The sequence below is a fragment of the Hemicordylus capensis genome, chromosome 4 (assembly GCF_027244095.1).
Source record: "Hemicordylus capensis ecotype Gifberg chromosome 4, rHemCap1.1.pri, whole genome shotgun sequence".
Classification (NCBI taxonomy): Eukaryota; Metazoa; Chordata; class Lepidosauria; order Squamata; family Cordylidae; genus Hemicordylus; species Hemicordylus capensis.
Window position 1 is genome coordinate 5,607,156 of NC_069660.1, and position 127,750 is coordinate 5,734,905.

Consider the following 127,750-nt stretch of genomic DNA (forward strand, 5'->3'; position numbering starts at 1 on the left):
TACAGAAGTGACTGTTTACTGTTACCTTGTTAGCTAGTGTTAAGAAATAATAATTAAGATGTTTCTTCAACTTAAGTTAAGCCTCTTGTTTAATTCCTTATAAATCAAGGAATGACTCTTTCCCACAAAAACTATAACAATAAATAAAACCAGTAAAAACTAGGCTGAGAGAAATATCAATGGCAGACTTCTTTGTGCAGGTAGTTCCACAGAGAGGAAGCTACCACCCAAATGGCCTTGCTTTTGATCACCATGTTTCTGGTCTCACTAGTCAGTGGCATCCAAATGATTTTGGCTGAGAGCCACAGTATATGGAGGGCCCATATGGGCAAAAGCAGCCTTTGGCAGCCCCAGGGGTCCTTAGGATGGGCTACTACTGCTAAGGCAAACAGAAGATAGATCAGGATCTACTGGCAGATCTCTGGGCAGAGCCACAGGTTTCTGCCTACAAAATGTTTAGCAGCATGGACACCTAAAAAATAATTAGGCTGTGGAAATGAAAAAGCTGGGGGGGCATACCAGGAGTGGACTTATGGGTGAAGGATCATGAACCCTGTTTTCAGTTCCGGAACGGAAAACAAAGTCCAGGACTGAGCATGTGCTCAGAGGCACCCTGGTCCTGAATTCTAAATGTGTGTCCATCACCACAGAGGTGTTGTTGGTCAGTAGGAAAGCCAATCAGGAAAAGAGGGTTCAGCCTGTTCTGGATGGGGTTGCACACTCCCTCTGAATGAGCAGGCATGCCGCTTGGGGGTTCTCCTGGACCCAGCATGGCTCCAGGGTGATGGCTGTGGCCTTGACACTGCTGTGGCTGGCTAGTTAATGAGCTGTGCCCTTCTCTTGAGCAGGCAGGTCTGACTGTCACTCATACCCTGGTTGTGTCGTGTTTGTACGTGGGTAGGGATGTGCATAAAACCGGTTCTCCCGGTTCGGTTCGGATCCGAACCGGGTCCAAACCGGACCAGGGTGGTTCGGTTTTGGTTTTGCCGAACCACCCCCCGGTTCGGTTTGGATCCGAACCGGTTCGGATCTCAAAAAATAGCTGGTTTGAAAGGGGACGTTGTGTTCTACCTGCCACCCAAATTTCAAGTCGATTGGACCTTCCTCTGATTTTTGGCGATTTTTTAAAGTTTTAGTGACTTTGGGGCAGTTCGGGGGCATAGCATGGGATCTGGGCAAAAGGAGTGGGGTGGGGTGGTAGTACCTAATGGGTGCAGGCTACCACCCCAATTTCAGGGGGATTGGGCAAAGGGCTGATTTTTGGTAAATTTCTGAAAATTTCATGTCTTTGGGGCAGATTGGGGCATATTGGGGCATAAAGTGGGGGCTGGGGCAGAATAGTGGGGTGTGGTGGTAGTGCCTAATGGGTGGAGGCTACCACCCCAATTTCAGGGGGTTTGGACAAAGGGGTGATTTTTTGAGAATTTTTGAAGTTTTAGTGACTTTGGGGCAGTTTGGGGGCAGAAAGTGGATCTGCCCCAAAATAGTGGGGTGGGGTGGTAGTGCCTAATGGGTGGAGGCTACCACCCCAATTTCAGGGGGATTGGGCAGAGGGCTGATTTTTTGAGAATTTTTGAAGTTTGGGTGTCTTTGGGGCAGATTGGGGGCAGAAAGTGGATCTGCCCCAAAGGAGTGGGGTGGGCTGGTAGATAGTGCCTAATGGGTGGAGGCTACCACCCATCCCTAATTTAAGAGTGATTGGGCAGAGGGGTGAATTATGGTGAATAGAAAAGGTGTGAATTCTCATTCTATCATAGCAAATGAGATATTTTTCAATTAAACAACTCTCATGACCCCACTTTCACTTTTTCACACTTTCCTTTACTATGAATAATATGAGGAAGTAATCAATTTAGCACACTTCACCTTATGAAGACAAACCTCATACAAATAAATTCACCATAATTCACCCCTCTGCCCAATCACTCTTAAATTGGGGATGGGTGGTAGCCTCCACCCATTAGGCACTATCTACCAGCCCACCCCACTCCTTTGGGGCAGATCCACTTTCTGCCCCCAATCTGCCCCAAAGACACCCAAACTTCAAAAATTCTCAAAAAATCAGCCCTCTGCCCAATCCCCCTGAAATTGGGGTGGTAGCCTCCACCCATTAGGCACTACCACCCCACCCCACTATTTTGGGGCAGATCCACTTTCTGCCCCCAAACTGCCCCAAAGTCACTAAAACTTCAAAAATTCTCAAAAAATCACCCCTTTGTCCAAACCCCCTGAAATTGGGGTGGTAGCCTCTACCCATTAGGCACTACCATCACACCCCACTATTCTGCCCCAGCCCCCACTTTATGCCCCAATATGCCCCAATATGCCCCAAAGATATGAAATTTTCAGAAATTTACCAAAAATCAGCCCTTTGCCCAATCCCCCTGAAATTGGGGTGGTAGCCTGCACCCATTAGGCACTACCACCCCACCCCACTCCTTTTGCCCAGATCCCATGCTATGCCCCCGAACTGCCCCAAAGTCACTAAAACTTTAAAAATTCACCAAAAATCAGCCCTTTGCCCAATCCCCCTGAAATTGGGGTGGTAGACTCTACCCATTGGGCACTACCACCCCACCCCAAAATTTTGCCCCTGGGCCCCTTTTTACCCCCCCAAATCGATTCGGATTCGGATTAAATCCGAATCCGAACCAAATCAAGGGTGATTCGGGTGACCCAGATTCGGGCACAAAACAGAACAGGGGTGATTCGGTTCGGGTCCGAGCCAGATCACCCGAAATCCCAAATTGCACACCCCTACTAAGCACACACACAGAGAAGAAGCAGGAGGCGGAGTGTGGATTCTATGATAGCATATTAGAGTGGATTGATGGTGTCTCATTGAAAATCTCATTTGCTATCATAGAATCCACACTCAATACCTCAGAAACAAGAGAACCCTGTACCCATGGAGGTGCCCCTACCAGAGATCCCTGTACCCCATGGGTTAGAAACCCATGGGGGTGGTTGGCACCCTATGTGCACTACACCACCACTTGCTCTGGGCCACCCCAGCACCCCCATGTGCACTTATAGGGCTGCTGAAAGCTCCATTATAACTTATTATGAGGAAAAACCTTAAAGACGCGTAAACTTCAAAAATCACTTAAAAATCACCTCTTTGCCCAATTCCTTTCAAATAATTCTGATAGCTTCCTTGCCCACCCTAGGAACTACCACCCACCACACTGCACTCTACGACACCCCTTTCCCCCCGACGTGAAGCTATACATTTGCTGCAATCCTAATTATTCTCTATGAGGAATTCAAAAACACTTAACAATTCACCAATAATCAGAGGAGTGTCCAATTGCCTTGAGATTTTTTGGGTGGTAGGCACCCATGCCTGTCTACCACCCACCCTGCTTTTGTGCTCCTAGGTCCTCCACAACAGGGGATATGGACTGGTTCGGGTCCCATTATACTCAATGAGAAAAATAATTAAAAATATTTCAAATATTCATAAAAAATCATAGGGGTGTCTGATTGCTTCAGGGTTTGCATGGTTGTTGGCACCCATGAGTGCTCCACAATAAGAAATAATGGCCTGGTTCGGGTCCCATTATATCCTATGAGAGAAAAATAAAAATATTTTCAAAAATTCATAAAAAATCGTACGAGTGTCCGATTGCTTTGGGGTTTGGGTGACAGGTACCCCTGGGTGCCAGCTACCATCTGACCAATTTTCAGCTTTCCGAACCGATCTGAACCGGTCCGAACCGGTTCGAAACGAACCACCCCCAGTTCGGTTCGGATTCGAACCGAACCAGGGGTGGTTCAGTTCGATCCGAACCTCCGAACCGGAACCGGTTCGGACCCGAACCGGTTTGGATCCAAACCAGTTCGCACATCCCTATACGTGGGGCTGCTTTTGAAGAGTAACTATTTGGAAGCTTCAGCTAGTGCAAAATGCAGCAGCCAGATTACTGTCTGGGGGCACTTGGAGTCGCCATATCACCCCAACACTGGGAGAGTTACAATGGCTGCCCGTTTGCTTCCAGACCCAATTCAAGGTGCTGCTTTTTGACGATTAAGGCCCGAAATGGTTTGGCCTTTAGATACCTGAAGGACTGTCTGCTCCTGGCTATATTATTATTATTTTTACATTAGAGAAGTGGCTGGCCCAGAGTCACCCAGCTAGTATCATGGCTGTATGGGGATTTGAACTCGGGTCTCGCCGGTCCTAGTCCAGCACTCTAACCACTACACCATGCTGGCTCTCTACCCACCAGGTCATCCAGGGGGCCTTGCTCTGAATGTTGAAGCTCAGTTGTCAAAATTGTCATTTCAAATCAGAATTTGGGGGGAGGGGTAATGTTCCAAGAACTGAAAATATCTTTCATAAAAACATTCTAGTTGTGCATCTCCAGAGTGTTTTTCCATTTAAAAGCAAAATGGCTGATTGTGAATCTGAAAAACATCTGCTCTTCCTGGGCATTATGATGTTTTGGAATTATGATCTGTTTATTGAGTGTTAAAAATCTATTTGTTTATTTATTTAGTACATTTATATACCATCCCATACAAAAAAGTCCCTGGGTGATTCACAATATGAATAACAATAACAAAATAAACTTAATTCTGAATTTCTGCTACCTCCCCACCCCACAATTATTTAAACGTGTCCCCAAGCTTATTCCGGTGTTAAAAATATGGTGCATTGAGGTACTTTAAGAGGCAGCAGTGCTCATGCAAAAATCTGATGGTAACTGAGAAGTATGAAGTAGGACCAACAAATGGAAGTACTTTTTCACACAACGCATAATCCACTTGTGGAATTCTCTGCCACAAGATGGACTGGGTCTCACGATCAGTGGTGAGCGGGAAGAGCGGGCTAAGCCCGCTCTCCCCACTAACGAGCGGGCAGGGAGCCCTGGGCGGCTGGTTTTTGTGATCGTAAGAATAGCCCCAATGTGGTGACATCCAACAACCTGGATGGCTTGAAGAGGGGTTTGGATCACTTCATGGAGGAGATGTCTATCATTGGCTACTAGTCGGAGGGCTATAGGCCACCTCCAGCCTCAAAGGCAGGATGCCTCTCCGTACCAGTTGCAGGGGAGTCACAGCAGGAGGGAGGACATGCCCTCAACTCCTGCCTGTGGCTTCCAGCAGCATCTGGTGGGCCACTGTGTGAAACAGGATGCTGGACTAGAGGGGCCTTCTTGGGCCCGATCCAGCAGGGCTGATCTTATGATATTCAGGATTTCTTCCAAAAACTAAAAAGAAAAATTTCACTGTGTCTATTCCAGTGTAAAAAGTAATGTATCCAGCTAATTCAAAGGTCAGAATGTCCCTCCAAAATGTAGTATCAGAATTTACTCAAAAAACCCTATCAAAAGATCAATCAATCAATTTCCTTCTGAGTATATTATGGTTTTATATGATTTTAATGTTAATGATTTTAATGGTTAATGATTTTTAATGATTTTGTTTAATTGATTTAATGTTTCAAATGATTTTGATTGGAAACTGCCCAGAGAGGCATGTTTTGGATGGTATAAAAATATGTTAAAAGATGTAAGTACAATAAATAAATATATCCCGGTGCAAAAAGTAGTGCATTCAGCTAATTTCAGTGGCAGAATTGTGCATGCAAAATTGGGTCTCTGTAGGTCATTGAGAGCATTATTTATTATTTATTGCATGAATTTATTTCGCACAAACAGATGCTTCAAGATATAGGATGCAGACAACAGATCTGCAGGAGATTCTGCTGAGGCTCTCCATGGGCAGCCATCGCCCCCTGCCTCAAGGAAGGGCTGCCGGCTGCAGAGGAGTATTTTGAAAAGACTCCTGAGAGAACAGAGCAACTGTCCGGCCTGCCCTGCACTGCAGACCAGGCTAAGAAGGTCTGGAATCTATTGTGGGGCAAGGGCGAAGAACAGTCCCCCAAGGGCAGCTGCAGAAACACGAAGGAGCCTTGGGATGTTTAAAGACGGACACACCACACGGGGTTTCTCAAAGGCGGGTCTCCAGAGGGGGCTGGACTACAGCTCCCATCATCTTCTGGCAGGGGATGATGGGAGCTGTAGTCCAACTCCATCTGGCCAGCACGTAAAGATTCATTGCGGACAAAGCACGATAAGCCTCTTTGTGGGGGGAAAGGGCAGCGCGCGTGTCATAGATAACTGCGCCGCACAGAATCCATAACCGGTTACACTTTTTTATTTTATTTTATGTAAAGAGGTCTTTTCCGCCCAGAGACTCGCCACCAGCTGATCCTGCGCGGCGGAGCGTGTAAGCGGGGCTCGCCGCCGCTCCTACCACCACGACACTCTCTTGGGCGGGGGGAGGAAGCATCCCCCCCGCCCGGCAGGAGGAGTGGTGCTGGCGAGGAAGGGATGATTCATGTCACTCCGGCGGCGCGCCCCTCTCCCTTCCGGATGGGAGCCAAGATGGCGGCGGCAGCAGCCCCCGGCTCCTCCCCCACACGCACGCGTGCGCACGTTCTGCGGGGGGCGACGTCGACGACGCAGGGCGTGGCTCCGAGGAGGAAGCCTGGCCTACCGAGGCGGCGGCTGGGCGGAGCCGGGCGGGTGGGCGGCGCGCGTGCGCAGATCCGCCTCCCTGCCTTCTGGCTGCTGCCTCTGCCTCTCCTGCTGCTGCTCAGCCGGACTCGCCGCTGCTGCTGCTGCCGCCGCTCCTCCCGGGGCGGATTTGGGACGGGCATCGCCGCGGGCCGGGCGAGATGGGCGTGCGCGTGGAGACCATCGCCCCCGGGGACGGTGAGCGCGCGGGGCTCCGGCGCCTCCCCCTCCCCCTCCCGCCCCCCCAATGGAGGGTGGGGGGTCGTCGCGCTGCTCCCCACCCCCCCTAACGGCCTCTCTCTTTTCTTCCCCCCCCCCCACAGGGAGGACCTTTCCTAAGCGCGGGCAGACTTGCGTGGTGCACTACACGGGTGAGTCTCGTCTCGTGGGGATGGAGCCCCCTTCAAGAGGTGTGGGGGGGTGGGAGCTGGGAGGGGGGCGCCTGGGGGGTGGGGGTTCCACAGCTGTCTCCGGGAGGGGAGGAGGAAGCGAGGGCGGGGTGGGGCCGGCCTGGGCTGTCAGTGGGGCTGAGGACGAGCCCATGGCGGGGAGCCCTGGCGGCAGCAGCAGCCGCCATCTGCCTTTTTCCTTCTCCCCTCTGCCCCCCACACGCCCCAGGGAGCCGAGGAGGGGGCTGTGAGTGGACTCCTTCTCTTGGCGCCCCCCCAGCCCCAGAGGTGCTGCCAGTGCAGACAGTGGCGCCCCCCCCCGGCTCTCCAGTGGCTGGCCCTCATTAGCCCCTGCCGCTCACTGTACCTGGGGCTGGTAGGAAGTGTAGCCTGACAGCAGCTGGGGAGGCTCAGGGTGCCCTCCAGCACATCCCCCCTCCCGCATTTAATAGGCCCCCCTTCTTCTTGCAAGTCGGTGTGGGGAGGGGGCAGCGGGCTGGCCCTGGCTGCTCCTAGCTGGGGCCCTTCACTTGCCTGCAGCCAGAAGGCTGACAGCTTGGCACAGACTGTGGTGCCGGAACAGAGGTGCCTCTTACTCTTGGACAGACCCCGCTGAGATACACGGCCGCCCTGGGAGGGAAGTGCCTCTTTGCATAGCAACCCCCCAACCTGGTCGCCCATGTTCAGAGTGTGGCACATGCAGTCTCCTTTGTGAACCTGATCTGCTCTCTGCTGGTTCAGTGACGGATTCCTAAACAGCTGGGCAGGATTCATCTTGCTAAGAGGAAGATTATTTGGATAAGCGGTTGTAGTCTTTAACGTTGGTTTTGTCATAAATCCTAGACTGTGGCTAGCATCTTAGTGGGTGTATTCCTCTCTTCCTTCTCTCCCAGCTCCTTATTTCAGGCAGGGCTAAAAAAGCTTTGTCCATTGAGTGTTCTCCTGTGTCCTGGCCTGCTCTGGTTCCCAAGTGGCCTTGTGATTTGTTATGTCCGTCCTCTTGGGAGGGGGTGTTCTCAATATCTCCATGACCCCATTAGTCCTTGCAGTTGACTTACCTGCAGTTAGGGTGGCTGGCATATTTAAGGAATTCCCACCAGAATTGAGGACATAAATGTATTCCAGATTCCTAGGCATCGGACTATGTGTTTTAGGGGCCTTTCTCTATATATTGGTAATGGACTGAAAAATATTTTATTTTTATTTTTAACAAAAGCACATTGTAGGAAAAGACATCCATTTTTGGTGCATTTTCATATTTTCATGAACACCTGCCTTAATTGGACCTTTAGTCCATTCTTGTCTAGCCTGACTGAGGCAGTGACTACAGGGTCCCCGACAAAGGTCAGCACCCATTATGTGAAAATCTTATGATTTAGAATTGGATCGTGTTGGTGAACATAAGGATCAAACCTGAGGATATTAGCCTTATTCTAGGTTAATTAGTGATCTTTGTGAATGTGTGCTTAGGGTGTGTTTGCAGCCATACAGCTACATTAGGCATGATGTGTGGAGTAGATAGAGCTGCTCATGTGCCCTTTTTGAAAAAAGCCCTGCATTTCAGCACAACCTGCCTCTGTCCATATATGTTGGAGCTTGTCTTTGCACCAGACTGTTCCTTGAGTGCCATACTGGGATCTAATCTTGGCAACGTGAGCAAAGCTCAGCTCTGGGAATAGTTGGGCTGGAATGCTGCAATTAATCATGATGTGCAGAGCTCTGGAAATGTGACATTATATCCACATATTGAAAGTGCTGTTTTGGCACATATTGAATGCTTTTAGCAGAATGTCTGTCCACACTCTACTTGGACTCTAATGTTGGTTTAAAGCACCCTCCGAAATGGATGGAATTGGAAAGCTGGCCTCCTTGCTGTGTGGGATTAGGAGATCTGTAGACCAGTTTGTCACTGGGGGTGGGGGCTGTACCACTGCTTGTGAAGCAAACATCTGTGCTAGCCAATTATTTTTTTGAGTCTTGTTCTGTGTCCTTTCCTCTCTTCCTGTAACATGCTCCATGATTTTGATAGTGTCTCCAGATGCACTGGAACAAGTGAACTCGAAATGTTACCTTGTTTGGTAGGTATCTTTACTCTGCTGCCTTGAAGCTTGATTGGCTGCTGTGTGGAACTGACAGCCACTCTGTCCAGTGGGGTGTCTAGATTGGGTTTCATAGTCAGGAGATAGAGGTGACAGCCAGAGCTCTGGAAAAAGGCTTAAAAAACAAACAAACCAAAAACCTCTCTTCTGAGTATCTCTTCATGTTCTTTCTCAGTTTGGATGGGGAAGGTGTTATCAGAGGATGCTTTGACAGCTATAGACTGAATGGAATGCAAGGGCAAAGTGGAACATGAAATGGCTCATATGGAAAATGGTGCAGAATTTTATTCACTCTCATGTGGGGGGAGGAGGGCTGGTCTTGGGGTAGCAAGCATGAATTGTCCCCTTTGCTAAGCAGAGTCTGCCCTGGCTTGCATTTGGATGGGAGACTGCATGTGTGAGCACTGTAAGGTCTTCACCTTAAGAGATGGGGCCGCTCTAGGAAGAGCACCTGCCTGCTTGCGTGCAGGCAGTTCCAAGTTCCTTAACTGGCATCTCCAGATAAGGCTGGGAGAGACTCCTGCCTTCAACCTTGGAGACGCTGCTGCCAGTCTTGTGTAGGCAATACAGAGCTAGATGGACCAAGGGTCTGGCTTGGTAGAAGGCAGCTTCCTGTGTTTCTGTGGCTGTGTGCTTCAGCCTGTGCCAGTCCACACAGCTAACAATATATCATATGCTGACTGTCAGGGGCTCTCCAGGGTTTCAGGGTTTCTCACCCCTACCTGGAGATGCTGCCAGAGAACAAAATCTGGGACTGTGCTGTTTGAGATTGTTGCACTTTGAGGGAAAATGAAGCTGTGTGTATTCATCATTTCTTAAAAGGGTGAGTGGGATGCTGTGGTTCTTAGATGTATATGCTACTGTCTACAAGGATTGATGAGGTTATGAGGGTAACTTGTGAATGAGCAAGGCATGTATCCGCTGCGTGGGGCTGCTACCCCCTGAGAGCAATCCTGCAAAGGAGTCCTCGCCCTCTGCCCACCCCCAATCTGGGCTAGAAACAGGGAGGCTTAAACTGCAGAGAGGTGGGTGGAGGGACAGAGACGGAGCTTGGTGTTTAACAGGGGAGTTCTCCTTTCTTGAAGGTCTTCAAGGGAAATCTTGGCGGAGTTGCATATTCTGTGTTTGGTTTAAGGGGATAGAGGGCTGCCTAATATTCCTTCCAGTATGTATTGTGGCTGTAAACTCCATGATGCTGCCGAGTGGGTTTGGGGGACTCTAGGCTGTGTGGTCTGTGGTGACTGGCAAAGGCACCCCTCAGATTCATATGGGTGAGGAGAATCCATGCATGAGAGAATATGTTGAGTCCTTATTCTGGCTTGATGAACTCAAACAGGAGTTGTTGGTCGGCTTCCTTGCAGATGCTCTGCCCTTTGCCTGAACTCTAACCTCTGTCCTGTAGATCATGTAGCTCTTGGCCAGGCAGCCTGCCTTGCCTTGCGGATCAGTTCTTCTCCCCCTTGGTCTGTGGATGCAGAGCGACATCCCTTTATGCCCCCTTCTTATAGATGTGAAAGGGAAGCAAAGAGAAGAGTTGTCGCATAAACAAAGCCCCCCCCGCCCCCTGCCTACCAGCCACTCCATCTGCTTATTTTTCCTTCCCTGCTGTCATTGGGTGGGGAGAGGAAATGAGGATGGTCTCTGCCTGGCTGCCTCTTGTGCTGACAGGAAGAACAAAGAGATGGCTGGCAGTGGATCAAGAGGCTCTTGGTCAGGACGGTTGACTCTGCAGCCCCCTAAGCTGTTTGGGTAGCCTTCCTTTTGCCTGCTTGCGAAGCATCTGCGGGTGGGAGAAGGTGCAGATGAGGCCTTCCTGACATCCTCAGTTGAATTTGTGTTGGAAAGGATCCTCTCCTAAAAGTCAACGTGCTTCTCACTGTTGTAAGACTCAATCTTTATCAGGTGTTTTTTTGTCCTCTGTTGTCTTGGCAAGGAAGTCTTACTTGCGGCTGCTCAGCTCGTATTAGTGAATGGTGTTGAATGTAAATAGCATAAGCATGGTTTAGTATTGGGGGTTTGAAATAGCAAATGAAAACCTCTAGTTTTGGGAACAAAATTTCAGGAAAGCCAAAAATATTGCAGTTGGAAGCCACCCTTCCCATTCTTTATTCTGTAGTATTGGCAATATTGGAAGTATCTTGTAAGGCGCGGGTCTGTACTTTCAAAAAAGTATTAATGGGTTTTTCAACAAAAGTGTTGGTTTACATTGCAAAAGGAATGAGAAGGGGGTTTCCTGTTCTTAAGGGGTTCACAGCCTAATAAGCAAAGAACATACCAGTAACAGCCCCTGGAGGGATGTCATGCTGGATTGAATAGGGGCAGTTTCTGTTCCCCTGCTAAAGGAGCCACTAGTTTGGAAACGTGCTTCTCTGCCCAGATAGCTGAGTAAAGAATACTGGATTTGTAGGGCATTTTAAGAGCAACATAAAATTGCAGTCACATGTTTCTTCAGTTTATATACCCATACTTGAGGGTTCCAAACAGGTTTTAGGGAGAGAACTCTGCAGGTATCTTCAGTGCCTGTTGGTACTTCATAAGTTTGTGCTTGGAGAGTGTATGAGTAAAGATGAGTGTCCTTGGTTTCATCCTAGTTAAACTGAGAGATGGCATTCAGTTGTGTTGGCACTTGTCACTTGGCACAGGGGTTCCCAAAGTGTGGTACTCCAGGTGGTGTTGAACTACAATGCCCATCATCCCCAGCCATAATAAATTGTAGCTGGGGACTATGGGAGTTGTAGTTCTGCAATATCTGGAGTACCACAGTTTAGGAACCCCTGTGCTCAGTGACAAGTACCAACACAACTGAATGCCATCTCTCAGTTTAACTCGGATGAAGCCAAGGTCTGGCACTTTATTTCCTCCCCCATTATGGCCTTTTCTTCAGTTTGAGTTCAGTCACTATAGAATTGGAAGGGTCCTTGGAGGAGGCCCTTCTAGTCCAGCCTCCTACTAAGTGCAGGAAACTGCTGTGGCATCCCTGAGAGCTGCCTGCCCAGCCTCGGTTTGAAAACCTTTAGCGAAAGAGAGGCAAGATCTTCCACCATTGCATAGCAGTTACGGTTAGGAACAATTTCCTGTTCTCTAGCCTCAAGCTGTTTCCTTATAGGTGTTGGCAGCCTTTAGATAAGTAGCCACTTGTAGAATGGGGCGGGCCAAGGCAGGTCCCCTTGGCACAGACCTTCCACATACGACTTGCCTCTAGATTGGCAACGAGGTCTCAGCATCAAGATTTGATTCAAGGGGAACCAGTTGTAGGACCCCACTGCAGGCTGCTGTGGAGCGTATGCTCCAGATCATTCTGTGCATCTCTCTCTGGTGCTGACCTGCCTTCTCCTCTGGCTCCCTCTCAACCTTCACTGTGAACCTTGATGCCCGACCCGACTTCCTTGCTGACAGCGCCTCCACCTGGCTGCTTGATGAGTTCAGCTTTCACATTCATGCTCCCTCTGACTTGGCAGTCTCCTCTCCCTGACCGCCTCTTTCAGTCCCTGCTTTTAGCTGTGATCTTATCTTCACGAAGGACTGCACTGTGTGTGTCTGACCCCTCTGTTGTGGCATTCCCCGTCTCGTTCAGCATTGCACATCTTTGCCTTCTCCACACTTTGCCTCTTCAGTGACCTAGACTGCACTGATTCAGTGGCCTTCTCAGCAATCTTGTTCCTCTTCTCTCTCTCTCTCTGGATGCTTCTGCCTGCTCTTTAGGCTCTGTAGCTTCTAGTTATTCCTGCCTTGCAGGTCCTGCCATGTTCTGTCCCACTCTGCCAAGAACAGCTCATCCCTTCATAGGGCACTGCCATTCATGCTCTTGTGCAGCTGATTGCCTCTGGAAAGCAAGAATGGGTTGACCTTTGCTCATTATACATTAATCCTCCTCCTCCTCCTCCTCATCTGGCATTCTAGAATTCAGTTGGAAGGTTACCTTGGCGGACTTGTAGCCGGATGCCCTGCTCAGTGCAGAAGCTGCTCCAGCACCTTGGCAAAGGGATGCCCAGCCTCTGTTTGAAAGCCTCTGAAGGAGAGCCCACTGCTGCCCAAGACAGACTGCTTCACTGTCTCTTCTTCCCTCGTCCATACGGATTCCAGGACTCCTCAGCCCCTCTTTCTTACCTTTGCTTTCTGAGACCTGCCGCTGTGCCTCTCCCCACTTCACCTGCTGATAAGAAGGTCTTATCATACACGAGTCTCCTTCAGTTGTAAAAGGAAACTTAAACTGTGTGCTTTAATCTCTCTTTCTGCTTCCAGAAGCCCCTCCCTTCAGCACTTTCCCCCTTGATAGGCGATTGCTCTGTCCTCTTCTAACCCTGCCATGTGCTTCTGGTTGCTATTTCCTGTTCTCCCTCCTCTCCACTGTGCAGTCTTTCTCTCCCTCTCCCCTCCAGCTCCTTCCATACATCATCCAGATGTGCCACTGCTCCCCTCGCTTCAATGTCTCAGATGTTATACAAAAGACACTCTATATGGGTGTCTAAAATGGGTCCAGAAGGCCCGCCCCAGCCCTGCCAATCATCCCTGTAAGCGCCATGCTTGCGGTTAGAGCAGCATTTGTCTGAAGAGGTGAACACCACCCTGACCAGGATGATGTGCTTCCCCATCACAAAAGTGCCCACTGTCACAGGTGCGGAATTCACCTCTTCAGACTAATGCCCCGCTAACCGTGAGCGGGCATCAGCAGGGATGACTGATGGGGTCTGGGCAGGACTTCCAGCCCCATTTCGGGTGCCCACCCTACTCCTGTAGGGTGCCCTTGATATAACATCTGGGGTTCTGTTGTCCTCAGTGACACGTAGCCATATCTGATTTGACACACAGTATCGTGACTCTGTCCTGTCCGCAGTATGACCCCAACTGGGTGGGATCAACTGTATGACTTGCCCAAATAGGGCAAAGTAGCAGCTATCACCAAGGGAAAGAGAGGTATCAAGGAGGAGTGAGAGAAGTTGCACAATCTCCAGAGTTTTGGGGGGGAAATATGTGCTAGTTTCTATCAGAAATTTGGAAGTGGAGAACATTTGGTTTAGTTCTACTCAATGAATCCTGTCAGACAAGCTGCCTCCAGTTGTATTATGAAACAGTTTGTGTGTGTGTGTGTGTGTGTGTGTGTGTGTGTGTGGCGGGGGCGTGGGGGGAGACTTCCTTCCTCCACTAGGCCAGTTAGACAAGTTGACTCCAGAACTGCAACTTGAGCAAAGGCCAAACTCTGCAGTATCTGCTTTTCAGGTAGCTCAGCCTTGGGAAGGAAACACCTCTCCAGCCATGGCCAGAAGCTGCTTGTGCTGAATGAACTAGAACGGCTGCTGTTAATCTTACAATTCTGCCCATAAATATAGCTGAAGGTATGATACAAACTGAAGCAGCTCGCAAGCCGTTCCAAAAGAGGAACGGAAATTAGCAAATTCATCCTAATCCACATGTTGCCAATACAGAAGCTTGCCCTGATTCCCTGCCCAATCCCATACCAACACCACAGAGATTACACGAGATACAACTACCTTTTATGGGGCCAGAATGGTTCTCTGAATCCCTACCACCTCAAACATGCACATGATAGAGCAGGAGAACGCTTACTAGACCTCCTGACCTGGAGTAAGGGATGTTCCAGGGCAGAGCTTCCCAACAAGGGGTAATAGCACCTCAGGGGTATTTGAAGGGCTCCCAGGGCCAGCCCTCCTGCCTCCTCAGCTGCAACTACTACACTATTTCCTCCTCATCCGAGCATTGCTGGCTTGTAGCTGACACACCCTCAGCGATGTGTCCACTACAGAAGGGGAAGCTGGAGGGTGAACAGTTAGGAAGGCAGGCTACTACAATATCGATCGATAGATAGATAGACTGCCTGACTCCAAAGACAATGATTGGTTCACAACCACACTAAGTTATTTGTAAGCATCTTATTGAACTGAATGGGAATACTCAGTGCTAATTTTCTGAAGCCTGTCAGGCTGAGGAGAGGGATATGTTGAACTTCAGTGTGTAACCAGCCAGCCAGGAGTGTAGTCAGCCAACCATTAGTCGATTCTGTTATCTGGAATAAAGGGATGCATTTAAGAGAACAACTTCGCCATGAGGCCCACTGAGATTATTGTTGGTGGGGGGCGGGGGTGCCTTCTGCAGTTGCCACCGGTTTGCCTGGTGGCTTCACAGGGACGGGCCTTCTCTTTTGCTGCCCCAAGATTCTGGAATGCACTCCCTGCTGAAGTAAGAGCCTCCACATCTCTGAAAACCTTTAGAAAGTATCTAAAGACACATCTGTTCACCCAAGGTTTTTAACTAGATTTGTGGTTTTGAGATTTTTAAAAAAGGTTTTAATTTGTTTTATGTTGCTGCAAAACCACCCAGAGATGGAGGTTTGGGGTGGTATACAGATTTTTTTTAAAAAATAGCTCCTTCTGGAGCACATAAATGCAAATTGTGTGTTAAACCAATATTCCCTGATGAAGAGCCTTCTCCAGTATGAAATGAATAGGGTTTTACTAGAGGCTGTCATACTCAATGATTGCTGCTTGATCTATGTTTGGATGTGTGGCACCTCCCTTCTTGTTTCTATATACGTTTAATGCTCAACATAAGAGCAGCCCTGCGGGATCAGGCCCAAGGAGCATCTTAATTGTTGTTAGCTGCCCAGAGACGTAAGTTTGGGCGGGGTATAAATTTAATAAATAAATAAATAGTCCAGCATCCTGTTTCACACAGTGGCCCATCAGATGCCTCTGGGGAGCCCACAGGCGTTAGTGGGGCATGCCTTCTCTCCTGCTGTTGCTCCCCTGCAACTGGTATTGTGCCTCTGAAGCTAGAGATGGCCTATAGCCACCAGACTAGTAGCCATTGATAGACCTGTCCTCCATGAATTTGTTCAAGCCCCTTCTAAAGCCATCCAAGCTAGTGGCCATCACCACATCCCGTGGCAGAGAATTCCATTGATTAATTATATGCTGTGTGAAAAAATACTTCCTTTTGTTGGTCCTAAATTTCCTGCCCTTCAGTTTCATGGAATGACCCCTGGTTTGTGGCCACACCATAGATATGTATAAGGTTATTATGATACTAGAAGTCTTATTTTCAATCTCCTTCCTAATGATTCCTAGCATGGAATTAGCCTTTTTCACAGCTGCCATGCACTGAGGCAACACTTTCAATGAGCTGTCTACCATGACCCCAAGATCTTTCTCCTGGTCAGTCACTGACAGCTCAGATCCCATCAGCATCTATGCGAAGTTGGGTTTTTTGCTCCAATATGCAATATACACTTGCTTACATTGGACCATTTTTGCCATTTTGTCATCCACTCACAGTTTGGAAGGATCCTTTTGGAGTTTCTCGCAATCTGTTTTGGATTTCGCAACCCTAAATGGTTTAGTGTTTGCAAATTTGGCCATTTCACTGCTTACCCCAACTTCTAGATCAGGGCTGCTGAACTCCGGCCCTCCTCCAGATGTTGGCCTACAACTCCCATAATCGCTGGCTATTGGCTGCTGTGGTATGGAAGTTGTAGTCCAAAAACAGCTGGGTGGCCTGAGCACGCCTGTTGTAGATCATTTATGAACAAATTGAAGAGCACTGGGTCCCAGTACTGATCCCTGGGAGACCCCACTTCCTCCCTCCCTGCATTGTGAAAACTGCCCATTTATTCCTACCCTGTTTCTTGTCCTTCAACCAGTTACCGATCCACACATGAACCTGTCTCCTTATTCCATGACTTCTAAATTTACTCAAGAGCCTTTGGTGGGGAACTTTATCAAAAGCTTTTTGGAAGTCCAAGTATACTATGTCAACCAGGTCACCTTTACCCATATGCCTGTTGACACTCTCAAAGAACTCCAGAAGGTTAGTGAGGCAAGATTTGCTTTTGCAGAAGCCATGCTGGTTCTTTTTCAGCAATGCCTGTTCTTCTGTATGTTTAACAACTTTGTCCTTAAGTATGCTTTCCATCAGTTTACTCAGCACTGAAGTTAAGCTAACCAGCCTATAATTTCTCTGATCCCCCCTGGATCCTTTGTTGAAAATCAGAGTTACATTAGCTACTTTTCAGTCCTTGGGTACAGAGTCTGGTTGTAGGGGAAAGTGACACATTTCTGCTAGGAGATCAGCAATTCCACATTTGAGTTCCTTCAGAACTTTTGGGTGGATGCCGTCTGGCCCTGGCGATTTGTTAACTTTTAGTTTTTCAAGACAGTTTAGAACATTCTCTCTCGCCACCTCAAATTGGCCCAGTTCTTCAGTAGCAAATGTGTGTTACAGCCCTGTGTGCTGCGTAGTCTCTGGACCCCTAGCACTGCCAGCACACAGTCTCTGCTGCTCCGGCCACAGTCCTCTTCCAGTTGACTTTGATTTAAAGCATTTGTGCCCTGCATAATGTGCCTACATGGCTTACGAGAATCTGTTTAAAGCCATACCTTTTGCAACCAGTCATGAAAAGAGTCTTAACACGATGCTTCTGTATAATCCTAGTGCATCATTCTCGTCTTTAGTCATGGATCAAAATAGCTTTCTCCATTGACTGGGGAGTTGCTTGTGTGCTGTTGTGAATAGACCTGGGACTTGTGGAGTCAAATGGAAGGAGGAGGAACCCAGTTGAGGCCATACCAAGGCTGAAGCTCCACCTACAGCTCTGCACAGCACAGCTGGGCCATACGGCTCAAAGTCTGAGGTTTCATTGGCTGGGACATGCATCACACAGTGCTTCTGGCCTGAAGTCCTGCCTTCCATGTGGCAAGTTCTGTCATGTTAAAAGGTGAGTGGGCTCTCCTCTAGCTCTTGTGGGAGATGTTCTCTGCCCTCTTACCTTTTGAGTGGCTGGCTGCAGGGCTAAACTTCAAGCAAGTGTCTGCCATGTCTTGAATTGAATGCTGGCATATGTTCTCAAATGTACTGTGTGTGTTGCTGAAGGAAATGTAGACAGTATGTTGTGATTCTCCTGCACAAGTGATGGCACTTTGGTAAAGTACAGGAGAACTTGGCCAGTTGTGCTCTGGCTTCAAATAAAAGTGGGTGGAAGGACACCCGTGGGCTTTAAGCATCTAAGTGAGCTGAGAAGCTAAACCACTCACTGCTGTAGTGTAGAAATACTGACTTGCATTTTCTGGAGTCTCTGTACAACTGTGGCCTGATTGACTTGGATGTTTCTGAGAATGGAGCTGGGGATAAAGTACTCACCACAGAGTAATGCTTTGAGCACCAAGTGATGGAGGGCTTAATGCAGCGCAGTGTGTAAGGAGAGGGCGGAGCTGAGAGAGGGGTTTCTGTGCAATGCTTGGTGCATATAACATAGGAAGCTGCCATATACAGAGTCAGACCCTTGGTTCATCTAGCTCAGTGTTGTCTACCCATACTGGCAGCGGCTTCTCTAAGGTTACAGGCAGGAGTCTCTCTCAGCCCTGTCTTGGAGATGCTGCCAGGGAGGGAACTTGGAACCTTCTGCTCTTCCCAGAGCGGCTCCATCCCCTGAGTAAGGGGAATATCTTGCAGTGCTCACACTTCTAGTCTCCCATTCATATGCAACCATGGCGGAGCCTGCTTAGCGAAGGGGACAAGTCATGCTTGCTGCCACCAGACCAGCTCTCCTCTCCCAGGTCTCCTCTCCCCTCCCACAAGCCAAAGAACTGCTTTGCATTTTTGATTGCTTCAAACAGACTTTGGTGCAGGCAGGAGTAATCATGCTTGGCATTTCTGTAGTACTTTGTTCACAGTGCTTCATCTAGGTTACTTGTAATCCTTACAGCAGTCTTGAAACAGAGCATGGTAATATCCCCAAGGAGTAACGCAGTACTTTGAAGGGGTGAGGTGCTTGGAAGCTCAATTGAATTGCAGGGATGATCTCCAGGCTGAAGCCAAAGTCGGGGGCTTGAAGGGCAGACGCAAAACCAGCTCTCCTCTCTGCTGAGGAAGGCTGGGGCTGGGCCGTTTGCTTTGTATCTCCCAGGTGGATCGAGTGCCTTGCAAGGGCAGTAGACAGACCGGCGAGGCGGCAGCCTTTCTCCCGTCTTGGAGCTGGTCAGGGCCAGAAGGTTGGGAGGAAGGCTGGGACCTGCTAGGGGGCGATATCTTGGATGGACCCTTGCTTTTCTCCAGGGATCCACAAGTTGAGGCTTAACGTGCTCGGCAGCCATTATTTTGTGGTTGCCACCAGTCCCCTCTGTCCCCTAAAATCCTCTCCTGGCACACAGACAGAGGGCTTGGGGAGAGGCAGGTCTTCTGTCCTTTGCACTGGGAGATGGCGATGGTAATGCACAGTGGAGGCTCTCTCCTGCTGCTCAGAAAGGATCCCTGCTGTTCCTCACCTTCTCAGAAATGGCAGTGGACATGAGACCTCTGGGAGGAGATCTGGGTGTCGTGCTTGCCAGAGGGCTGGAGCAGTGGGCACTGGCAAGTGGGTTTGTAGACACCTGCTTGTCTCCCTCTTGCTGGGGTCAGGGTTCAGGCAGGGAACGAGCAGCTTGTCTCAGACCCACCAGAGTGCATAGGAGGCGTGAGGTCTGAACTGGAGACCTGGGTTCACAGCTCAGTCTTTCAGCTTGACTGTGTCTCCCACTTTGTAATGAAGGCAAAGTTCCTCCTGCTGAGGAGTGGTGGGTAGCAGTTGCTTTTGCGGTTCTCTGGCCAGCTGGAATTCTGCCAGTGGAGTTGGGGAGGTTCTCTCCTGGCCTTGTGGAACCATTGAAGGCTTTGTGGGCCAGGCTTGGCAGTCACTGAGCTGTCAGGGGAGGCTTCTCCTGGTGCCTCAGGCTTGCAAGACGAAGGGCCATGGGGGCTGCTTCTTGGAAGGGCCTAAAAATAAAACGAGGCGTGCAAGAAGTAGGTGATGTGATGAGAAGCAGCATGTTGGAAAATCAAGAAGGCCTTAAGGGCATGGGTACAGAGGAGCCAGGCAAAGCGTGTGGCTTTGGAGCTCTCTCTTAAAGTGGGGGCTGATTGTATGTTTTGCGTGTGCCGTGTCTGGGTGCTGAAGAGGATGTGGACAACGTCATGAGCCCTGTTCTCGTGATGCATCCAGGGCGAGTGAAGGCATAGGTGGGGGAAGGTCAGGTGTAGCTGCTGTCTACACACTTGCACCTTGCAGACATTCAGGTGAGTGCAGGTGCAACTGTGTGTGGGGGGCGGGGGGAGTGCTCTTCACACATAGTCTAATGCTCTGGGAAAGCAGGTTTCCAATTTCAGGGAGAGCTTCCTGTGCCTCCGGTTGTACGCACCTACACACCATCCAGACATCCAGTTGGACACATGTAGTTCATTGCCCTCTCTGTGCCTTCATTCACACTGGAGGCACCATGAGAACAAGACTTTGGCGGTTGAGGGAAGTGAGCCTTCCAGAGAGGGGACAGAGGCCAGGTGCTAGGAGAGGCACAGGCTCCTTTGGGGCCCCCCTCTGTACAGATCTGGATTGCAGCAGGGCACACCAGCCCCTTTCCTGGTATAACTTTGCTTGCTTCCCCCCAGTTTGTTGAACAGTGCTAGAAGTCCGGGAAGTAATGGCCCTGCTTTTAAGTGAGCCATGGCCTTGATTTGCTTGCCTTATTTATTGCCAGTGGTTGCTCGCCCACAGGCCTCCGTTTTCTCATGTAATTGATGAGGCGGGCTTGTTGTTTTGCAAGTAGGCTGCCACTGGGTGGTAGTTTTTATCTGGACTCCACACTGGGCCTGGGTTCTGCCACCAACCAGTCTTCCACCTTAGCTTAGAAGAGTCTCCCCCTGTCCCCCAGCTCCATAAGATGGCCCTCTAGGAAAGCAACCTGCTCGAGTTAGCGCAGGAGTGCCCTTGGTGCCAGCCGCTGCTTTCATGAGGACTCTTTGCCTGCTTGGAAAGCACTTTACCATATCAGGTGATGGGTCAACTTAGCTGTCAGTCAATCAAAGTTGATTACGGTCTATGACCAGCACTTAGCTGCCGGGAGGCCAAGACTTGGAAGCCACAGGGAAAAGCAGCCTTTGGGGCACTCCTTCCTCTACAGAATGCGGGCGAGGGGCATCTCTGGCGGTCTCTTGCCAGCTTGCATTCTGAGCCCCTGGCTGCGGGGCAGGCTGCCAAGTGTGGCAACGCCTCGGCCCATGCAAGATGTCTGCCCTTCTTGAAATGGAGCCCTTCTCCATTCTGTTCAGACTGGAAGTGATTGTTGCCCAGGTTACGTGTGTGTTGGGGCTGCAGTTTCTCGCTTCCTGCAACAAATGCAGCCTTCGGTTGCTGTCTGATTATTTGTGCAACATTCCAGGAGAGTTAGTGCTTTGCAGCAGGGCTATGCTGCGCTGGCACCTGAAAGGGCAATTCTGTACCCTTCCCTAGCATCCAGTAGCATCTCGGAATCCAGGAGCACAGAACTCAGTGAGGCTTGTGTTCCAGTCCACGTGTACTGGATCAGGCTGTACCCACCTGAGAGAGGTGGGTGTTCAAGCTGGTCATATCCTTCCCTCCTGGCCTTACGCTGCCCCCTCATGATACGTGTGTTTGTATTATGGTCAGTGTAAGCCCCAGAACTGTACAGGAAAGTGACATGTGAGATTAGTAGGTTATTCAGTTGGCCAGTGACTCAAAGGCGGGCACCCTCTGTCTTTTATACTAGCTGCACCTTTTGGCATTCTTGGAATTCTTCCAGCATCCTGGGGAGGAAGTATGCAGACCGAAGAACACAGGAAGCTGCCTTATACCGAGTTGGACCGTTGGCCCATCTGGCTCAGTATTGTCTGCCCTGAGTGACGGCGGCATTCCAAGGTTGCAGGCAGGAGTCTCTCCCAGCCCTACCTGTTGGACTCTCTGCATGCAAAGGAGATAATGCTCCACCACTGAGCTGTGGGCTCATTTCCGCCCCCACATCGGAATATCTTGCAGCAGACGGTGCTTGCGTGTCGTTGCCTATCCAAATGCAAACCCAGGTGAATCCTGCTTAACAAAGGGAAAAATTCATGCTTGCTATTGCCAGACTGGCTCTCCACCACAGAGAAGATACAGGAGAATTCACAGAGGTCCTGAAGGAGGGAATGCCGGCTTAGCTCCTGTTCTGTGGCTCCTAGACGCATGCTCCTCCACTGACTTCCGATTTTTTCATGCCTATACCTTTGTACCATCTCAGTAGCCATCTCTGCATTCTACAGATGCTACCAGTGTTAGCACTGGAAGCTGAATTCCTTCCTGTTACAACACTTCTGGACATTACTTGAAGCAAGCTGGAACCCAGAATCACTAGACAGTGTCAAAGGCAAACAATAAAAACCAAACTACTAAGCTGGGTGGGTGGGGGGAAGAAATAAAATGAAAGCTGTAAACAAGCCTTTCCAAAACAAGAAGGTTCTTGTTGCCCTTCTGAAAGATCACAGGACCTCCCCTTCTTACTACCCTGCTTGCTGCAGGACTTTGAAAAGGGAATGCTGGCAAGTTGTCAACTGGCTGTGATCGTATCCAGTCTCCAATTAACAAGAAAGGGATGTGTGTGGGGGCACCTGACCGCTGGCTTGAGCTGGAAAAAAGGCTCATGTCTGCCTCCTTGTGCAATGTACAAGACCATGCACTGCGGGCTGACAAGGTGACAGCAGATAGGCAGGGCAGGGCAGGGTAGACGCCGAGTGGAGAAGCATCTCCCTCTTCCTTCCTTCCCTGATCTTGGGCTGTGTTCTTTGGAGTAGTAAGCACGCTGGTGTCAGTTAGCTCTGCAGGGATGATTAATTCAGGACCAGGTGCCTTCTATGCTGTTCACACATGCACTAGCTGGAGAGAGACACAGATACATTCTCCCCAAAAGGCATTCTGTGAAGTCTTGTGGTGTTCCCTTGGAATTCTGGTCTGGTCTGCTCTGCTTCCTGGTGCGAAACAGAGGAGAAATCAGTCTGGGGAAAGGTGGTGATATCCTAATTTAGTAGTGCTGGAACATAGTTCAGAGCCAATCAGTCATCTTGTACACTGCTTAGAACATTTTTTTAATTTTGCCTTTTTGTCCCAAACGATCCCCAAGGCAGCATATCCTTTATATTTTGCTGAAAACATAGTGGCCATAACTGAAAGAACTGGTAGCAAAGCAGTCTCTAGCTGCTGGGGCTCTGATTCTTTGACTTACACACTTATTGAACTCTCTGTTTGCCCCGACCACTGCTGTTTTGGGACTTGAGCTCATCTGGTTTCCCTCACGCAATTGGAAGTGGGCCCCTGAGACCTTCCCGTGCATGGCACTCTGTTGGAGTTGTAGGTTGTCCTGCCACTGTAGAGCTTCAGGTTGGCCTGCCCTAATGAGATCAAAACAGGTAAAGGTCTGCCTGCAAAGCATCATTTTTAGCTTCTGAATACGAGGCAGTCAACTGACCGGCAAGTCGCTTTTGTCATCTCCCCACCCCCCCCCACCCCACAATGGCCTTTAAGCTCTTGCGTGCATCTGTGCAGGAGTAAAACTCTGTACAAAGCCCAGTTAGCAATTAGGTTCATCAGCTAGGGTGGCTTCTGGATAGCTGCCTCCACCAGGAGCTTACAGGTGCATTGTAATCACCCTGAGGTAAATGTGAGCTTTGTCTAAAGAGGCAAGACCTGCTGCAAGGTCCGTGAGAATCCTCTCTGTCCTGATCAGAGATTTGGCACCCCTTGTTGTTGCTCTGGGCATCAGGCCCTTTTCAACGAAAGCCAAGCAGTGTCCCCTCTAACAGGGATTCCCATATGTTGACTACAACTCCCAGAATTCCCAGCTGCAATAGCCTTTGCTGGGGGATTATGGGAGTTGTAGTCAACATCTGGGAATCTCTGTTAGAGGGAACACTGGAGTCAAGCTATTTAGGCAGGATCTTGCATAAAACTTGAGTGCGAAACTTTATTCCCTTTAGACAAAGCTCTTACAAAGAAGCATGGTGCCAGAGAGGGAGCCAAAAACATAGCATATGAAACACAGAATGACTTGTGCTCGTGCATGACTTGGCGACTTGGCTTGAGTGGAATTGTGTGATGGGATTTGAAACTTATGAGTTCCAGGATGTCCAGAGTATGTCAAAACTCCAAATGACACTGGTTGTTAAATCTTCCATGGCCTGAAGCATCTTTAGCCAGCTCATGCTTCTCCTATGCAGGCATTGAGTGAATTCAGAGTGTCTGCCTCTTTTTAAGCCAACAGCTTTCCTACCTTGGGAGCCAGAGATTGGACGCCTCCTGAGTTAACTGGAGCTGGGCAAATCATAACTGACGTGCACACCATCACTGCACTCCACCAGTAGCAAAATCCATTCTGGCTTTAAACTGAGAACCTGTTGGGTGGAGGCAGACTAGACGTGTGCACCAGCTTGCTCCCTGCTGACTTCCAAAATGGGATATGGCACTCCTGAAATCAAGCTGATAAAGCGTACGGGGATCTAGGAACACACCGACATAGAACAAAAAAGATCCCTGATTGTGGGAAATATATGCAGTCAGTCTATAACAAGACAAAACCATGAGAAATGATATTAGAGAAACAATTGTATAACCTGGGAGAAATAATAAAGTCCATGATGAAGAGGTTGGTAGAATACATGAGTAAGGTCCACACAACGGTGACCTCCGTTTCAAAATACCTTTTTCTAGTGGAAGTTTGTCCTGGTGAAATACTGGTCCACATACTTCAGTGTCCAAAGTTTCTGAGAGAGATAAAACTGGTTTATAGAAGCTTCGGTCATATTTAGAAGAGTATGCCTCCCCAACATACCCCCACTGAAGATACCTTATAACAAACAACAAGAAGGTTTATACAAAATTCACAATGTATGAAACCAATGTTCTCTCTAATTTTTTCCATCTGTGTGTGGAATGAGTTTTGTTCTAGGCGGCCGTATCCAGGCAGTGTGTGTGCACATATGCATTCAGAGTGGGACCTTCCTGATTCAACCTTAGCTGGATCTAAAATTAACTGAGCGGACGTCAGAAAATGTGTGAGCGTGCGCACGCCTTAGAGGGAACAGTGTATGAAACTGTGTTGCATGAAGATGTAGTGAAAACATCCCATTCTAACATCCCCCAAAGTAAAAAGGTACCTGTGGTGAGCTGTACCCTGCGCTCCACTCTGAGTCACTACTCATGAGTAGGGTCTGTTCCCAAAACTGGCGGGGTTAATAATTATATGGCCAGTTTTGTAGTGTTCTTCTCTCTTCCTCCCTTTTCAGAGCTTTTGCTGCCACCACTAAGCTTTTCTTGCTCAAGTTTGGGTCCTGACAGCCTCTTGGTAGTATAGCTGAGGGCTGTGTGGGGAGAAGTATAACTCACAGGGCACTGAGTAAAATAAAACAAAGTTAAGTTTATGTGCATTAACTTAGAGGTTTCTCTCTGCCCAAAGCAGGGCTATACTTTGGGATTGTTTTTAATGAAAGGCGGTATATAAATTTAACAATAAATAACAATAAATACAAGCATAATGGTTAATATCACTCTGTACCACTTAGTCCTTTAACAGAAGCTAGGCTTATATAGCTATAGCTATAAAAATGTAAAATAAATGTTACTGAAGTTCCTGTGTTGGATATAGCAAGTTCCCTGACTCTTAGCCCTTTTACTGGAAACAGCCACCCTGGTTGAAGATCAGTGTATGTACCATACACACCCAGCATTCGTCCATAAGAGTCCGTAAGAGTCACACTTGCTAATTAGAGGTGTTTCCCTGGTGTATGTACCCCTCACTACCCACCTCCCAATATCCAACCCACTAGAGATCCTTTCCCTAGCTGTCTTGGTCATTGGCTCCTTCAAGCCCTAACTACAACTAACTCTTCCTCCGCTAACAATTAGACAGTTTATTTTATTTTTTATTTTTATTTATTTTTTACATTTTATATCCCGCTCTTCCTCCAAGGAGCCCAGAGCAGTGTACTACATACTTGGGTTTCTCTTCACAACAACCCTGTGAAGTAGGTTAGGCTGGGAGAGAAGTGGCTGGCCCAGAGCCACCCAGCAAGTCTCCTGGCTGAATGGGGACTTGAACTCCGGTCTCCCCGGTCCTAGTCCAGCATTCTCACCACTACACCATGCTGGCTCTCCAGGGTGACATTTTAACTGTCACCCTCCGCTCATTCTGAAAACCCTCCCTCAGAAATCCCAACTGGAGGGTGGTTCCTTGGACTTCAAAAGATGATTGACAGCACTGCTGCTAACCACCACGGTACCTACACAACACCCGGTAATAATTAACTCCGAACTAAGACAAGAACACCTTTTCATATGGACTATGTTATAATAAACCAAGCCCAACACTTGTATGATACCCTTCTGTATCTTACCAACCCTTCTAGAATGTTCTCTCACACGAGCAAATTCTCATCAGATAGAAAGATACTCATGAATCGACTTCCTAATGCACAGCTTTGGCACTCCTAAAATCAAGCCAGCCGGCCTCAAGCTGGTGAAACCTTGCAGTCGTGGTCGATAAGAGCCAGAAACGTTAGACCTTGCTATTTGTAAACATGGGATAATCCCATGTAGTGGGCTTTTGTGCCCGACAGAGGCAGACCCTCCAAGTATGCAGAGTTGTCGTCTTGCTGTTTCCTTTTCTAGGACCCAAAGCGTGTCCTTAGAGCTTCCTGGTATTCGTCCAAGCTCTTGGTCAGCTCTGTGCTTAGCGGCCAATCCCACTTAATCACACACTAATCATTCTTAATGGCCAAGAGAGACTGACTTAAAGTGCCTGTGAGTTGAATGGTATACCTAAAGACTTGGCCAGGACTGCTGTTCACCTTTTCTCGGGTGCTAGAAATGGTGCATAGCAGGTCTTTCAACTGATTGCATGCATTGTGTGTAGAGTAGTGAGGTTTTATTTTGACTTTGAAGCTTGTATCCATATTGACCATTGTACATCACTTTCCAGTGTTCAAAGGAATTCTCTTAGATGATCTTAGTGATTCTTGCAACCACTTCACAAGGACATTTTTTGTGGCAGTTGAGGCTGAGAAGTCCTGTGGTTTGGTCTGTCCAGGCAGCACTGTGGACTTCTGGCTTAGAGCTCGGTCTTTGCTGTCTCTCGAGTATCACTGCTTTCCTAACACTGTATATAGTGTTGGCAGTGTGCTAGAGAGGCCATACAACAGGGGCTCCCCACCTTGGGTCCCCAGATGATGTCGGACCACAATTCCAACGGCCATTGTGGCAGGGGGTGATGAGAGTTGTAGTCCAACAAATTCTGAAGTCCCAAGGTTGGGGACCACTGCTGTATGGGATGTAATGCTTCTCCTGCTCGCCCAGTCAATGTTAAAAGGGCAAGACAGAAGCCGGAGTGGTGGAAGAAGCGGTAGAGGAGTTGGAGGGGCAGACAAAGTGAGGTTTGGGGAGATACCGTCTCCCCAACATTGCTTCTAAATGCCAGTCTCAGGGGAGCCACAGCCAGAGAGAGGGTGTGCCCTCAGCTCTTGCCTGTGGGCTTCTCCGAGGCATCTGGTGGGCTACGGCGTGGACCTAGATCCAGCAGGGCTGTTCTTCCGTTCTTACATGTGCTGTTGCAGTGTCAGCGCTGGGCTTGATGCTGCACATTTTGAAGTGACACTTTGAGCCATTGGGTTTAAAACATGTGGGCAGTCCTGTGCAACCTGCTTCCTTGAGCTTTTGCTTCAGATGCTGGAGAGCAAGTGGGGAAGGCTTGACTGCCTTTGTGCCCTGCTCTTGGACTTCCCAGGAAACCTGCTGCTGGGCTGGACAGGCTGATGATCAGATCCAGAAGGGCTGCTCTTGCCTTGTGCCAGCACGAGTGAATTGGGCCTCCTGAAAGGCTTGTTTCTCTGCTTTCTTCTGGCAAAGTGAAGGGTGAACGTGAGCCTGCCTGGCCTCCTGCTGCCCTCGGATTTATTCCTGCCCAGTGGCTGCTTGTGTAGCAGGAGGTCCTCAGGTCTGAGCAGGTAGTGCTGGAAAGAACAGAACGTCTCTAGCTCATGGAGGGCTAAGCACTGAGGCTCTCTAGGCAGCTGATGCATTTGCTTCGGAACTAGTGGCGTGTTATAGAGAGCGCTTGCACATTCTTAAACTGACTTATTAGAAGTGGCTGTTAGTTTCAGACTTCAGATTTGTCTGTGGCTCTGGGGGGTTTGATGAGGGTAGAGAGACTCTCACTTTCCTCTGTTCATCTGGGAACTCCAGGAACTGGGATGAATGTCCTTTAGACTGGGGATGGACAACCTTGCTATATTCTTGTGGATACTTAGTGCAGGATTTTAAAAAAGCAGGTAAGTGGGCAGTGGGGTGTGTGTGTGAATTTTGACTGAGAGGGTATGTTTTGGCGGGGTGGGTGGGTGAAGGTATAGTGGCCTACTTGCACTAAAGCAGAGTTGTCCTTCTAAATGTATTTGGGACTCGGGGGCTAGAGTTGCTCCATGGGTGTGTGTGTGTGCCATCCAGTTGCTGGTGCTTCTGCCACATGTTCCGTGGCCTTGAAGCAAGCCTCCTTCCCTTGGCACTGTGGTCTTGTTTGCCTGCCTTTAGTTCTTCACCACCACTCCTGGAATCTGCAGAGAGCCACAGCTGCTCACAGCCCTGCTTGGTGCTTCCGGCTTGGTTGCCACTCAGATACTCTGGATGCTGTGATCACACATCTCTGGGCTGGCTTTCCAAGGGCCAACCAGTATTGACCCTTCTGCATCCTCTGCCCCACTTCCTCCAGAGAGACAGATTCCAACCAGGTGGCTTTGCAGGTAGATCTTGGATTGGGGGCATGGATCAGCACAATGGAGGGCTGGGGAGAATGCAGGTGAACCACTTGATCTGAGGCGCCAGGAGCAGAGAGATGGGGCTCTTCACACCCTCATTGGTGAAGACCCTCACAGCGAGTGGGGAGAGCTGAAGCTGAAGGAGGCTGGGTACCTGCTGCCATAGGAGGTTGCCAGAGACCTTTGAGGGGGCGGGGCAAAACTGTGGCACCCCAAAGAGACTTAAGTCAAGAGATGCAGGCTGACGGAGGCCTGGGATGGAACCAGCCAATCTGTACACCAAGAAGCGAAGTGCGGAGCGAAGGGGATGAAGAAACCCTCAGAACTCCACTTGTTAATTAAGAAGTATTGTAAGCAGGCTTGAGCAACTCTGCTTAGTCAGAGGCATTCATGGGTCTCGGAGCCCCCCCCCCCAGTCCATGTGATGTGGAGTTGCTCCCTTGGGTGGAAGGAGGGCACGGCAGAGGGCTCACGACAAAGTGACTTCAATTAAGCTGCCATGAAATTGGTGGTGGGACTGAACTGGAGCTGGTAAGAAGGTTCATGACACAAGAGAGGTAGAGCGGCTGGATCTGCAGCCCAGTGGCAGACCATCCCCTTTGCATGCAGGAGGTCCCAGGTTCAGTTCCTGGCAGGATCTCCAGGTAGGGCTGGGGAAGATTTCCTGTCTGAAGCCCTGGAGAGCCATGGCCAGTCAGCATAGACCATACTGAGCTAGATAGCAAAGTGCTCTAACTCTGGTTAAGGCATAAGAAGCTGCCATCTACTGAGTCAGACCCTTGGTCTATCTAGCTCAGTATTGTCTGCACAGACTGGCAGCGGCTTCTCCAAGGTTGCAGGCAGGAGTCTCTCTCAGCCCTATCTGGAGATGCCAGGGAGGGAGCTTGGAACCTTCTGCTCTTCCCAGAGCGGCTCCATCCCCTGAGGGGAATCTCTTTCAGTGCTCACACTTCTAGTCTCCCATTGATATGCAACCAGGGCAGAGCCTGCTTAGCTATGGGAACAAGGCATGCTTGCTACCACAAGACCAACTCTCCTCTCCAGATATAGGGAGGCAGCTTCCTATGTCTAAGTATATGATTTCCTGGACTGAGCAAGCGATTGGGCTAAAAGACCTCCAAGATCCCATTTAACTTTGAAATGCTATGATGAGTAGCAGGGTGTTAGGAGGCACTTTCGTAAGAAAGCCTCTGGGAACCAACTCCCATTATAGAATATGACCTGTTTGGAAAGAGCTGCATAAAGAACTTTAATGTATTTTGTGTTTGTCTGGATCTTCTTGAAAAGAGGCTTTTTAAGAGAGTCATTTTTTCAGGGTCTTTGCCTTGGTGGTTGCTCTTAACTCTGCTCCTTCGCTCCCCTGAGGGTGGTGGTGTGTTCCGGTTTGGTGAACACAACAATTTCCTGTTACTGAGATGCTTTGCTTTGTGGCTTTAATAGCGACTTTGGTGGCCTGGAGCCCTTACCTTTCCCCCGAAAACTTCTCTGAGCACCATGATGAAGTGTAGCTTTACTCAGGTCACGTGTGGTCACTGTTGGGGAAAGTCCAGGATGGGCAAGACAACATTGGTTCTCTTTTTGCATTTTGCTTATGACCTGCCATGGGGAGACCAGGTTTGAGAACTGCCTCCTCCCTTGAGACTTTATTTTGGGGTATGCTTCTTCGTGAAATGCAGAATCCACAAGTCACACAGATCTCTTGCCTGTCTTCTGGAGGCAAATAGGGATTTCACATCTGTCGGAGGATTCCTGGACCGCCCCTCAAGCAGTGCCAGTGTTAAAACCCTGCTTTTTTTTGGACCAGGATTGGAAAGAGTGCTTGACGGGTGGAGCTTGGTGACTGCTTTGTGCATTTCCCCCTATAGTGTTCTTGGCACAGGAGGAGGTGAGGCCCTCATCCACTTGGGAGCAGAAGCTGGGGGTAGAGCTTCTGTAGAGCTGCATTTCTTCCTCTTGCTCCTCACAGGCGATACTTCCAGTTAGCAAAGAGGGGCCCTCACAAGGCTTCAGGGGCTACATCAAGCAGTGGGCATTCTAGAGAGAAGAGGGGGCTCTCTGTCCATATGCTTGACTGCTAAACCCAGAGGCTGACGCTAACCCTTGCCAACACAAAAAGTCTGCGTGGGTTCTGGAAGTGTGGATTTGCACTGGGTGACATGTATTTCCTGCACCTGCTGCTGACTTGGTTGCCTCTTGTGTGTTCTTACTGGTTAGCCCTGGGGACTTCCACTTGCTAGTGGGCAGGAGGCAAGAAATGTGTCTCGGCTGTGCTGGTGTGGCAAAAGGGGAAACGATGGGATTGACCCCGGCTGCTGACACGGTGGCTCCTCGGCACACACTCCCACTGACTAGAGTCGAGGCAGGCGCCTGGGTTTCTGCAGGAATTACTAGAGATGCCGTGGTTGAGGTGACCGCTTGAGCATAAAAACCTCAGGTGAAATGCACACGGAGCCATTGCCTCTGCAGCCCTAAAGAGCTTGGGAGCAGACTGCTCCAAAAATCATCTCCTCCTCCTTCTCCCACGGGAACCTGCTTGCTCACTCTGGTCTTGGGACGAGACTCTGCTCCACCCCTTTGTCGTCAGGTGTACAGTGAGCCTTCTTGACTGTGGATCAGACGGGCCTCTTCCCTCCTGCCTGCAACCTTGGAGAAGCCTCTGCCAGTCTATGTAGAGAGACAATACTGAGCTAGATGGACCTATGGTCTGACTCAGTATAGGGCAGCTCCCTATGTTCCATGGCCTTTCAAAGCCAGAATAAAAACATTTTTATTCTGGCAGGCCTGGGTCTGGCTGGCTCCAAACTCTCGCTGCTGGATATCCTGCTGGTGGTCGGCTGCCCTATTGTCCCTTGCTGCCTCACTGGCTCAGTTGCATGGTGCATGAACAGGCTTCTGCAAACCGTGCGTTCTCGCGCAGCCGCCCCCCTCCTTCATGCACAAGAGGAGAAGTGGGAGAGCTTCTCTTCTACCCGCACCTGAAGGTTCAGCTGAGCTTTTGCTTTTCTGGGTGGCGTATGAACACCCACAGTGCTTCTTAGCCTCGCTTATGCCAGACCAGTCCTTGCCTGATTCTGAGAAGCTCCTGGTCTCTGCTTTGCCAGGGAGGGAGAGCTCACAGCAACAGGAAGGGAGCTGATAGGTGCCCATGCAGTTCCCTATAATGAGGCTTCCTTTTACTTGGAAGTGAGGATTTAGGGGTCCAGTCAAAAGCTTCCTAGATCTTGAGGAGGGATCTGAAGGAAGGGAGAGAGAGGGGTGCTAGATAACCGTTGCCTGTACCCGGAGGTGGGCTCCCTGTTGGGTAGCCACAGTGGCATCCTGGTTAACTTTGTCATAGCTGAGGGTCATTGACCTCAAATGTGCTTGAGTTTGTTTTGTTGTGTTTTCATACCCCCCTATATAAAATCTCAGGGCAGTTTACACTTTAAACCATACAACTAACACCTAAAAATCATGTAAAAACAAATTGAAATTCCCATCAATAAAACTTTAAAACATCAGCCTGATAAAACAGGCGTGTTTTCAAAAGTTGTTTAAAAACAGCCAGAGGTGGGGAGGTTCTGACTTCATTTGGGAACTTGTTCCAGAGCCCTGGGGCAACCCTAGAGAAGGCCTGGTTTGGGGTCGCCAGCCACCAAATGAGCCGGTGGCGACTACAACCGAAGCACCCCCTGTATGATCTTAATAGGCGGCAGGGTTCATGAAGAAGGCGTGAGCGCTCTCTGAAGGCACTTTCGTTCCCTTGTCATAGGAACAGAGGAAGCTGCCATATACAGAGTCTGACCATTGGCCTATCTAGCTCAGTATTGTCTCCCCAGACTGGAAGCGGCTTCTCCAAGGTTGCAGGCAGGAGTCTCTCTCAGCCCTCTCTTGGAGATGCTGCCAGGGAGGGAACTTGTAACCTTCTGCTCTTCCCAAGGTGGCTCCATCCCATGAGGGGGAATATCTTCCAGTGCTCACACTTCTAGTATCCCCTTCAGATGCAACCAGGGCAGACCCTGCTTAGCTAAGGGGACAAGTCCTGCTTGCTACCACAATATCAGCTCTCCTCATTATGTCCCCAATTCTTAAGAGCTGTACGCATTCATTCTGCCAGCACAGCCATCCTGAAAAGTGGCTTGGATCTCCCTTTGCTTCCGGGTGACATGGGCTTGCTTTTCCTCTCCAGGTATGCTAGAAGATGGCAAGAAGTTTGACTCCTCCCGTGACAGGAACAAGCCATTCAAGTTTATGATGGGCAAGCAGGAGGTCATCCGTGGCTGGGAAGAAGGCTTTGCCCAGGTATGTTGGCTTGGGTGGGAGGAACACCAGAAGCAACCTGTCGTTCTCCCATTGTTGCTGAACTACAACTCCCATCGTCCCCAGCCCAATCAATTGTGTGCTCAGTGAAGGTCAGAGTGGTGGGCGCCTCCCGCCTTGCAAGGTTTGTGGTTCAGCGGGCAGGCTGGTAACTGGAAGGGGTGGCCAAGAGTCTCTTCACTAGCTGGGCTTGTCTGCACAATCCAGAGGTGGGGGCTGGGGAGTTGCCTCAGTAGTTCCGAGAGAACTTCTCCTTTTTGCACACATGAGGAATTCAGGGAGCATCTGCCTCGCCCTCTTGAGACACTTTGGGTGGATTCACACAGCTTGTTCACCTCTTAGTAAAACTGTGTTTGGGCTGCGGACGAGAAACACCGTGGGATAGGGCACTGCCTGTATCTCTGGCTATGATGGGCTAGGAAGAGTTTGCAGCTGGGCCTGGCAGGAAAGACTAAGCCACACTTTCCCTGTCTCAGCCCAGCTGTCCAGGAGTGCCTCCCCTGTTGAATGTGCTTGTGTGCTCATGGTTTCATTAGTACAGGAGCCAGCTGGGGTGGGTTGGTGCCAGCTGGAGAACGGATGCTGCTTGTGACTCGGGACGAGGTCCGCACCCCTTGAGAGGGAAGATTGCATGCCAAGACTGTCAGCTGCCCGTGTGGTCTTACACTTTGGTCATCCTGCCCACTGGGCCTGCAGTGGCCAAGTTTGCAATGATGTTTCAAAAACCCCAACTACTATAAAAAAGATAGCAGTGATGTCAGCGGAATGGAAATGAAAATTGGCAGGTTTGCACTCCAAAGATTATTCCTTGGAGAGAGTGCAACAATTTGTTCATTGTTACCCTAGTCCTTCCCTCTGTGCAAAAACGACTGCAACGTTATCCTAATTGTTTGGGAGTAGAGATAAAGAAGGGGTGATAACATTGTGGCACTTGCAACTTCATGTTATCAAGTATTTTCCATCTCTAGCGGGTAGACGTTGCCAGCCATCATTATGAGCGTTCGTCCCCTGAGATGGTAAAAAGTAAAGTGTGCTGTTGAGTCGGAGTCGACTCCTGGCACCCACAGCGCCCTGTGGCTGTCTTTGGTAGGATACAGGAGGGGTTTACCATGGCCTCCTCCTATGCAGTATGAGATGATGCCTTTCAGCATCTTGCTATATTGCTGCTGCCCGATAAAGGTGCTTGTCATAGTCTGGGAGGTTCTGATGCCCAAAAGGTTTGGGGCCTGGCTCAGGACTACATATGGGGTGTGTGGGATGAGGCACGGGGTGGGTGTCCTACATTTGGCCCTGGCAATTCTGCTCAAAATTTTTCTCCCCATGTGTATACCTCTAACACAGAGGTTCTCAAACTTAGGTCCCCAGATGTTGTTGGACTACAACTCCCATCATCCCCAGCCACAGTGAGCAAAGGCTATTATTGATGATGAGAGTTGCAGTCCAGCAACATCTGGGGACCCAAGTTTGAGAACCCCTGCTCTGTCTGAATGCTTTTCTCCCCGCCATGACTGCCTTCCCAGTGCAGAGGCTCTGGGCACTGGGCCTCTGACTCTGTAGGCGTGCCTGTGCTGTTTGCTCTTCCTTTTGTAGATGAGTGTCGGCCAGCGAGCCAAGATGATAATCTCGCCAGACTACGCCTACGGTGCCACTGGCCACCCGGGAATCATCCCACCCAACGCCACTCTAATTTTTGATGTGGAGCTTCTGAAGTTGGAATGACAAGAGGCACGTGTTCTCCCATCTCCCTGCTCTGGGGTAAGTGTCTGGCGGAAGACTCTTGCTCTGGGTCTTATCATTGAGGCTGCTCTTTGGGATTGTGTGGGAGGGAGACGGAGGGGCACCAACAGCGGCTCAATGCAAGCCATGCTGCTGCGAGGCCCATCCCCCCCCCTGCATAGAGCAGGGTGTGTCTCGAACCCGTGCCTCAGCCCGTTCCAGAGCTTGGCAAGATGCGTGATCTCTCGCCCTAAGAAAGTGCAGCAGGAGATGGGGAGCTTCCTGCCAGAGCTGAACTTGGCAGCCGGACAAGGTTGCCTTGGTGACTAATGGGGCTGACCCCTTGAGCCGATGGCTCAAGGTTGGCTCTTGGTATCTTGGCACTCCCTCCTACCCCTCTGGGCCCCGTGCAGTGAGTGCTTCCTTCCTGCTCTCCAGGGCAGACTCTCATGCAAGTTCTTCTCTGCCCCGACAGGTCTGGCACATGGAGAAATCCAGAAATCTTTGCTTCAAGATGAATGCACATGAATTTGTATGGAGCTTTCCCAGCTATCCACTACACTCTTGGTGTAACCATCCACCCTGTTTTGAATGTGTTGGGTCACTTGGCTCGGCTTCTGACTCTCCTTCCATGTTTTCCTCTGATTTTTGACATTTTTAAGCTACATGCTGTAAACTTCAGCTATCTATTTTTTGGTCAGGTTCTTTAATCTTATTTTTTGTTGGGTCTTTTTTTTTTTGGTGTAGACTTGATTTGTGACTAGTAAGTATACTGATTGGTTCACATTATATAGGAACAGTTGCTTGAACAAGGCAAACATTTTTTGTTTTTTTTGGAAGTATCTATTGTATTAAACCAATTTGCTGCTGCAAAGCCATACAAAGCAGTTTGAGGAGCTATTGAGGGCTGTATCACCCAGAAAGCTGCGTGGTCATTGGAGCTGATCTGGCCTGACGCTTGGGGCCTCCGGGGCCTCTCTCCCTCCCCCCCCCACTGCCCCCTTTGCTTCCGTCTTGGAAAAGGGGCAACTTTCACAACAACATAGCAGTAACCTTTTTATTCTGGGGCTGTCCGTGCCCCCCAGATCATGGACCCCTTCCCATCCCCCATCAGTACTGTGGTGTATTTTCTACTGGGTTTTTAGGATATTTTAAATCTGTAGCCATCTGAGTTCCACAACAGCTCAGTTCAAGAACTTGGTAGGTGCTGTCTTATGTGGGGCAAAGGGGAAGAATCCAGGCCACCTCCCCAGCCACCAGTACGGATCTAAGAGTGAAGGGGTTCTCAGACTTGTGTCCCCGGATGTGGCTGGACTACAGCTCCCAGCCTTCCCAGCCCCAGGGGCCAAAGGGCGTTGCGCTTGGGAATGACGGGAGGGGTTGTCCAGCCACTTCTGGGGACCCGCGTCTGAGAAGCCCGGCACGAGCGAGTTGTTTCCTGAGATCGGATGCTGGTCATCGCCGCTTGCAACAGCCTCCTTGTATAATGCACCAAACCTTCCAGGTGTGTGACACCAACCCCCCCACCCCACCCCCACCGTGTAGTGAATTTGGTAAGAGAATTGCCGCTGCCACTCCCTCCATCGCCACATAAACATAGAGTTTTATTATTGCAATAAAAGAACTGCTTTATGCTGGCTTTTCTCAGCCCTTGTGTCTTGTGATTCTTGCTTTCCTCTTGCTGCCCTGGTTTGCGTTTGGATGGGTGACTCCATGTGAGTCCCATTAGCTAGTCCCCTGAGGGGATGGGGCCATAGGTCAGTGGAAGGGCACCACCTTTGCATGCAGAAGATCCCAGGTTTACTACTCCCTGACAGCATCTCCAGGCAGTGCTGGAGGAGACCCCGCCTGAAATCTTGCTCCCAGTTGCCAGGTGGACCAAGCGTCTGATTCGGTATACAGCAGCTTCCCATATCCCTAACTTCCGGATGAATCTTCACTGTGTTTTTACAGAGCAAGGGGAGGCTGTTGTCTGTCCCAGGCACCGACATGTCCAAAGCAGCCTGTGCTTGGGGGTGATTAATGGCTGGGAAGCAGATGCTAACTGACCCCTGGTACCTGCGCAGAGAGACACTTTTTATAGTGATTTTCGTATATTTCACAGGAGGAGAGCAACTGGCCCGCTCCAACCCCAGCACAGCATCCCTCCAGTGGCTGTTGCTGGTATCTGCCTTAAGTTTCTTTTTAGATTGTGAGCCCTTTGGGGACAGGGGGCCTTCTTATTTATGTATGATCTATTTTTCTACATAAACCACTCTGAGAACTTTGGTTGAAGAGTGGTATATAAATATTTGTAGTTGTAGAAGTGGGTGTTGGCACTGCTGGCGCCCACCCCTTTGCAGTGCACCTTGGATCTTTCTTCCCCCACTTGGGAAGTGTCCAACATTTCTGGGCTCTGGAAATGAAACAGCAACGTGGGAGTTGGGCACAAACTGGGACAGCCAATACGTAAATGGAGTAACCAGGCTTTTCAGAAGTGCAAAACCTTCTCTGCGTTTCAGCCCTCGAAGGGGCCAATCCTTTTAACTCGAGCCTCTCCTGCTCTGGTGGTGTCAGTGACAGAGCTTGGCTTGCCCCGGTGACCAGATAATTGCATTACGGTCAGTCTCTTGCACCGTCTCCTCCTGGCCGGCCACGTGACGTGAAGGGTGAGAGTGCAGCCTGCGTCTCCAGTGCCCGCTTTGCACTAGGTGTGGAGGAGTTTCCCATCGGAAACGGCCATGCGAAGACTTAACTCTGGGTGTCGGCAAAGACCTGTTGCCTGGAGAAGGCTGAGGGGGGATGTTTGTCCTTCCTCCACCACCCGAGGAGCACAGTCTCTTTCTGTTCCACTTAAGAAGGCTTGAAAAGGACTTTGGGAACCGTGTGCTGTGCAGACAGATGCATCCTGCCAATTTGGGTGCTCAGCCTTTCAAAGCGGCACTCTTGGAAACTTGGCCAGTAACTGACCACTTTGGGCGGGGAGTGGGGGAAGCTGGACTTCTGTGCTGCAGCACACCTTGGCACCCTGCCTAGCAGAGAAATTATGCAAAGGATGCAGATTATCGTATGGTGACGTGACTTCCAGAACTAGATAAATGCTGCCTGTATACCATCTTTGCATGAAGTGATAGCTGAAAGCGTGACCTCGTGAGCCAGCTCGGCTTTCTGCTCTGACAGTTGCTGTCCTGGTTGCACTGTGACCTGGCTTTTGGGCTGGTGTGTGTGGCAGCTTGTTCTGTGACTAGGAGTGGCACCTGGATGTTCTGCACACACACCCACCACCACCCCTACTTCTTGATGCTGCCAGATGTCCGGAGCAGTGTTCCCTCTAAGAGGGATTCCCAGATGTTGTTGACTACAATTCCCAGAATCCCCAAGCAAAAGCCGTTGCAGCTGGGGATTCTGGGAGTTGTAGTCAAAAACATCTTGGGAATCCCTGTTAGAGGGGACACTGGCCTTGGCCCTATTTAGAGGTCTCTCATCTCTTTTCTCTCCTCTGAAGTCACCTTAAGTGGCACAGCAGGGAAATGCTTGACTAACAAGCCGAAGGTTGCCGGTTCGAATCCCCGCCGGCACTATATTGGGCAGCCGCGCTATAGGAAGATGGTGAAAGGCATCATCTCAGTCTGCGCGGGAGGAGGCAATGGTCAACCCCTCCTGTATTCTACCAAAAGACAACTACAGGGCTCTGTGGGCACCAGGAGTCGAAATCAGCTTGACGGCACACTTTACTTTCTCCTCTGAGAGTTGGAAAATGCTGTTGCACTTCTGTGAATTGCTCTTGGAAAGTACTGCTTGTAATCACAGGCTGGAGAGGTCAACCCTCAGTGCTTTTCTGCTGGCTGCTTTGACAGTGTTGTATCTTGTGGAGGATGTTCCAATATTGGAGTGGTCCCCAGATTGTTACTCTGCTGTGCTGCTTACTTGACAAACTGAGGCTGGGCTTGGTAGATTGTGGAATGGAAGTGGACATGTGCATTCCTTTACTCTGCCAAAATCTGTCGGGGTGTTTGTGTGTGTGTGTGTGTGTGTGTGTGAGAGAGAGAGATCTGGTGTTGGTGGTGTAAGCGGACAGGATCTTGCTGCAGTTGGGCTCTCAGTCAAAAAGCTGACACAAGGGAAACTGAAACAGAGAGAAGTGGAGGCAGGGAAGCTGGGAGGACAGTGTGATTAACTTATATGCCCTTGAGCTTAAAAAGAGTCTGAGAACTAGTTTTTATTTTTTTACATTTATATCCCCCACTTCCTCCAAGGAGCCCAGAGTACATGATTATGTTTATCCTCACAACACCCCTGTGAGGTAGGTCAAATTGAGAGAGACATGACTGGCCCAGAGTCACCCAGTGAGTTTCATGGCTGAATGGGCATTTAAACTCAAGTCTCCCCGGTCCTGGTCCAACACTCTAACCACTACACCACACTGGCTTTGGTTGAGTCAAAGGCTTCCTGGAAAGGGTGGGTTTTGAAGCGGGATTTAAAAGCAGAAGGAGGTGTTCTGGGAGGCAATTCCAAGCACTAAGGGCAGCCAGAGGGTGGAATCATTTGAGGGAACAGGATTGCTTCTGGTGGCTGGGGGTGATGGAATGGGGATGCAAGCACATGGGCAGAGATGCACTGAGAGATGGTTACCGGGAGGAGGGCTGATGTTGTGTCCCCTTTGCTAAGCAGGGACTGCCTTGGTTTGCATTTGAATGTGATGCTACTTGTGTGAGCATTGTAAGATATTCCCCCTTGGGGCATGAGGCCATAGCTCAGTGGAAGAGCATCTGCCTGCTTGCCTACAGGAGGTCCCTCCCTGGCAGCATCTCCAAGAGAGGGCTGAGAGAGACTCCTGCCTGCAGCCTTGAAGCTGCTGCCTGTCTGTGTGTAGACAATCCTGAGCGAGATGGACCAAGAAGACAATTCAGCAACTGGGAGTTATTCTTGGCGAACCACAGCAGAGCTGATGCTACTCAGTAGAAGGCTGCTTCCTATGTCCCTGTGCATATATTGGGACAGAAGGCTGGAGACACCAGAGGCTGTAGTGGAGCAGGGGCAGGGAGCCGGAGGTGCTCCAGCTGCCGCTCTCCCGCTCCCCTCATCCCTGGCCCTGATCTCTTCTGGCTGAGGGCAATGGGAGTTGTGGTGCAAGAGAGCCTCAGGCCGGCTTCTCCTGCTCCTACAGCTCTTTCAAGATGGGGACAAGAAGTGTATACAGTAGGCAGTGCGTGGATCTATGGGCCACATGTGACAATGGAATCATCTTTGTAACAAGGGTCTGGATAGAGGTGAGATGGTAGAAGGCCAGAGAGAAGGTGGCAGGAATTAAGAGAACTCCTATCTCTTCTCACATAGGAAGCTGCTTTATACTGGGCCAGACCCTTGGTCCATCTAGCTCAGTATTGTCTTCACAGACTGGCAGCAGGTTCTCCAAGGCTGCAGGCAGGAGTCTCTCTCAGCCCTCTCGTGGAGAGGCTGCCAGGGAAGGAACTTGGAACCTAGATGCTCTTCCCAGAGTGGCTCCATCCCCTGAGGAAAATCTCTTGCAGTGCTCACAAACCAGTTCTGCCTTTCATATGCAACCAGGGTGGACCCTGCTTAGCTAAGGGGACAAGTCAGGCTTGCTACCACAAGACCAGCTCTCCTCTGAGAGGCACTCTGAAATTATTTCTGATCATGGGCACAGATTTCCATGTCTCCAAAAGCTGCTTTGCAGCTGCCTAATGGAAGATGTGTGGAAACCCTCTCCCCGCCGCCCACCAAAAGCAATACAAGACTATGTTTGTGCTAATGGACATCTGTGCCTCCAGCCTCGGAAGGGATTAGAAGTCTACAGAGTCCGTCCCTCAAAGGCTGGGCTTGCCCACCTACTCGCTCTCCATGGGCTCATCTGCCCAGTCCAGGACCACCCTGTGCCCCGAGCTGTGTCTGGGTGACCTCACCTGCCAGAGGTCCCTGCAGAGCGGCACTAGGCTCCACAATTCATTGTGGCGGGGGGTGATGGAAGTTGTAGTTGAGCAACATCTGGAGCACGTCAGGCATTGCTCACTCCTGATCTAGTGCATCATCCTACAGTCAAGAGGGGAATTTGTAGATCCCCAGCTTCTTCCTGTGTAGGCTGCAGAGACGGGAGGATACCAGCACTTTGAATTACATTCCTCCTCCTCCTCCTCCTCTCCCCTCTCCCTTCTTTTGTTTTTAATTGCTTCCCTTTGCTCATGCCTTGATTGTGCTTGGCAACAGCCGGTGTGGGGGATGCAAGCGGAATCCATCCCAGGTGGTAGACCTTCACTTTGTGTTCCAGGGGGAGCGGGCAGGAAGTCTGCAAGGGAGGCAGTTTTCCCTCCTGGGGGGTGGGGGTGGAAGGGCAGAGGTGGCATTTAGTCCCTCTCCATACGCCCACCTCCTCCTCCTCCTCCCTCCTCCAGCCGCCCACTTCGCTCTGCTTCAGATCCCTCTTCCTCTCCTGCTGAATGGCTCCTTCTCCTCGCTGCCCCTTTGCAAAGGAATTAGCTCTGGGGTTTACGTATCCTGTCCTCATGGGACTTGCTGTGGGTTAATGGTGCTCAATCTCCTCCAGCAAACCTGAAGGTGCTTTGCATTTTTCTAAAAAAGCACCTAGAAAAATGGAATTCTGCAAGTTGTATGATGCAAACATGTGGGAGGCATAATTTGAAAATGATGCGTTTGCTCTTAAGGAGCTTGCCCTTCTTTTAAGGAGAGCCGGGTGGTGCTCATGGCTTGCAATAGCCTCACCACAACCCTGTGAGGTAGGCTGGGCTGAGAGATCGTTACCCGCCTAACATTGCCAAGTGAACTTCAGGGGCTGAGCAGGGATTTGAACCTGGGCCTTCCTGCTTCTGCCTTGCCCAGTATCCTGTTCATGTGCAGCTCAGTGTGTTCAATTCAGTATATGAATATCCATAAGAAGTCCTCAACCCTATTTCTGAAAAATGGGGCCGTAGCTGAGTGGCAGGGCATCCGCTCGGCATGCAGGAGGTCCCAGCTTCAATCCCGCCTGCCTGAAACCTTGGAGAGCTGCTGCCAGTCAGTGTGGACAATACTGAGCTCGATGGTCGGAGCTGGTGTAAGGCAGCTGCTTAGGTTCCTAAGGGAGTTCTCTGCTGCCCCAAATGGGCTTGCAATCTAAACAATGCCTCTCAGACACCAACAACAGCCATGGAAGGGTGCTGCTGAGATAGTTGCTCTCCTGCCAACTGGTGCGCCACTGTGGGAGACAGGATGCTGGACGAGATGGGCCTCCAACAGGGCTGTTCTTATGTTCTTTTGAGAGCTACCACTGGCAGCTGAAGATGCCACCACGGACTTCAGAGCTTGAGATCAGGTGGACCATGCCGATTCTGTCTCTGATCTGTGCTGCAAGCTGTTTACAGCAGTCCAAGGAACATGCATGTGTGAAAAAGCCCAGAGGGTCCTCTCCAAGGGTGTCTAACCCACTGCTGCCAAGTTCAATGGCCGGCCTTTAATGGGTGGAACATAGGAAGCTGCCATAGACTGAGTCTGGCCATTGGCCAATAGCTCAGTATTGTCTTTACAGACTGGCAGTGGCTTCTCCAAGGTTGCAGGCAGGAGTTTCTCTCAGCCTTGCCTTGGAGATGGTGCCAGGGAGGGAACTTGGAACCTTCTGCTCTTCCCAAAGCGGCTCCATCTCCTGAGGGGAATCTCTTACAGGTCACACATCAAGTCTCCCATTCAAATGCAAACCAGGGTGGACCCTGCTTAGCTATGGGGACAAGTCCTGCTTGCTCCCACAAGACCAGCTCTCCTCTCCTAAGGGTGCATCTGCTACCCTTTCCTCCTGATGGCTGATATCCATCCATTTGGCTGATATCCTGCAGGTTGCTACTGCTGTTTATGGCATTGTGGCCCCAAGGTTCACTTGAGGATTTGGGACATTGTTGTTTGCAGAAGGTGGCTGCTTGTGTGGGGTGGTGCTGCCGAAAGCTTAAAGCAATCTTAAAGTAATCTGAGTGCCGCTGAAGGAGTTGAATGAGGTGGGAAATAATGAATTCTTGTGTGCACGCAAAGTTTGAAGCACCTCTCTTGAGTAACTCAACCCCTGCTTTTGCTTTGCAGTGGACTGACTGATTAATTGGATAGAAATGGCTAAAGAGCCAAGGCTGCTTGAAACTAGTTTCAGGGCAGCATTGCCTGTTCCAGAGTCTCTGTGGTTTCTGGAGCTGTGACTCCCTCACTGAACTCTGGGAATTGTCGTTTCTGAGCATGTTGATTTGGTGTTTGCTGTGCTGTTTTAATGACTGAACATCATTACGTGCAAGACCAGAGCAAAGTCCAGCACCCTCCTTCCCACTGCATCCACCCACAGGAGGAGAGCTGGTCTTGTGGTAGCAAGGATGAATTAGCCCCTTTGCTAAGCAGGGTCTGCCCTGGTTTGCATTTGAATGGGAGACTACATGTGAGCTCTGTCAGATCTTCCCTTTAAGGGATGGGGCCGCTCTGGGAAGAGCATCTGCATGCTCGCATGCAGAAGGTTCCCAGTTCTCTCTCTAGCAGCATTTCCAAGACAGTGCTGAGAGAGACTCCTGCCTGCAAGCTTGGAGAAGCCACTGCCAGTCTGGGTAGACAATCCTGAGCTAGATGGACCGACTCAGTATATGGCAGCTTACTATGTTCCTAACTAGATGCCTCTAGGAAGCCCGTGGGTTGGAGAGGAAGGTGGCGGCAACCTTCCTGCTGTCCAGAGGAGAGCTGGTCTTGTGGTAGCAACCATGACTTGTCCCCTTAGCTAAGTCCACCCTGGTTGCATTTGAATGGGAGACCACATGTGAGCCCTGGAAGATATTCCCCTCAGGGGATGGAGCTGTTCTGGGAAGAACATCTAGGTTCCAAATTCCCTCCCTGGCAGCATCTCCAAGGTAGGACTGAGAGAGATTACTCCCTATATGCTGCTGCTAGTCAGTGGCATCTTGCCTCTGTCCATGGTTTCCAGATAGCTGTCATGACTAATAGCTTTGGGTGGATCTTATCCCCCTTGTCAAAGCCATCAAAACTAGGGGTGGTCCTTATATTTGTGCAAAGCAGTGGCCACTTTGAACAATTTTCCAAAACTGCATAGTTCTGAGATTTAGGCTAGGGTTTGTGCAGATGTATTCCTCCAGGAAAGGGGGGAAAGAATGAGGCAGGAGAGCTGGTGCTGAGAGAGAGATAAGGTAAGTTGTGAGCAATATCCTCTCCCCCCCCCCCCGCTCTTCTGTGTTCTCAAATTGGCAGGTGTGGGCTGTAATGGGATCGCAGCAGATGTTTGCCGAATGAAAGCTGAGCGGTGTTAATTTCCAGGTTGGAGGGCGGGGTTGTGAGACCTGTAACTGAGCTAACATGCAGGAAGAGGTCAGGGGAAAGGTCTACATAGGCAGGACTATGCACCATTCCCTAAGCCACACCTTGTCCCAAAGTAACCCCATTCTACTCTTCTGAATAAATGGAGCCAGTTGCCTGTTCATGCATCATATAACTTGGTCTGCAACACTCATTCAGAGCACTGAATTGTGAGGCTTCCTTTGGGCACTTTGGCTATCTGTGCCTGAAGGAGAGAAGCTGATCAGGCAGAGGGGATTCCATAGCAGAGAGAAGTCAGATGGAGCAGTGTTGAGTGAAGACCCCAGGAAGACCGTTCATGTCCAAAGCTAGACACTGATGATGGAGGAGGAGGAGGCGGGGGAGAGAGAGGAAACAGCGGCATCTGAGGGGGCCAGCCACATGACTGTTGAAATTGCCAAGGAGTCGAAATAGACTTGCGGGCACACTTTACCTTTTAAGGTGGCAGGGGTCGTATTGGAGAGGGGAAAGGTGAGCTCGGTGTCAAGGTCCTTCCTCTGCTCCTTGGCCTTCAATAGCAGCTTGATTCGCAGCCATTAACCATGACAACCTTCATCTCCCTGCCATGAAAAACTTTTACCTGTTTTTCTGCAGGAAAGCAGCTGATAAAAGCAGTATTAAAAAGGTACTGAGAGGGCACTTCTGGTCAGTGGTCAAGGTAGGATGGAGGGGAACAGGCAGCTCCTTCTTTGTGTGTTTGGACTGCAGCGCTGTAGGGATCTGTAGGACAAATCCAGCGTTCTGGTGCTCAGAGGATCATAAGGCAGGGGTTCTCGACTTTGGGTCTCCAGATGTTGGACTACGACTCCCAACTCCCCCACCCCCACCCCCACCCCTACAATGCTCAAAGGCTGGAGGGAGTTGTAGTCTAACACCTGGAGACTCAGGAGTGGGACACCTGCCATGAGGGGCAGATGCAGGTCCTGGAATCACAACGCAGGTCATCTTCAGCGGGCTTTGATTCTTCAGAGTTTTTCCACCATCATTTGGTATTTATGTTAATGAAACTGAGCCGGCAGAAAAGCATTGCTAGCAACCCTTAAAACCATCAGCACTGCACCAAAGACCAGATGGCTCCCAGGAGAACGGCTTGTAACCTAGGCCTGTATTAGACAAGAGGGATAAAAATACATTAAAAGATGGAGATTGTGGTGGAATCTTTTGTCTCCTTATGTTGCAAAGAATGTCTCTGAGTGTGGGTGGGAAGAATTATTCAAGCCAGCACTAGGGAATGGGGGGGGGGTGACCCTCTAACACTTCCCCAATGCTGTCTTCCCACACTTTCTTTTTGTGACTAATCGTTTGAGGAGGCCTTGAATTGGGGCCTCTGCAGAGGGAAAGGGTTGAATTCCCTTCCCCACACATGGCAACCCTAATCCAAATGGGGTTCCCCTGAAATTCAAGATGCTTTTTGAGACCCAGACTCTGCGTTTCCAATTGCACCTCATCACACCTAATTTGACCCTCACTACCCAGCTGCTGAATTCCTCCTTTGCTCAGCAAACTTTGGTATCTGCAAATGTCCTGCTAGAGAAGGTTGTGACTTTTGTCCAGAAGGGGGCAATGCATGCTCAGGATGAGGGATGCAGTATAGAGATCAGTCCTTGCATAATGCTGGTGAAGAGCAGCAGAGTTTTGTGACCGAAAGCCATTGTGACTGGGAATGATGGGAGTTGTAGTTCAACATCATCCGGCAGCCCAACTTGGAGAAGCCCTGCTTTAACGAGGGATGTGGGGATAAAGCTGGGATCATCATCATTCCATCCATGGACATGGTGCTTTACAAGGAAACAAAGGGCAGGTCCCTGCCCTGAAGTGTCCACAAATGCATATGCAGTTCATCAGATATTTGTGCGGCTGTGTTCCCTCGAATGGATTCCCAGTTGTTTTTGACTACAACTCCCAGAATCCCCAAGCAAAATCATTGCAGCTGGGGTTTCTGGGAGTTGTAGTCAACAACATCTGGGAATCCCTGTTGGGTGGGGGGAGAATAAAACAAAGGTTGAGGGAATGTTGGATGGGAAACGGGATCAGATGCACTGGCTTCAGTTCTGGAGTTAAAGGTGGGGCGCTCCTGGGCAGAGAAAGAGGTGTGTGTGTGTGGGGGGGGGGGTTAGGCCTCAGCAAGCCAGCAAAGGGTGAGCAGAGGGGCCGAGTGTTCCTAGAGCTGGTGTGCAGCATGGAGGGGGAGCTGTGGGGTCTGGCCTGCTGGAGGGCTGACAAACCGGAGGAGGAGGAGGAGGAGGAGGAGGAGAGGACATGATGGGGGGCACCAGCTGGCACTCTCTCTTGTTCTCTGTGCATGAGAGCAGGAGGTCAGAGGAGAGCGGAGCAAGGCTAGCGAGGCTGGAGGGAAGTGGAAACGGCAAAATGTAAGGAGGAAGAAAAAGTCAAAACTAAGCCCAAAGGACTGCAGGATATGGAAGGAGCAGGATGCAGGGAGGGTGGACTGTGGACATCAGCTGATCCCACAGTGGGCATTTTGTAGCAGAGAGCTCAGACACCGTGGAAGAGTTCGGGGGGGGGGGGAGTCTGTCCAAAGCTGGAGACTGACGGAGGAGGAGGAGGGGGTGGTGGTAAGGAGAGAGAAGAAAGAGCTGTAGTCAAAGGGTCATCTGCGCCAGTGTTTCTCAACCACCAGGCTGTGGACCGGTGCCAGTCCACGAGGCATTGGGTACCGGTCCATGAGGCAACACTAATAAAAATCACCCCCCACAAAAGCAATTTTGGGCCGGCGGGGGCCAGCGGGAGCTCTCCGGAGCTCATTTCCAGGCAGCCTTCGCTGCTGGATAAGGTTCATTTCACTTCCTCGAAATGAACATTATCCAGCAGCGAGGGCTGCTTGGAAATGAGCTCCGGAGAGCTGCCCGAAATTGTTTTTTGGGGGGGTTCCTGGGGGTGGTGGGTGAGGAGGGTGACCCCCCTATGCATTGCTGGTCCAGGAAACTGCGCATGAAGAATGTACCAGTCCATGACTCCAAAGACATTGAGAAACACTGCTCTACGTGACTGTAGCAGTTGCCAAGGAGCAAGGTGGGGCAGAATTGGCCAGGAGAAAGGTGAGCCAGGCAGCAAGAGGCAAGGGCTCCTCTGCCTTCTGATCGCAACTGAATCCTCTAATTGGCTTAGGGCTATATGATCACAGTTCAGGTGACAGGGATGCAGAGGGTGGGATGTGCTTGTGTTGATGCCACCTTTCAGGTTAAAAACTGCTTACAATAGCTAAAATGACAGCACCATTGGAATAAATCCAGCACCATAGAAAAAGGCCCCAGTTAAAACAGGATGGAAAGGAAAAGCTTCCAGCTGGCATTCAACAGCCTTGGCCCTGGTGGGAGCCTTTCACAACCTGGGTGCCACTGCTGAGAAGACCCTCTCTTGGGGTCACTCTTATTTTTACACTTTTAAAACATTGAAAAAACACCACCACCACCACCACCACCACACTGATGCATTTCTTGCTTTGGAGTGCTGTGCCATAAAATAAATCGCACCACATAGCAGCCAAACACAACGTTAAGACCAGACTGCCCATAGCAAGATCCTGACCCAAGGGCAGAACAGGAAAACAGATAACTGTGGATCTCTCTGGGAGGGAGCTGCCGAGACTGGGATGGGGTTGGGCAATTGCAGAGAAGCCGCCCTCAACAGATCTTGCCCGATGCGTAGATCCGCTTGGGAGAAGGCAGCCCTTCAAGTAATTGGGGCCCAAACCGTCCAGGGCAAGGGTTCCCAAGCTTGGCTGCCCGGATGGTGTAGGACTACTGCTCCCAGCATCCCCCACTACAATGGAAAGACCAATGTGGCTGGAGATGATGGGGTGTGTGGTCCCGCCGTGTTTGAGAAGGCCTGGCTTAGGGGTTTAAAGGTAACAGAAAGCTGGACTGTGCTTGGAAACAGTTTGGCTGCCCTTGCAAGCCCCTTAGGAGCCGAGTGCAGGCGCGAGTGCTCTGTCCATCTGACTGCCACATCCTGCACGGCCACCTGCAGTTTCTGAAAACATTTTCCAAGAGCAGCTCCATGTAGACACAAGGTGATAACACCAAATGCATATATAGAGCCAGCGTAGTTCTCAGACTTGGATGTTGTTGGACTACGACTCCCATCATCCCCAGCCACAAGGCCATAATGGGAGTGGAAGTCTAACACCACCAGGGACCCAGCTTTGAGAACCCCCTGCTCTAACCCCTACACATACATGGCGTTTCACATAGAGTTAGAAGACAGGTCTCTGCCCCAAGGGCCTCACAGAGATAATGCCTGCTGAAGTTAGGACTACAGGTGAAACTCGGAAAATTAGAATATTGTGCAAAAGTCCATTAATTTCAGTAATGCAAATTAAAAGGTGAAACTGATATATGAGACAGACGCATTACATGCAAAGCGAGATAAGTCAAGCCTTAATTTGTTATAATTGTGATGATCATGGCGTACAGCTCATGACAACCCCAAATCCACAATCTCAGAAAATTAGAATATTACATGGAACCAAGAAGACAAGGATTGAAGAATAGAACAATATCGGACCTCTGAAAAGTATAAGCATGCATATGTATTCGGTACTTGGTTTGGGCCCCTTTTGCAGCAATTACTGCCTCAGTGCGGCATGGCATGGATGCTATCAGCCTGTGGCACTGATGAGGTGTTATGGAAGACCAGGATGCTTCATTAGCGGCCTTCAGCAATTCTGCATTGTTTGGTCTCATGTCTCTCATCCTTCTCTTGGCAATGCCCCATAGATTCTCTATGGGGTCAGGTCAGGCGAGTTTGCTGGCCAATCAAGCACAGTACACTGTATACTTTTCAGAGGTCCGATATTGTTCGGACCTCCGCATTACTGAAATTAATGGACTTTTGCACGATATTCTAATTTTCCGAGTTTCACCTGTATAGCAGGGCTTCTCAGACCATTGTGCCTGGGGATGACGAGAGCTGTAATCCAACCGCTTCTGGTGACCCAAGGCTGAACGCTGCTGGCCTCAGTGGAAGTCTTGCTTAGAAACAGCAGGCCATGAGGAGCAGTTCCCGGGGAACAGCAGCAGGAAGAGGGAATTTTCAGAGCCCAGCCGGAGGCGACGAACTGGCAACTGTGGGGAGAATCGGGGTGCTGGGCTCCATGGACGTTTGCCCAGATCCAGGAGGGATCCTCTTCAGTAGTGGACTAGTTGATAAGACATTTTATTTTATATATTTTATACCGCCCCAAACATCCATCTCTGGGTGGGTTGCAATGAAATGAAATAAATGGCAACAGAAAAAGTTAAACCATTACAACAATTTAAAATGTTAAAAACAATGTTAAAACTATTTAAACAGTATTTAATTAAAAGCCTGGGGGAACAGATGTGTCCTTAAAGACTTTTTAAAGAGTTGTCAGAGATGGAGGAGGCTCTTATTTCAGCAGGGAGCGCATGCCGAAGCTTCGGGGCATGGCAAAGTGACTTGGTGTAGAGGACTTTAAAAATGATTAGACCTCTTCATGGGAAGAAGAAAAACTTTACCCACAAGTTTTTCTTAGAGGGTTGGACTAGGACTGGGAAGACCAAAGTTAACTTTGACTCTCCATTTGACCATGAAACTCAATGGGTGACTTTGGGCCAGTCATGTATCTCTCAGCCTGACCTACCTCACAGGGTTGTTGTGAGGATAAAAATAAGCATGCACACTGCTCTGAGCTCCTTGGTGGAAAAGCGGGTTATAAATGTAAATGAATGAATGAATGAATGAATGAATATTCAGTCATATTTCTGACTTGGAAAAAATACCAGCCAATATTAATTCCAGCCCACAAACTTTGTTTCAGTCAAATAGTACAAGCATTAGACAGAGTAAGTTGAATGAAGTGAAAATGTGGCTGAGCAATGGGATATCCTCACCTGGAAAAAGAAAAGGGGGAAGAACATAACACAGCACCAAAAAGCCAAGACGAAAGAAGCAGGGTGGTATCGTGGTAGAATTCCCTTGGGTGTGAATAATGTCGATGCATGATGTATTTATATTATTGCCAACTGTATGTTCTAATATCTTTCTGGGGATTATATCCCATTCCAGCCAGATTATCTGCTGTACATGTGTTGAACATCATGTGTAAATAGGGCTTCGCCCTCCCAGTCTTCTGGTATTTCCAGACTGGTGGTGGGATTTTCAGACAGATGTATACTTCCATCCATTTTAATGGGGCGTGTGCAGGAGAGCTTCCTGGCAGATTGTGTTTCTTTACATGCCTCAGAAGAATCAGGTGAATTCTTTCTTCAGCCTCTGCCACTGACTCACAGCATGGTCTTGGGCAACTCAATAGGATTCAAGGACATAACAGTTTCCAAAAGCGTTGCCAGTGGAAGAAGTGGCTGGTAACCTAATTATTATCGGAACATAATTAATACCTGGGGTGGTACCTCCCTGGCAACAAAGCTGCAACATTCCCACGCTTCAGCTCCGGAAAAGTCACGGGACGTTGATATGATAGCAACGAGTTATTTAAAGACTTTGGCATCTGACTTTGCTGCCGAGCTCCAGCGGTGACCTGTCTACCAGGCCTGTAATTATACCTTGAGTAACTTACTAAACTTCCTGGGTCATGACTCTGCTCCTGAAGAATGTCAGGGCTGCATTCAGATTTGTGAGAATGGAAATAGAGGACTATCACAAGGGGGGGAATCTGATGAGAACTCCATCCCTAAGGGAGTAAGACTTGCCTTGCTGGAGAAGGCCAAGACCAGAGAGCATGCAACTGGCAAAGCCATATAGCACAGAACCAGAGAAGCTTCACTGTTTCAAAGTGTAGGGGGTGGTGATTCATGCTTGAACATTCCACCTCCCCCCCCCGAGAAAATTCCCGGCATCTAAAAAAACTAGCAGCTCAGAGAGAACGGTTTACCCATGCCTTTCCCTTGACATTTATTTAATTAATTATTTTTATATCGCCCAAAATTTACGTCTCTGGGTGGAGACATAAAAACATGCTGGTTTTTTTCTAGGGGAAGAGAGTTTTTCCGATGAGTTTGGGTAGTCTAGGAAAGTTTAACGGCCACAATGTAGGAGAGGAGAGCTGGTCTTGTGGTAGCAAGCATGATTTGTCCCCTTAGCTAAGCAGGGTCTACCCTGGTTGCATATGAAAGGGAGAGCTGATTTGTGAACACTGAAAGAGATTCTGCTCAGGGGATGGAGAGCAGAAGGTTCCAAGTTTCCTCCCTGGCAGCAGCTCCAAGATAGGGAGGAGAGAGATTCCGGCCTGCAACCTTGGAGAAGCCGCTGCCAGTCTGTGAAGACAATACTGAGCTAGATAGACCAATGGTCTGACTCAGTATATGGCAGCTTCCGATGTTCCAATGTTCAACAGCAGCAGGAGGGCCAGGTTTGCCCAACCCTTGGCTAGAGAGATGCTGCTTCTGCCCAGCGAGTTTTCATACTTGCCTGCTGCAGCTGCAGCTGTGATGGTTAACTTTTTACTTTTTACATCTCTGGGTAAACCCCTGGCTTATATGTTATGATTCTGGAGACTTATATACTGACTTCCAACAAAAGTAAAAATAAGAATAAAAACCTTCAAGTGGTCTACTTGGGGAAATAAATAAACAAATAAATAAAAATAATCTTCCTGACTACCAGGGGCTCACAGTCTAAAAAGAAGCACAAGGGAGACCCCAGCAACAGCCACTGGAGGGATGCTGTACTGGGGCTGGATACAGCCAGTTGCTCTCCCCCTGCTACATATTTATCTATCTATCATATTTCTATACTGCCTGATATGTACACCTTTAGGTGGTGTACAAAATTTAAAATATTTAAAACTTAAATTAAAATACATGACAATAAAAACAATAGAATAAGATAGATATTAAAACAAGTTTTTTAAATTATTAAAATTAATTCTAATTAAAAGCCTGTGAAGACTCTTCTCAAGGAAATTCTTGAGGTCATATAAAAAGTCACCCCTTTGAAAGGTGCCTCTTTGCCAACTTAGCAGGGGTTAAATATAAACATGCCCTGTCTGCAAACTCTGTATGTGGGATTAAACCACACCGTCCCTTTTTGCTCAACTTCCTCCCTTGCCACTAGAGCAGAAATGAACAACTATCTCACCAGTCCATTTATTGAAAATATGCCCCACCTTTCTATAAGAGCATTAATTGCCTTCCCATGATAAAATTAGGAACATTTGGAGGAGACCTGGTTGTGTGGTAGCAAGCATGAATTGTCCCCTTTGCTAAGCAGGGTCCATCCTGGTTTGCATTTGAATGGGAGACTGCATTCCCCTTTAGGAGACAGAACTGCTCTGGGAAGAGCACCTGCCTGCTTGAGTGCAGAAGGTTCCCAGTTCCCTCCCTGGCAGCATCTCCAAGACAGGGCTGGGAGAGATTCCTGCCTGTAACCTTGAAGAAGCCGCTGCCAGTCTGTGAAGACAATACTGAGCTAGATGGACCAAGCGTCTGACACAGGAGAAGGCAGCTTCCTATGTCTTCCCATGATAAAATTAATGGACTGTACAAGCCAAAATGAATAATGTAATGTAGAATACCTTAGAACTCATCAATTCTAAAAAGATTGGATGTGCTTTAATCCACCGTGGGACTAATATTAATATTTTGATTAATAATCCAGTCCTGAGAGGACCCTCACAAATAGGCGTGTCTTCACTGCCCACCTCAAAGAAGGCAGCGAGGAGGGCTCCAGGGGTGTCTCTCTCAGGACAGGCTGTTCAGCCCACCTTGGCTGCTACCGCAGCTGAGAAGTCCCTTTCCTGAGTAACCACCACCCCCGCCCCGTGCTGTGTGGCAGGAAGAAGACCTCCAAGAGCGCCAGCGTGGTGTAGTGGCTAGAGTGCTGGACTAGGACCGGGGAGACCTGAGTTCAAATCCCCATTCAGCCATGAGACTTGCTGGGTAATTCTGGGCCAGTCACTTCTCTCTCAGCCTAACCTACTTCACAGGGTTATTGTGAAAGAGAAACTCAAGTATGTAGTACACCGTTCTGGGCTCCTCGGAGGAAGAGTGGGATATAAATGTAATAATAATAATAATACCTGTAGCCAAAAATTGGTGGGACCATAAAATTGAAAAAGTTGAAGAAAATGAAGATGTAAAAATATTATGGGACTTCCGACTACAAACAGACAAATATCTGCCACACAACACACCAGATATAACTGTAGTCAAGAAGAAAGAAAAACAAGTGAAAATAATCGACATAGCAATACCAGGGGATAGCAGAACAGAAGAAAAAGAAATAGAAAAAGTCACCAAATACAAAGATCTACAAATTAAAATTGAAAGGCTGTGGCCGAAAAAGACCCAAATAATCCCAGTGGTAATTGGCGCCCTGGGTGCAGTTCCAAAAGACCTTGAAGAGCACCTCAACACCATCGGGGCCACAGAAATCACCACCAGCCAATTACAAAAAGCAGCTTTACTGGGAACAGCCTATATTCTGCGACGATATCTATAACAACTGACAATAAAATTCAGGCATCCCAGGTCCTTGGGAAGGACTCGATGTCTGGATAAAACAAACCAGTCAATAACACCTGTCTGACTGTGTAAAGAAGAAATAATAATACAATTTTTCTCATCTGTGTAAATAAACAACAACAACAACAACAACAAAAATAATAAATAAAGAGAGGGTGGAGTGTTCTGGCGGGCTCATGTGTGGTGCAGAAGAGGCAGCTCCCGAGAGATTCTGCTCCAGGCTGTGGACACTCTGCTTTGAAAACTGCTCTTCAACCAGCCAAAGCTTGCCCAGGGGAACAGGAGCAGTGACTATCTCTCTCTCTCTGTTCTGGAACTGTCCACTTTGTCTCATTCAAGCACCCCAGGAGACACGGCTGCAAATCTTCACCAGCTCTTCCTGTGATCCTTGCATCCCAAATGAGCTCTGGCAAGTGTGAATTAGAGTGGAAATAACATATTGCACACATATGCAGGGGGTGGGGAAGGCTGTTGTTTAAATTTCAATCCTTTATAACAGTTCATTTTTAAAATTCAGCTTTGAAGGAAACATCAACAGCTCCCCCCCTCCGCACTCCCCCGACATCTTTCATCTTGTCTCTCTGGGCCTGTTTGCATAATACCTCTTTGGCCTATGTGGTTATAAATGGGGGATGTACCGAGAGTGCGAACTCATCACCTCACCTTTCGTGTCTCTCTCTGTGTGTGGAGATTGTTGGTTTGAACCAGCCCAGAATTGAGATGAAAGGGATGGGGTTTTTTGTTGCTGCTGAAATTTCCTCAAAGCTTAATTTTTAAAATGAACTGTTCCAAATAGAATGCAAAATTGTTGTAGATAGATGACATGGGGTCAGTCCAGAAAAAGAGCCCCCACCCCCAGAAGAAAGGAATGCAATGGGAGAGTGCTGGGAAGAGGTCCACGAAAAACATCCCCACAGGCATCATGCTTTCTGTGCAGAAGCCTCTGGGAAGCCCCCAGGCAGGGCATGAGGACACCCAGCCGCTTCAGTCGTCCAGCTGATATTTAGAGGCATCGGGCTGTGATGATGGCCTCTAACTTGGGTGGAGAGCTGGTCTTGGGTAGCAAGCATGAATGTTCTCCTGTGCTAAGCAGGGTCCACTCTGGTATGCATTTAAATGGGAAACTACATGCGTGACGTCTCTATACCTACATAGAGTAGAATCGTTTGGACAATGGTTTTCCCCATGACACTCTATGGATGTGAAAGCTGGACTTTGAAGAAGCAAGATAGAAAAAGTATTGAAGCCTTTGAACTTTGGTGCTGGAGAAGACTTTTGAGGAGACCATGGAGAGCCAGGAAACAAACAAACGGATCATCAAACAAATCAATCCAGAATTTCCACTCGAGCCGCAAATGAACAGGCTCAAACTATCATACTTTGGACACAGGGGCGTAGCTAGGGGAGAGGGGGCCCGTGTTCAGCATCTCTCTGGTGCCCACCCCGAGTGAGGGAGATAATGCAGAAAATAGGGAGGGGAGGATCTGGAGGGCCCTCAGGAGCTGGGGGCCCGTGTTCTTTGAACCCTTTTGCTCAATTATAGCTACGCCCCTGCATCAACTACCAGACACTTGGGAAACGCTGCACATGATGCGAAGATCCAGCTCCCTTGAAAAGTCCATAATGCTGGGAAAAGTTGAAGGAAAGAGAAGAAGAGGACGACCAGCAGCCAGGTGGATGGACTCGATGACGACAGCAGTGAAGGCACCACTGAGAGACCTGAAAGGCCAAGTTGAAGACAGATCATCCTGGAGAGAATCTATCTATGTGGTCGCTAAGAGTCGATACCCACTTGAAGGCACTCAGTCAATCAATCAACAAGTGTGAGCACTGGAAGATCTTCCCCTGAGGGGATGGGACCATAGCTCAGTGGGAGAGCACCTGCCGTCTTGCAGGCAGAAGGTTCCAAGTTCCCTCCCTGGCAGCATCTCCAGACAGGGCTGAGAGAGACTCCTGCCTGCAACCTGGGAGAAGCCGCTGCCAGTCTGTGTAGTCAGTAATGGACAAAGGGTCTGACTTGATAGAAGGCAGCTACCTATGTTGGATGGCTTTAAAAGAGGACTAGACAGATCAATGGAGGCCAAGTCAATCAAGGACTGCTTGTCATGATGGCTATACTGTACCTCCAGGTTTGGAGACAGTATGCCTCTGAATATCAGTTGAACCCGAATACCAGGTTCACTTTTAAAATGCTCACAGGTCCAGTCATTCACACAAAGACATGTATGCATATGCACAGGCGTCTGAATGCAGGTACAACATAATGTCTGAACAGGGCTAGTCTATGTGCTGCCACCTGCTGGATTGTGCTGAGATAAGATGTCTGCACACAGATAATACTGAGGAAGTTGCTCTATTTCACATGGCATGTGCTGGGATTAGGATGTGCTTACAGGCTTTGGGGGTAGGAGATTTGACTTGATTCTACAAATGTACTGGGAATTCCAGAAGGAGGTTTTTAGGATCCATCCCTGCAGTCTGTCAGCAATTGGACAGAGAGAACAGAAATGGTGAGCAGTGGCTTCTGTTAAAGAGGGAATTCCACATGTGCAAGACTGGCATATGGGAACAGTCTGGCAGAGGGAAAGTCTAAAGCAAACTGGGGAAACATAGGAAGATAGGAAGCTGCCATATACTGAGTCCAACCATTGGTATATCTAGCTCAGTATTGTCTTCACAGACTGGCAGTGGCGTCTCCAAGGTTGCAGGCAGGAATCTTTCTCAGCCCTATCTTGGAGATGCTGCCAGGGAGGGGACTTGGAACCTTCTGCGCTTCCCAGAGCGGCTCCATCCCCTGAGGGGAATCTCTTGCAGGGCTCACACTTCTAGTTTCACATTCACATGCAGCCAGGGTGGACCCTGCTTAGCTAAGGGGACAAGTCATGCTTGCTGCCACAAGGCCAGCTCTCCTCTCTTGCTGGCTTCTATTGCCCAAAGAGTCTCATTTGTACCTGGGCAAAGCAGCCTCTGCAATAGTGACTTGCAAATAGTTTCTCGACTGTGAGCCGCCCACAAACACTTTACGTCACCCTGAGGCTGGGGACCTGGTTCTCTCACCTTGCAACAGGTGCTTTCCAGAGTTTCACTTCCTAGTCAGCTGACGGCTCCTCCCAGCCAAGCAGCCTCCAGCTCTGCCCCTGTTAAAAAGTTGAGGGAAACTTGGAAGGCGAAAACCCAGAGCGGATCTCTCACCACTGGAGGCAGGCATTGACCCGGTAAGGAGACTCTCTGTTTTGGAGGGGGGAGGAAGAGAGGAAACCACCCCTTGGGATAACATTTCACACTCTCTTGCTGTGTTGTTGTTTTTTTGCCTTGAATTGTGAAATCCAGGAGCTTATAAAGAACTTTGGCAGTCTGTTTTTAAAATCGGCCCCCACCTTTCTTAGTATCGCCAGAGTGAGGGTGTAAATAGGATTTTGGCTCTGTCAAGAGGGGCAGGATAGCCAGGTTGTGACATTCCTCTTTTACTTGGGACCTAGAAAGGTGGTGCTTCCTCACTGGTTTAGCTAGCATCTTCTTCTATAGAACGGAAGTTCCCAACCTTGTGGCTTCAGGACTACAACCCATTATCCTCAGCCACAATGACATTTGACTATTGTGGCTAAGGATGATGGGGGTTGTAGTCCAACAACATCTGGGGACCCAAAGTTGGGAACCCCCAGTTCTATAGGGAAAGACAGCGGGAGGAGAGGACAGAGCCCAAGTTTGCTTTGATAACGCTTAAAGAAATTGCTTGTTAATAACTGGTTACTTACCGGTTGATCAATAACTGGGTCTGTTCATTTTTTTAATCTACTGGGAATTCTGGGCTATCTCACCAGCGGGAGATAAAGGCTCTGGTACTTTGCTCTTTGCTGACTTCTGTGGATTTCTATGGACTCTTAGAAAATGCTTGCAGCCACAGTTTGGGAATGACTTGCGATCAGTTTGTGGTGGTTTGGATTTCTGCAGACTTCAGAACACTGTGGAGGAAAAGGTCAGGGTAGTGGCTGTGGTGGGCGAAGGGCTGGCCCTGCTATTAGGCAGGGAGATGCAGCTTGCTTTAGGCGGCAGGTAAGAGCAGCGTTCTGTCTGTTCTCTGCGTATGTACACCATTAAGCCTCAGGGGCCACGTGCAGCTCTGGGTCCTGGAAGCAAAGGGGTCCTGCAGGGTGAGTGAGGGTTTCTCCCCATGCAGAAAAATAACCGCAGTCCTCAAAAGCACCCTGACCCTGGGCGTGGGTTGCAGAATGTATATGAAGCTGCCTTTTACTGAGTTGAGGGCTGTTCTCACAGTTCTCATTGGGGCAGGAGGTGCATCCTACCCAAGTTTGGGAGCAGTTACAGCAAATGTTACATTTCCTGATTGTCTCTGAGTAAAAAGCAAGCTAGGAGGGGGAAGAAGTGATGGTCTTTCAGTTCCAGTGGGTGGAAGCCATGGGGTTGGGGGGTGTTTCATCCTACCTTGTTAATGAGCTGGGTACAGCTGCTGGGGAGGACAGAGCCCTCTGACCCAGCGGCTACTTAGCAGACCCTCACTTCCACCCACTCCTTGCTTTTTACCCAAGTTTGGAAGCACACACATCTCCTACCCTTATTAGAACAGTGAGAAAAGCCTCCAGACTCTCAGTCCATCTCTCTGGGATCACCTCTCTGGCAAGGGTCTTTCTTGCCCAACTCGGCCTGCTGCCAGAGAGGGAACCTGGGACCTTTTGCATTCAAAGGCCTACCAGTGAGCTCTGGTCCCTCACAAGCTATTGAGCTAGTGCTCCCTCGCAAATGCCTCTTTTGCCATTTGAAAGGGTGCCTTCACGGGTGGTCTCAAGTGGGGAGAAAAAAAGATTTCTGCACACTCCAGAACTAGCTGCACATGAGTCAGCAATGGTAAAGCACATGCTTTGCACAGAGAAGGTCCTAGGTTCAGCCCCTAGCTGCATCTTCAGTTAAAAATAAAGAAAAGCCCACATCAGGTGGTACCCAGAATCCTGGCAGAGGCTGTGTTTTTCCATGACTAACACTTTGTGTTGAGCAATTCCTGGTATCCAGTGGTGCATGACGATAGTAACTTGTGATCACCCATCTCGATTGCATCAGTGAGCTAGGAACGATGACTCCTGTCAGTAAGATCATGGAATAATCTCTCCCGGAAGCTTGGGAAAAAAACCCCATCATATAGTTTCTGTGTTTAAAAAAAGAAAAGGAAAAGCTGCAATGTTTGTTTAATTTGTTTAGACTGTGTAAACAAGAAATAATAAATATGTATACCCCGCCCCTTCAGTGCACTACTGCTCGGGGCGGCTTACAGCATTAATAAAATAGATACAACATAGGACAAAATAATAATAATTTTTTAAAAGTGAAAAGACATGGCTAAAACAATTCAAATAACGAGTTTTAAAACTGAAACCAAAAGTTATCAGTAAAACCTAAACACTATAAATCCTACCAGATAAAAGCAGAAGATAAGATATTAAAAGCCTCTCTAAAAAGATTCTTTCTAAAAACACTGAGGGAGGGAGCATGGCAAAGCTCTTCCAGGAGGGTATTCCAAAGCTGAGGGGCCACAACAGAAAAGGCCCTGTTTTTAGTCCCCGCCAACTGGATCTCCATTAGTGGAGCAGGGCCTGAGATGCTGAGCAGGGCCTGAGATGTTGAGCGGAGGGCCCTGCCAGGTTCATATGGGTGAATGCAGTCCAATAGGTACCCCAGTGCCAAGCTGTGTAGGTCTTTAAAGGTTAAGACCAGCACCTTCCATCTAGTCTGGAAGTGGACCAGTAACCAGTGAAGCTGCCGCCGGATGGGTGAGAGACTCATGAAGCAACTTGCACCCACAAGCATCCTTGCAGAAGCATTCTAGACCAGCTGAAGCTTCCAAACCATCTTCAAGGGTCGCCCCACATAGAGCACATTGCAGTAGTCCAATCTGGATGTCATCAAAGCATGAGTGACTGAGGTCTGGTCCAACTTCCCCAAGAAGTAGGGTTGCAGCTGGCATACCTACCATAGCTGGCAAAAAGGACCTCTGCACACTGCTACCACCTCTATTTCCAAGGACAGTATCAGGTCCAGAAAGGCCTCCAAGCTGCGGACTTTGTCATTCAGGGGGAGTGTGACACCATCTAAGGCCATATTTACTTCACTACTCAGATGATCCGTTTTACCAACCCAGAGCACTTCCGTCTTATCTGGATTAAATTTCAGCTTGTTTGTCCACATCCAGTCCAGGACAGCCTCCAAGCCCCACTTCAGAGCTTTCACTGCCTTCCTGGTGTCTGCTGACTTAAAAGCTAGTTAGTGCTGGGAGTCATCAGCATACTGATGGCACTGCAGCCCACACCCATGGATGACCTCTTCCAGAGGTTTCATGTAGATGTTAAACAGTGTAGGTAGGGGCGTATCTAGGGTGGGGCAGGCAGGGCTCATGCCCTGGGCGCCACTTGAAGGGGGGCACCATATTTCTATTTTTTTTTTTTAAAAAAAGGCTTCTGAAAACAAAATGGCCACTGTGCATGCTCAAATGGCCTCTGTGAGGCTCTAGGCCATGCCAGGCCTCACAGAGGCCATTTCAGCATGCATGGTGGCCATTTTGTTTTCAACGGCCATTTTTTTAAAAAAATAAAAAATTAAATGGCCACCGCACATGCTCAAATGGTCCCTGTAAGGCCCTAGAGGCCAGCAGCAGGGGGAGAGGGAACCTTTGCAGAACCCCCCCCTGGCCTTTAGGAAGCCCCCCAAAGGGGCTACAGGTAATTTTAAAAAAAAATGTTAATATAATATAAGTCACTGTACACATATTCAGATATGTGATGTATGTGACCTTCAGACTTGTATTTTTCAGCTGATATTATGGTAAAGTTATCTGAAAGATGAGTGTCAGATGTTTGGACAGGGGGCGCAATTTCAGTGCTTGCCCTAGGCGCTATTTTTCCTAGATACGCCTCTGAGTGTAGGGGACAGAATGGATCCTTGTGGCAACCCATAGGCCAAAGGGTGGAGCAGGCACCCCCCAGCACCACCTTCTGAGTACGACCCTCCACTTAGGAGTGGAGCCACCATATAACCATGCCCTGAAGACCCAACCCAGAGAGAGATGACCCAGAAGGATACCACAGTATCGAAAGCCATTGAGAGGTCCAGGAGAATCCACTCTCCCTCTATCTCCTGGTGTAGGTCATCCACCAGGGCGACCAAGGCAGTTTCTGTCCTATATCCAGGTTGGAAGCCAGACTGGAAAGGAAATTTATAATTTTTAATACAAGTACTTATAGCAATTCCAGATGACAAACATCATAATGGAAGAGGCATTCTCTTGAGTGTGAGAGGAAGGGGCATGCTTCTTTTCAAGATGCTTGCTCCAAAACAGACATGCATCTTCTGAAGCCAAAGTGTGCTTTTTGTTTCAGAATGGATTTAAAAAAATCTTTATGCCAATGAATGCACAATTTAATTAATCAAAATGAACTAAAGGTGTTCATTTTATTAAAGCAAAGACTTTAGCTGTTCTGTGAACATTATGACATCCTGTTCTGTTTTAAAATTATTTTCTGTTTTATTACTTTTTTATTTGTATGCTGCTTTGGAACTCTTATTTATAAGCTGAATAAAAATATTTTAAATCACTGATTATTTGACTAAAATTCATATGATTAATTTGCTAATAGTTTTATAGCTGGGCGACAGCCTTAAATAAAGAAAATAAAAATCCAAACCAGAGCACTGATATATCTCTGTGTTAGGGGCTAAATGCATGGTGTATTCACTGGTCCTTTTCTGTGGCTGCCCCAGGACTTTGGTGTGTGCGCCCTGTCAATATAAGACTGTAAGAGATTAAAACCTTTGTCTCAGAGCTAGCTTACATGGGGGGACAAGAAATGCTGAGCCATCTCTGGTGAGCTACCTGGCTGGGCTTCTCATAGAATAGAACTATTCTTTATTTCCGGTAGATTTAAAATGCTGCCGCCGCCACCCCTTTTATCGGCACAGTCTGAACTTCCCTGAGCTTTGGGTGGACTATCACAGGGAAAACTCTCTTAATTTTGCTTTTGGATAAGTACAAAAACTGTTCATGAGTATGCCTACATGTGGTGAGAAAACTGATAGCTGCTGAGTGCTTAAGGACATGTTTGCACCAGAGAAATCCCCCTTTCTGCCTCCTCCCCCTTTTCCTGAGTTAAAAACCAACTCTGAGAGGCTTGTAAAAAGAAAAGAGCAAAAACAGTTTTATTCAGTTACTACAGACTGCTTCCATCTGAGACTTTTAGCTTTAGATACACTGGTAGGTTACAAAAATAGGTTGTCTTAGGCTTCAGTTTTTGGTTGCCTTTAGGCATGCTTAGATGTTTACAGAGTATTTTGCAATGCCCTAGGTGGGTTGAGCATAGGCTAGTGTTTCTTATTTTAATTACATTGCAGTTAAACAATAATAGAACCATATCAGGGATATACAAAGCACACACGCAAAGAAACTTTAATTCTTAACACACAGTTTGACTAAAACTGTTTCCTATACTGAATTATTCCTATACTGAACCTATATCCTTGAAAACTCACCAAAACTCCTGCTCAGAATCAAGCTTCCTGCAATTCTATCTTTCAAGGATCTGCAGAGTTATTCTATGAGAGAAGCCTCCATGCTGGCTTCAACCATGAAGGAGCAAAACTCCATGCCCCTCACTAAGCCTTTTCACACATGCTTCTCTAGCACAGAACTTCCTTTCTTCTTGTCAGAATTCCCAGCAACAGCTCACTAGGTCCCACCCACCTGGCGTACTGATTGGTTGAGCCCTGGAGTTCACCAGCATGTCAGACAAAACAAGGGTTCACTTCCTGTTCACTCTTTAGAGGGTGGGGAGGCTGGGCACTACAAAGACCTTCTTCATCTCTGGCTGCCTTTAAAGAAACATCGCTTAAGATTCAACTGTTTTCACAGGCTTTTTTTGTTTTTGTTTTTTGTTATAACTATTTTTAGATGGTTTTAATTGTTTTGTTGTGTTATATTTCTGCTGTATTTTAAGCTGTTGTTCACTGCCTTGAGATTTATATGTGAGGTGGTTTGTAACTATAATAAATAAATAAATAAATAAATAAAATTCCACATCTCACTATTGCAAACCCACCTTGACTTTCTCTTCTGCCCTTTTATAGGTGATTCTTGTGATCATGTCGACATTGTACCCATCGCTCGAGGACATGAAGGTGGACCAGGTCCTGAAGGTGAGAGCCTTCCCATCAGTATCTTCTTGGCCTGAAAGTGGCAAGGGCACAGGAAGGCCTCCAGTGTTGTTGTGGGCACCCTGGTCCTTGCTGATCTGCAGGGTGCCTGGCGGCTTCATGGAGTGCTTGATTTCTAAAACGCAATGCCCCTGTTCACAAGCCTGCCTGGAAACCATGCCTCCTGCACCTGAAGCCTTTGCTCCCTAGCCCTGGATGAGCAAGTGCTGGTGATTATTTTGATTCAGAGGAGGCCCTTCAGAATGTGAGGTCCTAAGCCATCTAATGGTGCAGCTGGGAAATGACTTGATGATTAAGCCAGAGTTTGCTGGTTTGAATCCCAGCTGGTCTGTTTCCCAGACTATGGGGAACACCTATATCGGGCAGCAGCAATATAGGAAGATGCTGAAAGGCATGATCTCATACTGCGTGGGAGGAGGCAATGGTCAACCCCTCCTGTATTCTACCAAGGGCAACCACAGGGCTCTGTGCATGCCAGGAGTCGACACCAACTCAATGGCACACTTTACCTTTAAGCTGCAGTTTATGTAGATTGTGTCTCAATCGGCACTGCTCTCCCCTTACACAGGCAGCAGGGGAGTAACTATAATTGAGCAGATGGGTTCAGAGAACTCAGCCCCCCCAGCTCCACTCCTCCCTATTTTCTTCATTAGCTCCCTCACTCTGAAGGGCCCTTGGGGAGAGGGGTGAATACGGGCCCCCTCTCCCCTAGCTACGCCCCTGGCAGGCAGATCTTTCTGCACATCCCCCGTTTTTCTCATTTCAGGCCCAAAGCGATGCAGCCTCTAAGGGTCCAGCTTCTGCTGCAGTTCCGGTTCTGGCATCAACTGTTGCTCCAGCTCCCACTTCCGGAGTCCCCGCAGCCGAGAAGACAGAGCCATCCAAAGCAGCTGGTAATGACATTGCAAGAATCACAAAGAGGAGTACTGTGGCACCTTTAAGGGCTACCAACAGAGTGATTGTGGCTTGAATGCCCTCCTGAGGCAAGAGCTGCCTTGATCAGACACATGATGATGGGGCATCTTCTGGATCATGCCTCTCTTCACTGGTGCTGCAACCAGTTTCTCAGTCTCCCTTAAACTGCCCCCAGAGTCTCTGCTGCTGCAGCAGCACAATAATTGCAATATTTAGTCAATTAATTGGCTAGACCAATTAGCCCCTGTTCCCAGTGTTAGGTCCCCAGATGTCGTTGGACTACAGCTCCCATAATCCCCAGCCACAGTGGCCGAAGATGGTTGATGGGAGTTGTAGTCTAACAATTTCTGAGGGCCCAGCATTGGGCACCCCTGGTCTAGCTAATTAATTAAGTATTGCAGTTGAGCTTGCTGGTTGTGCTGTAGCAGCGAAGACTTTGGTGGCAGTTCAAGGAAGACTGAAAAACTGGTTGCAGTACCATGCAATCTGGCAGAAACTAAAGCGGAGATCCATAACACATTTTGCAGCCTGAGAGTTGGGGAGATATACCTGTTCTCCCTCCCTCTTGCACATGCGCGTGCACACACAGACACTCCCTGCCCTCTGAATTAACTCTTCTCCCCTCCTCTCCTTTGCAGAGTCATTGACTTTATACCCCAATCTCGCTGAACTCAATGATTACATGGGGCTCTCCCTTTCCAGTGAGGAGATCCAGAAGAATCTTGGACTCGTCCCAGCAGGCAGCCACGTAAGTATTTTTGAGTGCAACCAGAGATGTCATCTTTCATATATTCATAGAGTGAGTTGGCCTAGTAACTGAATACAGGGAAATGCCACCATGAGGTGACAAACGAGTTTATTACAAAAGCCACGATAAGACTCCAGTGCTCCCAATAATGTATATTTTAGCTTAATATTTTAATTGTGTATTTTAATAGTCTTGTTTTAATTTTTCTGGGTGAACTGCCTGGGGATTGTTTTAATGAAAGGCAGCATATAAATGTAACAATCAATCAATCAATCAATCAATCAATCAATCAATCAATCAAGTCTGCTGTGGAACTTCTCAGCACTCTGGGAAGTGGGAATCCCCCTCCTTCCTGGCCCTCACTAGCCCGTCTGAGCCGAAGAGACGATTAATCTGGCAGTGACACCTTTGCAACTTGGTTCCTTTGGCAGGCTCTGGTCTCGGCGGCGTCTCCTGCTGCATCAAGTGTGATGGTTGCCCCAGTCACGGGAAGTGACCTGGGGATGCGTCGGGCGGAAATCAAGCCAGGCCTGCGGGAGATCCAGCTCTGCAAAGATGAGCGCGGGAAGACGGGGCTGAAGCTGAGGAACATTGATAAGGTGAGAACGGCCATGAGGCTGCCCTGCGGCCCGTCTCCCTTCGCCATAACGAATGTTTGCACAAGTTCAAGAGGAGGGCTTCATTTCTGCTTTTCAGAGTTGTTGTGCGGCTGATGGCAAGCCTTTAAAAGGTTGGTCTCAAAGAAAAGTTGGGGTTCAATCCTAAATGCTCAGATCTTTATCCCAAAATGTCAGCATGATATCCTGGGGGAAACAGACGCATTTTGTTTTCATTGACACCTAGAATGTCAGCGTTGGGAGGGACCTTGGAGGTCTCTAGTCCCACCCCCTGCTCAGTGCAGGAAATGGCTCCAGCATCCCTGACAGATGGCTGCCCAGCCTCTGTTTGAAAACCTCCAGCCAAGTTGAGCTCACCACTTCATGAGGCAGGCTGTTCCACTGTCCAACAGTTCTCACAGTTAGAAAATTTTCCCTAGCCCAGATTTGAGAGAGTGAAACCCTCCCTTTGTATTTGTCATGTAAAACATAAACGGCAGTTAAAATTTAAATGACATGCTATAATAGGGCAGACGGGTTCAAAGAAAATGGGCCGCCCAGCTCCTGGGGGCCACGTGACTCGACCCTCTGCACAAGATCCAGCCCCTACTCATTTCCCAACTTTGTGTGATTGCTGGGTGTGCGTTTTGTTCATTCTGTCCGTGAGGGAGGTAATGAACAAAACGTACACCCAGCAACAAACATGGTTGAACCATGAGGTCTGGAGGGCTTGCGTGGCCCTTCCAGGGCTCTGCCATGCCCCCTTGTGCATGACATCATGTGCAAGGGAGTGTGGCCAGAGCCCCAGAAGGGCCATGCAAGCCCTCCAGAGCTCATTTGCATTGGAAAATATGTGCATCCAGCCAGCAAATGCCGGGCTGTGGCCATGCCCGCTTGCACATGACATCATTTGCATGGGTCATCACAAGCCCCCAGAGGAGAGTGGGTCTTGTGGTAGCAAGCATGACTTGTCCCATTAGCTAAGCAGGGTCTGCCCTGGTTGCATCTGAATGGGAGACTTGATGTGTGAGCACTAGAAGAAATTCCCCTCAGGGGATGGAGCTGCTCTGGGAAGAGCATCTAGGTTCCAAGTTCCTTCCCTGGCAGCATCTCCAAGACAGGGCTGAGAGAGATTTCTGCCTGCAACCTTGGAGAAGCCGCTGCCAGTCTGTGAAGACAATACTGAGCTAGATGGACCAATGGTCTGACTCAGTATGTGGCAGCTTCCGATGTCCCCATGTTCCTGTTCCCTTGCTATGCCTCTGATGATGCATTCAGGGGAAATGTAAATGGGCTCCCATGTACAGTGTTCTGGCTTTCTGTCGTATTCTCCTCTGGGTGGCAGGAGTCGTCTCCCTCCAAAGGCCCCGTTCATGATCTGCCAGAGACACATGGGGCATGCATCCTTGTGGGCACATCCCATGTGACTCCAGTAACCTTAGTGTCCCTATCCAGCAACCATTGGGGGGGGGTGCAGTACATAGGAAACTGTCTTAGAACATGGGTCTGGCTAGCTTAGTGTTCTCTGCACTGACTGGCAGCGGCTTCTCCAAGGTTACAGGCAGAGGTTTTTCTCCGCCCCACCTGGGGATGCTACCAGGGACTGAACCTGAGCTCTTCTGCCTGCAAAGCAGACGCTCTGCCACCGAACTGCAGCTCCGTCCGCTGCCATGCTTCTCCCCCCCACTGGCATCACAGGTCTCGCCTTCGGAATCAAGCCCTGGGGTTTTTCACATGCCCCCCACTTTCTTCTGCAGGGACTCTTTGTGCAGCTGGTCAGGGCCAACTCTCCGGCCGCTCTGGTGGGGCTGCGCTTTGGGGATCAGATCCTACAGGTCAACGGGAAGGACTGTGCAGGATGGAGCACAGACAAGGCCAAGCGTGCCCTGAAGAAGGCTTCCCCGGAGAAAATCGTCATGGTGGTTCGAGACAGGTGAGGAGGAGCAGGGAGCAGGGCTGACCGACCCAGGTGGTCACCCGCTCCAAACGGCCGGTGCACTTGCTGGTGTTTCCAGGCTTTCACTCAATGGTATCCTCACTAGGCCTTTCCCACCTTCTGATGTTCAAGCACCTGGCTAAGAGAGCCCAGAAGGGAGAAGGCCAAGCTCCAGCCATTCTCCTTGAAATGGCTGCTTTTCTTTTTGTATCAGTAGCTGCATCACATTTATGGAATGCCCACTGCTGAGGCAGGCTCTCTTGTCCCCTCTTGACTTTCAGTCGCCAACTCAGAAATGCCCCCTTTAAAGGAAACTTTTAAACTGTAACACTGCCCTCTTTTGGTAATTCTGTTTACACTGTTGTATCTACATGGCCTGTTCTATTTTAATGACCATTTTTAATACGGTGTATTGTGTTAACTTTATTTTTGTATGCAATTTTTGTGCCATCTTGGAAACCCTTGTGGGAAGGAGGAATATAAATTCCCTTTATAAAATAAATAGATGCAAGTATGTGATCCTCCTCCACAGTCTGAAGTGGTATAGTCCAAACGTAGGTTCACCCTGCCACCCCCCCAGTGACAACTAGGTCATAGTCACCCAGTTTTCAGGTTTAATTAATTAGTTTCTATTTATATACTGCCCTTCTTCCTAAGGTGAAGGAGGAGAGCTGGTCTTGTGGTAGCAAGCATGAATTGTCCCCTTTGCTAAGCAGGGTCTGCCCTGGTTTGCATTTGAATGGGAGACAACATGTGAGCACTGTAAGAAGGTCCCAGGTTCTGTCTCTGGCAGCATCTCCAAGATAGGGCTGAGAGAGACTCCTGCCTGCAACGCTGGAGAAGCCGCTGCCAGTCTGTGTAGACAATTCTGAGCTAGATGGACCCATGGTCTGACTCAGTTATATGGCAGCCACCTATGTTCTTATGACCCCAGGGGAGTTAACAACAAGATGAAAACAATTCAATGAAACCAGAACAAATACAGCTAAAAGTTTAAAAAGAGCAAAGGACAGCTCCTTGCTGGATGAAAAGGGCAGGTGGATAAAATGGGCATCCACCCCCACCCCAATGGCTGGCAGAGAGGGAGTCCTGCTGCAGGTCTCAGCTGAGAGCAGTTTGCCCAGAGAGCCCCCACCTTGTCTCCCCAGGATACACTGTTGGAGTGCAGTCCAACTGTGCTCGGGACTCAAGGCTGGGAACCCTGGGTTTAGCACACGGCACCTCTTGAAGGATGTTGCTTCGAAGCAGTCTGGAGGTCAGGCAGGATTCTCCCTTCTGAGACATGCATGGCGAATGGACGTGGGGCTGGGGCCCTATGGCCGTGGTCCTTACCGTGAGCTCCACCAGAGGTTTGCTGACCTCCCTCCCTCCCCTCTTTGCTCCCTCGCTCACTTGGCAGGCCGTTCCAGCGCACGGTGACCATGCACAAGGACAGCACCGGCCACGTCGGCTTCGTCATCAAGAAGGGGCAGATCAACTCGCTTGTCAGGGGCAGTTCTGCCGCTCGGAACGGGCTCCTCACGAACCACTACATCTGCGAGGTGAATGGGCAGAACGTCATCGGCTTGAAGGTGAGGACCCGACCCAGAGTGGGAGCGCGTTGGGTGGGTGGGTGGGTGGGGCTCTCGATGGCAGTGGTGCTTAATGTGGGGCCCACCAGATGTTGCTGAGCTACAACTCCCAGCATCCCCAAGCCACATTGTGGTGGGGGATACTGGGAGTTGTAGTTCAGCAACATCTGGTGGGCCCTACATTAAGCACCACTGCTCTATGGGGTCAAGCGGCACCTTTGAAAAGTGGTGGTTCTCTTTGTTTAGCAGGAGGAGAGCAACTGGCCCTACCCATCCCCAGGGCACAGCATCCCTCCAGTGGCTGTTGCTGGTGTTTACCTTATGTGTCTTTTTAGACTGTGAGCCCTTTGGGGACCATCTTATTTATGTATTATTTTATTCCTTTGTGTAAACCACTTTGGAAATTTCTGTTGAAAAGCAATATATAAATATTTATAGTCATTGTCATTGTCATCATAGCAGCAGCATGTGGGGGGTGGGGGGCTGTGTTCACAGTCTTAGGGGCTAGGAACTTGCTTTCGCCCTCCTGCAGAAGCAACCAGGGATACGGAGTTTGGAATGCAAAGTGCATTAAAAGTCCACAGAACAGACACATCTTCCTGAGCACTCTGTTTTGCTGTTGTGACTGTTGTCTGAACATTTGTTTGTAAGTCCCTTGTGGCAACAGAGTCAGTGCCACTATTCTGTGCAGTGCCTAACACACTGTTGTCGGTGTAGAGGGAACATCTTCATTGCATCTGGTGTGTTACGTAGCACCATAGAGCAAAGGGAAAGGTCCCTGCCTTGGGGACCTTACAGTCTAAATTTGGACAGCAGGAGGGGAGGGGAGGGGAGGGGAGGAGAGGAGATCCTGGCAAGGCCAATAAGGGATGCATGTGAACAAACGTACTCTAGCTTAGTTTCATTCGGGGCTGAGACCCAAGGCCTTAAGCCAAAGCTGAGAGGCCTCTTCTGAGGTGGGATTTGCAGAAAAAGGAAGGGATTTTTGAAGGGGCTCTAGGAAGGACTTCCATTTCCAAGCATAATGGATAGCATGTGGGGTGGGGAGCGGTGGTGCTAGAGCCGGAGAAGTGACAATCCCGGGCAGGGAGCAGCCCAGAAAAGAGGGATGAAGCTACAGATGGGATGAAGTGAGAGCATGTTCTCCCTTCCCGGCTCCAAATCCCTAATCCAGCCACCGCCCTTCACATACCCCTCCTGGCTTAGTTCCTTTTTCCCTGCTCTAAGCAGCTGTCTCTGGAGTTCGCTAACACAGTGGCACTGGATGGGGGGCACTTCTGCAAAATCCCAGCTCAGCCAGTCCTGCCGCTGCTGCTGCTGCTGCAGTGAGTGACCTCCTATTTCTCAATCTCTGCTCCTTCTTTCAGGACAAGGAAATCATAGACATCTTGACAAATGCAGGCGGCGTTCTCACCCTCACCATCATCCCTGCGGTGATCTATGAGCACATGGTCAAAAAGTGAGTAACCCAGATCTGGTTTAGCAGAGGGACTGAGAGAGGAAGCGAGGAAAGCGGCATCTGGATCCTATCACAGCTTAGCTGTGCTTACCGGGCAAGTCATGAACTCTCTTGGCCTGTAAGGTCCCCAGCTGCAATACTTTATTTTATTTATTCGATTTATTTAGAAGGATAAATGCTGCTGCAGGATCAGACCGAGCACTCACCTCGTAGTCCAGCCTCCTGTTTCCCACAGTGGCCGACCAGATACCCAAAGGGAAGCCCATAAGCCAGGGTTCTCAACTTTGGGTCTCCAGATGTTGTTTGACTACAATTCTCATCCCCAGCCACAAAGGCCCAAGTCTGAGAGCCCCTGTCATAAGCAGAGCATGAAGGCAATATTTCCCTCCCCCACCATTACTATTTGTTCCTCAGGTATACTGCCTCTGAACATGGAGGTCCCATATAGCCATCGTGATGACCAGCAGTTGATAGACCTCTCCTCCTCTTCCGTTTGTCTAGTCCAGGGATTCTCAACGTTGGGTCCCCAGATGTTATTGGACTTCAACTCCCATAATCCCCAACCAAAGGCCACTGGGGCTGAGAATTATGGGAGCTGAAGTCCAATAACATCTGGGGACCCAACGTTGAGAATCCCTGGTCTAGTCACCCTTTAAAGCAGGGCTGCACAACTTCGGCCCTCCTGCAGATGTTGGCCTACAACTCCCATAATTCCTGACTATTGGCCACTATGGCTAGCCTGGGGATTATGGGAGTTGTAGTTCAACAGCTGCTACAGACCCAAATTTGTGCAGCCTGCTTTAAAGCCATCTGTGCCAGCAGCCGCCACCACATTTTCTGGCAGTAAGGTCCATACATTAATGGTGCGTTGCATAGGGTGGATCTCTTGCCAGACAGGTCCATTGGGTGACTCCCAGTTCTTCGGGGTGGGGGGGCATTGTTTTGTAGGTTTGCAACCCTGCAAGGCTGAGTTGAAGGGTGAATTTGACTATTTTAGTTGGACTTCTGCAAAAACCATGCTGTGCCTTTCTCTTTGTTTCCATCTCTCTCATTAGGCTTTCCAGTGGGCTAGTGAAATCTCACATGGACCATTCTGTTCCTGATGCCTAAAGCTGCTGCAGGTTTTCATCCCCTCCCTCTTCCAGCATGAAATACACCAAAGACTAGGAGGACTCCAAAAGCCTCCAGCTTTCCATGGAGACTATTTGGAGGTAAAGAAAGGCTGGCTGATTCCTTGAGGACTGTGTTCTCAGAGGCAGGGCTGACACACAGACAGCTCTGTGCTGTGTGCCTGGGCCCATAACCGTATTGCTTCTTCCTTGTCTAGCCTTTTTAATGGTCTCTTCATGCAACCAAGTCAGTCCATAATGGCCACTGCTCAGCACAGGGATGAGCTTGTGTGATTCCTTTCGTACTAGAATCTTCATGGCCATCCACTGTGTGTTACCTTGTCAAAGCAAGAGGGATCGAGGTGAAGCGGCCCTGACTTCAAGACTACAGCAAAGTCTGCAGAGTCTAGCAGTCTTTAGGAGAAGCCTGGTGAGCTGGAAGCTGGCCTGTGGTCTACGTACCTTCTGGTCACCATTTCAGTTAGCACGTGCAGAGGGGCTCATGCGACCGGTCTGCCATGCACACAAACTGGATTGGCGCACAGCTCCGGTGGCTGCTTCTCTTTGCACACTTGTGGCACACACCCACAAGGGTTGGCAAAGGAGGTGCACCTTGTTATAAGCATGTGAGTGGTGGGTGGATGCCTTTGGTACCAGTTGGCCCCATTTTGGACACTGCCACACTTCCAAGTGATCCACAGCAGCCAGAAGGCTGACTCCCTCTGGCTTGGAGCAACGCATTCCACTGCTTAAATCCCCCAGGCTAACACCCACATGGAAAGCAGACACCTGCAGAGACCCAAACGACATTTATTACAGTCACTAAACAGACAATGGTTACAGGACAGTGGAAATCAAAACCCAGGAAAATAATACAGCTTTTAAGTTCTGTATTTAAAAATATATTATATAGATTTTTCTCTCTCTTTCAAATATAGTCGTACATTTATTTCTAGGCAGAGCTTTGGATAGTCTAATGGACGTGTACACATCTCCACAAGTACGTAGCACAAGAGACTTAGCTCCTGGTGCACCAACCACATTTGCCACTTTCCCACCAGAATTCAGTCTGTCTCTTCCCCCATGTTATTTTACATTACACTTAAAAGAAAACAGAGGCATGGCCATCATCCTGACTGGTGACCCAATCTGCATGCCCCTTCCTCATCCGCTCCCCCAACCTTTTCATCCAAAGGAACTCTAGAAGCATCCTTATTCCAGGTGCAACCTCTTCACATGGTAATGCTGTCACATGGCCTGCTTGCCACAAGTGCAGCTACAGGCTTTGCACACCACTGTTTAACTCCCTCCAGGACATTCCATGAGCCCCCCCACCCAATGTCACTTGTGCTTATGACAATCTACACCAGTTCACCATCGCTACATTTTGTGCCTGCTGTGAAAACAAGTGGAGGCCAGGCGGGCTTCTCATGAGCATACAAGGCTTGTGCAAATTGTGAAAGGTCAAGGGATGTGGTGCAAGTTGTGAAACCAGCATGAGAATTGTGTCAGAGGTGGCCATCTGCTCACCAGTATTGCCAGTGGCTACCACAGAGTCCTGCTTAAGGCAAATCTGACTGATAAGGCCATCTTCTCCAGAATCTTAAAGTATGTCTCCACCAATGTGTTTTTGGTAGGATATTTCCCTATTAACCATATCTAACCATTTCATCAAAGTCTCATTTGTGTCACAGTCTTAAGAATAGCGAAGCCCAGTTTGGAGAAACAGAGAAAGGCAAACTACATTTTGTTTCAAAAGCCTTCTCATGCAGCAAGGTGACTGAAACTAAAACTGCTAATAAAATACCCTTATACAAATCTATGGTGCAACCACATTTGGAGTACTGAGTAGAGTTCTGGTCACCATATCTTAAGAAGGAGACTGTAGAACAGGAAAAGGTACAGAAGAGGGCCAACAAGATGACCAGGGGCCTGGAGCACCTTCCTTATGAGGCAAGGCTACAGCATCTGGGGCTCTTTAGTCTGGAAAAGAGGCAACTACAGGGGGACATGATAGAAGTGTATGCATGGAATAGAAAAAGTAGATACGGAGAAATTTCTCTTTGTTTCAACACTAGAATCAGGGGCCATCCAATGAAAGTGAAGGCTAGGAAATGTAGGACTGACAAAAGGAAGTGCTTTTTACACAAAATGCATAATTAACCTATGGAACTCTCTGCCCCAAGATGTGGTGACAGCCAACAGCCTGGCTGGCTTTAAAAAGGGTTTAGATAAATACATGGAGGGCAGGTCTATCAATGGCTACTAGTCTGGTGGCTATAGGCCACCTCCAACCTCAGAGGCAAGATGCCACTCAATCCCAGTTGCAGGGGAGCCACAGCAGGAGAGAGGGCCTGCCCTCAGCTCTTGCCTGTGGATGTCTCAGAGGCACCTGATGGGCCACTGTGTGAAACTAGATGAGCCTGATCCAGTAGGGCTGTTCTTATGTTATGTCCAGTCACAGAATGTCTACATTGCCTCAGACACAACACAGTGTGTGAGTGCATACACTTGGCAACTAGCAGCTGAGTGTTTGTTCACACTTCCCAAGTCCTCCATTGATGGCTGCACCTTCAGGGGCCAACTTATCTGTATCAACAGGCCATCACTAAGATGGCTTTAGCTATCAGTCACCATTGACTGGTTCACAAATGCAAATGCATTGCATTATTTTGCTACCCTTGAGTGTCCAGTACTGGAAAACTCAAAGTGGCAGCCAAATGTGTCCTCCGCTGAAAGCAATGCATTTGAGGGCGATGTGGAAGTTTGTGGGTGGTGTTCCATCTGTGACCATCCATCAAGAGATAAACAAGGTTTGCCCAGTTATCTCTGTAGCTGTGCCTTTAAGAGCAGCTTGGTTACAGACATTAGCAAGCAATCATTTTCATGACTGTTGGGAAAGGTTTCACCAGCAAGGCAGCTCAAGGTGCTATTAAGGGCAGAAGAGCAAAACCAGGCTGTTACTTTCAGGGCAACTGGGAACCCAAATATCATGCACGTGCACAATTGTAGTAAATGCTTGTGTGGACCAGTGCTTAAGGTTGCTGCACATTCAGCATTTCATGATTGCAACATAAACTCCAAAGGCAGGATGGCTCTGAACAAAAGTTGCAGGGGAACAGCAGCAGCAGCAGCAGCGGCATAAGCATCTACGTCCTGGCTGGGGGCTCCCCAGAAGCATCTAGTGGGCACTGTGAGAAACAGGATGCTGGACGGGACAGGCCTTGGGCCGTATCCTGCAAGGCTCTTCTTCTGTTCTAGCTCAGATGGGTGAATGAGAATGTGGTGGGAATGAAGTGGCAGGGTTCTGAGCGGGGCTAGGAGGCAACAGTGGTGGCTCTTCCTCAGGAGTGAGGGCAGGGGGCACCTGAGGAGGCAGCCTGGGTTGCTCCTCTCTCTTCCCACCCTGCCCAAGAGCTGTGCTGCCTAAGAAGCAGCTGGGGCCCCCTTTCGTCACTGTCACGGTGCTTCCCAGAACTCAGCCTTACATCTCCACTACTTATTCATGACAAGCCACAAGCTATGACTTCACCCCCATTTTTGTCATCTAATATAGATTGCAGGCCCTTTGGGGGCAGAGACCACCTAAGTTCTGTACAACACCTAATGCACACACACACACACACACCCATCCATCCAAGCTGGTTCCTAACATCTGGCACTCGCTCACGAGACTTACAAAACAAATCCTGGATGGGGCCACACGGAGAGCAAGAGGCTTCCTTCAATGAATGGGGTGACCAGGAGAAGCCTCCATTGGCCGCGGTGCCCTTGCACACGCCCCATTATGTTCTTCCATCTAAACAAGGGCTTGCCATTCATTCCTAGGAAGGAAAGTAGCACACTGCACATAAACGCAGGGATCCTCAACGTTGGGCCCCCAGATGTTCTTGGACTTCAACTCCCATAATCCCCAACCAGAGGCCACTGGGGCTGGGGATTATGGGAGTTGAAGTCTAAGAACATCTGGGGGCTCCACGTTGAGGATCCCTGATTAAAGGATACTGCTGTGCAGAGGGCTCAACCCACTTCCCATTCTGCCTGCCTGTGGGCCCAGGGATCCTGCAGCAGATCATGTTGCCTAGGGATCCTTCCAAATACAGAGAGACTCTCTCTGCCCATGTGGCACCTTACCTTGCATGAGACGAGCATTTTGCTAGTATATATAAGAGGGAGAAGTTGTCGGATTTTAAGAACCACAGAGTGAAACTGAACATATGTAGCTGCCCCCAAGCATTTTAGGAAAAAGCTGGTTGTGGGATGAGAATGGGGAGCTTAGCCATGGATTTACCAACTGCATCCTCTAAACCCCTCCACCACCTGGTTTTAAGCAAACACATAACTCTATGTCTGCCACCTCAGTGGTGCGGAACCAGTGATGGAAGCCCAGCCCGGAGGAGGCCTTCATAAAAACTTCCTCCTCGAAACACTGCACTAAGGCATGACCCAACCTCCACCTGTTTCAGCTCCAACCCCACCAAAGAATCTAGCAGCTGCTAGCCTTACACTCCTTCTCCAAAGTTTCTACAGATGGTGGAAGAAGCAACCAATGGAAATATGGTCTCTCGTTTTCCCAGCAGTGATTTCTCCTCTTCAGTTCTGAAAGGGAAAGGGCTTGATCAAGAGCACGGAAGAGAGCCAGTCACCGGGACATGCGGCCACCTAAGGTCTTCGGACAATGACCTTTGTATAGTAGAGTTCAAGTTTACCAAAAGTGAACATAGTGCAAAGCAGGACCAACCAAACTTAAGGACTTTTCAGTTGCTGCCCCGTGGGGGCAGCGGCAGCAGGTTGCTCTATGCGAGGTATATCTCTGGCTCCTCTCCATCTTGGCCAAGTGCCCTTGCCTGGAAACGCTTCCAAGTGGACACTGAAAACATGCTCCCAGAAAAGTTCCCAGCAGGCAGAGCCGGAGCCAATTGGTCAAAGTTTTGTGAACATGATGGAGGGCGGGTGGGGAGTGTGGAGTGACATTTACATGGTCATCCAAAGTGATTGTTGCACATGACATTTGTGATCCACTACATTCTTGGGCTGGGATGAATGCAGAGATGATAGATCCTTTCTCTGCCTTCTGCAACCCTTGTGGGAATAAGCAAAAGCAAGTCTAGGCTCAGACCAAGCATTTTAAAGTCTAAACAACATCTCCACTTCTTCCAGCCACTTTGCTTAGCTTCTGCTTTCTAGAACAGAGAAGTACTTTTTCAAAATGGTACTGTGCAATTTTGGTGGTTAGGTGCTCATCATTTGAGGCAAGGCTCCCCACGGCTTAGCCCTGGAATCTGTTTTTCATGTTTAGGTGGTGTGAAATAATAAAGCAAGCATCTTTCAGAAAACGCAGAGTGACTTTTCCTTATCCCTGAACAACCCCCACAAGCTCTGCCACACGGAGGATTAAGCCCCTTCTGGGGCTAAGGGCATGCCTCCTGGGCTGATGCTCTGGCATCTTTCACAGAATTTAAACAGGGACTTGGTGCACCATCTGTGGGGCTGCTACACCACCTAGAGGAGATCTCTCTTGCCAACCATTCCACTACTATTAATTTAGCAGCCATCGTAATGAATTGGGCAGGGTGGGGGGCAGGCAAAGCTTGCCTCTGCTTCCTGGAGCTCCATTTGCTCCTCTCTCCTGCTCTGTGCTGCTGCCTGCAGGCTGTCTATTTGCCAGGTCGAGCTGTGCAGTTAACCACAAAGTTCTATTAACCTCAAAGATCTAAGAATAAGTTAACCTCAGAGCTCTAAGAATACTTGTGGAATTCTCTGCCACAAGATGTGGTGACAGCCAACAACCTGGATGGCTTTAAGAGGGGTTTGGATCACTTCATAGAGGAGAGGTCTATCAACAGCTACTAGTCGGAGGGCTATAGGCCACCTCCAGCCTCAGAAGTGGGATGCCTCTGAATACCAGTTGCAGGGGAATAAAAGCAGGAGAGAAGGCATGCCCTCAACTCCTGCCTGTGGGCTTCCCAGTTGCATCTGGTGGGCCACTGTGTGAAACAGGATGCTGGACTTGGGCCTGATCCAGCAAGGCTGTTCTTATGCTTTTATCTGATGAATGGCCATCCTGTAGGCAGCACAGGGTGGGAGAAAGAGGAGCAAATGGCCTTTGGCATCCCCCTCTGCCTGAGGCACTCCTGAATTTCAACTCATGTGAACTCTGTTCCCACTGTAAATTATTGCCTACAAGTGAAAAAGATACCAGCATGTAGAGGGCCCCCTGTCACTGTGGGACAAAAGAGCAGCGATAATGTAGATCCTTAGTGGTTGTTTAACAAAGGTCAGATAGCTCTAACCTTTGCATCCTGGAACCATCAAATAGGCTGCTCAAGTTTGAGAGAAGTAGGCTTAGTCAACAGCAAAGGAACAGCATTCTTTGGCTAAAGAAAATTCAACTGGACTGGCCTATCAAACTTGCCCAATGGGCATGCAAATGAGAGCTTCTGGCACTCTTAGGTGGTTCTAGGGCAGCAGTTCAGATGTTGCTGAACGACAACTCCCCTCATCATGATGCGAGTTGTAGCTCAGCAACCTCTGGAGTTACACACATTGGAACCCCTGTTCTAGGGCACAAAATCAGAAGTAAATGAAACAGAAAAATAACTTTGAAAAGCAGGTGCACTGCAGATTCCTGCAGAAAAGACTGCAGACACTTACAATGTGGATGTTGGGCACTCCCGAGAGCCCAGGATGGGATGAAGCCAGAGGCACATGTGCTAAAGGGATGGAGGAGTTGCTCATCTGTCCCATTTCACAATGGCCATGTGGGCAGGAAGCTGCCTTTGACCCACTCTGTCCATTCAACTGTCTGGCTCCGTATTATGTAGAAGCTGTTCTCTAGTGTCCAAGAGCCTCCTTCCCCACTTCCCAAGATCATGTTAATTGCTGCCTTGCACCTCAGGAAGGCAGTATAGTAAAATATTCAGAACAAGAAAAGGAGACGCCAGATATGGCACCACTTCTAAGCGGAACATGCACTCTCTTTCTGCAGAATCTACTGCTTTGTGGGAGCTATAATGTTGCTTCTAGTCAGGGCTGTCTGTAGAGAGCCCTGGTGGGGTGCAGGGCCTGGGGCAAAGCAGCCAGTGCGAGGGCCCCTTTTAGTTAGTTCTAATGGGGGGTTAAAAGAGCAGGGCCCGGGGCAGTCGCCCTGCTTGCCCTGCCCTAAGGACAGCCCTGCTTCTAGTGTATGGGCACTACATATTCAAAAGCAGCCCTCTTGCAGAAGAAGAGCAGTAGCAAGCCAGGGGGGTGCCCAAGGAGGCAGCTCAGGTTGCTCCTCCCTCCCTCCCACTTCATCGGAGAGCCGTGCTGCCTGCAGGCTGGCCATTCATCAAATAGAGCTGCAAGGTTTACCATGCAGCTCTACCTGATGAATGGCCAGTCTGCAGGCAGCACAGCTCTTGATGGGGCAGGAGGAGCAAGCCAAGCTGCTGGGAAGCAGAGGCTGGCTTATTAGGATGAGCCACCACTGAAGAAGAAGAGCCCTCCGGGATCAGATCAGAAGCCTGTTTCCCATAGTGGCCCACTAGGTGCTTCTGGGAAGCCCACGAGGAGGGCAGGGAGGCATCAGTCACCTCCCAATGTTGCCCCCAGCAACTGGGATTTGGAGTGCGAATTAAAGCAGTAGTTCTTTTGACGGCTGCAGAGTATTCAGACAGACTCTTCAAAAGATGTACCCACCTCCTAGTGTGATTGTCCCCTGAGCCATAGTATGCTAAGCTGCACAGCAATTCCACACAAAATGCAGTTCCTCCCTATCTCTGATCATCAGAGGCGCGCTCTGCACAGACAGACTAGTGCTTGAAGAGCACTGATCCCGCTCCGTGAATGTCTCTAATTCCCTTTGGAAACCATCAGGGCCAACAGTCATCCCCAATAATTCGGACACAATGACTGCATCAAGATCTCGGCAATGGCAGGAAGAAGGCTCATTGTGGGAATACGTCAGCTGCAGCGAATTGATTAATTTGGAGGGGGTTTTTTTTGTTTTAAAGGCCAATTATGAACATTTCTTCCACATGCCCTTATTTGAGCTTTGGAAATGGATGTGGAAATGCTAGAAGGAGCTCTTAAGTGAATCAACTTTCTGGCAGAAAGGAACATGTTCAGTCTGCCAGGAAGGTGAAGGGCTCTACTCTGCCATACACCAAACATGCGCCACAAAACCAGCCATTCTGCCAGTCGTCGGATGGAAGAAGTACAGCAATGCTGCTTAGCAACTAACAAGCCCATCCTTCATTACTTGTGACAAGGTGGAAGTGACTGAGAGGAGATCTTGCTACTGCCAGAGAACCATTCAAGTCCTTTCAGATGGCAGAGAGCTGTGTGACCTGAAGAGCTTGTGTGCAAAGTGAAAGCCAAGAGCTCTCTCACTCTCCATGCATTCCTTTAGGGGCTGTTCATATGGCTAGCACCATATAGCATGGACTTTGTGCTATTTCTACAAAACCACCTGCTGGCTAACTTTTGATTTCTGAGAATAACTCACCCCTTTTTCATTGGTACTTTTCTTGCAAATGGGGGAAAGGGTCAGTTCTTCCTGTGAGAACAATGCAAGCCTGGGAGCTTTCCAGATTAGCTGCTCAACAGCAGCACAATGCTTCCATTCAGGCAAATCGCATTCGACACGTAAACAGCAGGGGGAGCAGTCTCGCGGGAACAAACAGCCTGAAAAAACAGCAACTTTCTTATGCCGGATGTACGGCATCATAGCACTATATCGCAGTGATTAAATTTGAAACAAGGCATTGGAAATATGAACGGCACCCTGCTGTCAGCGTAGGGACTGTGGTGTCACAAAGCGGGAAGTGTGGAAGCACACTTCCGAGATACGATGTGACCCCGTTGCAGGGTGTAATCTGGAAAGCTCCCTACAGGAGTGTGTGGAGGGCAAATAAGCTCTTGCTTCCAACCGGCATTTGATGACTGATTAAGTGTCATGAAGTTGGTGTAAACTATTAGCCACCACATAGACAGATTCTCTCAAGGCCAACTTGCATACAAGCTCTTAAAGTTGCACAATACTTTGCCATCCAGAAGGACCCTTCCTTAACTTCCCAGAACCAGCAAAAGGGCCAGGTAAAGTCTCTAGTAATTTGAGCAGAAGCATGACAGTCAGTGATAGCCCAGTGAGGAGGGAGCAGAGCGCCAAGGGCTTATAGGGTGGCCTTGGAAAAAGCAGTAGGGCAAGTGGGCTAAGCCAGTGGGTAGCCTTTCCAATGTAACCTCAAAGTGTCCAGACTGGCTCTGGATGCTCCCAGTTCAGGAACTCAACCAGTTCAGGAAGAGGCTCCTCGCTTTCCTGAAGTGAAATGACAGGACCATTTCCACCAGCTACATCACCTGCAAGGTGAGGGTTCTTCAGCCAGGAGGCCAGCTGCCCTCCCCCAGCTCCAGTCACCCAGAGAAGGCATTTTTCAGTCTGTGGCTCCTCCAGAGCTTCAGAAACAGCAGCAATGCCATCGTTGAAGTCAATTGCATAAACTGAGATGCAGCAAGTCAAAACTTACGTCACGTTACTTGAGTGTTCCAAAATAAATAACTGGATAAATAATTTTAGAAAAGAAAAACATTTCAGTGCGTGTCTGGAATTTACAATCAGCGGTCAGCTCACTTCTGAACTCATTCTCTCGATGAAGCCTGTGCGTGATGCAACCGGCTGGACGGGAAGGGAGCGCTAGGGCTGCGCGCAGGCCCCGTTGGCGCTGCTGACGGAACGGCAGCTGATCTTGCGGATGGAGTGCAGAGCAACCGTGCAGCAGCCCCGCAGGAGCGAGCTAATGTTGTAGATGGGCTGGTCTTGCCTCCTCTGACTGCGGCACAGCCAGGCCACCGTAGGCACGGCGGGCACCACCACGGCCAGGAGGTCCACAATGAAGTGGCGGCTCCAGTAGCTTTTGGGCTCCATGGCTGTTGCAGCTGCCGCTGCTTCTTGACCTGCCTCAGCAGCCTCCTCTTCCGGGACACACACAACGCTCACTGACAGGCTGGCAGCGGAAGTATGGTGCACTGCCGGGTTACTGGCTGCTGGGCAGGCGGGGGCTGGTTGCCCAGCAGGGTTCTCGGCATGGTCCCCTGCAGTCACCATCACAGCCGAGTTGGGGTCAGTGGCTGCCAAGTCCAGGGCTGCAGGGAAGCCGTGGGCATGAGTCTCCAAGGTATCCGGCTCAGCAGCGTCTTCCATTTCGGAGACCCACACCGACGTGGGGCTGCCCAGGCTGCAAGCCTGGGACTTCATGACCTTCTCCAAGATGGTATCGAGATCGGGCTGATAGTGTACAAAGTCCGTCTGTATGGCTTGTTCCTGCATGCAGCTGGCTTGCACCGCAGCCTCCACACTGTGCTGAGACCCCATCAGTTTCTCATATGTGGAGCTGGTTGGGACCCGGGACCCCAGTGTGTAGGAGGTCTGGAGAGAGGCCTCATCTGGGCCACACTCTACCCCCGAGGACAGGAGGCTGCTCTGCTCCAACAAGTCTGTCCGGCTCAGGGAATCATCTGCAGCCACAAAGCCACTGTCTGCCCCTTCCTCCACCGAGATGGTTTGGGAGCCTCCCACGTTCCTGTCGGCTGCTCCTTGGTCACTCAGCTTGGTGTAGGTGCTGCTGCGGGTGAGGGAGCGAGCTGGAGAGCCCCCTGCAGATTCTGCAGCCCCCTCCTCTTTCACCGTCCCATTCTGAGCGATCTCCACGCTGTGGAGCAACGTCTCCAGTTTCTTGTTCTGAATGTTGATGTCCACAAAGTACTTCTGGAGCCCTTTGTCTTTCTCTATCAGGTTGTTCTTGACGGTGTCGATCACCTGCTTCAGCTGCTTGATTTCCTTCCGGGCCTCCTTCAGCGCCAACTGGGCCTCCACACGGTGGCATTCTTCCTCAATCCAGTCTTCTTGCATCCTTGAGAGCTGAGTCTTGAGGTCTTCAATCTCTGCATCTCTGTATCCGATAGAGAGACAAGCACAGACAGTCACTGCTCTTGCTAGGCCAGAACACACATTCTGAACACACCATCTGTGTGCATTCCGTACCACCCAGACCCCAAATATTTGGCACTTATTTAGCTAAACTGGTTTTTAAAAAATGAGCTGTCTTTTAGAAACTAATTTCGTCAAACAACCTAGTAAACTGCTTTTATAAACTGTGATGTTTGAGAGTTTTATATGGATTATTTGTAATTTTGATAGATAACGTCTTGTGAGCAGGTTGTGCAAATTTTGCAAAGTTACATTTATTCTGAGATCTTATGTAATTTAGTCAGCTAGCCATAGGGCATTATCCTTTGACCCCTGAAAAAGCACCTTGCATGATGACTGAACTGCGGCGTTTAGAAGTTCTAAAATTCCACATATGATCCCCAAATCGGAGCTAAGTGGACACATTGGACAAGGGACAACTAGCAGCAGGGCCTTTTCTGTTGTGGCCCCTATTCTGTGGAATTATCTTTGCATTAAGGCCTAGTTGCAAAGCCCTAATAACTGAGCAAAGAGGCACTTTTAAAAGTAGTGACTTTCATTTTTAGCAGAGGTTCTAAAATTCCACATATGATCCCCAAATCGGAGCTAAGTGGACACATTGGACAAGGGACAACTAGCAGCAGGGCCTTTTCTGTGGTGGCCCCTATTCTGTGGAATTATCTTTGCATTAAGGCCTAGTTGCAAAGCCCTAATAACTGAGCAAAGAGGCACTTTTAAAAGTAGTGACTCTCATTTTTAGCAGAGATTCTAAAATTCCACATATGATCCCCAAATCGGAGCTAAGTGGACACATTGGACAAGGGATAACTAGCAGCAGGGCCTTTTCTGTGGTGGCCCCTATTCTGTGGAATTATCTTTTCATTAAGGCCTAGTTGCAAAGCCCTAATAACTGAGCAAAGAGGCACTTTTAAAAGTAGTGACTCTCATTTTTAGCAGAGGAAGAGCAACTGTCCTTGTCTGGTTGTCCTGGACAGGTTGTGGTTTCTTATTGATAAGGGAAACAAATGCTGCAGTTGCTCAGAGTTTTTCCCCCCAACTGCACAAGTAACTGGTGCCACTCCCACCCCTAAATCATGAGCACTTCCATTCCCAAAATGCTTCTAATTGCAGAAAAAAGAAAGAAGAGAAAGACGTAACAATGACTGATATAATTTGAAAGGAAGTGTGACTCATGGTAATATCATTGGAGTTTTTTTTTTTTTTTAACTGCTAGGTAACTCTTGTATACCTACAAATACTGTTTATAAATAGGGTTAAGTGAGTTAATAAATGTTTTTGACTATGCAAGTAATGGCAGGTGAGAGGGCTTGCCCTGTCTGTGGCTTCCAGTGGCATCTGGTGGGCCACTGTGCGAAACAGGATGCTGGACTAGATGGGCCTCCTTGGGTCCGATCCAGCAGGGCTGTTCTTATGTTCTTAAGTAGTTGGTCCCAATAATACTATCAATATAAACTTACAAAGATTGAAAGTAAACAGTAATCATCTTATTTTTCTATTTCTCTCATTTCCCCATCTATTTCTACAATTCTGTTCTTATTAAACCCCCAATATTCTCAACTGCACAAAAACCTCACCGCACAATCCCCACCCCACTGCACAAAATGGATCCAGTTGCACATTACAACAAACCCTGGCTTTCACATAGAAAGACCGGACAATGAATTAGCAGCTGCCCTTCCTTTGTGAGATAAGGAGGAGAGACTCTGGTGCTGGAAATGTTTGAGCTTCCGTATCATGTGTAACAGTTGACAGAGAGGACATTGCCAAGGTCCCCAGAAGAGCATGGCAAACTGTACAACCTTGTACAGTTCCCAATGGCCAACAATCTCAGGATGAAACATTAACACTTGAAACACTCCAAGAACAGCATCGGAAACAGCAGAAGGGGCTGGGCTGGTTTTGCCTGGCTGTAGAACAGGCTGAGCCTCACATCCGTGCAAATGTCCCAGATACAGACCTGTCCTGCAGTCTCTCATGAGTGTCTTTCAGCCGGGCCCTCAGGTGACGGATGCAGACCTCCTTCTGCTGAAGAGGGGTCAGGTATTGCTCCGGGGTTGGAGGCTTGATCCCATGGTTATCACTGCACAGCAGGTACTTGACTGGGCGTCTGGAACAACAAGGAAAACACACGTCAATCCATTAAGTCCCAAAGACACACCTTCTCCCTCACCCCACACTGGTGTTTGGTAAAAGAATGGGGAGGCAGAAGTACATAGTTCAGCAAAGCGCCTTCATGGTCTTGGAACTGTCCATGGTGAAAAACAGGCATATCTTGCTGTTCAGTGGAAGCTTAAGAACTTGGGACTGCACTGCTTGAACTCATTCCCTGTTAACCTCTCACCTCTTTTGGTTGTTTCCCCCCCACTTGCTGTTGAATTTCAACTGTAAGCTCTTTGCGGGCAGGGGCCTGTCTTTTTAGCTTAAGAAACCTTGCAAATTGCCATGGATGTGAATGTTATGTTACTTCTATAAGTTCAAACTATGCTTCACTCTGTTCTTCAGATTCTTACTGCAAAACCCAACAACTGCAGAGAGCAATAATACTGTGGAGTGGTTGCTCCAGTGATGCTTTTTGTCCCAAATGGAACAGTGTGGTGAAGCAAGCAGACAAATGAGACAGCAAATGAACACACACAGAGGGGTGCTGGAGGAGCAAAGCAGAGAAACATTTCAGACAGGGACAGGTCTTTATTTCCACAAGGTATCCGTCACCTGCCAAACTCCAGACTTTGTAATACAAGCCCCCCCCGCCCCAATTCATCCACATTTAAACTTTTGTATGACTTGATAGCTCAAGGTGCTTGCTCAGTAGCGATGGTCAGCTGATGTCCCTTGAGCTTGGACTGGAGTCACACCTACCTGCAGGGTGTGAGGATAAGACCAGTATTCTGCCTGGGTGCCTGTGTCATGATAGGGGGGCAGGCATTTTTGAATACAGCCAGTAAGAAAAAGAGCTGGAGTTTAAAGTTGCTTTGGAGTGAAACAAATGCTTCATGACCCAGAGAGTGGATTTCAGAACTCTCCTCCATAATTTGGCCCTGTCTTTGTGCTAGCTCACACTTCCTCTCTCTTCTTCCCAAAGACCATCAGAGGATTATCTTAAAATACAATGGCAGTTGATTTGGCCTTTTGGCAGACGGAGAATCTAACATTTGGAACCACTCCAAGAATGAAGCCTGGACTCCTAAATAAACTGGTCCCTCTTCTAACAAGTCTGAGTTAAAACTAATTCTTTTGGTATATGAAATGTTTGTTTTATATACTTTTATTTTGTATTGGTGTCTGTATTTGTTCTAAGATCATAATAATTTTTCTCTAATTCTTTTGGTAGTTTTAGCCAGATTTGTAAACTTGCAATGCAACTACATATTACAGAGAACATGCTGCTGCCACTCAAAAATTAAGGTCTTGTGTCATTGTGACATCCTTTTGATGGGTGCTTTCCTGCCTTGTGGAACAGGGTAGGGGGAAAGAAGAAAACATACATCATAATAGCCCTGTTCAGACATTACATTGTATGTGCCCACAGGGTCTGTACACATGTACATGCTTTTGTGTGAATGTAAACGAACACGTGTACGTCAAAGTAAGCCTGCAAGCAGGCTCCCTCAAATACAGATAGGAAGTTTACTACTCTGCTCTATTGAATGTAAGGTGTGAGTAGGAATAACAACTTCAGGATATAGAAATACATTGAACTAGACACTACAGGTGGGCGAGGGGAGAATTCCAGACAAGGCTGATGCCAAAGACTTGGTAACATGTCATTCTGTTCTCAGACCACAGTTCCACTTTCTGTTGAGATAAATTGACCATCACCACAATGTCTCTGCTCACTGTGGTCTTTTGACATCCCTCTTGACCTGCATCTCTCCTGCATGGATAGGCAAGGAGTTTTGTACCAAGAGCTCCATCAGTGATACATTTGCATCCATCCAGTGATACATTCTAGGGGACTGTAATTGGTCTGGTTTGCACATTATTTTCTTGCAGATAGGATGTTACTCCTCTTCGATAACACCACCCTTTTCAATAGCTACTCTCAAACATAGAATGGGCTCTTGGGGGAAAATCTTGATCTTTTAGGACATAAGATCACAGCCTGATAACTACCAGCTGTTGGTTCTACATATCCAGGGTGATGGAACACACCGAGGGCAAGATTGCCCCACTCTTGATCTACTCACATTCACTTGAATGCATGCATGTATAAGCCTCTCTCTTTCTACACAATTGCAAGCCCTGGAATAGCAGAATTCCCAGCCAGGGTGCCCAACTGCAGGGAGAGAATTCCCCTGCAAACAGTTGCAGGTCCACTGACTCCATACTGATGTCCAACCAAGCGATAGCATGAAGAGCTCCCCTCTATATGTCTTCACTCACCCTGGATTTTTTGTACTACTAGGAAATACATATATTTACTGCATGTACAGTGTCATGCTACGAGTACACATCTCTTTTGCCAAATGTACAGATGTGAACTTGCCACGTCTCAGGCACACGCAGTGTATGCATGGATTTCTACTTCTCTCTGTAGGAAACTATTTCATGTGAAATGGTTTTGAGCAAAACTGTAGAGCTCCTATAGATTTAACCAGATGTCAGCTTGGGAAGCTAAAAGCCTGCAGGGAAGTTGAGGCCTGAATCCTGAAATCTTTCATTTCTCTCTTCCCAGCTGGACCACTGATGCCAGGCCTCCAGAGTAGACAACTGGAGATCTGCAACAAAATGCAGCAGTGTACCCCCAGCAGACAGGATCACTTTCTTCAGGAGTCCAGCCAGCCTGGAATGTAAACCCTGTAGTGCTGCTTGGGGCTAGTGTGGGGGGAGCGGGGTGGAAGAGATAAATTCCCCACACCCTTGTGATGCCATCCCCTGCTGTGTCATAGAGAGCTAAAGAGCTCAGGGTTTGGAGTTAGCTGCCATTGAATGCTACTTAGTAAGGGGCAGAGAATGGAGAAAGAGTGAGAAAGGGGCCCTTTTTCTTTCCCTCCTCCCAGTGGAGGAAACTCTGCAGCACGCAGCTCCTCAAAAACTAATCCCCTTAGACCTTAATGACCCAAACTCTCCCTGGTTTCTCAGGCTGAGGCATGGCCAGAAGCACTTTTTATCAGCTTCGGCTGATATGTCATCTAGGTCCATTTCTAGAGATGGATGACCTTAAAACAGTAGTACATATGCTGATAACCTCCAGGCTTGACTACTGTAATGCACTCTATGTGGGGGTGCCTTTGTACATAGTCCAGAAACTACAATCGGTACAGAATGTGGCAGCCAGATTGGTCTCTGGGACAACACAAAGCGACCACATAACACAGATTCTAAAAGAACTGCACTGGCTGCTGATATGTTTCCGGGTGAAACACAAAATGCTGGTTATTACCTATAAAACCCTTAACAGCTTGGGTCCAGGCTATTTAAGAGATCACCTCCTTTGTCATGAATCCTGCTGCCTGTTACAATCTTCCAGTTATAGTTGCCACCAGCTCGTTTGGTGGCAACCCAGGCCAGGACCAGGGCTTTCTCTGGGGCTGCCCCAGGGCTTTGCTCCCTGCTGAAATAAGAGGATCTATTTATCTGTTTGCTTTCAGGAAGACCCTCAAGACTCTCCTGTTCTTGCGGGCTTTTATTTAGAATTAATTTTAATAATTTGTTTTAATAACTGTTTTATGATATCATTTTTATTATGTTGTATATTTTAATCTGTGCTGATTTCAATATTTTTAATTTTGTAAACCACCTAGAGATGTACATATCAGGTGGAATAGATAGATAGATAGATAGATAGATAGTGTATGAAATAAGACTTTCAGGTTTGTTGTTTTTGCATTTATTATGATGTTGTAATCATTTTCTCTTTCTTATATCCCACCTTGTATAGTTTTCTCTTTAAATAAAAACATTTTTAAAAAAAAGAATCCCTTATCCTACTTCTTAATACTTATTATAAATTACTATAGGTTTGGACAGGCCAATTCCCTTTCTTCCCTCCTCCCCTTTTTCGGTATCCCCTCTACTGCTCCACCCCACAACAGATGCCTTCGGAATTTGGTTGTTTCAACTGCTCTCAGCCATATGCCCGCCACATTCTATAAGGTCCTGGAAGCTCATCGGGCTGTGAGTTTGTTAAGTGCTTTCTTTTAATGTATAAACACAGGCATTTCTGCATATGTGGGGAGTCCCCAGAAACTAACATCTTATTTTTAGGTGGTCCTATTTCACTTCCAGACTGATGGGCCCTCTGCCACCTGGGTTCACTGGTAATTTAGAGGAGGAGGGAGATGCTCAGGGAAGCTGAAGACCTCGCTTCTGCCGCTTTATCAGCAGCTAAATAGAACCTCCATGTCTGAAGGCAGTATATCTCCAGTGACTAGCTGCTGGGGACCAACAAGCAACGGTTTTCTCTACCTTGCTGTGCTTGTAGAGCTTCCCTTCAGGCCCCTAAGTGGCCATGCTGGCGAGTTGGCCTGCACCAGCAAGACAGTTCTGGGGTGCTCAGGCATGCCCTCGGGTGGCATGCTGACCTTCCAGGAGCCCAGGGTTACCTTGGGGTGGGGCTGCTGTCGCTGCCTTTACAGGAGCCGGAGTTGCTGCTGCTGCTGAGCGAGGAGGTGCCGTAGGTGTCCCGCATGCTCACGGGTGGGGAGGGACGCCTGGAGGCAGGAAGAAGAGGCTGTTTCTCGGTTGGAGTGGCAGGGGCTGTTGCAGACTTAAAGAACGAGGCAAAGCCACTCCTTCCATAAAACTCACGACTTCAAAAACCACCAAAGAAGAAACACGAATACACAAAAGAGACAGGAAGAAACAAAAAGTAAAGAGGGACAAGAACAAACAGGCGGGGTTCAAAATGGAGCACGGCAAAAAACGGTCTCTGCAAACAGGTTAGTGAAGCAGCAGCAAACGCAGGCCTGAGGAGTGTGCTGTTGGGCCCCCGCCCCACCCCACCCCAGCAGAAGCCCCAGCCTGCCCCCCACAATGCAACCATCACTGAAACGTTGCACAACTCAGAGCATAGAAAAGAGATTTGAATACATGAGGGGAAGCAGCAAAAGCTTCTGAAGGCCCAGGCTGATGCCAAGATGACAACAGCCAGCACTGGGAATACATGCTTAGAATTATTAGTGCTTTCTGAGTGTGCCCAAGTGCTTTACATCTATTCCCTCAACAATCTAGTTCCTCATAACAACCCTATAAGGCAGGCCACCAGATCAGATCAGACCACTAGTAGATACTTGCTCATCTCTCTCTCCAGATGCCTATACATCCACAAGTCTACAGATTTAGCAACAGACGTGTGCTAAAGATCCCTGACTGCCTTAGCCAGGTTCCTGGGTTGGAAGCCTTGACATTTCCACCAGTTTGAACCCATCCTGACACACCTTCATATAAGATCACTCAGCACTGGAGGAAGCGACACCACCTGTTTGGTTTCAAATGGGTTTAAAACCTTATAATGTGGCTGTAAAATGTATACGTCACACTACGACACAAGGAACAAGTTCTGGCGATACCATTTTGTTCTCTCCTGTTTTCTCGCTTTCCATCTCCCTCATCTTTTAAATCAAGGTCATCCCTTCAACAATGTAGCATACAACAATTTAATACTGAATGGGTTCAGTGGGGTATCTCAGACACAACACAAGTCTGACGTGCTTTCCACTCCAAGGACAGACATTGTGCAGCTAAGGGTGGACATTCTGGAACCTCCATATTGGCAAATGAACTTGTTCCACCTAAATCTAGCACCACAGCTTAAAGCCATCGCTTCTTGTCCTATACTATATAGGGAAAGTGGACAGTTTGTCCTCCATTTAAATAACTGCAAACATTCGGCATAACCTTCCTTTCATTCCACCAATATTAACAATATATGTCAATGTTCAAGAAAGACCCATGTAAGCCAGGCATCTGAGAACAGCTCAGTATATTCACGTCTCTCTTGATAGAGTTGACAGAGTTTTCCTAGCTGGCCTTGCTGTTGTGCCTGGCAGGAGCTGCCAGGTAATCATTGCACATGGATAGTGAGCTGAGTTCGGCTCAGAAGATCATAAGCTGAGCATGCCTGAATTAAAGGCACAGGAGCAAAGTCTGTCAAGGAGCTGGCAATCCTGCTCCTGGAACACTGGAGGTCGTCTACTCCAAGATAGGGTTTAGAGAGAGTCCTGCCTGCAACCTTGGAGAAGCCACTATCAGTCTGGGTAGACAAGAGTGAGCTAGACAGAACAATGGTCTGACTCTGTAGACAACGGTTGGCTGCTCTGGCTGTTCCTGAACTGCTCCAGCATCCCTGACATGTGACTGTCCAGTCCCTGCTTGAAAACCTCCAAGCGAAGGAGAGCCCACTGTTGTGCAAGCCAGACTGTTCCACTATAGGACAGCTACTACAGTCAGGACATTCTTCCTAATGCCTAGCCAGAATCTCCTTTCTTGTAATTCCAAACCCTTGGTTTTGGCCCTGCCCTCAGGAACAACAGAACAAATCCAGTCCTCCTCCTTTGTGGCAGCCCTTCAGATAGCCTAACACAGCTATCGTATCTCCCCTTAATCTTCTCTTCTCCAGACATCTTACCACAAAGTGTGTTTAACCAGGAGAACGGCAATGATATTGGTTGTACTCAAAGGTGCTACAGCATCCAGAAATGTGTAGCATGTGGTAACCTCCTGAAAGCCGGCTGGGGAAAAGACCATCCCTGCTGTCAAGAAGCAGGCACTCACCAGCACCAGCCTTTGCCTAAGCAGAACTAAACTGCCCATTTCCGCTTCAGTGACTGTAATGGAAGACTGGTGGGGCTGCTTAGTACACACACCACAGGTGGATGATGCATGTGCAAAAGCTGTGCCGAAGTGCGAGCAACAGACATGCAACATGGGGTGGTGGAAGCCACAAAGAACAACCCTCCCCTCCTTCCTTGAGGGCCTGTGATCTTCACAGTGCACTGTGCAGCCTTCATTATTTCCAGAGGAAAAGGAGGCCTCTTTCCTGGAGAGCCACCGTGAGGTCTTTGCTCCATGAAGGCCTCATGCAACACAACATGGGCAAGGTCGTAGTGGGCAAGAAAGGTCCTTGGTGCACATCCTGTGCCGGGCATTGGCAAAAAGACTGCAGGAGTCCCTTCTGCAATGTGGAGGGTGGTAGCATGGGGGGAAATAGGGCTAATCATATTCACCTTCGGGATCCCGTCGAGGGTCGTCTGCTTCCTGGCAGGGACATAGCAGTGGAACCACAAGTCTTGGCAGAGCAGCCAACTGCCACTCCAGCTAAAGAGAGGCAGAAGAAAGAAACATCAATATCTGAGACTCAACATGAACGGTTGCGAGATCTGTCTGGTGATGTCTCGAGTCAAACCCAAGTCTTCCTTCTTGAGCACAAAGCTTTTCCTTTTTGGCCACTGCTACTGATATATTACAACAAGCAGGAAGCTCAGGGAGCTGGCAAACTACACCTCTCTCTCTCTCCCCGGCCCCATTCTGTGCTCCAACTAGCTGATCTTCACCACCACCCACTATCTAATGCCTCTTCCTCTCTCCCGCCTTTGTCCTTACAGCTAGCACACAACCCGGTCCAGTTTTTGTCTGTCTGCATCAATATAGACCTGCTCCAGCCTATGGGCTGCCAGCTAGCCATCCCTTTGGAAAATTCTCACTTCAGCCAGGTTTTGAAGTGAACAGGAACATTTACACTGGCTCAAAGCAGTGAAAGTGAATATAAGTTGCCTTTGGGAACATAAAAAAGTCCCTACATCCCCAGTGCCATTGGAGTCCCACTTTGGAAGATGGAACAGGCAAAGCATTTTACATTAAGTGGGAGTGAGATGGCGACAGTCTCTCAATAATCCCCTCGCAACATGTCCAAATAGTTCCCCTACAGTCCAGCTCCCCCACCCTGTGCAGTCCAAGAGAAAATCGATACAGCCATTAATCAATCAATGGACAATCAGAGAAGACGCAATTGTGCTCCTGGCAATGAGAATGGGCAAGCAGCAGGCAGAGCAAATGCAACAGGGCAGCAGCAGGGAATTGCTCACAGAACTGGTCTGCAGTTCTGTGCCAAGTTTCTGCAACTACTTGCTACTCTGCCAGAAAGAAGCATAAAAAGCTGAAAGCCAAGGGTTGGCAGAAACAGCCTGGTGTGCTCCCAGCCTCTAGAACTCAGAAGCTCACATTGATTCTTCTGCCTTGAGACTTGCAACACCTGAACTTGAGTCCCTACTATAATTCCTTCACAGAACTATAATTCCCTTCACATTCTGTAAGTAATCCATTTTCCTTTTACACAAAGATGTTCTTATTATTGATGGCTACTAGTCGGAGGGCTGTAGGCCACCTCCAGCCTCAGGGGCAGGGTGCCTCTGGGTACCAGTTGCGGGGGAGTAACAGGAGGAGAGAGGGCATGACCTCAACTCCTACCTGTGGCTTCCAGCGGCATCTGGTGGGCCACTGTGTGAAACGGGATGCTGGACTAGATGGGCCTTGGGCCTGATCCAGCAGGGCTGTTCCTATGTTCTTATGCCATACATATTCAGTGCTGCTTTCTCCCCCAAAGGAAAGTGCCCCGAGGTTCACCATCCATGCATGGGAAAGAAGGAAGAACAAGGGAGGTTCTGCTAAACAATGGCAAACTCAGCTATATCCCCATCAATTGCTTGGAGGAAGGGAAAGCAGGGAGGAACTCAGGGGTCTCCAGCTGTGCCCAAAGCTGGCTGCCTCTCTGGATAAAAGCTCCCAGATCGATGAAATCTGCCTCCCCAAGATGCGAAGCTGCAGGGTTTTTTTGCTAATGCGCCAAGCTTAGTCATCACCCGGCTCTCTCCTGCACACTACAAGTGAAGAGCCATAGCCAAAACACAGCCTGCTGATTGCAGCACCAAGCTGGGAAACCCGGTTACCCTGGCAGCAGCAGAGAGCAGTGAACAAAGGAATATGGGGAGGGAATCAGGGATACAACAGGGGTTCTCAAGCTTGGATCCATAGATATTAGTCTTCCTTTCAACCATTGTGGCTAGGGATGATGGGAGTTGTAGTCAAACAACATCTGAGACCCAAGCTTGAGAACCCTTGGGATGTAGGAAAGCTTAGAGATGGTTTGGGGCTGGGATGAGCCTGGGATGAAGAAGGTACCAGTGTCTTATGGCTGCAAGAACAGCCCACAAATATCACAGATTTTTACAGATGACTTTAAGGCTCAATGACAGAGGATCTGTTTTGCATGCAGAAGGTCCTCTCCGGCTCAATCCCTGGAATCTCCAGGGCGCTTTCCAGATTACATCCTGCAACGGAACATCCTGTTCCATCCCCTGAGGGGAATATCTTACAGTGTTCACACTTCTAGTCTCCCATTCATAGGCAACCAGAGTGGACCCTGCTTAGCTAAGGGGGCAAGTCATGCTTGCTACCACAAGACCAGGTCATAGCGTATCTCTGAAGTGTGCTTCCACACTTCCCGTCCCTACGCTGACAGCAGGGTGCCATTTACATTTCTGATGCCTTGTTTCGAATTTAATCACTGCATATAGTGCTATGACATTGTGTATCCAGCATAAAAAAGGTTGCTGTTTCTTTGGGTTGGTAGCTTCTGCAAGACTGCTTCCCCTGCTTTTTACGTTTCAAATGCGATTTGCCTGAATGGAAGCATTTTGCTGGTGTTGAGCAGCTAATCTGGAAAGCACCCAGGTAGGTCTGAGAAAGACCATCCTCTGCCCGAAATACTGGAGAGCTGCTGCTAGTGTAGACAATACCAAGCAAGATGGACCAAAGGAATAACTCCATATATGGCAGCTCTATGTTTCTACATGCTGTTCGGCGCTTTAGAAGTCAATAGATTGTGAGCCCTTTGGGGACAGGGATCCATCTTATTTATTTATTATTTCTCTGTGTAAACCACCCTGAGCCCTTTTTGGAAAGGCAGTATAGAAACTGAATGAATGAATAAAAATAATAATAAATAATACTACCTAGCACTTTGAATTGGGCCCAGAAGCGAACCAAATGGAATGAGTCATTACAGATTATTTACCACAGAAACATCTTTCATATCACTTTTGATACTGGTCAAGGGAGATATCAGTCAAGGGAGAAAGTTCACACCTTTGACAGGGCATCCTCAAGCAATGAATACACATGCGTGAACCAACCAGTGCAACTAAACACAGACATTAAAAATCCACCCCCGCTTCAACTAAGAGGCATTTAAAAAAATAGCAAGGAAGGAGAAGACTTCTGGGAGAGAGTTAAATTTTCCATGGTGACAAATAGTGTGGGAGGACTGGGGGAAAAAGAATTTGCAATAACAAGGAACGTAAAATTATTGTCATGCCAAAGTTGGAGCAGTGACGAAGGCTCTGTAAAGTGGGAGAGCTGCAAGCCAGTCTCCATGTCATGCCACCCACATTTTTTCTCCACTATGGATACCTATGTCTCCAAAATGCTGAATTCATACATCTCTCAATTCAAGAGAGAATTTCAGAATTCCTCCAAGGAGAAACAGATAATTCTCTCGGATTAGCCCTATTCACATGTGATGTTCAATGCATGTACACATCCCTATGCACCTACAGTTATTCACGTGTTATGCTGAATGCACGTACAGTAGTACACTTCCATCTGTAGCCTGCATCTGGCAGGACCTATTCACAGGTCCACTTTTAAAATGAACACACATACAGTCATTCACATAAACACATGTACTGTACATGTGTACTGACATCTATATGCACATACAGTGTGAAGTCTGACAAGGGCTATGGTTTCTCAACATTGTTAAGAGTAAAGCACATAGAATGTTACCTCCAAACAGATCTGGGTTTGCATCTGCAGCAGGGCATAGCTTTCATGATCACTTAATGATCAGATTTCAGAAGGACTGACCAGCATCCTAGAAGCAAAATGATAGTAAGAGCACAGATTGGGTGCTGGGTGGAAAGCTGGATGCAAGCGTTCCAACACATTCCTTTTGAGAACTAGAAGTCCAAAAGGCCACCTTGTTAAAATAGGAAAACATACAGAATGATTGCTCTCAAAGGCAACACATTTGCTGAAATGTGTTGTGAATTTGAGGAGGGGCCAGAGCTTAGCAGTAGAACACATGCTCTGCATGCAGGTCTCCAGTTCAATCCCTGGAGGTTCAATATTCAGTTGAAAGGATTTAAGATAGCAGGGCTGGGAAAGACCTTGGAGAGCTTGTGGGAGAAGGTTAAAAGAGCTACGATCTGGGTCACAGAAGTGCCTACGTGCACGTATGTATCTGCATGCATGCGCTCCTGGTCTCCTGAGATCCCCTCAAGAGGCAGGCTAGATGCTTCCTCTGCACCCCCTTAATTGTAGTGATGGATATTTCCCTACTTCTGCTGAAGGAAAGAAAATCCAAATTGACAAGTGTGGGTGGGCAGGGTGAGAAACCAACTCTTTAAGCACTTCCACTGCTACAGCCGGATTATAAGTGATCATGGGCAGAGCAATGATGCAGCAATGTGAAGCTGCTGCTGCTGCAAACGAGGGAGGAAAAGAGTAAATTTATTTATTTATTAAAACTGTATTATATACTGCCTCCTCTGAGTGGAGAACAACAACAATACCAATTAAACAAACAACAACAACAAACAAAGGCATGACAAGGTAGAAGGGATGATACACTGGAACATCTGCAAAAAAATACAAGCTACCTGTAGCCAAAAATTGGTGGGACCATACAATTGAAAAAGTTGAAGAAAATGAAGATGCAAAAATATTGACTACAAACAGACAAACATCTGCCACACAATACACCAGATAGCACTATAGTCGAGAAGAAAGAAAAACAAGTCAAAATAATCGACATAGCAATACCAGGGGATAGCAGAATAGAAGCAAAAGAAACAGAAAAAATCACAAAATACAAAGATCTACAAATTGAAATTGAAAGGCTGTGACAGAAGAAGACCAAAATAATCCCAGTGGTAATTGGCGCCCTGGGTGCAGTTCCAAAAGACCTTGAAGAGCACCTCAACACCATAGGGGCCACAGAAATCACCATCAGCCAATTACAAAAAGCAGCTTTACTGGGAACAGCCTATATTTTGCGATGATATCTATAATAACCAACAGTATTGATGATAAAATTCAGCCATCCCAGGTCCTTGGGAAGGACTTGATGTCTGGATAAAACAAACCAGTCAATAACACCTGTCTGTGTAAATAAATAATAATAATAATAATTTGTAAAAGGGCGAATGCCTGGCGTAACAGGTGGGTCTTAAGAAGGGCCTTAAAAGCAGCCGGGGAGGGGGCTGAACAAATCTGTGGGGGAAAAGAGTGTTCCAAAGAAGAGGGGCGGCCACAGAGAAGGCCCTCCTACAGGCCAAGGCACCACACACTACACCAGGGCCTGGGACACTAAGGAGGGCCAGCTGAGAAGATCTCACAGGCTGGGATACAACCGGCCAAGAGAGGTGATCCCAGATATATACAGGTGCTAAGACCCATAAGGATTTTGTAGGTGAGAACCAGCAGTTTGAATTGGACCCGGAAGCGAACAGGCAACCAGTGCAGCAACTGTAAAAGAGGTGTGACACTATCAAATCTACGGCCACCCATAAAGAGGCAGGCCGCTGCATTCTGGACTAGTTTAAACTTCTGAATGGTTTTCAAAGGCAACCCTAGGTAGAGCGCATTACAGTAATCCAAATGAGAGGTAAGGTAACAAAGGCATGAGTTACTGTTGCCAGGGCCTACCGGCTGAGAAAAGGCCATAACTGGTGAACCAGCCAAAGCTGGGCAAACCCCTGGCCACGGCCTCCACCTGCTGTTCAAGCAGGAGCAACGAGGCCAGAAGGACCCCCAGGTCATGAACCGTCTCTCTCAAGGGAAGCGCAACCCCATCAAGAGATAAACTCACGCATGGCAATTGGCCAGATCACAACTGAACAAGAGCGACGTGGAGGGATTAAGCCTGAGCTTGCTTTGGCCCATCCAGGTCCTGACAGCCACCAGGCACTGAGCAACCACATGGGCAGCATCACCTGTTTGGCTTGGGGTGGAGATATAAGGCTGAGTATCATCAGCATATTGTTGAAAACCTACCCCAAACCGATGGATGACCAGGCCCAGCGGCTTCATGTAGATGTTAAGGAGAATGGGAGCAAGGACCGAGCCCTGTGGAACCCCACAAGAAAGGGGCCAGGCGGGCGCAGAACACTCACCCGCAATCGACAGCGACTGGAATCGCCCACTGAGAAAGGATCGGAACCACTGAAGAACAGTGCCCCCAAGGCCCAGCCCACCTAAGCGCTCCAATTCTAGGATGGATCCCCAGAATCCAAGCCATGGAAGGTGACAGTGCACTGGCTGTAGGCTTGTTTGTTTAAAAGGCCACTGTCACAAAGCTATAAGCGCCATTTGAAATTAGAGCAAAATTCTGTGCCAAGGAAAGCTGAATGTATTTTGCATCATTTCTTTTTCTCCCTGCTACTCATGGGGAGGGGCACTGGAGTCCCACCTGCTGAATAGAAATCCCACTTAGGGAGGTGCACGGACTGGTTCAGTGCCTTCTTAGGGAGGCGCCGAACCATCTTTGGCATCTACAGCTGAACCGGTTTGGCGGGGCGGGGAGTGCTTTCCCTTAAGAAGCAGGTCAGCAGGTCCTTACCTGCTCTGCTGCTGCCCCACCATGTGCAGGCGGCAGGGAACAGTGCCACAGCCGTGTGCGGCCTTTGGTAGACTGAGCGCCGCACCTGGAAAAGTGGCAGGGTGGCAGCGGAGCAGGTATGGACCTGCTTCTTAAGGGAACAGCTCCCTGCCCCACCCACAAGCGCCCGAGCCTGTCCGGGCACATCCCTAATCCTGCTCAAACCTCCCTAGCTCAGCTTCTGATATTTCAATGGATGGTGCCAAGACATTTTCAAGTCTGCGTCAATCCTTATGGACTAGAAACTTGCTGGAATGCACCAAAAAAGAAAAGAAAAGCACAGACTACCAAATATTGTACCAGGAGCATTTCCAGGTGGGGCTTTTAGCTTGTTTCTCCTCCAAAATGGAGGGTGTGCATTCACATATTGGCCAGATTTACCCCGAAGTCCCTGCGAGCTATTGGGGAGCACTCCAGACATGATTCAGGTTTTTCATTGTGTGTTCGAGCGTAGCCCTATTTATGTCCAGGGTAAAAATGAAATCCACTTTGTGCATCGGTTTTTTGGGCGCAAATTCGAACTTGCATTAAATTCGGACTTGCAGTAGAGTTTTCAGCCTGGAAATGCTCCAGGTATCCAGTTCCACACTTTAATGCGGACATTCAGATTAGAGTGCCTCAGGAGATCATATGAAGTGAACACACTGGTTTAAAATCTGACTACTTTTAATACTGCTCACTGGGCAGAGAATACAGCCAAGGGAAAGTCAGGTATGTCTAGATCATATAGAACTAATTGTTTTTTATTATGTTTTAATTGTTAATTGATGTTTTACATTGTTTATATTTCTGTTTTAACTGTTATTGGTTTTAATGGTTTTGTTTTAATTGTAAACCGCCCTAAGCCATTTTGGAAGGACAAGATAAAAATCGAACAAAAAACAAACAAACAAAAGTCTTTTTGATTTCAGATTTCCAGAAACGTAGGAAGGCCCACTATTGTATCCCGAGCATTACACAAAATTGCAAGGAGGCATCCTGGGCTTGTTGCAGCCCATCTGAAAAGGTTGTCATAGCAACCAGGACAGGGCTTCAAGGGAGTACCAGATAGTGCTGTGTACATACAGGACAAAATGAACTCCCGTCAGCATGCCACTGATTCTGCTGATTCACAGCATTGGTTTCAACAATAAATTATTTGCCGCAGCTAACCAGGATGTGAGCCAATGGGGAGTGTTTCTTCACTATCCATAACACTCAAGAATACACAAAATCTAGGTACACAGAGCTGGATGCTGGTTTCTAGTCAAATTATATAATTGACTAAAGAAGCTGATTCAACAACTAATCTGCCAGAAATCTGATATTTTAATTAATCAAGTTCACATCGAAGGCTCTTATGGTCTTTCTGCTGACACTCTGAATATGACATTTTGATTTGTAAGAATGGTACTACAACAATTAAAAAAGCTTTCATGGGGGATGTTAGCTTTAAAATGACAATATTGTATAGAAGGACAAAATGCATATTCAAGCCACAGAAGATGTGTTTCCAGAGCAGCTCAGAAACAGGAGTCAGTGGGAAACTAGGAGACAGACAATTATTTTTGAAATAATATCAGATTTCCTTTTGATCTAAGTATCAGTGCCATCAAGATGGGTTAAAGCTGTGAAGGATTCAGGATACACAAATCTATTTTAACTATTGGTTATCAACTCCAATTATACAACTGATACCCAAACTGCTCTGAGCCCGTCTGCCTACCATTGCCTCTTGAACAGTTTTGATTATGCAGTTACTATCTCAAAGCAAAAGGGAAAGGATTCAAGTTGTAGGTGTGGGCAATTTGTTGTTTTTCAGTAGCAAAAGAGCTCCTCAAAGGGTCCCTTTCTCTTGGGAACAGTAGAGGGCAATAGCATTCTTTCCCCCAGTTCAGGGAGCCATTAATTCCTTTGTAATATGAGTACAGCACACTTTACCTTTAATATCAGTACTGTAATCATCACACCAACCCCCATCCTCACCTCAGACCTATTTGTAAGTCCAGTAACCAATACATTTCAAACAAAGAGCAAAGACTGCCATGTTTAATAGGCTTAGAAACAGGATGATGATGATGATGATGATGATAAACAGTCAGTCAAGCACAACTACTCCATGCACACTTCTACTATTGAGTGCACATTTTGCTAGTAGACAGACAAATCTTTATTTATGTTCTAGCTATCATATTATAGTGTCATATTTTTAAAAGAAGTGGATGTCACAATCTACATGGCACACGTAAATAAATTTATAATGCAACCCAAAGATACTTAAGTGTGTTTAAATGTTATTTAGATTAATGGGACTGAAGTATACATTTCACTGAGTAAGGCTGCAATCCTATACGTAGCTCATAGGAAGTAAGTCCCAATTGATTCATTGGGGCTCAGTTCTCTGTAAACATGCTGTAGGTCAGACTGCTTCAACAGTACTTGAGTGTATTTCATAATATTTGGCTTGCTCTCCAAGTTGCTTCCCTAATAGTGTCCATTGGTACTCTCTTTCCCTACCACTCATACTCTTTTACGGTAATAAAATCTCAGGATTTGCTGACCTGGCACTTTTGTCCTCAGCATTTCCGTGAAGTCAAGGATTCAATTAGTGGATTCTAACACAGGAGCAGGACTTACAATTTAATTAAATCAATCAAGATCCATGCCACACTTTATTTATAAACAATCCCAGCATGGAATTATCAATCTGTGTGTGCTGAACTCGATGTATATTTATTTAAGAGTTTTATATGTTACCATTCTTCATTTATGAATTCATGGTGTATATAGCTCTTCACAACAAAACAGACCCCTGCTTTATAGTCTGGAGAACAAGGGAAGGAATAAAAACAAAGCTGGCATGATCTGGGGGCCAGAATAAAGGAGAGTCAGTGGAGATCAGAGTTCACTCACTATCTTTGGCTAATAGATGGTTAAGACAGCTTTGCCAGTTGACTGGCTCAAGGACACCCAGTTATTCGTGATGAAGTTTCTTCACCACGAATAACTGGGTGTCCTTCCAGTCAACTTGCAAAACTGTCTTAACCATCTAGACTGCAGGCAGCATGGTCCAGTGGCTAGCAATTTGATCCAAGGGTCTGGCTTCAAGCCCCTTCTCTTACTGTAACGGAGATTTTTATTTTGTTTATTTTGCATTTATATACTGCTTTTCAGGCAAACCTCCCAAAGCAGCTTACAAACATTTTAAAGAAAGAACAAAACATCGAGCCACATCTTTACATGGGCCTTAGTCTCACTTCTTTCTTCTCTCCTCTCCTCAGCGCAAGATGGTGTCCTCAGGTTGCTCTGTGGTGGCAGTTGGGGGAGGGAGGGACCGCTTCATCTCGGACATGGTCGCTGGATGGTGGCAGCTTCCCAGCTACGTTTCACACAAGATGAATTTCCTACTCGGATATCAAATTGTACAGAAACCCTAGCTTCCACAGCGTGTGTGCATGCAGCAGAACATCGATGTGTGCACTTATCACATAGAGTGAGGGACACACGCTTAGACAGATCTGATACCAATGTAAGAATGCTTTATGTCTTTTGGGAGCCAAGTCTCTGTTCCCAGTCTGAAATGGGAATGGGAAGGGCCGACTTAGCAGGGTTGTTGTGAGACCAAACCCAGAGATGAAAGGAAAATGCTGGAGAGCAGATTTACTTCAGCAGGTGCTCAAGGCAAGCGGCTGCGTCTCAGCTTCAGCACCCTCCCCCACAATCAACAACAGTATGGAGATTATGCTGAGCTACCTTGCAGGATTGTTGTGAGTGTTACTGGGATAATATCTGTGAAGAACTTTGCTATAGTGTGGTATAGTGGTGAGAGTATTGGACTAAGACTGGGGTTCAAATCTAAAGCTAAAATGCCTCCCACTAGGAAGAGCCACCAGGCAGCAAAAACTTGACTGGGACTGCAAATGCAGTGTCCGGAAGGCCACCACATATGACTGGTAATCTGTGCAGGCCTGCAGTAGCTAAACAGCAACACAATATAATGAGGAATTTTAATTAAAGGGTTAGCTCCAGTTAGCAGGTTGAGGTTTCAAACTAAACCTGTTCAACATTAATCAGTGAGCAAATGCTGTTCCGATAAAGACAGCTCATCATTGTCGAAACATACACCTGTCCTCAGCACAGGGGGACAGCCACAAAGGGTTTTGAAGGGATGATGGAAGTTGTAGGCTAACAACGTCTGGGGACCCACCTGCCCCAATTGTTTAAAATGTAGAAAATTCAGAATTAAACATTAAACACTGATCCAAGCTTTGTGGCAGTTCATACACAGATCTCCCAGCCCCAGGAGGAATAAAAACACAACAAGACAGGCTCACACTCTCAGGAGCCTGCACGCATGACGGAGGGGGACACTGCATAAGGAAATGACTAGGAAATCCTGACTGAAAGGCGATCCATTGAAGGCTTCTCTGTAATGGAGACACAACACAGCTGAGGTACACAGGCAGGCCTGGTCCAAAGCACCAACTTCACCGACCAACCGGCTCCCTCCTGTCAATGTAGTGATGGGAGAAACCACATCTGCAGAACTCTTCCTTCTATGCAACACATACAAGAACAGAAGCTCTCTTGGGGGTCTAGTCTGACAACACTATGTAGCACAGGGGTCACCACCCCTGCTTTTTTCAAGGTATCTATTTTATCCCCACTTCTGGGGTTGACAGATTCCAACCTAGGGACTTCACTTTAAGAGCTCAGAGCCAGCAAGAGAAAGTCTGGCTGGGTGCCTGCCACTCTTCTGCCCCAAGAGGTTCTTTGTCTAAACTTATATCTACCACAGCCTTCAGCATGCAGCAGGGGCAGTCCAAGACACTGTGCTGCCTGAGGCCAAGGGCAATACGACAGCTCCCCTCATCTGTGGGCAGGTGCTCAGCATGCTCAGCCCATGCTGCCGGGACAGAGGGGGCATCACACGGGCAGCGAGCAAAGATCATGCAAAAATCTGATTCCCCTCTCCCTCCTCCACCCACACCCCATCTGCATCAAAACAAGTAATATCAGATTTCACCAAACCAAAATGTTTAAAAATAAAGTATCCATTCAGAAAACATGGACAGCAAAATAAAAACAGCCATTAAAAAAAACTTATTTTTTCCTCATGGGAAATACAGATGTAGCCGAAGACCGATTTCCTGTAGATTTCCCATGAACAGGGTATGTTTCAGGGAAGAAGAAAAGGGATAAAGATGGCATGAAAGAAAACAGAATGAATATAAAGGGAAGCATGCTAGGACAGATTGACATTGTAACCAAGGGCAGCACGGAGCAGGATTGCTGAAGTCAGAGGATTCTGGTGGATACATCCAGAATCACACACGGATCCGGAAGTCCTGCCATTGCATCGCTAACCTGGGAGCAGATGCTCCGACTCTAAGCCGGTCTGACTTAGTGATGTGTGAGCCACTCAGCAATAAAGCTCACCCTGACAGAGAGCAGCTACAGGGAATCAAGCAAGGACTGGCAATTTGCAGTTTCTAGGCCTGAGGGTGGTGGTATATTGGAGCCAAGATGTTTCCTGACAAGAACTCAAGGATGACAGCAACTAGGACAGGCAGGTAGGTTTAGGGGTGTTTGTTTTTTGTGTGTGTACAGCAGGCCATTATCAGTGGTTCCACAGATTGTGGTTTCATATATCCGTGGAGGGGTTGTAGAGACCCAGTTTCTTTATCCGTGGCATCTTCCAATGTCATTTCCAGCTGCCATTTTGAAGCGCGGAGCCATTTTGTGGCTGTTTTTGTTTTAAAAATTTTTAAATGAAAATTAAGAGGATTTGGGGGGCATTCCAGGTACTATGCTTTTTCTACCCTCATTTCTGTCTCTTCCCTGTTTTTAAAGCTTTTTTTTTTTTAATAGCTCAAGGAACCTAACCCCCCAATCCCCATAGGGTTAAGAACTTTTTCTTCACAATTTCGTTATCTGCAGAAATTGGCAGGAACGGAACCCTCATGAATAACGAGGGCCACCTGTATGCTGATAGACAGATGCAGGGCCCATCTTTTCAGCACCCCCATGAACAGCAGGGAAGGGTTGTATGCTGAAGCTCCTTGGTTATATCCCTAGCACTCTCCTTTAAAATGATCTCATAAAACAGCTGGAAAGATTTCTGCCCAAGACCTTAGAAACTGGAGGAAGTGAGAAATTGTGGTTTACCAGCAAAACCTTCCCCCCACATTGATCAAAATGGTTAGAGAGCCAATATAAATATTAGGGGATTTCCAGGAAACAGAGTGATGGATTACACACAAGTCAAGGTAAGCAGGACTTAACTGGAGGGACTAATCCTTCCGATTGAAGATAGACTAGGCAGAGTTTAATTTGCAATGCTGCATCAACCAAGACTCGTATAGGAAGGCATGTACTAGAAGAGGCTTCTCCTAAATTAATGCATTATTAATATATTCTGCACCGGAAGAGAAACCCAGAAGTCCAAACTAATTTAAACCAAGTCTACAGAGCTGTATACCAGCTACAAGAAACACAGAGCAGATTGAAGTAGTCAGGTGTGTTTGAAATGTGTTAGCTAGGACTGTGTACCTATCTCGCCTTGAGGTTAGCAAAGCTAGTGTTGATTGTCTCATCCCCATCATTATGTCGCTGCAAAACTATGAACCAATGTATTTTCACAATGATGTCACAGGTCTCCTGTACATTCTCTCTTCCAAAAGGGGCCTCTTGATTACTCATTTGTTCTGATTTACCCAAATTCAAAAGTTTTCAGGATAAATATTAAGATTGTTTGTGTACTTTTGTGTCCTAACTAGTGACTAACTTTTGTGTCTAACTTTTGTGTCCTAACTAGTACTAGTGACACAGAAGTACACAAGCAATCCTAGAGTTAGAGCGATATCAGTTCAGTCCTACAGAGTCTGAGACAGGTCTTCTCTGAGCACAGCAAAATCCACTGGCTCTCTCCAAATTTTATTAGCAACATCCAGGTCAAACCAGGCAGATCATCATATATAAAACAGCCACTTTATTATCTTTCTATAGCACCATCAGAATAGCACAACTAAGAGACTGATCCCTGCCCCAAGAAACTTACAATCTAGATTTAAAGAGAATGGGGAGACAAGAGGAGGAGCGACAGGCAAAGATAAAAAGGGATGAGCATGAGAGAGGTTTTCAGTTCCCATCCATTGGGTTCTGAATAGCCTAGGACAGAGGCCTCGAAGTGAAGGATCCTAAACTTCTGTCATTCATAAGAGGGAGATACTCAAGAGAAGGCTGGGGTACTGAAGCTATTTTGATGCCGCAAGGGGCTATTAGGCTGCCCAGGCCACCAGTGAAAGAGCAGCAAGCAATGGGCAAGTGTCAAGTAAGCAGATATAGGATTACAAAAGCTTCCTAATTATTAAGAGCAGACTAGCAAGAGAATAAACTGCTGGTGGGGGTGGGAATTGAATAGATTTCTACTGGTGAGGAAAAGTTTTCTTCAAAAGCTGTCCATGTTTTAGAAAAAAAGAAGAAAAAGGTTGTTCAGGTATCTCCTGGGCGCTTTCCAGATTACCTGCTAGAACTGTAGTAAAATGCTTCAGCTTGGCAGAATTGAACTGAAAACGATTCCCAGAATCTACAATGGAAAACACAGCTACTTTTTTTGCAATGCTTTGTACATAGAAGGTCTCAAGTTGAATCCCTGACATCTCCAATTAAACAAAATCTCAAATAGCAGGGGTGAGGGAGACCCCAGGAGAGCCACAGCTACTCAGAGTAGACAGAAGTTGGCTAGACAAATCAATGGTCTGACTCAGTAGAAGAGGATTTAATAGGTAAGCTGTGTCGTGGTATTAGATCTATGACACCTATCCCACCTGTTGTTGTTGTTTTTAATTTTATGACCAAGATAAATAATCCAGAAGTGGAATTTAACTCCAGCCCTGCTGGCTCATTTCTGGGCTTCTCCCCTGTGCAAGCCCAACACCACAGTTTTGTGTTTGCGTCCTGGGCCGTTGCACACGAGTCCCATCCACAGGTGTCAGGAGAACAGCAGTAAGTTCCGAGGCCACTTGAGAGCAGGAAATTGCTTATTTAAACCATTGGTGCACACAGCTTTAATCCAACTACTGTGCTGCCAGCCAGCGGCCTGAAGGGAATTTTGGATCAGGGAAGCCTGAAGGAATTTTGGATCAGGGATCTCCTGGTTGCAGCAAGTTGAGGCATCCATCGCGTGATCATCCTAGAGACTGCAACCAAAGGCCTAGCTGTTTATTTCAAAACAATATATGCCCCCCAACAGTGCTCCTTGTAACAGGGATTCCCAGATGCTGTTGACTACAACTCTCATAATCCCCAACTGCAATGGCAAAGGCCCATTGCAGCTGGGGATTATGGGAGTTGTAGTCTACAACATAACATCTGGGAAACCCTGTTACAAGGAGCACTGGCCTCCAGGCTCTCTCACCTCTGCACCTCCTGGCTGATATGCACCTTTCCACTCTGCCCATCTTCTCTCCCAACTTCCCTTGCCCTCTCTTCCATGGGCCATCCCCTCTGCCAACCATCCTTGCCTTTGCCTCTCTCCTTCCCAACCTTGGGCCTCACTCTGGTCTGTTCCTTTTCAGGCCTAAGCAGCTCAGCCAATGGCAACCAGACTTCTGCCTGTCTTTCTGTGACTCTGGGGCAAATCAGCCTGCCAGAAGTTCTACTCCACCAAATCCATTAGTGCATTACAAATTAGATTTTGAGGGCTGAATCCAAGAAGGGGTGTATGTGTATGATTTTCCTTTTTGGAACAAAACATCTAAGAATATTTGCAGCCCAATCCCATGTATCTTTACTTGAACATCTGTGCACTTTGTTCTATGGAGATGATGCCCAAGGAAGCATGTATGGGACTGCAGCCTTAATGCTTAGCTTACTTAATTTGTGCATGGCACAGCTATTCAGAATGAAGAATGCCCTTTCGGAAGCAGCCCACATTTCATCAGCTCACATGAGGCCTCCTCACATGAATGCAAGCCCAAGAGATGTGGGTGCCTGAGGTGTGGTGCTAGATGTTATCTGCTCCAGTACCCTGACCAGCCCCTTTCCAAAATGGATCCTCACAAGCTTTGAAATTGGTGCAGCGGTGGCAGGGAGGGAAAGTTGCCAGCAGCCTCCTCTTCTCTCCTTGTGCTTCTTGCAAGCTTTGTGAGGAGATGAGCTCCTGGAAAACCTTGCCAGGGTGAGGTCGGCCTTGAAGAGCTGCTCTCATAGTGGGGCTGGCGGAGGGGCATCTTGCCATCCTGCTGGCTTCTCCTCAAGAATTTGCTGCCCAAGGCCACCACTTGGCCTCATGAAAGGGCTGCTCCTGCAAGCTACCTCTCGGTTCTACCAGCCTGTAAATGGTTGGCGTGCACACAATTTGCACCATGACCTGAACTGCAACACAAAACTGTGGCATTTCATTCTTTGCTTTGTCTCGATCAGCACAGGCACTCCCTGAGTGACTGACACCTGACTTACAGGCACCCATACTTTCAAGCAAAGCTCCAGAATATATTGCATCAACGAAGCCCCCAACTTACAAATGCCAACTCACACATACAAACAAGTAGTCCATAGTGTTCCTTGTACGATGTGTATTTCTTACACTTTTGGAACACAACCCATGTAAGCCGGGGGGTTCCAGTTTCTGTTTCTTCCTTTTAATATGAGAATTGCTGCTTAATTTAACAGCAACTGACCACTACACAGTGACCCTTATGCAACATCCCTCATCCAAGCCATTGTCCCACCATTCCACTGCCTCTGTTAGAGCTTTTAAAAGTAGCCCCCCTACCCTGAGTTCATGCAGGTCCACTTCTTCATCCATTTACACAGAAAGGCCCCTCATTCCTTTGGTTTGTTTTGCTCCTACACTGCACAGCCTGCTTACTTCCGTATCTCACACACTAGCAAATTTATGGGAGAGATATTAAGGTGTACAGCTATCTGGGTGGACATTTCTTTCAAGCTGCTTGCTCCAGCGTGCACAGCGGACATACTGCAGAGGAGGCAGAAGCATGCATGGAAAGGAAAAGCAGAAGGACAACCAGGGACAAAACCAAACAAGGCGCAACAGACTTTAGCTCCAGGAAAAGTTGGCAACCCATTTGTTAATAGAGCCAAGCTGCAGAGAACACCTTCAGTCTGCATTGGCTTGGAAGCAAACATTTCAACTGAATTCAAGGTGTTGTTGACTGTAAATAAATCCATGTCTTCAGAAGGGTCTCCACCCAGCTTAGCCTCACTGTCTCTGGAGGAGGCCTTGATCAGGTCCTATGCTGCATAATATTAAACCTTGTGGAGCCAGAGCAGGACTCTCAGCGGTGGCCCTGCAGCTTTGGCGGCAGCAATTCAGGGCAGCCTCTCAGGCTACCTCATTAGGAACATAGGACGCTATCTTCTACCAAGTTAGATGCTTAGTCCACCTACCTCAGTGTTGTCTACACTGACTGACAGCAGCTTCTCCAAAATTTCAGGCAGTAGGGGTTTTTCCTCGCCCAAGCTGGAGATGTTGCAAGGGATTGAATCTGGGACCTCCTGCATGCAAAGAGGATGTTCTACATAGGGACATAGTAAGCTGCCATATACCAAGTCAGACCCTTGGTCCATCTAGCTCAGTATTGTCTACACAGACTGGCAGCAGCTTCTCTAAGGTTGCAGGCAAGAATCTCTCTCAGCCCTGTCTCGGAGATGCTGCCAGAGAGGGAACCTGGAACCTTCTGCTCTTCTCAGAGTGGCTCCATCCCCAGAGGGGAATATCTTACAGTGCTCATGCATGAAGTCTCCCATTCAAATGCAACCAGGGTGGACCCTGCTTAGCTAAGGGGACAAGTCATGCTTCCTACCACAAGACCAGCTCTCCTCTGGCACTGAGCTACAGCCCCAACAACCTATGGTCTCATTGTTAAAAATCATTCTGTGCTGAATTCTATGTCATTTCCTCAGGCATTTTAATCTGAATTACTGAAATGTTTGTTTGATTTATATCTTGCTCTGTCCTACAGGCTCAGAGCAGCTGGCATTTTATTTTTTGGCTTGTTTTAATTCTTTTACTGTTCTAAGCTGGTTTTAAATTAGAAATTGTATCTTACCATGGGTGGCTCTGTCAGAAAGGTGATCAATCTATCTTGTTAATTGTTAAGTGGAGCGGCACTTGTGCATCCAAAGCTTAAGCAGCACATCACAATCTGTTTGCCATGAGTGCACCATGAAAGAGGTTAGACTAGATGAACTTCAAGGACTTCCCAAGCTTCACACATCTACGACTCAGCAGGGCCCTTCTGTACATTCTTGCAGGCCACATTTGTGTTGCAAGAGGACTTAACTCTCCCATTTGATGTGACACAACGTATCTCAAAACAGAAGGAAGGTACAAGAGGCAGCCTGCAGTTGAGGGGACTTTCAAGATGTCAAACTTCAAAACCCCAACACATGCCCACATTTCTGCATGTCACTGAACAAAGAATAAAAGGAGGGAATAAGCTGTGTGAGGATGGGGCAACCTTAGATGCACAGCAAGAAATAGTAACTGCAGGTGTTCCTCCTTCCAGTAAAAAACTAGGCCTGCAATTTTGAGCAAGTTGAGGTAGGAAGGGATGGGGGGCGGAGGGGGGGCAGAAGAGTGAGAATATAGCATGCTTTGACACAGTCCACTGATCCTACACTGACAAAAATTTCTCAGTGGAAACTGGGAGAAGGATGTTCAACTTGCGTCCCACCAAGCACCAAAAAAAAAAAAAAAAAAAAGGAGAGTGGAGTAGTCAAATATTCTGGCCTGCAGGCACCTGACAACCCCCACCTTTGCAATTCAAAACCAGGAAACCTGTCAAGCCCATGTGGGCCTGCCATGGTGGCCACTGAGCCACATCCACCTTGGCAGGTCACAGGTTTTACAGATCTGCCTGCCCTCCATGATACTGGCTCCCTCATATGACAACTCTTCCTTGCAGCTGAAATCACAAAACATCTGTTTGCTTCAGGGTTTATTATTCCCTGGCAGAAGAGTGGGAAGAGAATCCTCTGCTACAGACAAGTGTGCCTGTGATGTTAATTACTGGGGTATTTTGAAGGATCGGTTGGGCCTCTTAAGGGAGGTCCAGGCAGAGCTGGTGACTCAGAGATAACAGGCAACAGAACACAGCTGTTTACAGAAGGCAAAATGCCACCTTAGGTGGGAGAAAGAACGGCACACTCAATGGGGGTAAAAACAAGGAGGCTAGGAAGAAGATGAAATTACATTTTCAAGCAGCACAGAGAAGAAATTTCAGGAGATCAATCATTATCAGGCAAGCAACATAATGCTTTGTGAGACCACCAGAATATACCCGTTTAGTACTGTGAAGCTACAGTGACTGAAAGGGGAAGGGTGTTCTCATGCAAAGCCCTCGCTTTGGTCTAGGCCTGGCCTGAAAAGATGGGTCTGTTTTGAATTCAAGCAGGAGCAGCCTGAAGATCAGAGGAAAACCTTCAAGGGTTACTATCGCTCCCAGCAAGATTATTACATGGAGTAAAACTATGTTTCATCAAAAAGAAAGATCATGCTTTTATTATGAGGAAGATCAAGCAATGACCTTGAATGGAGAGAGAGGCAGAAACCAAAACAGCACAGCCAGCTCAACTCCTGCATTAAATTCTCCCCTTCAAAAGACTGTATTGATGGCCACAGAATACATTTCTACAGAATGGATTAGCATGGCACAGCAGGAGATACCCGGGCCTGCAGGAAAAGAGGCATTTGGCAAAGGGTGTGTCTGACCCAACTCTTCCCCACCTGCCCTTAATGCAGGAGGAAGGGGTGTGTGTGTGAGACGAATCAATACCCATAAGCAGCCTTCTGATTGCAGAAATGCAGTTCCCACCCTGTGCAATATGTGTGAATTTTAGTTACATGTCATGGATCACCTTTAAGTTTTGAGCAAATATGGGGAGGGAGACATGAATCACACCTAACCCTCTCCATCCATGCCACAAGAGGGACAGGGTGTGCGTGTGTCAGCTGAATGCCCTAAATTCAAAAATGTAGCTGCCTATCCTTTGCACATTCACCAAAGCCTGCATCCCTGCACCAATCCCCCCAGGATGCAAAATTTCCCTTCTCTGACTCACCTGAGACAGCTCAGCTGGAGGGGGGGAGGGAGAAAGGTGTCCAGAAGCCGTCTCCTCTTAGTAATTCCTTTGGCGGGGTGGGGGAGGGAAGAGGAAGGATGAGGGTGCAGCCCCACTGCGGTACTTGCAGGAGGCAAACAGCCAGCCAGCGCTGTTAGTGACCTGTCACCAGCCAAGGAAGACAGAAAAAAAGGGGTGGGGGGTGGGGGGGTGGAAGCAGATGATGAGAGCCAAGCATTCCAGCTGGGAGGAAAAGGAAAGCTGCTCTGTTTGGACATTTCTTCTTCCCAAACACTTGGATCCCTCCCAGCCTCCATGTACATCCCACCTCGGGGGGTGGGGGGGAAGCAGCCACAGCCAAAGATCAAGGTTTGCACCTCGCCCCCTCGTCGTTACCTGCTCCGCTTTCTTCCATGCTGCTCGGCTTGATGCTCCCCTGCAGCCGGCAGGGCATGTGGGAGAGGCGGCTGGGCTGAGCTCTTCTCTCCGGCTGGGGCTGATGGGAGGGGAGAAGGACTGGGCTACCCAGGCAGCTGCGTAGTTTGCGGTTCTCTCTGCGCTGCCTTCTTAAAGAGATAGCAGCAGGCAGATCTAAACGCCTCTTGAAAAGGTGCCGCGCTGGTGTGGAGTTGCCACTTCATCTTTTTAACTGGCCCTCTCTTACCTGCTGCTGCTGCTATTGCAGCAGTCCCTTTCTCATTTCCTGCCTGACATGTGAAACAAAGCACGCCAAAATGCTTTCCCATCACTTTATCTTCATGCCAGGGAAAGCGCCACTTGCTTCATTTCTGCAGGACACGAGACTGCTGTTAAAGGCACAGACCCATCCAAGGGTGGAGGAATTGGAAACCCTGTGCTGGTGGTCCCTTGTATCAGCATCTTTTGGGAGCTGCCACGCTAAAGCTGTTTTACCCACCAAAACTTGTAATGACCGGCAGCAGATGTTCTGCTGTTTTTTTCAGTTATGTTCTTTTTACTACTACTGTTACTCATCTCCAGTTTATAACTGCAGGGTTCACAGCCTTTGATCCCCAGATGTTCAACCACAATAGCTGGAGACCAGCAACACCTATAGACCCAACGCTAGGACTCCCTGGTTTATTGTTTTGTCTGCTGCTTTTTTGTGTTTTGATTTTATAACAACACTTCACATTTGTATAGCCCATTATAGTGGCTGGGGATGATGGGAGTTGTAGTCTAGCAACATCTGGGGACCCAAGTTTTGAGAACCCCTGCTCTAAGTGGGGATAGAGAGAAATTCCTCTCCCTCTCACATAACACTAGAACCAGGGGGCATCCCATGAAATTGACTGCCAGGAAATTTAGGACCAACAAATGGAAGTACTTTTTCACACAATGCATAATCCACTTGTGGAATTCTCTGCCACAAGATGTGGTGACAGCCAACAACCTGGATGGCTTTAAGAGGGGTTTGGATAACTTTATGGAGGAGAGGTCTATCATCAGCTACTAGTAAGAGGGCTGTGGGCCACCGCCAGCCTCAAAGGCAAGATGCCCCTGAGTACCAGTTGCAGGGGAGTAACAGCAGGAGAGAGGGCATGCCCTCAACTCCTGCCTGTGGCTTCCAGCAGCATCTGGTGGGCCACTGTGCGAAACAGGATGCTGGACTTGATGGGCCTTGGGCCTGATCCAGCAGGGCTGTTCTTATGTTCTTAAGCGAATAGTATTATTATCTCCGTATTATGGCTGAGGAGAAGTGCTTGCCGAAGGCCACCTAGTAAATTGATGGCTGCATAATTATGTATTTATTTAAGTAATTATGTATTTATTTATGTACAGTACCTATAAAAAGTCTATACCCGCTTTGAACATTTTTGTTGTGTCTGTGCTTCCACCCTGCAATAAACACATTTTGTTTCCTCTGAAAGGTGTGGAGTGTTGGAAATTCTCTGTGGTGAGAGAATTCCTTTTCTCATTATAGCAGAGTGCACAGAGGCACAACACAGCGGTAGTTTAGTTAGGCATGCGTGTATACTGAGAGTAAAGTAACTTGGAGCCAATTCATAGTTTCAAATCAATAGAAAAGGCATTTATTAAGGAATTCCATTCTAGATAGGAAAGTGAGGAGTTAAGATATCTAATCTATCTAGCTAGCTGGATGCAGATGGATTCTGCATCCTCTCTGCACATATGGTGCAGGGAGAGAGGCTTGCCATGTTGCAAGGTAGAGGGGCAGGTAGGGAAGAGAGAGAGAGAGGAAGGAAGTTGATCCCTAAGAGTAGCAATCTACATATCAAAGGGATAGCATCAGAGCAGTGGAGAAGGGATGACCAATGTCTTGACCTTCTAGCCCTCTGACTTACTAGTCTGTCCTCCACTGTCTGAGGCAAAGAGACAGCGCAAAGTCCCTTAACTTCCAACACCCCCTCTCGATGTCTCGTGACTCAGCTCACAAGATTCATTTTCTCTCTCAGCTTTTCAAAGCAGGGTCTTGGTAGTGCCTTAGTGAGTATGTCTGCAAGCATTTCATTTGTCGGGCAGTAGATCAGCTTGATTAGTCCATCCTTCTGCAGACTTCTCACTACATGGTACTTCATATCAATATATTTGGTACTCCTCTTTACATCTTCTTGTTTGGAGAGTTGAATGCAGTTTTGGTTGTCTTCATACACTGGTATGGGCTGTGGTACCTCTGTACCAAGGTCCTTCAGTAGTTGACACAGCCATTGTATCTCGTGACTGCCCTGTGCAGCTGATACATATTCCGCTTCAGTGGTTGATGATGCTACTATGTCTTACTTTGTGCTTGACCAGCTTATGGCTCCATCTCCATAGAAAACTATGTAACCGCTGGTGGATTTCTGCAAAGTAAGCCAACTGCTGTGCTAATATCTGGCCTAGTAAGTGTACTAATGTATAAAAGCTTACCCAATGCTTCACAATATCTATGGTTGTCAGATAGTGGCTCAGTTTGATCTTCTTGCTTTATGTAGTTCACTTCCATTGGAGTTGGTGTAGGATTTGCATTTTCCTGTCTGAGCAAGTTGATCAAGTCTTTAATTTTCTGCTCTTGGTTGATGAGGAAACTTCCATCTTTCTCTCTTTGTACTTGAATGCCCAAGTAGTGTGCAGTGTTGCCAAGTTGCTTGACTTCCACATCTCTATTCAGATGATGCATTATTTCTTTGCTGTCATCTGGATTCTCATAGGCAAGAATCAAATCATCAACATACGCCAAAATGTAGGTCCACTTGCCATCTATGCATCTTGTGTACAGGCAGGGATCCGCTTCACTTCTTTTGACGTTTGCTTGAAGCAGCATATCATTTAGTTTTATGTTCCATGCTCTGGCAGCCTGTTTTAAACCGTAAATGCTCTTTTCGCAGTTTGCATACATAGTCCTCTTTGCCTTTCTCTAAGAAACCTGGTGGTTGTTGCATGTAAATGTCCTCTTCTAGTTCGCCATGCAAGAATGCAGTTTTCACGTCTAGGTGTTCAACATGCATTCCTTTGCTAGCAGCAATACTTAACAGAGTCCTTATTGTGGTATGTTTAACACTGGTGCAAAGGTTTCATCATAATCTTCTGGTTGTGGTAGCTGGGATATTTCCTCCCATGATGAAGGTTCTGGTTGTTCCACCGTTCTTGCGAGGTAGGACAGTCTCAGAGCTGGAACACCTCTGTTTGAGCGCGTTGATCGCCTCACCTCACCCTCTGTGGTCTCTCCCATTACCTCAGGTGCGTCTGGTGGATTCCTGGGGGTCTCTGTGTCGAGTGTGGTTGGATCTGGATCTGCTGTCTCCTCCTCCTCAATTCCTCTGAGATCAGGAAGCATAATCCAGTCATCAGGGTGCTTGGTCTGGTTGCTTGCTTCGGTGTAGGCCCCCTCTGAAGGTGTAGCTCTTTCATTCTCATCAAAATACACCGCTCTGCTTATGGTTATCCTGTTGGTGTCAGGATCCAGAATTCTGTAGGCTTTGGATTGTGCTGCGTAGCCTACAAAAATCCCTTTTGTGGCCCTAGCCCCTAACTTAGTCCTTTTTTCCTTTGGGATGTATGAGTAAGCCGTGCTTCCAAAGACACGCAGATGCGTCATGGACAGCTTATGACCATGCCAAAGTTCATATGGTGTTGTTCCTATAGGCTTTGTGTGCATTCTGTTTTGTATGTATGTAGCAGTCATGATGCCTTCTCTCCAGAATTTCTGTGGGAGGTGTGCGTCAGCAAGCATGCATCTTATCATATCCAGTAGACTTCTATTCTTTCTTTCTGAGATTCCATTTTGGGACGGGCTGTAAGCTACCGTGGTTTGATGCACGATTCCATGTTCTCTCAGGAACTGCTGTGTGGCGTTGGACATATATTCTCCTCCATTGTCTGTGCATAGGATCTTTGGCTTCCAGCCAAATTTGTTGCTTGCCATCGCCACATATTCTTTTAATTTCTCGAGCATCTCTGATTTTTCCTTTAGTAGAAATACACATGTGTATCGTGAGAAATCATCTATTATTGTTAGAAAATATTTTTGATTACCTATGGTTGCTGGTAGTGGTCCAGATATATCGCTGTGGATCAGCTCCAGGGGTCTTCCGGTCTTCCTTTCACTGTGCTTAGGAAATGGCTTGTTAACTGCTTTGGACTCAAGACAACAAACACAGTTAGTTACAATGTCACATGGTACAAAATCAATAACATTAGCTGATCCCTTTTCCTTCATGTTCTGGATTGACTCATAACTCCTGTGTCCTAGCTGTCTATGCCACAGTTGCAAGCAGTTTTCATGCAGGCGTGACTTAGCAAGGTGCACTTCATTAGGCTGGTATGCCTCAGGTTTGGACTGGGCTGGTCTTTCTCTGTCTGTAGATTGCTCCTCCACACTATAAAGACCTTTGGATTTAGAGCCTACAAGGCAAACTTCTCCATTCTGGGTAACAACACATTGTCCATTTTTAATATACAGTTCACAGCCTTGTTTCTCTAGCTTGGATATTGAAATCAAGGAGCTTGAGAAGTCAGGGATATACAAAACATCTTTAAGAAAAAATGGTTTAACAGATCCATCCAGCAACTTACAATACAAAATTCCTCCGCCTTTCTTCTTGGCTTTAATTGTAGTATTATTGCCCAAATAAACAGTCTCTTCAGGAATATCAAACAGTTCAGTATAGAAAGCCAGATTATTCGAAATATGCACAGACAAACCAGAATCCAAATAAATGAATTTTTCATCACTGCATCAAATTAATATTAAAATTCCTGTTCGAATATCTGTAAACTGATTCACATTCTCCTTAGTAAAATCGGTCCTTCTTGTCTGATTCTTGGGACAGTTCACCACCTTGTGGCCAAATTGGTTACATAGAAAACATCTAAAGGCATTAGTCCCAGTTGGCCTCATTTCAGGAACAGTCTCTCTGCTGGCGGTCATGTGACCTCTCTCTCTGGACTGAGTTTCTTTGGCGGCAAAGCCAGATCTCTTTCTATGTAAATGTGAGGCCCCCATGCGGTTTCCTCTTGCAGCATTCCCTCCCCACCTTGGGTTTCCTCTGGAATGATCAATTGTTGCTTTAAGAGCAAAGTTACTTGCCAATTCACTTTCATAGCGTGAATTCAAAATTTTCCTTCTGTTTGCTTCAGAGGACAATGTTTCCACTGCTTTCTCAAAGCTTAGATTGGTGTGGGTTTCCAATTGGCCGATTATACTGCTATAGCTGGGGGGCATGCTTAGGAACAGAGCTTCCAGCTTCTGACTCTCTGTAAATTGTTCTCCTGCCTCTTTAAATTGAAAAAAGAAATCTTCCAAAAATCCTACAAATGTAGAAAAACAGTCCCCATCTTTATACTGAAGATCCTGCATTTTCTTTCTCAAGTTAAAGGTGTATGCCCACCCCTTCTTCATATGCAAGGAATCTAGCTTGCTTAGCATTTCCTTTGAGGTACCAAGATCACATATAGTGTAAAGGAAATTTTTACTCACAGAAGCTGCGATCATCGCTTGAGATTTTGCATCCTTGATCAGCCAATTTTGTTTCACAGTTTTCTCAGCAGTTGTGGTTCCATCTGCGGGGGGGTTCTCTTCAGTAATGTTTTGGAGTCCTTCTGCTTTCAGTGCAATCCTCAATCGAGTTTTCCATTCCAAATAGTTGTCTTCATTCAGGATAGTCAGCCTGAGTTTTCCCTCTAGGTATGTAGCCATCCTCACTTGCTCCAAAAGCCAGTTGCTGTAGATTAGCAATTCAAATTGTCCACGCTAGATCTCACTGGATCTCCTGGAACAAACCTAACTCTCTAGTTGCAGTACATGCAGCTCAAAATACTGGGCCTAGTAAATTGATGGCTGCATAATTATGTATTTATTTAATTAATTATGTATTTATTTATGTACAGTACCTATAAAAGGTCTATACCTGCTTTGAACATTTTTGTTGTGTCTGTGCTTCCACCCTGCAATAAACACATTTTGTTTCCTCTGAAAGGTGTGGAGTATGGTGTGTTGATGAGTGGAATAACACCTCATTTAAATGCATGCACATCTGATGCCTTGACACAACAAAATGTGATCAATGTTCAGGGGGTTGTAGACTTTCTATAGGCACTGTACATCTTCCCTTCCCTTCCACTTTCTATAGGCACTGTACATGATGGAATGCAAAGGCCACACAGTGGTTACTCATCCAGGCAGCTTCAGCCACTGTTGCAGCACACTGACACAATATGTAAATCATGGAAATTATATTACCAGGGTCACATGTACAATTTAGCATGGCTGTAAACTGCCCAGAGACTTGCGTTTTGGGTGGTATACAAATATGTTAAACAAACAAGCAGCTGAGCCCGGTGGTTCACATGGTTGTAGGAAATCAGGCTAGCAGAAATCGGGCTAGCCCTATTTTCTACAATCATGTGAATAGCCTCTATGTTTTATGGAATCCAGGTAGGGATTCCATGTGTGTATATTATATATACAAGCTCTTTGTTAACTTCCCGTGTGGAAAAAGCTTTATATGTCAGGGAGAAGACTTGCGTAAAATGCTACTTAACATTTTAGCATTCCAGTAGCAAGGAGTTTGACAGCTTAATACAAAAACCAAAACAAAACACCTTATCAAATAAACTAGGGAATAAACCAGTCCCTTACTACATCTTCCCTCCCAGGGTGCTGACAAGATTTGCCGGGTCCAGTACATTGTATATGGGTTGGGCCCTAGGTGGCCAGATTTGGCTTTTAAAAAGTCAAATTCTGGCTTACGGCCCATTTGACCCACGAGTATACCCCTTAGGTTTTGGCAACTCTGGTTGGGCCTCCCACCCACAATCAACTGGCAAGAACTGCTGCTTGGTAAGGGTCTCTTGCCGTTATTACAGCTCCTCCATATCTGACCACCCAGCTATTTCTCTTCTCTCTCCAGTCATACAAATGGTGTGAGAGGCATCCTAATCCTAAGCATGTTTACACAAGAGCAAGCCCTATTTTGTATTGTGTTATTGTCCTTGTAAGCCATCCTGAGCAATACGCATAGGAGGGGCAGATATAAATATTTTAAACAAACAAATGGGATTACTCTCATGTAAATAAGCATTGCAGCCTTTCCCTCTTGTGCTGCCCCTGCTGGTTCTCCCCCCCCCCAGTACAGCAAGTTCTCCTGTACCCTCCCTCCCAGGGGCATTGCTCCCTCCATATGATTTCCCCAAACATATAGATTGGCCCCAAATTTTGGTTTGAAATTGCTCTGTTTAAATAAAGTGACCCTGAGGTTAGAAATGGAGTGTGCCGAGAATGAAATGTCCCCCCACTGGCAGGTCCTTTGTTAATGTTTAATTAGTAACCTTTTGCTTTCTTAAATGGGCTGTTCTGTCTGGGCACTGTATGTCTGACATTAGTACTGTTTTATTCCTTTATAAAGAGACACCTTTTACCATGGTGATTCTCTTTATTTAGCAGGGGGAGAGTAACTGGCCCTGTCCACCCCCAGCACAGGACCTCCAGTGACTGTTGCTGGTGTGTTTCTTATGTTTCTTTTTAGAATGTGAGCCCTTTGGGGACAGGGAGCCATCTTATTTATTAGTTGTTTCTCTTTGTAAACCGCCCTGAGCCATTTTTGGAAGGGCGGTATAGAAATCGAATTAATAACAACAACAACAACAACAACGTACCTTATTATTATTAATTTGATTTCTATACCGCCCTTTCAAAAATGGCTCAGGGCGGTATCACCTAAATGGAAGATTAGATTAGAAAATAAAATCTCTAGGCTTAGATCAGATGCTAGTAAATTGAAAGATATGAAAGACAAGAAGCTGAAGAATGAAAACACCAAACAGTATCTGATCCAAAAATACCACCTAGATTCAAGGAAAATTAGAGAAGTCCTGGAAATAATAAAGCAGCAAATAACAGCAGTGTCAAAGAAGATTAGCAGATATGAAGCCAGAACTACACAACACAGGCAGAATTTCCAATTCCAGTCGAATCAGAGACGTTTCTACCAAAGCATAGAAGGAGAAACTGCAAGAAACATAGAAACACCAAATAAAGAAGAAACAGTGCAATTCTGGGGGAAATTATGGGACAATCCAATAGATTATAATAAAAAAGCAGGCTGGATGAAAGAGGTCAAAAAATGTAACCAACAAATGCAAGATCTAATAATAACACCAGAATTAATAAGTGAAAGAGCAAAGAAAATTAAAAATTGGACTGCGCCAGGAGACGATGAACTGCATGGCTTTTGGCTTAAACACCTAACAAGCCTTCATAAACAACTATCAAAACAGTTCAATCACATTTTGCAAGGCGGTGATATTGAACAATGGCTAACAACTGGGAAAACTCATCTCATCATGAAAGACCCAGCAAAAGGTGCAGTTCCAAGTAATTATAGACCGATCACCTGCCTGCCAACCATGTTCAAATTATTAACTGGAATAATAGCAGATGAAGTGATGCAACACTTATTAACTAACAAACAGCTTCCAGTTGAACAGAAAGGAAATTGCCCGAACACCAGAGGCACAAAAGACCAGCTGCTGATTGACAAAATGATCTTAGAAAATTGCAAGAGAAGAAAAACAAATCTAAGTGTTGCATGGATTGACTACAAGAAAGCCTTTGATTCATTGCCTCACACATGGATACTAAAATGTTTAGAAACAACTGGTGTCAGCAAAAACATTCAGATATTTATAAAAAAAGCAATGAGCATGTGGAGTACACAGTTAACAATCAATGGCGAGACACTTGGACAGGTTAGCATTAGAAGAGGCATTTTCCAAGGGGACTCACTATCCCCTCTGTTTTTGTAATCGCCATGACCCCACTTTCACAAATACTAAACAAAACAGGCCTCGGATACCAAACATCTAAAACATCAAGTAAAATCAACCATCTGCTGTACATGGACAATCTGAAGTTGTATGGAAAGTCCCAGTCAGAAATCAAATCACTGCTAAACACTGTCTGTATATTCAGTAGCGATATAGCAATGGAGTTTGGACTAGATAAGTGTGCTGCATTAATAATGAACAGAGGGGAAATAACAAAAACAGAAAGAATAGAACTGCCCAATGGAAGCAAGATCAAGAACCTGGAAGAGAAAGAACATTACAAATACCTGGGCATTCTCCAGGCTGATAACATTGCACACACTGAAGTTAAAAGAAAGATGGGAAGTGAATGCATCAGGAGAGTTAGAAAAATCCTCAAGTCCAAACTCAATGGCGGGAACACCATACAAGCCATAAACACCTGGGCTATAATTGTTATCAGATACACTGCAGGAATAATAGACTGGACCCAGGCAGAGCTAGAGACACTAGATCGTAAGACCAGGAAAATCATGACCATCAATCATGCTCTGCCCCCCCGCAGTGATGTCGATAGGCTCTACCTCCCTCGCAGCTCAGGTGGAAGAGGAATGCTGCAAGTCCATCAAACAGTAGAGGAGGAGAAAAGAGGCCTTGAAGAATATATCAAGGACAGTGAAGAAGATGCACTTCAAATGGTCAATAGCGAGAAACTATTCAACACCAATGAAACAAAGCAGGCCTACAAGAAAGAACAAGTCAAGAACCGAGCAGAAAAATGGAGAAATAAGCCCCTGCATGGTCAATATTTGCACAATATAAGTGAAAAATCAGACATCACCAAGACCTGGCAATGACTTAAGAACGGCAACTTGAAGAAAGAAACAGAGGGTTTAATACTGGCTGCGCAAGAACAGGGCCTAAGAACAAATGCAATAAGAGCAAAAGTCGGAAAATCAACCACAAACAGCAAGTGCCGCCTTTGTAAAGAAGCAGATGAAACCGTGGACCACCTAATCAGCTGTTGTAAAAAGATTGCACAGACTGACTACAAACAAAGGCATGACTAGGTAGCAGGGATGATACACTGGAACATCTGCAAAAAATACAAGCTACCTGTAGCCAAAGATTGGTGGGACCATAAAATTGAAAAAGTTGAAGAAAATGAAGATGTAAAAATATTATGGGACTTCCGACTACAAACAAACATCTACCACACAATACACCAGATATAACTGTAGTTGAGAAGAAAGAAAAACAAGTCAAAATAATCGACATAGCAATACCAGGGGATAGCAGAATAGAAGAAAAAGAAATAGAAAAAATCACCAAATACAAAGATCTACAAATTGAAATTGAAAGGCTGTGGCAGAAAAAGACCCAAATAATCCCCGTGGTAATTGGCGCCCTGGGTGCAGTTCCAAAAGACCTTGAAGAGCACCTCAACACCATAGGGGCCACAGAAATCACCATCAGCCAATTACAAAAAGCAGCTTTACTGGGAACAGCCTATATTCTGCGACGATATCTATAACAACAGCAACAACATTGAAAATAAAATTCTGGCATCCCAGGTCCTTGGGAAGGACTCGATGTCTGGATAAAACAAGCCAGTCAATAACACCTGTCTGACTGTGTAAAATAAAATAATAATAATAATAATGATGATGATGATGATGATGATGATGATGATGATGATGTACCTATAAATGCACTAGATGTTTTGTAACTAAACAATAAGCAAAACCCAGGATTGTCCAACATTTTGCATATGAATACACTATGCACATTACAGGTGGCTCTTGTTATCTGCGGTTTTGCATATCTGCAGTAGGGCAATATATACCCGACTGTGTTACCTGCAGTACGGGGAGAGCTGGTCTTGTGGTAGCAAGCATGACTTGTCCCCTTAGCTAAGCAGGGTCTGCCCTGGTTGCATCTGAATGGGAGACTAGAAGTGTGAGCACTATAAGAGATTCCCCTCAGGGGATGGAGCCACTCTGGGAAGAGCAGAAGGTTCAAAGTTCCCTCCCTGGCAGCATCTCCAAGATAGGGCTGAGAGAGATTCCTGCTTGCAACCTTGGAGAAGCCGCTGCCAGTCTGTGAAGACAATACAGAGCTAGATAGACCAATGGTCTGACTCAGTATATGGCAGTTTCCTATGTTCCTATGGGGTTTCACATATCTGCAGTTTTCGACAGCGCAGTTCTGCCCTTACATGGTTGTGCTCTTGCTGCACATTCTCATGGGTTGTGAAAGGAGCTTGGAGGAGGACGATGGGTGCTTTGGTCTCCATGTTTAGAGTTTTTTGTGCTTCTAAAAGCCATTTGTAGCATTTAGCAGCTTTGGGTAGCCTTTGGTATCCCTTAGGGAGCTATTGGGAGCCTTTTGGAGGCTTCTTGGAGCCATTTTCTGGATAATCGCAGCATTATGCTGCACTTGTAAGAGGCTAATAATTATCGCTTTTATAACTTTAATGTTGATGAAATTTTATTTTTTAATTTAAAAATTCAAATTAAAAATTAATTTTAATTTTGATAATTACAGTACTGTATTATTTAATTTAAATTGTAATTAAAAATTAAATTTAAATTAAAAATTGGTTTTAATTATTCATTGGAAATTGATTCTCCTCATTCCTTGATTCTCACACACTCCTCTGTGTGTGTTTAGTTAAAAATGATTTAATTTTGTGTTGTCTCTTTGGCCAACCTACCCACCAAACAAGCCAGGGGCTTGTGCTGCTAAGTGCTGGACTTCAACTGTGGGTTGAGAAAGCTTCATAATTATTCATTATTGGAGGAGCTGGGGGGCATTACTGGAGGAGCCAGAGAGTGTGAGAGCAGAAGATCTGAGGTGGCCAAAGTATAGTGCTGTGCTTCATCCTTATTTCTGCTTTGACCCTTTCTTTTCAGTGATTTTTCAGTCATTTTCCTGGGCTCCGGAACCTAACCCCCAAATTCCCATTGACTTAAGATTTCATTATTCACGATTTTGTTATCCGTGGTTGTAGGTCAGAATGGAACCCCCCACAAATAATGAGGGCCACCTGTATTAGTAATACTTTAGCTAGGTTTAGGATTACATATCCTTTCCCTCTGGCTCCTTTTAAAGGATCCATTATTTGGGTCGTCAAGAATATTTTCTTTCCACCACTTCCATTCTCATTTTGTCTGTTAAATGGTTTTAATATAGATTCTAATTTGGTTTTATTGTTACTTAATACAACTTTCCCAAGTGCTAGGTAGTGTGGATGCTATGTAAATAAAATTGATGATGATGATGTTTATAATGCCAGACGTACTAGGCGGAAGGTCAATTAAATTTTATTTTTGTATTTACTAATGGAAGGAGGGAGCAATACTATGAACTATTTTATAAGGGTGTCTGACAATTGTGATTGAATGCTGTCAATGCACATTCTGGAGTTATGCAACTGTGTCTGGCTACCTGCCTCTTACCCGCATTCCTAACTAATGATTCATGAAATGTTAGTTTGTTTGGTTGTAAGAAATAAAGAACCTCTGTGGCATGAAGCTGCTGGCAAGAATGAAACTACATAAAATCCCACTAAAAAGAAAAACACATTGGCCACCAAGGCCAATACCCTGGAATATTACCCCAGGCAGGCAATTAGTCTCCCTTGCAAGTGCATCGAGAAGGATCCTCAGAATGCAGCGGAATCTCATTTGTATTTATACAGTTTACACCTGTATAAAAAATGGAGTTTAACCCTGGTAATTAACAAACCAAATCTGTTACTATTAATTAACTGGAACCAGTAGGTAGGCATCATTTTCCTCCCAGACCTGACTCAAAATTTGAGGCCAGGATGCACAAGCAGCCCTGCACAAGTAGTTATATTTATTTATTTGCCTGTATATCTCTTGCTTCCTCGGAGTCCAGACTGGTATATTTTTATTCTCCATTTGAATTATTATATGTTTGTTGGGAGCAAACGTAACAAACCCATGAGGTAGGTTAGACTAAAGGATGAGTGACTGGCCCAGAGTCACCCAGTGAGTTCCAAGGCTAAATGGGGAACTGAACCTGGACCTCCCCAGTCCGTCCAACACTCTAACCACTACACCACACTGGCTCTTGTACTGTGACTATTGAAGTTACATCTGTTTCTGGAAATGGAAGCTATAAACATGGAGGCAGACATCTTCATTTTGTAGCATTACTTATTTATATTATGTATTAATCACAAGCTGTGTGGGTTAGCCGTGTTTTGTTATTTGCATTTCTCTGAGCAAAAGTTGTGACAAGGCTGTGTACACGGCTGGGAAGGCTGTGTACTCATTTCTTACTTCCAATAGATGTATTTATTAGTGGCATAATTATTATTTTTGTAGTGCCATACCCAGCATCTTATGTAGTAAAACAAGCAAAATACCAAGATCCTTGCCTAAGGATCTTACAAATTAAATTGTGGATGTCAAGATAATAATTTTATCTTCCTGATAATTGTGAGCTTCGGCAAGAAACAACATGTTTTGGTTCCTGTTAATGAATATCTTTTAATATTTTATTCTATTCCAAAGGAATAGCTGCATGGCAAGAACAGAGTCCTGTGGCACATTAAAAACTAATGTATTGTTGCACAAGCATCTGTGAGCTAGAGGAATTGCTGCCCTCTCCATGGAGTTTCCACCTTTATCTCAATTCTCATAATAAGATTATTCTAAAGGCGCCATCCAATGAGCCCAGCATGTTACATGATGTACAGCAGTATCTCAGTGGCTCTTTTTTGGATGAAAAGCTGCATGGGGAAGGAGCAATTGGGAGCATAGGAACAGTAGAGGAGAAGAGGTGCTTAACATTTCTTCACCTGTCATTTCTTCACTCCAAATCATTCCTCCTACACTCAGAGAGGTTTTCAAATGTGTTTCATTTCACTTTCTGGCCTGTACTTGCTCTTTGTGAAGTACCTTGCTCTAAAAGAATTGGTACCTCATACAACACCAGCAGTTCTCTGTGGCTTTTCAGTGAGCCAGCATCAAACCTTGAGAGTTCAGTGCATTCTGTAGTTAAGTATATTGTGGGGAACCCTGCAAAAGGAAGAAAGAGAAATATAATGGCATTATGGGAGCAGCCATCCAACCTGTACACCTAATTTTCTGCAGTTCCCACCAGTGCATCTACTGTGTTTAATTCTATGTTTCTCTATTATTCCAGCTATTGCTAAAGGACTTCCTCCTCCTCCTCCCCCCACACTAGCCCTCCTGCTGGTCTCCATCTCTTGCTTAGCACAGCACTCATTTTTCTTCCCCTACCCCAAATGTGTCAGTAGGTGATATTTCTCTCTGCATCTCACACTGTGTTGTCTTCCCCTTCACGTTTCCTATCTCCTTGAGTAGCCTTTCAACTCTGTTACCATGCTGATAGGGGAGAGCAGAGGAAAGCAAGCATATTCAGATGCTGGTTAAATGTACAGTAATTAGTAAATAGAGTAATTAGCAGACTGAAGGGCTGCTGGACCAAAATTCGAAACAGCCCATTCTCTTCACCATTATACTAGCTCTATCCCACCCCAGAAAGCATGTTCTGTGTACCAGAGCCTCGTATGAAAATGTTTACAGTCTTTCATTCCTAGGTTTTATAGATCCCCCAAAATCATATCCACTAGGCAACTGCACCTTTCTTCTCCCTACAATTTGCACACACTTTCCACAATCAGCCACACATCCTGCTTACACAAGGCTCCATGGAAGATACCAAATTCATCTCAACCCTTCACCTTTCTTCATCATGCTATAAGAAGAGGTGAGTTGGTCTTTTGGTAGCAAGCATGACTTGTCCCCTTAGCTAAGCAGGGCCTGCCCTAGTTGCATATGAAAGGGAGACTAGAAGTGCGAGCACTGTAAGATATTCCCCTCAGGGGATGGAGCTGCTGGGGGAGGGGGGAAGAGCAGAAGGTTTCAAGTTCCCTCCCTGGTTTCTCAAAGATACGACAAGATATATATTTTTTTAATAGGACAAGATTTTTTTTATTGAACCAACAAACTACCAAAGCATACAGTACGTTGCCAAAGCACAATTATATACAAAGTGGTTGTTTGTACATGATATATCTACAAAGATTTACACACAAGGATTTGGAAACCCACAAGGTTATGAAGTATATGCAGGTAGTACTGTAACTCGGGGGTGGGGGATTTCAAGGCACATCAGGTAATGTGGGGGGGGTTTTACGTCCGACGTCCATTTCCACAATTTGTCCCATATTGCTGTTTAGAAGAGATACTCTTGTCCTTTTGCACATAACCATACAAACTTTTCCAGAAGAGATTTACTGTCTCATCTGCGTGAACCTCTTGGTCGCGTCTTCCCTCCCTATTCCTATGCAGGAGCATTGCATAAATGACATACAGATTTACTAACCTGATTACGAGGAGGGGAACGTTCCAATCCCCTAGTATGAGGGCACCTGTTCCGTCCCGTTTCTCCAAGATAGGGCTGAGAGAGATTCCTGCCTGCAACCTTGGAGAAGCTGCTGCCAGTCTGTGAAGACAATACTGAGCTAGATAGACCAATGGTCTGACTCAGTATATGGCAGCTTCCTATGTTCCGAAGAGAGCAAAACAGATCAGATTATTTCTCTCTCTCTTCCACAATTGTACATATCATTGTTTGCAAACTCATAATTTACCCTATGAATATGATTCACTGTCACACCACCAGACACTTGTGAAACTCCAATCATGTTGGAATACTTACTAGGAAATGCATAAAGAATCACGAAGTGATCGAGTGAATACAGGACTGATCTGTTATTACACAAGACCCTTCTTGCTTTCAAGGTACAATGACAGTCATGGGCAAGCAACAAATCAGCTTTTGACAGCCGGATGTTCAAATTATAGTATGTAGAAAAAACAGAAAAGAACAGGAAGAGAAGGGTACTAGCTTCTTTTAAGTTCTGAAGGATCTGTGGTTAAGAATGGCTTATCTTATTGTACTAGTTGAGGACTCACCAGACATCTTGATCTCACTTTCCATTCCCTGGTTTGTAGGGAAATACAGATGTTATCTTCTAAATTATTATCATCATTGTCTAAAAAAACCTCTTCCAAGTTCTATATCATTTTTGCTTTATCTCAGCACTAAGCATTCAGAAAAGGCTACTGGTAACACAAAAATTCTCTGGAATTAGTGGGTAGCATCCAAATTAGTACTTGCACAAACAACAGATGTTCTGCTTGCACAAGGGGGAAGAAGTGATTTTTCACCACCCCTCTTTCCCTCTGCAGTCCCCTGCTCCTGGGGTGCAGATGGTGAAAATCACTTCTCCCTCTTTGTGCAAGTGGGACATCTTCCATTCAGTAGGATGCTGCCTAAAGTAGAGGTAAAGTGTGCTGTCAGGGGCGGAGCCACCATTGGGCAAACAGGTTCAAAGAACACGGGCCAGCGCCAATCAGGGGCTGTGCTTCGCGGCCCCGACACGCACCCCCCCACATCTGACGTCAGACGCGGGGGGCATTATTTCACTCCTAAACAGGGTCGTGCGGCCCAGTCATCCCTTTTATTTTGCATGTGCCTGTGTACATTTTTAAAATTTTGCTATGAAAACATACAAAAAATCTTTCCACAATTCAGTGGTTAGGGACACACAAGACAGTAATACAGTTGTAGAATTAGTACCTTTGGTTATTTCATGTGACTAAGGTATTGTTGCTGTGTAGTGGTTAGAGTGCTGAACTAGTAATGGGGAGACCCGAGTTCAAATCCCCATGATTCAGCCATGATACTTGCTGGGTGACTCTGGACCAGTCACTTCTCTCTTAGCCTAACCTACTTCACAGGGCTGTTGTGAGGAGAAAC

General features: G+C 47.5%; 3 protein-coding genes and 1 long non-coding RNA gene across 13 annotated transcripts; 3 read left to right on the forward strand and 1 right to left on the reverse strand.

Annotated features, from left to right (window-relative positions):
- The first annotated feature begins 6,530 nt into the window (after nucleotides 1-6,530).
- Nucleotides 6,531-36,282, forward strand: FKBP1A (FKBP prolyl isomerase 1A). The gene is made up of 5 exons (XM_053248384.1): nucleotides 6,531-6,725; nucleotides 6,851-6,898; nucleotides 32,789-32,901; nucleotides 34,510-34,674; nucleotides 35,111-36,282. Exons 1-4 carry the CDS (start codon nucleotides 6,689-6,691, stop codon nucleotides 34,636-34,638), a joined length of 327 nt encoding a protein of 108 aa, XP_053104359.1. The 5' UTR covers nucleotides 6,531-6,688; the 3' UTR covers nucleotides 34,639-34,674; nucleotides 35,111-36,282.
- Nucleotides 10,645-22,206, forward strand: LOC128324164 (uncharacterized). The gene is made up of 3 exons (XR_008306677.1): nucleotides 10,645-10,896; nucleotides 17,461-17,743; nucleotides 21,564-22,206. It is a non-coding gene; the product is annotated as an uncharacterized LOC128324164 (long non-coding RNA).
- A 7,293-nt stretch (nucleotides 36,283-43,575) lies between the features above and the next one.
- On the forward strand, nucleotides 43,576-71,897 carry SDCBP2 (syndecan binding protein 2). 5 transcript variants are annotated; one of them, XM_053247331.1, is made up of 10 exons: nucleotides 55,832-55,930; nucleotides 56,488-56,635; nucleotides 62,544-62,612; nucleotides 63,397-63,523; nucleotides 64,184-64,293; nucleotides 64,725-64,892; nucleotides 66,647-66,822; nucleotides 68,225-68,396; nucleotides 69,764-69,855; nucleotides 70,911-71,897. In XM_053247331.1, the coding sequence occupies exons 3-10, from the start codon at nucleotides 62,559-62,561 to the stop codon at nucleotides 70,963-70,965; spliced, it is 954 nt and encodes a 317-aa protein (XP_053103306.1). In that variant the 5' UTR covers nucleotides 55,832-55,930; nucleotides 56,488-56,635; nucleotides 62,544-62,558; the 3' UTR covers nucleotides 70,966-71,897. The 5 variants fall into 5 exon arrangements, with proteins under 5 accessions (XP_053103309.1, XP_053103306.1, XP_053103310.1 ...); XM_053247334.1 differs by lacking the exons at nucleotides 55,832-55,930; nucleotides 56,488-56,635 and adding an exon at nucleotides 43,576-43,787; XM_053247335.1 differs by lacking the exons at nucleotides 55,832-55,930; nucleotides 56,488-56,635 and adding an exon at nucleotides 62,251-62,449.
- SNPH (syntaphilin) lies at nucleotides 71,757-111,428 on the reverse strand. Of its 6 annotated transcripts, none has more exons than XM_053247327.1 (7): nucleotides 111,056-111,428; nucleotides 110,660-110,821; nucleotides 94,717-94,804; nucleotides 91,101-91,191; nucleotides 88,479-88,586; nucleotides 83,891-84,040; nucleotides 71,757-81,895 (listed from the first exon to the last, which is right to left on the reverse strand). In XM_053247327.1, exons 4-7 carry the CDS (start codon nucleotides 91,142-91,144, stop codon nucleotides 80,641-80,643), a joined length of 1,557 nt encoding a protein of 518 aa, XP_053103302.1. In that variant the 5' UTR covers nucleotides 91,145-91,191; nucleotides 94,717-94,804; nucleotides 110,660-110,821; nucleotides 111,056-111,428; the 3' UTR covers nucleotides 71,757-80,640. The 6 variants fall into 6 exon arrangements, with proteins under 6 accessions (XP_053103302.1, XP_053103300.1, XP_053103301.1 ...); XM_053247325.1 differs by having other exon boundaries at nucleotides 88,479-88,685; XM_053247326.1 differs by lacking the exon at nucleotides 94,717-94,804.
- Nucleotides 111,429-127,750: the final 16,322 nt, after the last annotated feature.

What these genes read in the sequence shown, in the direction of transcription:
- FKBP1A (XM_053248384.1), top strand. Translation starts at nt 6,689, where the DNA reads ATGGGCGTGCGCGTGGAGACCATCGCCCCCGGGGACG. An exon ending in GACCATCGCCCCCGGGGACG is followed by an intron (nt 6,726 to 6,850) that starts GTGAGCGCGCGG and finishes CCCCCCCCACAG; the next exon opens with GGAGGACCTTTCCTAAGCGC. An exon ending in TTGCGTGGTGCACTACACGG is followed by an intron (nt 6,899 to 32,788) that starts GTGAGTCTCGTC and finishes TTTCCTCTCCAG; the next exon opens with GTATGCTAGAAGATGGCAAG.
- SDCBP2 (XM_053247334.1), top strand. Translation starts at nt 62,559, where the DNA reads ATGTCGACATTGTACCCATCGCTCGAGGACATGAAGGTGGACCAGGTC. An exon ending in AGGTGGACCAGGTCCTGAAG is followed by an intron (nt 62,613 to 63,396) that starts GTGAGAGCCTTC and finishes TTCTCATTTCAG; the next exon opens with GCCCAAAGCGATGCAGCCTC. An exon ending in GTCATGGTGGTTCGAGACAG is followed by an intron (nt 66,823 to 68,224) that starts GTGAGGAGGAGC and finishes CTCACTTGGCAG; the next exon opens with GCCGTTCCAGCGCACGGTGA.
- SNPH (XM_053247324.1), bottom strand. Translation starts at nt 91,144, where the DNA reads ATGTCCCTGCCAGGAAGCAGACGACCCTCGACGGGATCCCGAAG. An exon ending in CCCTCGACGGGATCCCGAAG is followed by an intron (nt 88,686 to 91,100) that starts GTGAATATGATT and finishes TGGTTTTTGAAG; the next exon opens with TCGTGAGTTTTATGGAAGGA. An exon ending in CATGAGAGACTGCAGGACAG is followed by an intron (nt 81,896 to 83,890) that starts GTCTGTATCTGG and finishes TATCGGATACAG; the next exon opens with AGATGCAGAGATTGAAGACC.